Raw genomic sequence first — 142,918 nt, 5'->3', positions numbered from 1 at the left:
TTGGCAGAGTTCCATGCCGGCCGCTGAGTCAGCTCATAGCTGGATCCTGCCCTGACAGTGCTGGGAAAGTTCAGGCCCGAGGCGGCTGGGCTGCCCCCGCCTTGGCAGCTGGCCAGACTCTGCGTGTGTGCGGTCGTTCCTAGAAAGTGCAGCCGCATGCGAGGAACAAGTGGAGCTCCAGAGCCTGTCTGTCTTCAGGAAGTGTAGCAGGTGTTGAGGTCAAGCAAGCCATTAGAGCTTTGAAAAAAGAGACTCTTCGGAACTGGCGTGTGCACGCACACACGTGTGCACGGTGGCAGGACACCCAATGCCAAGTTTCAGATGCCTGCAGCCCTGTGACTACACAGCTCTGTGTTCAGAGGGCTGGCCGTTGGCATTTGAGACCGTTTGAGTTCATTTTAAGTTTCTGAAGCATACTCACTAATTATAGACTGCCTGGCAGAGCACCTGCCAAAATGTTTTTTAAATGCCAGAGTAGCTGAGGCCTAATCCCTCACCCTAAATTTACCTTCCCCCTGGATTTGGAGATCAAGAACTGGATTGGGGGCGTTGGGTAACAATGACTTAAAACCCTACACGTGCACCTCCTTTTCCTCTTTTGAATTTAATTTTTTGAAATCAATTTGGTCTGTGCTCTCTTTGTCTAAATCCTGCCTTTCAAGGAGTAAAATATTAATAATATGCTTGGGGACTTAAAATTTTTTTTAGTTATGCTTTGGAAGGAGGAATAAAAAAAATAATATCATTGGGGAGAACCTATAGAAAACCTAATAGAAAAGCTATGAGACTATCTTTTTTTTTATTATTCAAAGTCTTTTGTTTCTTTATGTAATTAACTTTGGGAGAGCAGATATTGAGTACCCTTGCTCTAGCAACAGTTACAAAGACCTTTTACAGTTGACACAGATCTTATTGTTCGTGTGATACAGTGTCCATCTTGTTCTTTAAACGACAAACTTTTACAGAGGCTGCTTTGTGCCAGGCCTGTGCTCCATGAAAGAAGGCATGTTTCTCCCTCAGGGAGCTCACGGTCTAGCAGTGGCACTATGGGAACCTTTAGGGGGCTTGGAACTTGGGTTGCAATAATTTGATTCTGTCCTGAGTCTGCCTAAACTCAATCACCCAATCTGTGCTATGGTGCAGATATTTTAAAACAGGGTTTTGTTTCAAACATTCACAAATCAAAGTAAAAAAAGCTAATTTTGTCTACACCTTAGCATAGCTTAGCAAATCAACAGGAATACTCAAAAGTATCTTGCAAGTTTTTTGGGAGGGCAGGGGAAGGCATCTGCCAACTGAAAAGCAAAACTGGAAAAGCTTAAGGACTCCATAGCTTATTCTTTGTTTCTGAAATCCCTTTCTTAGAACACATACAACCAAAATTATTTTATGGATTCTCTCTGAAGAAAATCTTAGAAAAATATTTGTTTCTCAAGTCCTGGATGGTTCTACAGTATTCTCTGACACCAGAGCGGCGGGAAAATGGATAACACCATTGAGCCAAGCATTCTAAAACCCATCAGATTTTGATGGGCAGAGTAAATAATTGTAAAACAAGACAACAAAGAACCAAGTGTCCCTTCTCTTAAAGGAGATCACACAGCCAACTAGCGGGTGTTGCTGGCCTTTTAGGGGTGGCCTTCTGTCCTCCTGGTGGAGGGAGGCCCAGGCAGTATAAGCTTTGTCTGTTTTGAGCCCATGAGAGCCCATTAGTAGAGCTAGGTTTCCAGAAGGACGGAGACCCCTTCCATAAAATAGAAAGATGAACGATGGTTTGATAGACGTGTGTGGGCTAGAGTGTATGTGTCTGATTTTCTGCATACTTTGGCAGTCACTTTGGTTACTGCATGTGGCTGTGATCCAAACACAGGCTTAAGATAAGCCCCATGTTTGGGTCACAGCCAGCTCAGTGCAAAGCACTGGGAGTCATTGCTCAATAAACGTTGGCTTCCCTCCTCGTCTCCTCCCCTCCTTGCACGTTTTACAGGGTTTTGTTTCAGGATTGCTTTCTAAGATAGAAAAGTTTAATTTCAGAAAACTTGCAATTAAAGAATTCGTAACACTTCTTAAAGCTTGCTGATCATATGTGTTAACGAGGATGGGGTATTGCCAATTCCAGACACCTCAAAGCTGCTTGGGGTACCCTCAGCTGGTGGCAGCTGTGTGAGTTCCCTCTGAATTTGTTGGAGTACCACCTCTAGGGTACAGAAGCACAGGATGCTCCATGGCAAATGTTAAGAATCAGTCATGTTAGATGGACACTGGGAGACAAAGGGAATGTGATTTGAGAAGAGGAAATTTTGTTTTCTTGCCTATTCTTATAACCATGTACAAAATCAATCTCATCTTAACTATGAGAGATGACTTCGTGCTGGCCAAGTAGCAAAGAGGCTACTGCCAATTTCTCCCAATGCTGTGACTGTTCTCCAGAATCTATCCCTCTAACTAAAGTGTGGTCCCTTGGGCTAGGCCTCCTTTTCTTGGTACGTACTCCATGACTATGGAACAGTTGAGGCTTTTTGTAAAATTTGTGCAGAATACTGCCTGAGAAAGAAAATGCTTGCAGACTTTCCCTACTTTCTATGTAGGGCTATCTTGCATGCCTTGTTTTTTTTTTAATTTTACTTTTAATTTTTATTTTACAGACAGAGTCTCGCTCTGTCACCCAGGCTGGAGTGCAGTGGTGCCATCATAACTCACTGCAGCCTCAAGCTCCTGGGCTCAAGCGATTTTCCTGCCTTAGCCTCCCAAGTAATTGGGACTTTTAGGCATGTAGTACCTCACCCGGCTGTCGTTTCTAATTTCAGTGTCCTTTTTGAATTCCTGTCTGTTTTTTGTAGTCATCTGGATGAAGAGACTGTCACTTGGAACAGGATTGGGGCCTAGAACTTGAGATCTTTTGCGTGGCTCTATCAAGTGATTCTTCCAGCCCAGCATACCACGATGTCTATGGTGATTTGTGAGAGAGCTTGGTTGCCCTTCTGGACATTAACCTCAAAAGGTCAAGGCATAAATATTTGGCAAACTTGTTACTTAGTAGCAGATTTAAATAGTAAATCAGCTTTCATTTTGGAGCCAAAAGATACGGTTTTAGATCCTACTTCCACCACTTGCTTGCTGTAGTACTTTGGACAAATAAATGTCCTAACGTACCTCTCTGAACCCATGCATCCATCTAGTCCAGAGGATGATAATCCTCTCCCATCATCCTTAGGAAGCTATTTTAAAGATATTACAAAGATGAAAAATATGAGTTTGAAAGAGCTTTGTAAAATGTTTACCAGGAGGCGGCTCATGCCTGTAATCCCAGCACTTTGGGAGGCCGAGACTATATAATTTTTCAGTCTTTATGACTTTTATAGGTATGAGCTCCAAAAATCTTAGACACTACTCTAAAACAACTCCTTTTCAAGTTTTCTAGAACTATGACCAAATTCTAGTGTTCTGAAGTTCTCTGAAACCTTTCAGGATTATCTGAGTTTAAACCATGGCACTTTTGAAGCTGCTGCTTTCCATATTAACATAGGGATATGTACATATTTTTCCTTTAGGTAGAAGTAATCATTATTGATACTAAGTTCTTATAAATTCATGATCACTGAATTAATTTGAATCTTTATCCTTTTTACCAAATACTGATCCCTCCACATGTGTCCCAAATCCCATCCCCTCCTAGATTTTTAGGGACTTGTTTCATCAGTGAACACTTCTATTTCTTGACTTTTGGACTCATTCTCTTCTGAAGCCTTCTCCGCATTCGCACATCTTGTATCTCCCAAACTTAAGGAAAAAAACCCCGAAACCTTCTTTAATCCTAAAATCTGTCTCATTCACTTATTAACAAGGAAATGAGAGATCACCTTAAAAATTTTTCTTGACCACACATTATTGCCAGCTTTTTCTCTATTCCTAACTGTCTCCCCTCTCCCTGCAACAAAGCTTCTTAAAGGAGTTGTTTGTACTCCTTGCTTCCAATCCACGTTGCTGCCTCCTACTCACTCCTCAACATACGCCAGTCTGATCTCTGTCCCTTGCGTGTCCCTGAAGTTCCTCTTGCTGAGATCTCCGATCACCGCCATGTTGCTAAGCCCAGCCTGCGTGGCCTTATTTGTTTTCTCAGCATTATTGAATACAGTGGACCACTCCCTCCTTGAAACATGCTCCTCTTTTGCTTTCCGGCCCCTCATTCTGCTAATTTCCTTTAACTCTTTCTCTTCTGTCTGGCCTCTAGAATGCCATGTTTCTCAGGGCTCACTCCTAGGCAGTCTTCTCTGCATGCTCTCCCTAGGCGGTTTCTTTCATTCCTACGGCTTTAATTGCTATGTACAAGCCAGTGGCTCCAATGTATATTGTTTGAGCCCACATTTCTTTATTTTTATTTTTTACTTTTTTCCATCCCTTCACCCGGCCCCCTCACCTCATACCATCCTTATCTCCCCAGGCCCCCTCACCCCCACCAGGCCCCCTCACCCGAGGCCCTCTCACTTCCCAGCCCACCCAGACCCCCACTGAGCCCACATTTCTATCTGAATTCAATGCATGTGTCCCCAGCTACCTGCTTGGCATTTCCATTTAGATGTTTTACTGGCCTCTCAAGTTTAATACATATAAAACTGAACTCTCGATTTCCAACCTACTCCCCCACAGTTATTTCCTCCTTTGCTTTCGTTCTCCGTAAATGGCGTTTCTACCCACTGACACATTCGTATCAGAAACCTTAGAGTTGACTGTCTTTCTCATACTTCCTACTCTGTCACTCCTCATGTCCAGGCCATCACCAAGTCTTAGCAGTTCTCTGATCTAAATACCTAGAATCCTTCCACTTCTCTCTTTCTCCACCATCACCTACTTGTCCAAGCTACCCACCTACTGCTCTCAACAGGTTTTTGTGTCACCTCCCACCCACCCATTCTAATCCGCACTCTACACAGCTGCTAGAGTGAGATCTTCTAAAAAATGCATCAGATTATTTCACTCCTTTAATGCCCTTTGAGTATAATGTCAGTTTCTATAATTATAAAATTCAAAATCTACATGGTCTGACCCCTGTCTACTTCTCCAGCCTTATCTTTGACAGTCTCCTGACCTATCACTCTGCTCCAAGCACCCTGGCCTTTGCATATGCTCGTTTTCTGCCTAGAACATTCTTGTCCATACTGACTCTGACCCAGCCTTTAGTTCTCACCTTTAACCATCGCTTTGTCGGAGGCACTGTTTTCACTCTAAGTGTAGATCAGGTTCTCCTGTTACATGCTGCGTTGAACATTATACTTTTATATTTGTGTGGGTGGTTGTTTGATATTTGATTTCCATACTGGATGGCAAGTTCTCAGAGGACAGGAACCATGTCTGTTTTGGTTATCATTGTACCCCAGCACCCAACACAGCGATGGCACATAGTAGGCACTCAATAAATATTTGCTGCTTCTACTTTCTTTTAATTTACTCTGTTCGTTTTTTTATGTGAATAAAAATAGACTTTAAAAATAGCCGTTATTTTTTTAGAGCAGTTTTAGGTTCACAGCCAAATTGAACAAAAGGTACGGAGATTTCTCATGTGCCTCCTCCTTCCTCCCATGCACAGCCTCCCGTATTATCACTGTCCTGCACCAAAGTGGTACCTTTGTTAGAGTCCATGAACCTATATTGATGTATCATTGTTACCCAAAGACCACAGTTTACTTTCAGGTTCATTCTTGGTATTCTCTTGGATTTTAACAAATGGATTATGACACATACTCACCATTATGGTATCATACAAAGCAGTTTCACTGCCCTAAAAATCATCTGTGCTTCCCCTATTCATCCTTCTGCTGCTCCCCACTAACCCCTGGCAGCCACTGATCCTTTTATTGTCTTCATGGTTTTGCCTTTTCCAGAATCATTCAGTATGTAGCCATTTCAGATCGGCTTCTTTCACTCAGTAATATGCATTTAATGTTCCTCTGGGTCTTTCCATGGTTTGGTAGCTCATTTCTTTCTAGTGCTGAATAATATGCCATTGTCTGGATGTACCACAGTTTATTTATCCATTCGCCTACTGAAAGACAGCTGCTTCCAAGTTTTGGCAATTATGTATAAAGCTGCTGTATACATCCATATGCAGGTTTTTGTGCGGACAGAAGTTTCAGTTCATTTGGGTAAATACCAAGTAGTGAGATTGCTGGATTCTGTGGTAAGGGTATTTTCAGATTTGTAAGAAACTGCCGAACTGTCTTTCAAAGTGGCTGTACCCATCGGCAGTGAATGAGAGTTCCTATTGCTTCACATCCTCACTAGCATTTGGTGTTGTTAGTGTTTTGGAATTTTGGCTGTGTTTCTTGTTGTTGTTGTTTTGTTTTGTTTTTGTGAGATAGGGTCTTGCTCTGTCGCCCAGGCTGGAGTACACTGTGGCACAATCATACATAGCTCACTGCAGCCTCCAACTCCTGGGCTCAAGCAAGTCTCCCGGCTCAGCCTCCTGAGTAGCTAGAACTACTAGGGCTACAGGTGCTCACCACCACACTCAGCTAATTTTTTTTTTTTTTGTTTTTGTTTTTGAGAGACAGGGTCTCATGTTGCCCATTCTGGTCTTGAACTCCTGGCTTCAGGTGATCCTCCCACCTCAGCCTACTAAGTAGCTGGGACTATAGGCACATACCACCATGCCTGGCTAAGTTTTTTATTTTTTGTGGAGATGAGGTCTCACTATGTTATGCAGGCTGGTCTTGAACTCCTGGCCTTAAGCAACCCTCCTGCCTTGGCCTCCCAAAGTGCTGGGATTACAGGTGTGAGCCACTGAACCTGGCTATTGGTTACTTTTAGACTGTAATTTGTATTTTTTGTCTTTTATACTACAGGCATATCCCAGTGATAATGCAGATTTGGTTCCAGGCCATCGTAATAAAGAAAATATCGCAATAAAGCGAGTCACACGAATTTTTTTGGTTTCCCAGTACATAAAAAAGTTACATTTACACTATAGTCTATTAAGTGTGTAATAGTATTATGTCTAATAAAATAATGTACATACCTTAATTAAAAATTACTGTGTTGTTAAAAAATGTTAACAATCATCTGAGTCTTCAGTGAGTCGTAATCTTTTTGCTGGTGGAGGGTCTTGCCTCGATGTTGATGGCTGCTGACCGATCAGGGTAGTGGTTGCTGAAGCTTGGGGTGACTGTGGCGATTTCTTAAAATAAGACAACAGTGAAGTTTGTTGCATTGATTGATTTTTCCTTTCATGGAAGATTTCTCTCTAGCATGCGATGCTGTTTGACAGCATTTTACCTGCAGCAGAACTTCTTTCAAAATTGTAGTCAGTCTTCTCAAACCCTGCCGCTACTTTATCAACTAAGTTTATATCGTATTCTAAATCCTTTGTGTTCATTTCAACAATGTTCATAGCATCTTCGCCAATAGAGTCCATCTCAAGAAACCACTTTCTTTGCTCATCTGTAAGAAGCAACTCTTCATCCATTCAAGTTTTATCATGAGATTGCAGCAGTTCAGTCAAATCGTCAGGCTCCACTTCTAATTCTGGTTCTCTTGCTACTTTCACCACATCTGCAGTTACTTCCTCCATTGAAGTCTTGAACCCCTCAAAGTCATCCATGAGGGTTAAAATCAACTTATTTCAAATGCTGATATTTTGACCTGCTCCCATGAATCATGAAATGTTCTTAATGGCATCTATAATGGTGAATCCTTTCCAGAAGATTTTTTTTTTCTTTTTTACATTTGTTTTTTTTTATTTTTTATTTTTTTTAATTATTTATTTATTTATTTATTTATTTTTTTGAGACAGAGTCTCACTCTGTTGCCCAGGCTAGAATGAGTGCCATGGCGTCAGCCTAGCTCACAGCAACCTCAAACTCCTGAGCTCAAGCGATCCTCCTGTCTCAGCCTCCCGAGTAGCTGGGACTACAGGCATGCACCACCATGCCCGGCTTTTTCTATATATATTTTTAGCTGTCCATATAATTTCTTTCTATTTTTAGTAGAGACGGGGTCTCACTCTTGCTCAGGCTGATCTCGAACTCCTGAGCTCAAACGATCCGCCCACCTCGGCCTCCCAGAGTGCTAGGATTACAGGCGTGAGACACCGCGCCCGGCCCAGAAGATTTTTAATTTGCTTTGCCCAGATTCATGAGAGGAATCTCTATCTATAGCAGGTATGGCCTTATGAAGTGTATTTCTGAAATAATAAACCTTGAAAGTTGAAATTACTCCTTGATCCATGGGCTGCAGGAAGGATGTTGTATTAGTAAGCATGAAATAACACTAATCTCCTTGTACATCTCCATCAGAGCTCTTGGGGTAACCAGGTCCATCGTCAGTGAACACTAATATTTTGAAAAAGATCTTTTTTTTGTCTAAGCAGCTCTCAACAGTGGGCTTAAAATATTGAGTAAGCCATGCTGTCATCCAGGCTTTATTGTTCCATTTGTAGAGCACAGGCAGAGTAGATTTATCATAATTCTTAAAGGCCCTACGATTTTCAGAATAGTGAGTGAGCATTGATTTCTCTCCAAGTCGCTAGATGGAATAGCCTCTAAAAAGAAAATCAGCCTGTCCTTTGAAGTTTAGAAGCTAGGCATTTATCTCTCTCTAACTATAAAAGTCCTAGATGTCATCTTCCAATAGAAGGATGTTTCGTTTACATTGAAAATCTGTTATGTAGTGTAGTGACCTTCATCAGTGATCTTAGCTAGATCTTCTGGATAACTTGCTGCAGCTTCTACGTCAGCACTTGCACTTTTATGTTATGGGGATGAGTTTTTTTCTTAAACCTCATGAACCAACCTAGCTTCTGACTTTTCTTCTGCAGTTTCCTCACCTCTTAGCCTTCATAGAATTGAAGAGAGTTAGGGCCTTGCTCTGGATTAGGTTTTGGCTTAAGGGAATGTTATGGCTGGTTTGAGCTTCTATTCAGACCACTAAAACTTTCTTCATAACAGCAATAAGGCTGTTTCACTTTCTTATTCATGTGTTCACTGGAGTAGCACTGGAGTAGCACTCCGCACCCCATACCTTAAGGACAGTATAGAGTAGCACTTAATTTCCTTTAATAACTGACTTTTCCTTTGCATTCACAATTTGGCTAACTGGAGCAAGAGGCCTAGGTTTCAGCCTGTCTCAGGTTTCAACATACCTTCCTCACTAAACTTAATCATTTCTAGCTTTTGATTTAAAGTGAGAGGAGTGCAATTTTTCCTCTTACTTGAACACTTACAGACCATTGTAGGGTTATTAATTGACCTAATTTCAATATTGTTGTGTCTCAGGGAATAGGCCTGAGAAGAGGGAGAGAGATGGGGGAACAGCCAGTTGGTGGAGCAGTCAGAACACAATGCAACATTTATCAATTAAGTTTGCTGTCTTAATTGGACATGGCTCTTGGCTCCCCAAAACAATTAAAATAGTAACAGCAAAGATCACTGATCACAGATCACCATAACAGATACAGTAATAATGAAAAAGTTTGAAATATTGCAAGAATTACCAAAATGTGACCCAGAGACATGAAGTGAGCACATGCTGTTGGAAAAATGGCGCCGATAGACTTGCATGAAGCAGGGTTGCCACACACCTTCAGTTTGTAAAAAACACATTATCTGCAAAGTGCAATAAAAGCACAGTGAGGTGTGCCTGTGCCTTCAAACATTAGTACCTTAGAAATTCTAGTTTTAACTTCTACTTCTCCAGTCCCTTCTTCTAGTTTATAGTGGCTGATATTTGAGTTCCAATTTGTTTTAACCCCTCTCCAAATTAGTTTTTTGCCCTAACACTCATTATTTATTTAGACTTACCAAGTTTATCTGTTTTTTACTCACCATTGCTTGTATCCTACTCTTTTCCTCTGGGCTCACTTTCCTTTTTCCTTCTTTACTAACTTTTTAAGCAGGGATTTATATGTGATAAACTCAATGTTGGTATAACTGAAACTTTTTTTTATGTGATGCTTAATTTGCTCTGACTTTTATATAGTTGTTCATAGCTTTAGATTGACCATTATTTTCCTTAACACTTTGATGATGAGATTTCATTGTCTCTTAGCAACTACTTTTGTTGTTAAGTCTTTTATCAGTTTGTTACCTTTATGAATCTTTTTCTCTCCTGTTGCTTTTAAGATTTTTTTTCTTTTTGACTCTGATTTTGCATTTTCACTACAGTATTCTAGGTTTGGACTTACTTTTATTTATTCCACTTGGTCTTTGATCTGCTCCTTCAACCTGATTTGTGTCCCTTTTTTTTTTTCTTGGCCACTATTTTTTCTTGACTAGTGTTCTAATAGAAGGTACTTGAACCTTCTCTGGTTTTCTGTACATCTTTTCTTTTATAACCTTATCTCTTTATGTCATTCTCCTGCATTCTGGAATATTTTCACATTCAATTTTCCAATTTCTAATTCTCTTTTCAGCTCTGTCTATTTTGCTTCATAGCTCTTTAAAAAATGGTTTGTCTTAATTATTGTGTTTATTTATAAATTTTTTGGCATTTAAAAATCTGCCTTTGTTTACTATTTCTATTCTTTCCTTTAGCTCTTTGAACATCTTTAACTTCTGAAAATTTTATATTATGGAATTGCTAAAACAGTATGGAAAGTTTTTTTTCCATTATCTCTCTGTATGGAACATCATGGAAATTTGAAACATACAAAAGAAGAGAGAATGGTAATGAACTGCCTGTGTCCTTTTACTCAGCTTTCAACAAGAGTCAACATTCTGCCATTCTTTTTAAACATGAGTATTTTAAAGATACTTTTAGATTCTAGTATTATCTTTAATTCTTGGGGTTCAAGTTCTCCCTGTGTTGTGTGACTCTCCTTATGATGGTTTATTTCCTCTAGTGGTGGTTTTTGTTTTTGTTTTTTTTCAGTGTAAGCTTATTTTCAGTGGGGGATTTGTTTCTATGGTAGTCCCATGTGCCTTGGATGGTAGAAGCATTCCTAAGGGGAGTTTTGTTTTTCCCTCTTCTGGGGCTCCACAAGTTTTACTGTTTGCATTGGTTAGGTAGTGTGAATTTAAAGTCGACATCTGTGCCTAGTTGAGAACCTAGTTTCCATAGACACCTTTTTTTATACGAGGCCCCTGGAAGATGGGAAGGTTCCTTGTTTCTCCTCCAGGCTGGCGGGCGCTTTTTCCAGGCCCAGTTTATGGTGGGTAGTGGATGTAGCCCTTCATGGCCTCTGGCTTTGTGCAGTTATTTCAGTTCTGTTTCCTGGCACACAGGAGACCTGCAGCCTGGACACTTCTCCCGTGACAGTGATTAAATCCCCCCAGTCCTCAGCCCTCCACTTTTAAGAACCATATCCTGTCCCATTCTCTCTTGAGCCTTCAGCTTTGGCACTTGCTTGCTGCTCGCTGATTTCTTCCTTTTTGTTTCTGGCACTGTGGACTCTGCTTGTTTTCTTGGTTTCAAGCTTAGCTATGTGCGTAGGGGGTGCAGTGTTAAATTTTATCTAGCATTCTGTGGGGAGGGAGAGAGGGAGGGAGGCTGTAGAGTTCCTCTACATCGGACTATCCTCACTCATGGTTTTGTTTGCTGCTTTGATTTCTTGTTTTTGTTTTTTAATAGCTAAGACTTTTCAACCTCCCTTATGTCAAGTACTGGCTTTATTTTATTGTGTGTGTGAGGCTGAGCCTAATATTCTTCCCATAGGGTGTTTGTTTTATTTACAGATGAGGAAAGAGAGGTAAAGTTGGCTGCCTGTGATCTCACAGTTGGGAAGTCCGGCAGTGAATCCAGGCAGTCTGACTTCCAGCTCCAGCTCCATACCTCTTCTTGCTTCAGTCTTTTCTCAGTGGTTTCATTACTCTGAAAGTAATTTTTATTTGGTTTTTTTTTTTTCTTTGTTCGCAGGCAATTTCAGAAGGAATTATTTGTTTTTTCTGATTGTGAAAGTAATTCAGGTTCATTTTAGAAAACATGAAAAATATAAAAATTTATGAAAAAGTGATTTTATATTTTTATAATCACCACAACCACATAACTTAGACGTGATTGTAAAACATTTATTGTATTTCCTTTGTGTTTTGGAGAAAAGTGCCTATTATAACAGGTTAAAAAAAAAGAAAAAAGAAAGAAAAATGCCTATTATGGGTATATTTTAAAATTTTATATACAATTTTGTGCCCAACTTTTATCATCTAACAGACCACCAGCAATTATTAAAATTTATTTTAAGGCATTATTTAAAAATATTTTAGCTTTTAAAATATATTACAGAAGTAATAACTCAAATAATTTTAGAAATATAGCAGTGTGTAAAGTAAAAGTCATTCTGACTCTTCAGGGATACTTGTTAAGTTTGGTCTGCACCTTTTTGGAACTTTCTGTATTCATAAATATATATATATATATATATATATATATATTTTTTTTTTTTTTTTTTATTAAAGACAGGGTATCTCTCTCTCTGTTGCCCAGGCTAGAGCACAGTGGCATCATTGTAGCTCACTGCAACCTCAAACTCTTGGGTTCAAACGATCCTCTTGCCTCAGCTTGCTGAGTAGCTGGGACTACAGGTGTACACCACCACACCTGGCTAATTTTTCTATTTTTAGTAGAGATGGGGTCTCGCTCTTGCTCAGGCTGGTCTCAACCTCAAGCAATCCTCCCACCTCAACTCCTAAAGTGCTAGGATTACAGGCGTGAGCCACTGTGCTCAGCCATTCACAAATATATTTTGTTTGTTTTTAACAAAAATTAGAACTCTGCATATTGTTCTACCACTTGCTTTTTTACTCAAGGCTATGGCAGTCCTCCATGAGTGTTCATGAAACTCTATTTATTCATGCCATTATAATCATTTATTTCAAAATCATATAAGTAACATCAGTAGGTACTCATGAAAATTAAAACCATATAGAAAAATACAGAGTAAAAATTCATAGTTTAAAAAAAAATATTATAGCATCCTGTTGCCTATCCTGCATCCTTCTCCCCACGCCCTTTCCAGGGAAGACCACAATTAAGAGTGAATCAGCTTCTAGGACTGTAATGTGTATTTATCTATTTAAGGGTGTAGTCACAGAACATGTGAGTGTGAGTGTACTTGTGTGTGTGTTTAGCATAAATACAGACTATTTTTGTATATGTTAAGTAACCCTATACCCTAGTGTATGTATTTCTGTGGTAGGATAGATTATTCTAGAGATTGAATTAGGAATATCAGGGAATATGTATATATATATAACTTCTTAATATATACTGTTACATTACCTTCAAAAAATGTTAATTTGCTATGCTACAATAATGTATTTTCCCAAATCTTTTCCAATGTTGGTTGTTATCCATCCTTTTATTTTTACTATTCTTTTCATGTTTGTTTGCCTTTTGTATGTGTTCTATGAATTGCCTGCTTATAGCCTATGTTCATTTTCTATTCTATTTATCTTCTTAATGATCTGTAGCAGCTCTTTGCATAGGCCCTTGTCTCTATGCATGTTCCAAATATTTTCCATAGTTTGCCTTTCAGCTTGATGTATGGTTCTTTTGCAAGTGTAGGAGTTTAAAATTTTGATGTAGCTAAATTTATTGATCTTTCTCTTTGTGGGTTCTGTCATACTTAAGAAAGCCTTTCCTTCTCCAGGTTTATAAAAGTATTATTCTTTATTCTTATTATTTTATGATTATATTTTTATGCATAGATCTTTACTACATCTGAAATTGATGAGGATTGAGTAGGGATTGAATGTTTTTAAAAAGCAATGTTTTTTTGTTTGTTTGTTTGTTTGTCTGTCCCCCTGGGTAGAGTGCAGTGAGTCATCATAGCTCACGGCAACCTCAAACTCAAGCGATCCTCCTGCCTCAGCCTCCCGAGTAGGCAGTAGGTGTACACCAGAACTTCCAGCTAATTTTATTTTTAGTAGAGACAGGGTCTTGCTCTTGCTCAGGCTGATCTTTAAGTCTTGAGCTCAAGCGATCCTCCCGCCTTGGCCTCCCAGAGTACTAGGATTACAGGGCGATGCTGTTTTTAATGGTTGCATAATGTTCTGTCACAGAGATAGGGCCTTCATGTGTTGCCCATTCCCTTAATGTCAGACATTTAGGCTGTTTCTCATTTTTTGCTCTTATGAATAAAATTGTACTGTATTTCTAGTTATTTCCTTAGGATAGATTCATACAACAGAATTACAAGATTATAAGGAGACAAGAGGTGAGGCAGTTAGAAGCAGGGACTTAGAACTGCACTTGATTCTCAACTACACCACTTGGCTTGTAACCAAGTCACTCAACTTCCTTGTGCCTTGGTTTTCTCATCTGAAAAGTGAGGATAATAATAGTATCCACCTCAGAGCATTGTACTGTTTACAGAGTGTTAAATGTTTAATACATATAAAATACTGGCATAGTACCTGGCACATAAGTACAGGCGGTCCCTGACTTGTGATGGTTCAACTTACGATTTTTCGACTTTATGATGATGAGAAAGCCATGTGCATTCATTAGAAACCATACTTCAAGTACCTATACGACCATTTTATTTTTCACTTTTGGTACAGTATTCAGTAAGTTACATGAGATATTCAGTACTTCTTATAAAATAGGCTTCGTGTTCAGTGATTTTGCCTAAGTGTAGGTTAATGTAAGTGTTCTGAACATGTTTAAGGTAGGCTAAGATATGATGTTCAGTAGGTTAAGTGTATTCATGCATTTTCGACTTAAATGATGTTTTTAACTTATAGGTTTACTGGGATGTCACCCTATCATAAGTCAAAGAGCATCTGTACTCAATTATTATTAGTTGTTCCTGTTGTTTTTATTGTGATGGGCATTTTAAGGCAAGTGACTTTGTAGAAAGATCATACCATTCTGTATTTCCAGTATGGGAATATGGGAGATCCCATTGTACCAACCCTTATTACCAATGAATTGAATATTATCATTGAAGCTTTGCTAATTTTATGTATAAATGATGGGTCTCTTTTCTTGATACACACTTTTAAATTTCTCTCTTGGACCTTAAAATTAAACTGCTATCTTTAGGAAATGGCTTATTGCCTTCTAGATCCCTTTTCTGGGGAACTTGCAGCCCACCTTCTTATAAGTATGTTCTTATTTTCCCCCCGATTCATCACTTAGCTTGTGTCGATTCTCCTAAATTTATTCCTGTTGGCTTGTTCTTCAGGTACCCACATTTATTTGAGCCCTTACTGTCTGCCGGGCCCTGTGCTGGGTGCACAAGCCTCACAGAGGAGCCGGTCACTGTCCCTGTGTGAGAGAGACTCACAGTCTGGTAAAGGTGGCAGGTAGCACAGGGACAGCTGTCACCAGAGTAGGAACGTGTATGCCGTAGTACCACCCCTGGGATAGGGGTGTTTGTTTGGGAGAAGCCCAGAAAATCTGTGAGTGGGGCTGACTGTTAAACACAAGCTAGGACTGTGTTCTGCCTGAGAAAATTGGCTCTGTGGAATCCCAAACTTGAAAATAAAGGATGGATTTTTTTTTTTTTAGTTTATAAAATAATCTATGATAGCATTTTTTTTTAAAAAAAATGTGGTGTTCCTATACATTTAACACATGTGGTTTGATTTAAAAAAAAGAAGTTTTATGAAACTTTTGTGAGCCATTGACTTTGGGCAAGTTTCCTAACCTCTTAGGTCTGTTTTCCCTTCTGTCACATTGAAGGTCCGATGAGGTTTTCCTCCCAGGCTCTCCAGCTCTGACTTCGTGCAAATGTGAGTGGAGCTCTGTGGTGTAAGTGGATGTCAGCAAGCATTATGGAAGTTCAGGTGGTAGCTCAAGTGTGGGAGTAAGCCAGAGCGCTGCCAGCTCAGATTCTGGAGAGAAAAGGGACTGGGACTTTGCTCTGTGGCACCCAGACTTGAATTGGCTGGGCCATTTCATGCCTTGGCATCAGGTTGTCCTCATCACCAGCATTACATTTTAGTTTTTTCCCTCCTTTTCTAGGAACACCCTCTTTCTGGGCAGTATTTTTGATCATTGCATGGAGTGATTCTGTGCCCAGTGGAAAGGTAGGACTGCTGGCCTGTGTCCCCCCCACACCCTGCCCCCTTTCTGCTGCCTAGTCAGAAAGGTGTCCCTTGGCTCTTTTTCCGACCCACCGAGTTTGAATTGATCTCCCTTGCTGGTAAGGGGTGGGCAGGCTCTTTCTGGTTCCTGCTAAAGTTACCTGACAGCGGAAGGTGTCCATCTGATAATTATAACTCCAGTGCTTCTGAGGCCCCAGTGATTTAGTTAAGAGCAGTAATCCTGATCTTATCAGGTGGGTTTTGTAGTCCAACAATGTTGCTTATAACAGTATCTGTTTTACTTCCTGGGGCTCCCCTCTCCTCCTAGGATTCTCCTGTAATCCTGCCCATTACCCTCTTGTGCATGTCTCATTATCTCCTGGAGTCAGCTAAAACTGGTGGGAGGGCAAAGACTGTTTTTTCTTCATACCAAGATCTGGGAATTGGACTTTTAACATTACAACATCATCAACCAGGCCAGCAGTATAAAGCAGTGACAAATGTGATATATGTAATACTCATAAGAGCCCTGGACCTGGTCAAAGATAAGGTAGTTTATATGTTGCTTATTAAAAAAAGGAAAGAAAAGGAAAAAGCTAACAGCAGCCATATTCAGCCTAAATACTTTAGTTAAATTTTGTATTTCGAAGCAGTTAATTAGATTCCTTGAGCTTGGCATCAGCCCCTTTGAAGTCTAGTGATTTTTACTAATGACTACTTTCAGATTCAGGTCCTAAAAATTTGCCTAGATCCTTGACCTTGGGGTTCATAATCTATTAGATTAGAGAGTAGACAGAATGGAAACATATTACTTTTCGGTGTCTTCAGAGAACTCTCAAGAATCTTTATAAAAGGTGGCAGGATGCGTAATGGTGATTTAAGGACAGGACAGTTTCTTGGAGGTTCCAGAATATTGGGAACCCCAGCGAAAACTTGATAGTTTAGCCCCTGTACTTTAAACCCTAAGAAAGGGTTAACTCTTGCCTTGGGGAAGAATGAGGAATGGGAACTAAAATTGCTTTGGACATCTGAGCTGTGCTTTAATAAGATATTCCAGGTGGTCAAGGAGTAATCCTAAAATAGCCTAGATACTTAATTGCTTTTAAAGTCAGGCGCTCCTGTCTCTGGGGAGGTACAGCTCTAAGGAATGCAGTGCTGGCTCCTGAGATCTTAGAGGCGTGGTCTGGTGGAGTTGGTTTGTTTGTTTTTTGGGGGGCTTTTTTTTTTTTTTCTTTTTCAAATCCTAGTAAAAAGAAAGGCCCAGGGTAGCCTTCTTGGGTCAGGAGATGTTTGTTAAGTCCCCCCTTTTCTCCTCAGGGGAAGGTTAGCAGTAAGCTTTTGGCTTCTGCCCTCACTTGGCTTTCTCTAGGGCTGTGGGATTGGTTTTGTCACCCCACCCCCTAGACAGTGGTCTATTTTCATTAGTGCTTAAAGGCTTCCTGCTTGATCCCCTGCCCAGCTTCTGTTTGCATCAGAACATACCTTTCTCACTATAAGAATTCAAATTAATCCTTCTCCTTCTCTTTCATTCCCTCGGTCCAGATCCAGTTGCTTCTCTGACTTGGCTGCATCTTAGGACAGTCTTTCTCGCTAGTCCTGTTGCTCCCCTTCCCTCTCTGTTGCTCCCCTTCCCTCCCCCGGGCCGGATTCTCGCATAGCCACCCAGCACAGTGCCAGCTTTCCCTCTTAGATCTTCAATACTGTTTACCAAAGTAATATTTTGGTGTTATAAATCATTACCAAGGGACATTAAGAATATATCTGATTAAATGAAGAGCCGTACTGCTCTCTTACCTGAAAGACTAAATATTGTGAAAGTATCAGTCCGGTGGTAATTTACTCTATAATTTCAGTGCAATCCAAATCTTTGTTGGGCTGGAGGGGCAGTGAAAAGTGATAGGTCTTGACAAGTGATTCAAAAGTGAATCTAGAAAATAAATAACAATTTTTTTAAATAATACAAACACAATTGGCTTTTTTTTTTTTTTTTTTTTTGAGACAGAGTCTCACTCTGTTGCCCAGGCTAGAGTGAGTGCCGTGGCGTCAGCCTAGCTCACAGCAACCTCAAACTCCTGAGCTCAAGCGATCCTCCTGTCTCAGCCTCCCGAGTAGCTGGGACTACAGGCATGCGCCACCATGCCCGGCTAATTTTTTCTATATATATTTTTAGCTGTCCATATAATTTCTTTCTATTTTTAGTAGAAATGGGGTCTCGCTCTTGCTCAGGCTGGTCTCGAACTCCTGAGCTCAAACGATCCGCCCACCTCGGCCTCCCAGAGTGCTAGGATTACAGGCGTGAGCCACCGCGCCCGGCCCACAATTGGCTTTTATCTAGTATATCCTAGGTGGTCAAATGTTTGTATAATTCATGAATATGATGGAAAAAATTGAAAAGTGGAAGTCCCCTATAATCCCAATCTGATTAGGTGTCTATGTACATTTATATGTGTATATATTTTTCCAACACAAATGGGTCATCAGAGCAACCTAAAACATTGATTTAATCATTTGTTTTTTCTGTTTAGAAAATATCCACTGCTTCCCCACCATTCACAGTTCAGAGTTTAGATTTCCTCCTGGTATTCGATGCATCTCACAGCCTGCTTCCACCTTAAGTATTCACACTTGCTGTCCTTCCATGCTCCCTGCCCAAACATGCCTTGTTTACCCCCCACTCCGTGCTCATCTAAACTGTAAGTCTCCCCGCAGCCCCACTCTTCAAGGCCAGCTCCCAGCCTTTTCTTCCACCTCCTGGGTACTGTGTGTTTTGGCACTTGTTGCCTTGCACTACTAAATGCTATGTGTGTGTTCAGCTTGTTTTTCCAACTCTGTGGTAAAACTCCCAGTGGTGGGAACCACTTTTGTTTTTTTTTTTTTAGTTTTTTGGTATTCTCAGAAGCTTGCACAATGCTGTACCTGGGACGGATTCTCAGGAAATCTGTGTTGAATGAATTTGTCATTGGATGTTCACTTCTCAGGACAGAAAGGGCCCCTCTTGTCCCACCCTGTCTCATGTCGGATTCCACGCCATGACATCCCAGACAGATGGTCATCCAGAACAGGAAGCTTCCACCTCCTGGGAAGGCTCACTTCATTACTGGACAGTTCTAATTGTTTAAAAAAAAAAAAAAATCCTTCTTCTGTAGACCTGAAATCCTCCTTCTGGTAACTTCTGCCCAGTCACTATAATTTTGCCCTCTGGGGCTTTAGAGAGAAGAAAAGTAAAGAAAAGAAAAAAAAAAAAAAAAAAAGCCTGATTACTCTTCCACAAGGCAACCTTTTAGTTTTTCAAAGGTCATGAATCTTTTTGTTTCCCCTCTGTCTTGTTGAGATGGGTTGGGTTCCAAGGTTGAGACGCTGGGGAAGCACTGTTTTAATTTTGAGTAGCAGTGAGGTTAGACCTTGATCCATTATTTTTTGTGTGTACATGTGTGCATGTGACAGTGCTGGCTGCCTTATTCTTCTGGTCCATTCAGGGGTGTAACCCTTTTCTCTCTCTCCTTCCTCATCCCCTGTCTCCTGGGGGAAGATGGGGCTCATCCTGCCTTGGATGATCTGTTTTGGAGGGAGGGGGAAGAAGTTAGCAATTCTTATTTCAATGCCCCCAGAACCCCAGATAACTCCCCTGGGCAAGTGTGGTTTTCGTTTGGCTGAAGTACCCAGATTAAACCAGTGAGCTAAAACAGGGAATAAAAGGACCCTCCCATTGATGGAGCTGCCCAGTGCCATGGCTTGCGCATTCTAGCATTTTGTGAACAGAGAACTTTATTCTCAATTTTTTTTCCTCCCTCTCTTCATTCCTCATCTCCCACCCAGAACACTTTCTACTATCCTTTCATCCCACGGGTGAGCCACACAGGCCTGAGTTTAAATGCTGACACTGCCCCTTAGAAGCTCTGAGACCCTGGGCAAGGTACTTGAGTTCTTTGAGCTACTGTTTTCCCATCTCTAAAATAACCACCTCTCCATTATAGAAAGAAGTGCGGAAATGCTTGTAAAGCTCCTGGTGCAGTCCTTGGGAAGCAGAAGGCACAAGACACTAGCTTCCTGCTCCCCGTTTTCCTCCCTCCAACCTTCTTTCACTACCATTTTTGAGGGATTTAAAGGCAAAACACTGTAGTTTTCCTGGGGAAAATAAGCTGAATGTGGGTATAGCAGCCAAAGCTAGTCTTGGGTGGGTATTTGGGAACAAACGGTCAGCTTCCTGTGAGCTCCTGGTGAGATCAAAGATGTTAAAAGAGAGTTCTCAAGTAGAGGGGGCTGAGAAGGCTGTAAATGGCAATAAGTGACCACTGCAGCTACTGTTGACTCCCCACACACGTTTCAGGGCTATTTAGTGCTGCTGCCTAAAGCCTGCTCCCCGGGCAGGTCCGACTTACATGCAGTCTTCGCCCTTCAACTGAAATGCTTTCCGTGTTGACCCCTCTTGATCCCTAAAATGTAAGCTGTCTCTTTTTGGGTGTGTTTCCCCCCCAGGCCATCTGCCTCTGTCGCTCCCTGCTTTCTTCCACCAATACAGTCTCAGTCAGCCACAGGCAGCATCCAAAAAAAAATTATTTCTGGGCTCATAACTCTCTAGTGGTCATACTCACACCCTATTGATAGGCCAAGAATTCTCCTGCACATAAACTCGAATTGCATAAGTGAGCCATGTTTTATAGTAGTTGATCAGAGTTAAGAACCAAGAAAATAACTGCTTAGGCCTGTAACCCTCCCAGTGAAAGGAGGAGGGGAAGACTGGAGTTGTAGGGTTGGGGGGCCCACAGGGGAGCCCATCTCTGCCTTTTCGGTAGATGTGCCAGTGCTTTCTGTGTGCTGGGGGCTGGGGATACCCAGACAGGATACCTACAGACTGGGGACATAGGGGCACGAGTAGCCAGAACGTGAGGTGACAGAGCCCAGAGCAGAAAGGTGCTGACTCTGCGGGCTGTGCAGAGGCAGGAGGCTCCTGGAGGAGATGGCGCTCCAGCTGGTCTAGGAAAGGCAGGCCGGGCTCAGGAATTACTCTCACCTCAGCCAGAACATCCTGGGAGGCGGGATCAAAGTTTAACTGCCTCAAGACAAAGAAATTAAAGCGTATCGGACATTTCTCCATCAGCGCCAGCTGAATATTTTAAGTGGACCATCTTTACCTTGGAGTTGGACAAAAGACACCCTCACTCTGGGCAACTATTTTTCCCCACGTTTCTTTCATCAGAGTGACCGAGAGTTCCTGTCTCCCTGTCTTCTGTGGACATTGAGCTGGAGGCATTTCAAGCTAAGTGGGTCACACAGAGTGGGCCGTGGCTAGTGCAAGGTGTCGCCATCCTGCTGCTCAGTTCTCATGCAGTTTGGGCAGAGCTGGAGGAGCCTGGAGGAGCTGATGGCCCCAGCCCCCGGCCTGCCAAGTCATTCTGCTCTGTTCCTGGAGCTGAGCTCTGCACGCAGGTGTTTATTTTCACACATAGTCACGTAGTGGTCACACTGGCATGCTTGTTTTCACACTCCTCTCCTGCTGCAGACAGCCCTGTCTGAGGTTGTGGGTTGTGGATTCTGTCCTCTCTACCCAGCTGAGTGTGAAATAGTTTGAGTGAGCATTCAGAGTGCCTGGAGGTTACTGTAATTAGCAAAAAAGGGTGTTTTCATCTCTCTTGGTGACTGGCAGAGAAAGAATCCTCCTGTGAACAAGAGCTCAGCTTCAGAGCTCCGGCCATCGGCCATCGAGCTGCTGCAGTAAACAGCTGACATAACAGAAGCGGCAATGATCCCCTATTAAATGTCTTTCAGCCGATAGGGGCTCCCGGGATAATTGACTTTCCAGCAGGAATTACTGGCTCAAACAAAATCACTGAGCATTAGGGCAACCTACTGAATCCTTTGAAAGGGGGAATGTAACTCTGTCTGGTTTTGCTGACCTGACAGGCATAATTCATCTTGAGTATTCATTGTGCTGGTTGCCACCAGATGACACCAGATTTCTGGTGACTGTAATTACAATGTGGGGTGAGTTTTAGCTTTTTTTTTTTTTTTTTTTTTTTTAAACAAAACCACAACGCTCCTCCTGCTTGGTTACTGGCTTCCCTGAGCTGAAGGTGCCATAGGAAGGTTTCCGAGAGTGTCTGCCTTGGGAGATGATGAGTGCACACAGTCAGATAGCATTGACTGAGCACTTCCTTACACATGTCCTTTACCAGATAAGCAGGGAAACAATTTAGTGTAGCCTGTTTCATTTCAACTGATAGGGTGTCAGTTCTTGTAGGATATACTTACCTCACTATGTGCTGAATTGCTGCTATCGGAGAGTGGGTCTGCATCTCAGAGCCCACTTTGAGTAGGGTAAGCAAAGTATGGCCCCCAAATATACCTGAATAATACCTCCTGCTTTATTACAGGAGAGGGTGGGAGAGAAAGGAATTCAACTAGGCTTTCACCTTATTGGCATGGTTTTAGAATGAGATATCCATGCAGTCCAAAGAATTTTGTGCCAAGAAACTTCTGCCTCCTCGCCCCACATGCCCTTCCCCCACCGCATACACACCCCAGCCAGCTAGGCCACATGTGTGTGCCTGTGCCTGTGGTCCTGGGGGAAGAAACAAGTGCAGGCTCTTACAGGCTCAGTGTGTCCCATCCACTGGGTCCTCCATTGACCAGTGGGTTGTGGATGAAGAGCAGTCACACCATGAGATTTCATACTCCCCAATAGCACGCAGGCTTTGGGTATATGTGTTTGTATATTTTTTTGAAGAGGTACTTAATTGGTGTGCCCGGCTATCGGCTCTGTTGGGGACAAAGACACCTTTGCTGTCAAGGAGCTTACCGTATTTTGGGGGTGACAGATACTTCCAAAGTAATGTGTTAAATTCTAAGCTAGAAATGGGCAGAGATTGCTTCTAGAGTACTTAATGCAGCTGTGAGGGAAGGGAAGGCTTCCCACGGAAGAGATGCCTGGTTTGAGGAATAAGAGTTGCCTGACCTACTAAAGGTAGGAAGCCAACTTAAGGAATATAAACAAAGCCCTGTTTGCCATTTCCTCTTATTCAGTTGAATGATGTTGCTTTAACCTAAACTTAAATTAGGCTTAGGTTTTCGTAATTTCTCTAGTGAAATCTCTTTTGCCCTAGTGGCACAGAGTCTGTACCTTGGGAGCGATCTCACGCTATGTTGGCCCTCAGGAGTTACTAAGGACTTCTTACCACTAGGCTTAGGGCTTCTAATGGCAAGGCTTGGCTGAGACACTACAACTCCAAGATCCCTTTGGTCCTTTTCCCCCCACTTACAGTGTTGTGTGGGAAACCAGGCCAGGTTTCTTTACAACCTGCAGAAAAGTGGTACATCTCAGTGATGGCTTCTGGAAGATCAGCTGGGAATGCCTAGGTTCTCAGCAACCTGAGCCTTTGTGTCCTTCTCTTCCAGGATCATCAAGTAAAACTGACACCTGTCTTTCTCCAACAAGGTGAAATCTTCCCCCTGACTTCCTCTTATTCTAGAACCATACTCAAAAGCGAAAAAAGGTGTCCCTGTAAGGGTGGCAGAGGTGGTCACCTGAGCAGCCTTTTATGGTGTGAGCCAGGATAGCACCATTGCTAAGGGTCTTCATCTTCCCCCTGGATGATTGCCCTGCCATCTACCACTCATTCTCCTCCCATTCGCCTGTCAACTTTGTGTTTTGTTCCCTTCTAGAATGGTGGTGTGGCCTGGAGTGATGATGCAGATGGAGGCCGGGGAAGAGAGATCTCTCGAGATTTTGCCAAGGTCTGTAGTATTTCCTTTGTCATAAAGATAGGGACAGTTCTGCAGTGAGTAGTTGTGTCTGATTCACAAGGAATAAGGACAGGAGTGGCCAATGAGTCACATTTGTAGATATTTAGATGGTTGTAGTAGCTCTGATATAAGATTTCCTGCAGCAAGATGGAATTTTTCATTGTGCTTTTTCTTGGGGGATCGGGTATTGCAGCTGTATGAACTGGACGGTGATCCTGAAAGGAAAGAGTTCCTGGATGACCTCTTCGTCTTTATGCAAAAGAGGGGTGAGTGTGCCGTCTACTCATCATTCCAGTTCAGTGAATATTTATTGAGTGCCTACTGTGTGCTAGTCACTGCTAGCCGTCTTTGGACAAGAGACATTTATTTACTGCTGATGGGTTCTGGATTTAGCCAGATAATTTACAGCCAGATAAAAGGGGGCAGAGAGGGCCATGGCAAAAAAATGGATGGAACGATCATCCGCATTTTGCCCTGCTTTATCTCTGTCACTCTTCTTCTAATTAACTGGTCTCTGGAGTCATTTCAAATTCAAACATACTTTTATTTTAGCCTTATAGATGCCTGGGCTTCACTTATACTAGCATGTGGGGCTTCTTGTTGGTATATCTAGTCTTATAGAGACTGAGAAAGGTAAGTGAAAGAATCGAGGCCACTCAGTTTTGGGGAGGGTCCGAAATGATCCATGGGAAGGAAAGGCCAACTCTTTTTTTCTTATCTGTTGGCTTTTGATTTTTGCATTCACTGGCTTGGTTGGAACATTCCTGCAGTTTAATTGTAGGGTACAATAGCATCTGCTTTATAATGCACCCTCCCAATTCTCTGTCCTCTTCTCCTCACCCCTCACCCCACCCCCCCAGTAGCCATCTCCACTGTGGACCATGGTGTGACTGAGTCTTGAGCCCAGTCTCTCAACTTTCTGGCTTTGTATCCCATCATAGCAATGGGTTCACCAGCTGGGGCAGCTCTCAGGAAGCATGGCCAGAACCCCAGCCTGTCTAGGAGAAGGTCACCTGTGTGGCTCCCCCTTTATCACCCTCAGGACAAAGCAGTAGGAGAGAGATGTTCCCACCAAACTCTTCCCCAGGATCCTGCTTGTATCTGATCATGCATCCCTCAGTGTCTGTGTCAGCAACTTTATTGAGACCTGGGAATGAAATCCTCCACCGAGGTATAATGGCAGCCCCCAGCAGTTACATATTCTGAGTTAACTTCTCTCCCTCTCTCCCCCTCTCCCACCTCTCCCCCTCCTCCTCCCCCCTCCTCCTCCCTCTCCTTCTCTCCCTCCTTCTATCTCCTTCCCCTTCCTTTACCTTCCAAAGCCTTATTGCCTTTTTGGTGGCATAGGTGTTACTGCTGGTTTGCATAAAAGGGCAATTGAAAGTTTTGAGTCTTGGTCCCCCGCAATCTCCAAGCCTATCAAAGCAATCTAAGCAGCCTTAATTAGTTTACTCCTCCAACTGTTATCTGGCGCTGCATGTATCAGTAAAAACAAGAATATAATCCTGAAAGATAATGTGACTGGCAGCAAAGAAACTCCCTAGTTGCCCTGCAAGAGAGAAATCCATTTAATACTTCGGTCTCCCCTTCCAATTACCTTTTAATTATTTACGAGCTCCGCAGGCCCAGCTGGTACAAACCCAGGAGCTGATCCTGTCTCAGAGGGGCTGCCATAGCAATATAGATTTTAATCAGTAGTGTAGCTCCACGGCTTTATTTTCTACTTTACTGTTTTTCTCCCTTCCCAGAAGGATTTTTAAAGGAAAATGGAAGTTAGATCAGCCGAGAGTGGAGATCAGTAATTGTTTACTACTGTATGTCCCCACTAGATGAGGAGCTTCTCGAGGACAGCCACTTTTTCATTCCTTTGTGTCCCCCATGCTAGCACAGGGCCAGGTGAAAGGTGCTCAGGACGTGTTTGCTGTATGAGCAGTCTTGTTGGTTTTCTTGACTCAGCTTGCCGCATGCAGGGTAGGTCAGCTGCCCTATAATTGAGGGTCGGAAGCAGAAAACAGGCTTTGCTACATATCCTGCTATTCTGCAATAGTCTGTGGAAGAGCGCAGTGCTACCTAGTATATTTCTGAGTAAACCCAGAGCAGGAGTGAGTGACTCCCTTTGATAATGTCAGTTTACCATTATTTGGGTCCTGAGTAAGTCTTTGTCCTGTCTTCAGCACTTATGTCAGGTATTTCACTGTTTGCTGACATTACCAATAGAAAGGAGACTGTTCAGTCTGCTACTTGTTAGTTACTCTAATATGAGGTTTCTCAGCCTTAGCACTGTTGACTTTTGGGACAGCATAGTCCTTTGTTGTGGGGGCTGTCCTGTGTAGGATGTTTAGTAGTATCTGTGGCCTTACCCACTAGATGCCAGTAGCAAGCCCCAGTCATGACAACCAAAAATGTCTCTAGACATTGTAAATATCTCCTGGGGGACAAATTCACGCACTGTCAAGACCATAGAAGGATGGGAAAGAGAGTAAGGATCTAAAGTTTCCTCTGCAGAGGAAAACTCTTTATGGAAGTCATCTTACCTCCAATCAGGTACCTGGGAGTGGGGCTGTGTTAGGTGGTATTACGAGCTCCCCTCCTGTGAGTGAGTGTCAAAGGAATGGATGCAGGGACCGCATCCTGGGCTGGAGTGCAGAGAAGGCCTCTGGGAGGAGCCATGCCTCCCGTGTATTGGAGGCAACCCCATAGATGGAGGCAGAAATGCTGGGGCACCTGTGGCCCTGGACAGGTGGAGGAACTCTTGTCTGTGGCCTGGAATCAGAGGCTATCCTGGGTTGGTCAGCTGGCACCAGAATCTGAACAGCCGTGTTTGGCCAAGAAGTTAGCACTTCAGTCTATAGAATAGTCCAGTTATTGAGAGCAAAACAGGGGCTTTCAGAAAACTTGCTGTAGTCTTGTTGGGCTGCAGAGGGGAGACTGAGGCAGGAAAGTCATGTGGAAGTTGTTCCCTTTAAATTCACAGTGATCTCCTTCCTGGAAAACCCTTGTCTGGTAGTTTAAATTAGAGCTAGTGGTTGAAGAGGGCTGGAAGCAGATTGTACTTTCAATCATGTGAAGCTTACTGTCTTTGCTCTTCACAGAATAGTGAGACCAAGGCCGCCTAGACATTTGTGACTTATTTGTCACTCCCAAAATAGTGTCTGGGGCACTCAAAAGGCAGGTCTTGGCCGGGCGCGGTGGCTCACGCCTGTAATCCTAGCACTCTGGGAGGCCGAGGTGGGCGGATCGTTTGAGCTCAGGAGTTCGAGACCAGCCTGAGCAAGAGCGAGACCCTATCTCTACTAAAAATAGAAAGAAATTATTTATGGACAGCTAAAAATATATATAGAAAAAATTAGCCGGGCATGGTGGTGCATGCCTGTAGTCCCAGCTACTCGGGAGGCTGAGACAGGAGGATCCCTTGAGCTCAGGAGTCTGAGGTTGCTGTGAGCTAGGCTGACGCCACGGCACTCACTCTAGCCTGGGCAATAGAGAGAGACTCTGTCTCAAAAAAAAAAAAAAAAAAGGCAGGTCTTGTTAGCTGGGACCAAGGAAAAACCTCATAGACCTCAGCAGCAGGTCAGCAACTCAGCCTCCAGAGCTCATGTGAAGGATAAGCAGCGGATTTCACAGGAGCCACTGCAAACAGCCTGAGTTTGAAAGGCCTTGTGACGCCCAGCTGGGCTGGGAGTGGGGCCGTGCTGCTTTGACACAGCAGGCAGCACCCGCAGAGGAAGCAGACAGAGCTCCAAGGGAGGCAGCACACAGCAGGCTCCCCCAAATGACTGCAGCTGCAAGTGATAAAACAGCTGTCCAGTAGAAGGGGACAGGCTGTAACTGCTGCTTTGTGCTGTGTCTGTCGCTTGTTAACACGTTTAGGTGAATTGACTGCAACAGATGGGCCTTTCAGCCCTCAGCACCTTGGTTTCTAGGCCAGACCAGGGTGACATGCACCATGGTAGCCCCCTCCCCGACAGGCAGAGCACCCTGCCCGTAGAGGAGCCTGAGCAGAGTGGAGTGGGTGGAGGAGACGGTGCCCCTCGGGCTCACTGTCTCCCGCCAGTCTCAGGAAACGGCTCTGCTGCAGCCGTGTTCGAAGGCCTGTGGAGGTGAAAAGAGCTCTGGACTGCTGAGTGCAAAGCCAGGGCCGGCTCTCCTCCCTGCCCTGTGATCCTGAGCCAGTCTTTTCTCTCTGGTGGCCAGTTTCCTTATCTACAAAATGAAGGGGTTCATTTAGAATTAACTTGTAAGTTCCTATGTTTGTTCTTACATATCCATGACTATGTCTGTTGAGTTACTCTTGATGAACAAAAAACAAAAGAAGAAAAGCCCCTTTAGCAATTTTATATCAAAATAATTGTGTGAAAACTACATCAAGAATCTCCAAGACCAAATGCTTCACCCCTTTCCTTGCTGAGTATTGTGTTTCTTCTTTTGGTTTCTGAAGCCAAATTGGATTAAACACATTGCCCTTAATTCTGTTTCCCCCCAGACTATTTCTCTAGAAAAGATGGGTTAGATTTCTGAATCCGGTGCCCCTTTTTGCTTACCTTTTGCTGTGTCTGCGTGTGTATGTATGTAAAAAATACACACTTCTTTGCCAAAAATAAGGCCAAACAGTTCTAGATAAAATTGTCTAGCTAATTTAACTCACTGTAGGTGGTTTCTGAGATATCGTACCCTCATAGATTTTCCATTTAGTGTTCCAGTGCCCAAGAAGAAGGACTAATTTATGAGTCTAATAAGCAAAGGCTACGTATAAACAATGCCATTTTTCCTTCTGTGTGAAAGAAAGGTTTGTTCCCTTACTCCCTAGGAGGTGAAGCAGGATTGTGGTCTTACAAAGAGTCAGGATGATGATGATGGTGATTTTGCTATTATTTTTATTATCCCTTACACTTTACAGAACTCTTTCATCTCATTATCTGATCTGCTGTTCCCCACAGCTCCAGCTCTGTGGGGTAGAGGGAGCAAAGGTTACCAGCGGTAGCCATAAAGAATCAGCCCCGAGGTTAAGTGACTTACCTAAAGCCACAGAACAGACTCAGCACTGGTCTCCTAACTCCCAGGCCAGTGTGTACCCTTCTGTCCTGCCTCTGAGAAACTTGTCCCCGAGCACCAGCAAGCCCTTCACTCCCTCCCGGGGCAGCAGGCAAGCCTAGTCTGTCCTGCAGCTTTCGGGGCCCCACAGACAGTGCCGGGCTGCCTCCTCACGCCTCCGTCCAGATCAAGGTCTGACAGCACCAAGCTGGTTAACATGGGGTAGAACTCTGTGCAAGAAGGGTCTTCATGCCAGGGAAGGGCAGATGTGACAACTCACAGTGGCACAGAGGCTGCCGTGTGTCGAGGCAGAATGGGCTAGGAGTGGGGAGCACAGGAGAATGCCCACAAGCAAGGGCTCTCCTTTCCTGCCCCAGCCCCATCTGGACACACCAGGCTAAGGACTGCTGGGTCTGGTGGAAGACAAGTTTTGTCAAGACCTCGCCTGTAGAGCTGCCCGCCCACCCCCACCACTTTTGTTCAAGGCTGCAAACTGACCTTGGTTTTCCCGAATGGCTTGTTGGATCTGTTTTTGATGTGTATATACAAAGCATTGACTGTGGGAAAGGGGCTTGGTCTGCCTCAAAGTGCAATTTGAGTGTTTTTCCTTCTGTTGTGTGCTTATCTATCCATCTCAGGCAAGGAAATGTTCATGACATATATTGCCTTGCCTTTTGGTGGAAGCAGTTTCTCGTATATTCTTTGTATCTTGCAATAAATGGTCTGTACCCTGGACACCCTTCCTGATAGACTAAAATATATTGTCTTTGTCAGACAAAATAGGCTTTGGGGCTTCATTTTCTAACTTTATCCCCAAATGAAAGTCTAAAATGCAAATCTTTAACTCTTAGGATTAGCTCTTTGTCTGAGGCTAGGTATTTTTCTCTCTCCCAGTAATCCAGCTGCCGTTGATAAACATACCGTTTTTCTTTTCCCCATTTTTAACAGTCATTTAATATCCTATAAAAACTCAGTTTTCCATGATAATGGGAAGGGGGCCTGGTTTTTGAAAGGCACAATTAATTTGAATAGCCCCCTTTTGTCATTGAATTCAGCCTCTTCCCCCTTCGAAATCTTTCATTGGTACTTCTAGCACTTGGTAAAATTGAGTTATTTGATAGTTTTGCCTCTTTTGCTCCAAGGTGAGCCAATATTTAGTAAATCATTGAGGGTCGATGTAGAGAAAGGTTCACATGAGGGTTTGGCCCACTTACACTGTGGGGAAGCTCTGCTGGGTCTTGAAAGCCTAGTGGCACGGACAGCAGCAGCAGCTCAGACAGCTGTGCACTGCCCAGGCCAGAAAGCCCTAGAGGTCTGCCCCTGCCTGGCCACGTCTGAGATCCAGCCGCAGGCTGAGCAGAGAACCCCACAGCCCACCTCCCCCTGACTCCCTGGCCAGCTTCTCTGAATGCAGTTGTTACGGAGAGAGGTGGCACAGGCATAGCACTAATTTTACTATAAGCCATAACAATACAGTATCACATATGTTGTTGAACTTCACCTAAAGAGATTAGTGCAGGCTGGAGTATCGAAAAAGGTAATGAATTTAAAATTAGTCTCCCAGGTTATAGAGCAACTAGAGCTCCCATGCCTTCCGGATGGGAGTGTAAATGGGTATAACCATTTTGGAAATCCGTTTGGTAGTGTTCACTAAAGCTAAACAGATGCTGTCCCTGTTACCTAGCAATCCACTGCTGGATGTGTACCCACCAGAAATGAGTGCCTATGTTCACTTAAAGACACCTGCAAGAATACTCACAGGAGCACCATTTGTTATAGCCCAAACTGGAAAAAATGCAAACATCCGGGCATGGTCACATAGTGGAATACTGCCTAACAGTGAAAAAGAATTAACTACTGCCATACACAACTGGAATCACTCACAGCCCAATGTTGAGCACAAGAAGCCAGATGCAAAAGAATATATATTAATACTATATGATTACATTTATGTATATAAAGTCCAAGAAAATGTATGTCAGGATAATGGTTACCTCTAGGGTGGATAGGGAGGGGGCATGGATATTGACTGGGAAAGGGGCATGAGGAAGTTTTCTGGGGTGCTGGAAATGTTACGTATGTTGATCTGAGGGCTGGTTACGTGAGTGGATATGGAAGTACAAATGCAGTGAGTTGTATACTTAAGATTAATGCGCTGTATGTAAGGTAGACCCACCCAGTGGGAGTTGGAGGTAGAGGGCTTAAGGTCAGTCCAGTATAGGATATTGGCACGTCCTTGCCTCTGTCCTGTCTCGTGAAACAGTCGAACGACAAACTACACTGCAGACTGCCAGACACTGCTGTCAGTTTCTCAGAGGGAGATATTTTCTACATAAACAAATCAGGGAAAATAATCACCAGTCATTTCTTTGCCCGTTTCTGGGCAGCGGGACTAGAGCAGGGCAAGAATTAATATGCAGAGGAGTGGTCAGGAGGCCCACCTGCCTGTACATGTTCCCTGCTTAACATGGGTCCTACCTCTTCTAGGCTCATTGGTCAGCTTTCTTGACAGTCAGACTATGGAAATGATTAATGAGCTTTTTCAAAGCCCGGAAAGCAGCAAGGGTCCCTGGCAGGGCCACGCCCTGGGTCCTGGGCCCTCGCCCCTGGCCAGTAGGCAGGAAGGCAGCCTAGTGAGTCTGTCTGGAGTCCCTCCCCTGATTGCTTCTGGTCTTCGCTAGAACGTGCCCACTCTCTGCAATCTCCCGTCTTTGTCTCCAGAGCCAGAGGAGGCCATCTCTTCTCCTTCTGCCCTCACCCCTACCCGCAGCTACATCTCTGTTTTCTGAGTGGTAGGAAAGAAAGCAAAGTGCCAGGGAGCAGCTTTTGTTTGGCTGCATCTGCACTGGAAGCTCCTGGTCGCAGCAGCCTCGGCTGCTAGTGCCAGGCCCAGCAGAATTCCCACCAACAAGGGCTGAAGCCCCAGGAGCCCTGCCAGCCTCACTGGGCCTGTGGCCCTCATAAAAGCCTTTTACATCCGTCCCTGGGGCTGCCTTGGGCTCCCTGGCTGAAATCTGATAAGGGCCCTCTTTGTTACAACTGTCAGTCTCCTTTATTGAGGAGGGAACTGGAGACCAGCGGCACTTCTTGGGGTACAGATAAGGCCCTGGATTCCTGTCAGAGAGAGCATGATTAATTACCCTCAATCCCAGCTCCTGCTTTGATAGCAGTGACTGACAGTCCACAGGCTTCCCCATCAGGTGCTCACCCGCCTCTGGGAGGCGTGATGGGGGCAGAGATTCAGTCTCCTGCAGGGCCAACACCAGTGACCCACAAAGAACTCTTCGGTGGGTGTTTGCCTCCTTCCTGGCACTCTGCAGGTTGCTTTTATATTTCTTGTGAACAGAGGCCTGTCTCTCTCAGGTGAAGAGCCTCCTTAGAGGAAGATAAAATGCAGCCCAGAGACCCCCTGCTCCCTTCCCTGAAAGGCTGTGGAAGGAGCCATTGCTTGAGGCAGGCGAGAATCCCACTGGACCACCAGTGCCATTGCTTGTGGAGATGAACTTCATGGACCTGGTCTTAAGCCACATACGGGGCCTTCACAGACAAGATCCCAAACCATCTGTTTGTTTCAAGGTCATTTGGCAACATTATTCCATAATTAAGACAAGTTCCTAAAATCAAGCTAAACATACGCTGTCCTAAGCATATGCCCTAAGCAGTTCTCAGTCTGATAAGTCACATTCTATGTGACTATAAAGAGGCTAGTTTTTAATGAAATTTTTACAACTGTAACAGTGTTGTCCTTCAAAGAAACCATCCCAAATGGGAAGACAGTCAGTCCAATAACTCCTCAAAATGAATTTGTAATTCCTTTCTGGGGAGTTGCCTTCAGAGGCAGTTTGAGCCACACGAGAAAACCTGTCAGGATTTGTGTCCATACCTTCAGTCAAAAATAGTGTAAACAGCCTGGTCCCTTCATCCTTTTCACCTGGCTTGCCTCCAAATGAATGATGGCCATTTCTAAAAGGAAAACATATTCTCTATGTGTGAAGATTTGTCACCATTTAAGAGATCCAAAAGAATCTAGTGCAAACTCTGAAAGCTATTCACAGATGGAGTTCCAAAGCCATGTGGTATCTGGCTGTCCAAGGTGACCTTCTGAAGGACAGCACTTCTTCGGCTGGGTAAGCCCTGCTGTGCTGGTTCAGCACGCCGCCACATGTGTTCTGTGCCTGTCACACATCGAGCCGCCTTCTGCTCTTCAGCACCTGTCATCCCTTCCCTTTGACCCCACTCTATGGAGTCAAAGTTTCTTTGCCATCTCAAAATCCCCAACTCTCCATCCATTCTTCTCCTGTTGCTGGTTTTCTTATCGTGGGACCTGGAAGGAAGCAAAGAGCTTAACCACTCTGGGCCTCAGTTCCCCCATCTGTTTAATAAGGGTCATGACCCTAATGGCCCATGCTAGGACCTGGGAAGAGAAGGTGACTTCTGTTCAGGGGGCTATCAGCATTAGACACTTACAGCTAGTCTCCCGCAGGCACACCACAGGCAGGAAGCAAATGTACTTCAAGATACCCAGTTGAGCTGGGCGCAGTGGTGCATGCCTGTAGCCCCAGCTACGCAGAAGGCTGAGGTAGGAGGATCGCTTGAGCCCAGAAGTTCAAGTCCAGCCTGGGCAACACAGCAAGATCCCATCTCTAATAAAAACCCATTTAACATAAAAAAAGATTCCCAATTGAGTTACCACAGAGCTGTTTGCTTTGACTCTGAGAAAGATTTTTTTTTTTAATGTGCATAGTAGGTTAATTTATTAACACTGTAATATTCAAGGCATGGTGAAGTAAAGACAATCTCTGCCCTCATAGAGCTAACAGTCCTCCTGGGATACCAAATGAACATATATGAAATAATCAGAGAATAATAATTTGCTGAACTTGTAGGGGTGTAATAGAAATTCTGAGAGGGAAAGAGCCACGTGAGCTGGGGTAGTTAGAAAATTCTTCCTGGAGAGGATAGACACGGAAGGACACTGGAGGATTTGAGTGGAGGCGGGCGATGTGAGGCTTGTGGAGGGAAAGTAAGGTAGAGGCAGAAATGAGCTTGGGTGGAGAGTGACAGTGAGAAGGCCCAATTAGCTGGAGTGAGAGTGAGTTGTCGGGGTCTGCCGGAAATCCTTCACACGTGATCTTTTAAGGGAGTGTCAGAGACGTAGGTCACGAATGGACATGTAGGGTAGGATAGGTAAGCAATAGGAAGAGTCTCTGTAGGTTTTTAGACAGGGAAGCAAGATGGTGGAAATAGTATTTTAATAAGATTGGCTGCGCTGTGCAAGTTGGACGTATGGATAAGAAGCAGCTGGGCTGCTGCAGGCATCTAATTGTGAGCCCACGAGGGCCTCGTCCAGAGTGGCAACTGCGGCCTGGAAAGGAAGACGCCTTTGAAAGGTACCTCAAAGGATGAATCTGTGGAGCCTCCTAACAACCTAAAAGTGGACTTTAAAGAGAGAAGAGATGCCAGTGCTGAAGTTCCTGGGTAACCTCAGAAAATGATGGTGTTGCTAGAACAAAATGGAAGTGATAGGAAAGGGGAGCTAGTTTAATGGGTTGAAGGGAGCCCAGTGTGAACGTTCTGACTTGGAAGGGAACAGGTCACACATGTGAAGATGCCCTGGAAGCTTCTGGAAATGTGAGCTTAGAGGGCATTGCAGGGGGACTTTGGGAGTGGTCCTCCCAGACTGTCCAGGTGATGCCATGGAAGGTGTAGACTCACCAAGGTTGTGATGTGCCTGGGCAGACAGGCCTCCAAAAGGAGGTGGACATTAGCCTGTCCTGCCCGGGGCCAGTTCTGCCGCATCAGGCTTTTGTCTTTATGGTAGGGGGAAGATAGACTGTCTAGAACAGCACATGAAGAAATTAACCGACACGTGGGCTATGTGTTTTAGCAATATGCCAGTGATCCTCTGATATTTTTATCTATGAATTTGTGGCTCTAATTCCATGACACCTTTGTGTTTGATCTCCAAAGACCCTCTAGTTAAGACAAAGGTCTTGGAGATCAGTAGCTCCCTCCCCACACCTAGAAAAAAGACCTGGTTATGCCTGTAATCCCAGTGCTTTGAGAGGCCAAGGCAGGAAGATCACTTGAGGCCAGGAGTTTGAGATCAGCCTAGGCAACATAGCAAGAGCCCATTTCTATAAAATTTTTAAAAAATTAGCCAGGTGTGGTGGTGTGCACCTATAGTGCTAGCTATTAATACTTGGGAGGCTGAGGCAGGAGGATACCTTGAGCCTAGGAGTTTGAGGCTACAGTGGCTCACGCCTGTAATCCCAACACTTTGGGAGGCCGAGGCAGAGGAAGATTGCTTGAGGGCAGGAGTTCAAGACCAGCCTAGGCAACATAGCTGATGCCCTGACTCTACAAAAAATTTAAAAACTAGCTGGGTGTGGTGGCGTGTGCCTGTAGTCCTAGCTACGTGGGAAGCTGAGGTGGGAGGATCACTTGAGCCTAGGAGTTTGAGGCTGTAGTGAGCCATGATGATGATACTAGACTCCAGCCTTGGTGACAGAATGGGGGAAAAAAAAATCTGGTGAGGCTGCCATTCCTTTAGGGGAAGGAAGCAGGAGGAGCAGAAACAAGCAGCAGTTCTCTGCTCAAGCTGGCCCAACATCCACCCGGCCGCTCAGTGAGACCTCGGTGGGAGGAGGCAAGACAGAGGAGCAGCAGTCTGTATACAGTAAAAGGAGTTGCCATCAAAAGGCAACAAGTCTCATACCCTGCCCCGGACGGTGACCCTTCCCTGTGGAATTCTCCCCTCTGACCTCCAGATCATTAATCCTGAGGCTGCCAAATGACAGTCATCCATCATGCCTCCTGACAAGCATCCCAGCCGGCTGTGAAAGGACCCTGCCCCGCCCTCCCTGCCTCCCCTGGTGCTCATTAGTAGCCCTTCCTGCTCGGTGCCAGGTTTCCTAATCAAGTCCCTGGCTCCTCTCACTTCCCCTCGGGGCCAGTGGGCGGAAGCTGCTCTGACCCTCCCTCTTTCAGAGGCCAGGGAGGGGGTGGAGTGATTAGTGGGGAGAGAATTGTTGAGTGGCTTTTCATTCCCTTGGAGACCAGTGTGTCCAGCGGCTCCTTTGCCATGGTGGGGCCCACAGGAGAGAAAGAAACCATCTCTCCGTCGTGCGGCAGGAGAGGAGAAAGCAGGTGGTATGTAAATGAGCACACTGTTACAGACCGTATGGAGAGCTACCAGAGAGAAGCCCAGGGAGCTGTCCAGGGGCATGACGAGGCAAGGCCTCCCCTCCTAGGGAGTCAGGGAAGGCTTCCTAGAGGAGGTGGCCACTGCATGGAGTCTGAAGGCTCCAGAGGAGTGTAAGCTGCCAGATCATTGGGAAATAGTCCCAAATTGCCCTGCTAGAAAAAAACAAACAAAACCTACCTTTGAAATCATCTAGTCCTCTTATTTATAGATGGGAAGACAGGACCAGAAAGGCTAAGTGTTTTGCCAAAGGCCACACACAGCCTGTGAGTTGGACCTGTTCTTCCACTCATCCCAAAGGGAACTGACAGCTGGTCTGATAGCATTCAGGTTTGGGGCGCTGAGTCAAACTACCCTTCCAAATAGGTTCGTGAGCATTATTTCCACTCAGCTAAAGATGAGCGTACGCAGATGTCTTCTTTCTCAGCTTGGTGATGACACAACCCTCTATTTCTCTTGTTGGACGACCACAGGGACCCCCATCAACCGAATCCCCATCATGGCCAAGCAGATCCTGGACCTGTACATGCTGTATAAGCTGGTGACCGAGAAGGGGGGCCTGGTGGAGATCATCAACAAGAAGATCTGGAGGGAGATCACCAAAGGCCTGAACCTGCCCACGTCCATCACCAGCGCCGCCTTCACCCTCAGGACCCAGTGAGTGGCCAGGGCCTGCGGGCAGGAAGTGAGGCTGGAGAGAGGGGATGTTTTAGCCTAGAGGACAGGAAGGAAGGAAATGCCATTGTACAGTCAGCCAGAGAAGTGGAATTTCTGAAACAATGGGGAGCTTTCTGAGATGAGTCTGTCACTAGACCAAGTAATACTGAGAGCTGCCATTTATCGAGCGCCTCCCGTGTGCTGCTGCGTTAGCGTCTGTCTCGTTTAAACCTCACAGTCAAGCCTGTAAGGTAGGTGTTTCCCCGTTTTCCAGATTACAGAAAGTCTTCAAGGTTAAACAACTCGGCCAAGGCCATACAACCAGTAAGTAGTACAGCCGAGATTCAGACCTGGGCTTCTGTCTCTGAAGTCAGTGCTCTTCCCGGGACATCATCTCCAGGCAGCACCTCCACCCCAAGTGGGCCTTCTCACCTGACATTCAGCTTGCCCAGCAACAGAGGACCCAGAGGAAGGCAGGCAGGCAGGCCCCGTTGGATTGGCAACCTGTTTTTGTTACCATTTGAGTTAATTACAAGGGTGATGGAAGCAGTGAAACCAAAGTAGCACTAGAGAATGAGGGCCAGAGGGGAGTCTGTTCTTCTGGAACGTTCTGGAAGTTGCTCTGTGAAGAATATGGAATGAACAGCTGACATATCAGGTAGCATGTTGTGGCCTTGTTGAAAAGTATTAATAGAAGGGTTTTATCTATTGGAACTGTTCCAGCAGAAGTTGGGGACAGAGCCATAACCAGAATAGCAAGGTTCTTGGGTAAAGAACTGCTTCTTGGGACATAGGACACAAAGGACAGCACATCTAGGTACCACGCACGATGGGAAGAATTGCTTCTCTCCGACCAGCCTAACTCGGAATGGTTAGGGAATCAAGGAGCCAGAACGGCATTGCAAAACCTGGGCTTGATTTCTCGCAGGCACTGAAAAGGCACCAAAACAAATGTGACAATGTCAACTAAGATGTTACCTATTTTCTTTAATGAACAATGCTTCAAATTTGAGCACTGTTTAGGATTTAGCAGCAGCTAGCGGAGCCTGGGCCAGAGTGTCCATCGATCCCGGACGTCTCTGCCAAGTGCATCAGAGGTGCCCTAGAGGCCTGCCCAACAGAGACAGCTTCCAGAGACTCAGCCACCTGAACCGGGAGGTGTCTGGTGCTGTGTTTTGTTGGCTCATTCTTGCTTCCATCCTTTCCTCCAGGTACATGAAGTATCTATACGCCTATGAGTGTGAGAAGAAAGCCCTGAGCTCCCCAGCTGAGCTCCAGGCAGCCATTGATGGCAACCGGAGGGAGGGCCGACGGCCCAGCTACAGCTCCTCCCTCTTCGGCTACTCACCCGCTGCTGCCACTGCCGCTGCCGCTGCCGGGGCCCCCGCCCTTCTCTCCCCACCCAAAATCCGCTTCCCCATCCTCGGGCTTGGCTCCAGCAGTGGCACCAATACCAGCAGCCCTCGGATACCGCCAGCAGCCACTCTCAGGAAAGGTCAGCAAGCCCTTGGGGGAGGAAGGGAGCTCAGGGTCTCTGTGTCCAGGGTTGGAGTTTTTGGGTGAGAGGATCGATTGTGGATTGGTCCAGTTTCAGTTCCTTCGCAGGTGATGGAGTCCCTGTGACAACAGTGCCCGTGCCAAATCGCCTGGCTGTGCCTGTGGCGCTGGCAGGCCAGCAGGCCAGTGCTCGGACCTCCACGCTGGAGCAGCTGCGGGAGCGGCTGGAGTCAGGGGAGCCTCCTGAGAAGAAGGCATCGAGGCTGTCGGAGGAGGAGCAGCGCCTGGTGCAGCAGGCCTTCCAGCGCAACTTCTTCAGCATGGCGCGGCAGCTCCCCATGAAAATCAGGATCAACGGCAGGGGTGAGCCCAGCACAGGGCGGGCTCTTCCCTTCCTGATGAATGCCAAACCCTGGCCCCACTGAAGGCCCATTCACGCACGCCTCCCGGGACCAGTGGGGGCTGGGGGCAGTTGGAGGTAGTACTCCCAGCCTGGAAAGGGCCCCTCCGGGTTCTGCTTTCCAGGCTCCCAGAAGGGTCTAGAGGCCAGAAGAGAGCCATGTGGGCTTGCTGTGGCCACTGAGATCTCAGTTCACCAAGCCGAGGTGGTTTGCCTGGGGACCACAAATTGCCTCAGGCAGTGCCCTGTTCTCTAGCAAGAAGGAAAAGCAGTTGCTCAAGGAGGAGCCAGAGCCCTCCAGAGACAGCTGCTGTGCTTGTCTCCTGCCAGCCTTTTGATCTGTCTAAATTAAAGGGCTCGGCCTTCACCGCAGCACCTCGCCGGATGTAGGCAAGAGCAGGGCACCGCCGGCAGGTCTGGGAGGAAGATACCCCGGCATTCAGGGGCTAGAGTTGCCTCGGGCTGGACGGTGGGGCCCCAGCGACCCTTAGGAACATCAGAGGGAAGGAGGAAATGCGAGTTTGGCAGCATAACTGACGTGTTCTCCCTTCTCCTCTGCATTTTTCTAGTGCCCCACCTTCTCTTCCCCAAGGCGCGCTCTCCGTTTCCCTTGTTCCTCTTTCTCCCTGTCCCCTCGCACGGGCCCTCTTTGCCATTCCTGCCCTTGACTCTGCCTCAGAGCAAACCTGCAGGAGCACGTGTGGGGAGGGGTCAGGTGTGAAGGGAGCTGGCGCCTGTTCCCAGGCAGCCCCACCCTGCCCCACTGACCGCTAGGTGAGGAGCGGAAGGGAGCTGGGAGGCCGCCCACGGAGCGAGGGGCTAATAGAAAGGGCAGCTCACCTGGAAGAGTGAATTCCAGGCACTCCCTGTGGTGAGCGGGCAGAGGCCCTGTGTGCCAGCACCTGTAGCCTTCCACAAACGCCGGCTGCCCATGTGGGCATGGTGGCCAGGTGTTGGGGACACAGGCCCCTCTCCTCAAGGGACTCACAGTCAAGGGGAAGGCGTCCAGGTGAGTGCTCAGGGCTGGGGCTGGGGCTTGTGGATCTGATTTCCTGGGCCTGGTGTGTAGTGCGTGCTCAGTTAGGGTTTGCCTAGCTGCCTTGTGTTGGTGCACAGCTGTGGAGCCGGGGTCGGCCTCCTTGCTGGCTGGGGGCCCTTTTCTGAGAGTAGAGGTGTGGGGGAAATGAACTGGTTCGGTGGAGGGAGCCAGCAGCAGGAGGCTGGCGAGCCTGGGTTCTTCTGCCGCAATGTGCACTCAGGAGGTTACACAGACGCTTTCTAACGGTGTGAGGCCTTGGCCTGGAGTGTCGGGCAGCACCAGCGAGAGCAGCAGGAATGCTGAGGAAAGCTTGACCAGGCCCGCTTTCTCCTTGTCCCCAGCAGAAGACAGAGCGGAGACCTCAGCGGCAGCACTGAACCTGACCACGAGCAGCATTGGGAGCATTAACATGTCCGTGGACATCGACGGCACCACCTATGCGGGTGAGACCCTGGGGTTTGGGGAGAGGCCCACGCGGTGGCAGCCAGCCACAGGGGCAGCCCCCTGGCTGGCCCTGCCTGTTGCCCTCATGTCTGAACACCTCCCAGGGTGTCTGCCTCGTCTCGGGGTTGCAACGGTAAAGTGGCCCTTGTGGACTAGCAGAGGCTGCGGATTGTTACCAGCACAGCCGGCCTCCTCTTTGACAGGAGCCCTTCGCTGACCCTTGCAGACCAGTGGTGGTCCGGTCACTGAAGGAGTCAGGCAGTGTGCACCGTGCCCCGGTCCTCTAAGGCACAGGTCTCTTTCTCCGACCGTGGTTTGCTGTTCTCTTCCTTTTGTAGTACACACTCATACCACGTCACCTGCCATTCCCTTCCTCTAAAACGGACCGAGGACTGATGTGCAGGCAGAGGGATCTGCGTGCAGCAGGGTCAGCCTACATTTCTAGGATGTTTTCCCTCCAGCCTTTCACAGCTTCCTCTCCCTTAGACCTAACTTGGCAACAGCTTCTTGTTGGTTGATTGGTTTAGCACCTTTCCCAAGTCTTTCCAAGGCGTTCGTAGAAGTATCAGTCCTGTCCCACTTCCATTTCATTGGTTTAGGGAGGAGCTTGGGAACAAACCCAGCTGACTCTCGTAAGCACAACTTGGTGAGTGGGTCCTCGAGAGCTAGCCCAGGGCACCCCAACTATTTTGCCGGGTGGAGAATGTGGGCCAGCCTCTCCAGTGGAGAGGGTCGGGAGCCCTACAGCTTCTCCCTCCACCACAGCGGGGGCATTTTTTAGGCCTGCTCCCATTCTAGGGCTACATTCGCTCAGAACACCATCCTGCAGGCCCCACGGGGGCCCCCTCACGCCCTGCATCTCTGTTGGGCAGCCTGCCACAGGCGTGGGCGGGGATGGGCAGGGAAGGGGTGGGATGCCAGGCTGGCTTGCCAGGGGCCACATTCAGGGGTCTCTGCCTGACACGAGAGGCCCCTAGAGGAGGCAGGGCCTGGCACCCTGTGCTGTCTGTGGAAGTGCAGTTGCCCAGGCCAGGAGCGTGGAGGGAGGGCGTTCCTGAGAGCCCCTCACCATCCTCACCCTCCCTGAGTAACCTCTCCTGCACAGCTGCTCTCCTGCCCGTCCTTGCTGCCACTCTTGGAGCAATTCCTTCTTCCCCTCCCCTGTCACCCGTATTCCCCCCACCCCATGGGGAGAGTGTTCTCAAATGCAGATCTGATGTCCTTCTGCTGCTCAGCACTTTCTGGGCCTCCCCCACCTCTCCAGGTAACACCCGCACTTCCTAAGGGGCACACAAGGCCCTGATGCAGCCCTTGCCGCAACACCCTTCTTAATTTGGCCACTTTTCCTAACAGCCCAGCCATGCTCCCCCCCGAAGCCTTTTCCTGGCCAGCCTTCCCCTGCCCCCCCGAACCCACCTTGTAGTCCCACAACACCCTGGGTACACCTGTCTCAGAGCAGTTAGGACATTTCAGCAAAATCACTCTGTGGACATGTCTGTCCCCCTTACCAGCTCATAAGCACCTGAAGGCAGGACGGCATCGGGGACGTCTGTCACCCCCAGTGCAGTGTCTGCAGCAGAGCTAGGCCAGCAGCGAATACCTGCTGAAGTGAGCTGACCGCCCCTTCTCTCCCCTCTGCCCGCTCCCGCCTCCCCTCCCCCACCCAGGTGTGCTGTTTGCCCAGAAGCCTGTGGTCCACCTCATCGCGGGGTCTGCTCCCCAGAGCCTGGGCAGCGCCAGCAGCAGCAGCAGCTCCCACTGCTCGCCGAGTCCTACCTCGTCCCGGGGCACCCCCAGCGCAGAGCCCTCCACCAGCTGGTCCCTCTGACGGCTGGACCCCGCTTCCCACTCCCCACTCTCCTGCTGAGAGTGAAGGAAGTTGCTGCACAGAATTTACCTCATCTCACGGAGCCCGTGTGAACACCACTTGGCCAGACACTGCACGTTTGGACGTGTCCGTCTGTCCAGGCTCCATTCAGGTCCTGCTGTACTCTGGGGGCAGAGAGAGGCCGGAGGGGCAGGACAGGGCAGCGTTGTCCAATCAGGGATTGTCCTGGAGAACTGGACGGGGGTCTGTGGGCGTCCGGCTTTCTCCAGAGTTCCCCGGCCACCTCCCACCCCGGGGCACAGTGTATCGACAATCTGTAAGCCGACATAGGGCTGGAGGCCCTCCATTTCCCTTCCCCTTTAATTTATTTCCCTCCCCCTGCCTTCTGCCGTGACCCCAGGGTCACTAGTCTCTTCCCCTGCTCAGTCCCCCAGTTTTTAAGTCCCGTGTGGGGCTGTCAGGAGCCACGAGCACGCCTTCACGGTCCTTCTCTGCTGAGCATGGGATGCAGCCCTCCTAGCCCACCTTGCCTACTGTTTGGTTCCCAGGGTGTGGGTCCCTCAAATTCAGGTCTAGAATCAGTCCTCAGGGCCCCGTATCCCCCTTCAGTGGTCCCAAGAAGGAGCAGGTGAGGGTCACCTTCAGGTCCCAGGGCCCGCTGGGCATCTGCTGATGGGGGAGGCAGAGCCTCTGGGCTGTCCAGGCCCTGGCACCGGTTTCACGCGGACCCTTTTCTGACCCCCCCAAACCTCATGCTCCCCACTTGTCCTTGTTGGCCAGCTCTCCCAAGAGCAGCCCACTTGTCCCTTGCCCCCCCCTTCTCTCACGGGGCCATCTCAGCCCCACCATCCCCAAACGTGCCGATGTCAGGTTCATTGAAATACCTCAGATTTGTACTTGTTGATGTTTGATTCTTCAGGAAGTATTTGCATCTCTGAAATCTTTTTTATATGTGTTTTGCTGACTATTGTTTTTTATTTTAAAATTTTTATTGTTATTGTTGTAGCACCAAAGAAATGAAAACAGATGACCCCCAAAGCCAAGCAAGTGATTTGGTTCCCCCCAGTGGCCCTTCCCTAGAACCCCGGCGCGGCGCGGAGGCAGGGGAGGCAGGCGGGGGTGACGACTCAGGGATCTCAGTGACGGGGGAGGTAGAATGGAGAGACCGCTCTCACGCCAGTCGGGGCCTGAAACCGCACCAGTTCTGGAGAGGGTCCTTGACCTGTTTCCTGCCACCGCCCCCCCCCCACCCCCCGCAGGTGACCAGGGTGGGGGCAGGACATCTCCCCTTAGCCCAGCATTCCCAGCACAGGACACGTGGAGGCTGTGGGCCTTGCCCGTCCTGCTACGGCTTGAGCTGCCCCGGGGAATGTGGAGGTGCTGAGAAAACTCTGTCTCTCGCCTGGGGCCCTGGGGTGGGGCAGGTGCTCCTCTGTTGTGAAGAAAAGGTGATTCTTGCTCAAGGCCCGCTTCATCCGAGTAAGCCCTGAGAAGTTCAGTGGAACACCATCACTGTCGTCAGGCTGTGGTGGTGGGAGACGCCGGCCGCGTGTGACATGAGCGGTGTGTGGCGACACAGCTAGCATTCAGTCCTGTCTAGGAAAGGAAAGGGAAATCAAAAGCTTGAGCACAAAACAGATACCTCAGCCTGGTGAGCTGCAGCTCTGCTGGACTGCGTCTCCCCTCCCCAGCCCTCCACGCTCACACACTCACATGCATCCGACCCGTCCCCCGGGGCCGACCTTCCTCGGGCCTCAGAAGCCTTGCCCACCAGGCAAGTGGAAGGCATGGCGGAGAAAGGCATCCGCGATCTGATGCCGGTAAGGAGCCCCGTTGGCTGGCACTGGGCCTCCTCAAAGGTATCTCAGACATTAGGCCAGTGTGTCTTTCTCAGGATTTGGTCACGAAGGATGGACTTTACCCACCCAGAGGATGCAGGGACAGCACACTATGTCTTTCTGGTCATTGGATCCTCTCCCTTTCCCCAGGCAGCTTGCCTGACCTCACCCTCTGAGCAAACCCCTCACTGCCCTCTAGGACAACAGCAGGGTCTCGGCCAAAAAGCCCAAGATTGGGGGTGCCAGCAGATACCCCCAGGAGTGGGGCCCTGGCCCAAGCAGAGCTTTCCCTGCAAATGCAGTTCTGAAGGCCACGTGGTAGGCAGTCAGCCAGGGCAGCTCTGTCCCCTCCCCCTTCCCGTCTTATATGTATTCTAACCAGGAAAGATGTGATAGCACATGGGTAGCCTAGGCAGCGAATAAATACCTCAGATGTCCTCTTGCAGCAAGTGTCTGTATATGTTGTGGTTATTTTCTATCTTACATGTTCTCGAATGTTTATATTTCAATAAACCTCTACCTCTTCACACAAGCAGGTCTCTCTTGGTTGCTTTGAGTGACCCTTCCATTGGACAGTAACGGGAGGGGCAAGATCCTTCAGAGTACAAAGGGACTGAGTGAACTTCTCTGATACCCTGATTTCCCCTTCACTGCTTACCCATCCTTTCTCCAAAGCACTTACTCGCAGGTTATCTTCTGTATTAGTAAAGTACTCTGACATTGTGTGATCACCAAAACTGACTCCAGTGGTGTCACATCAGTGTCCTGGCAGGCACAGGGCCAGGGAATTGCCTCCTTGGTGTAACAAGCCCTTGTTGAGCTCCTACTGGGTCAGACACTAAGGGAGGAGAAACATAGTTGTCTGGACAGAGACCGGTTCTTTAGAATACAGCATGACTGGGCTCTAGACAGTACACTACCACTGTGGGCAGACAGAAGGTAGAGCAGCTCTAGAACATCTGGAAGGCTTTTCAGAGGCAGTGACATTAAAGCTGGGTCCGAGACTGCCAACTAGAAATGTGAGAAGAAAGAAATACAGACAAATAAAATACATACATTTGGAGACAGACGAAATTCCTAGCAGAGAAATAAAATACATACATTTGGATACACCTGGAAACACAGTGGCAGAGGACCTGGCACTGGAGGAGTGTGGCCAGTGCCTAGGGTCAGTGGGGTAGAGCAGAGGGGAATTGGGACAAAGTGCAGCTGGGGCCAGGATGGGTCCCGGGCTAATGGATTTGGGTGCCATCCTCTAAGCATAGAGGGTAGGTTTTTTTGTTTTTGTTTTTAATTTCAGCTTATTATGGGGGTACAAAAGTTTAGGTTATGTATATTGCCCATGCCGCCCCCCCCCTTTTTTTTTTTGAGACAGAGTTTCGCTCTGTCGCCTGGGCTAGAGTGCGGTGGCATCAGCCTAGCTCACAGCAACCTCAAACTCCCGGGCTCAAACAATCCTCCTGCTCAGCCTCCCGAGTAGCTGGGACTATAGGCATGTGCCACCATGCCCCGCTATTTTTTTTCTATATATATTTTTAGTTGTCCAGCTAATTTCTTTCTATTTTTAGTAGAGACAGGGTCTCACTCTTGCTCAGGCTGGTCTCGAACTCCTGACCCCGAGCAATCCACCTGCCTCGGCCTCCCAGAGTGCTAGGATTACAGGCATGAGCCACTGTGCCCGGCCAAGGGTGTGTTTTAACAAGGGCATGGGCTTAGAGAGAGGCTTTTCTAGAAGGGTGATGTGAAGCTGGGCGTGGACAACCTGGGTCACTGCCAGTGGAACTTGGGCCTAGACCTGAAGTGCTCACCCTTTCTCTGCTGCGATGCTCACTCCCATGGGCACAGCCTGAAGAAATGTGCAGAGGCAAAGCCTTGGGTGGGTTGGTAACTGCCTCCTCCATCATGACACTACCCATCTGTGCACCCTTTGAGGCAACCTAGTAGGATTCCCTCTCTCTAGCCTTTTGAAGTCTTAGGAAAAAAGAGTGACATTGGGACAGTCTTGAGCTCTCTTCCTGATTTTTAAAATCTTTTGAAAAAAATGACTGACACTTCAGTACTTTAATTACTGGTAACCACTCGGTATCATACTGACAACTTGGAGATGAAATGGGCCTGTCTAGAAGAGAGCTGAGAGATGAAGAGCAGAACCAGGGTCTAGAAACACTGGAGGTGGAGACAGCACACAGTGACTGGCAGAGGAACGGGGCTACTCGGAGGAGTGGCAGCTGAGAGATGGAGAAGCCAGGGAGGACAAGGCCCCGGTCACTGCAATTCCATCCCGTCTCAAACTAACAGAGAAGAAAATACAGGAGAATATCTTGACCTTCAGAAAAGGAAGAATTTTTCAAGCTAGACCCGCCTCTTTTACCATAAGGTAAAAAAGGCAAGGAGAAGATACTTGCAACACATAACTAACAAAGTAGTAGTCAGAATTTTTTTTAAATGCTTATTCTTTTTTGTTTTTTGAGACAGGGTTGCACTCTGTCACCCGAGATAGAGTGCAGTGGTGTCATCATACCTCACTGCAGTCTCAAACTCCTGGGCTCAAGTGATCCTCCTGCCTCAGCCTCCCAAGTAGCTGGGACTACAGGTGTCAGCCACTGTACCCAACCCTGCTTATTGGGTTGTTTTGTTTTGAGATAGTCTTGCTCTGTCGCCCTGGCTAAAGTGCAGTAGTGTCATCATAGCAACCTCAAACTCCTGGGCTCAAGCAATCCTCCTGCCTCAGCCTCCCCAGCAGCTGGGACACACACCTAGCTAGTTTTTCTATTTTTAGTAGAGATGGGGTCTCGCTCTTGCTCAGGCTGGTCTTAAACTTCTGACCTCAAGCGATCTTCCCACCTCAGCCTCCCAGAGTGCTGGGATTAATGGGTGTCAGTTACTGTGCTTATTAATTCTTAAGACAAATGCAAAAAGGAGAATTGAGGAGGGGGGCAATGTCCCCTCTTTTTGCAGAAGAAGAAACACAAATGGCTTGATCTCATTAGCGATCAAGGAAATGCGCAAGAAACCATGTCACACCATCAGATTGGCAAGAATGAGGAGCAATAGGAAGTCTCACCACTGTCAGGGGTGGTGTAAATCAGTCTAACCAATCTGGAAACCACTTTGGCCTTACCTAGTGTCAGGTTTTAGTCTGAAATGTTGATTCTTAGGGCATTCATGGCTGAAGAATGACCAGACGCGCCAAAGTAAGGCAAGAATGAAAATGCGGTTTAATTTTTTTTTTTTTTTTTATTTTTTTTTTGAGACAGAGTCTCACTCTGTTGCCCAGGCTAGAGTGAGTGCCGTGGCGTCAGCCTAGCTCACAGCAACCTCAAACTCCTGAGCTCAAGCGATCCTCCTGTCTCAGCCTCCCGAGTAGCTGGGACTACAGGCATGTGCCACCATGCCCGGCTAATTTTTTCTATATATATTTTTAGCTGTCCATATAATTTCTTTCTATTTTTAGTAGAGGTGGGGTCTCGCTCTTGCTCAGGCTGGTCTCGAACTCCTGAGCTCAAACGATCCGCCCACCTCGGCCTCCCAGAGTGCTAGGATTACAGGCGTGAGCCACCGCGCCCGGCCAAAATGCGGTTTATTGAGGAGAGAAAGATAGGATTCTGGAATAAGAGCAAGATACAGGTTTATATACGCCACAGATGACGACCAGACCCATTGTTGCAGCCAAGGGAGAGCAGAAGGAAGGACAAAAAAGGGCCTGGTTATGGTCTGTGTCTTGTTGCATGGTGCCTGGATTGGGACCTCCCTCATGGCTCAGACGTCCCCATGGAGCCACTTTGGTTGGACAGTTGGGAGTTACATGACGTCTTACTATGCATGTGGGTTTTAGGTTACTTTCCCAACTCTATCATACCTAATGCTGCTTGGCCCATGGGCTAGAGTCGTCTGCATTCTTTTGCAGTGGGCTCAGTAAGTTCTGACTGGCAGATTCGTAGGGTATTCCCTCCTACCCCAGGTATGGCAGTCCCTTGGGAAAGGTGGGGCAGGACCAAGATGGGGGCCTGGGGCCCACCCTTATCCTTCTTCCCAGGTGGGGCAATTGCACCAAGGCAAAGCACCCACTTCCGCCCCTAGGAGACCCGGAATCCCTTGCTAACTACCTAACACTAGTACAGCTGATTACGCGCTTGCCCTAGGGCCCTGTAATTTCACTCCTGGGCTTGTGTCCAGGAGGTGGACAGGAAGGTTCAGCAGCACTGATGGTGATAACTTGGCTGTGAAACTGCCAGTTATTGAACCTGGTGTGGGCCAGGTGCTGTTCTCAGTTCTTTACAGGAATTAACTCATTTAATCCTCTACCCACTTGTGAGATGGGACCGTTATGCCCATTTACAGATAAAGGTACAGAGCTTGTGCCACCAGCCTGAGGCCCCAGCGCCAGTGCGCAGAGGAGCAGAGGAGCCCGGGTCTGCGCCACCGCAAGTGCTGAGCACTCCACACGCATTATCGCATTCCATCCGGGGGTAGGGAGCGGTTATTTCGTTCATTTTACAAATGAAGAAACCGAAGAAGGGAAATATGCTCAAGGTCACCTATCTAGTGAATGGCAGGCTGGGATTGGACTCCAAAGTGGCTGCCCTTCACCTCTCTCCCATGTGTCGCCCTCAGGGAGGGGAAGGGGCCCGCCAGTTTGGTGACCAATAGGAGGAAGATGGAAGGGTGGTTGTCCCCAGGTCTCTGCTCTGTCTCGCTATTCCCAACCTGGGTCTCCGGCGCCCCTTGGCAACTCCAGCGAAAACTGTCTCGGCTACGCAGCAGGCCGCCTCCCATTGGCCAGAGTTAGGCCACGTGCCCTTCTCAGAGCCAATGGGAGCGAGGGGGCGGGACGCCTAGGACCGCCCTTAGACCAGGTGCCAGGCGGCGCGGGGCGCCTGAGGCCCCGAACAGGCTGCGCCGCGGCGGGCAGAGCTGGGGCGCCCGAGCGTCGGTGAAGCGGAGTGGAGGTCACTACGGACGAGGAGAGGAGAGGTGGTGGTCGAGGGGCTTATGAAGCAAGGTTTGGAATCAGCGCTGGAGAGAAGGGCAGAAGGAACCAAGCAGGAATAGCGGGGGGACCAGGGATAGGAAGCCGGGCTTGGGGACAGGAGGTACAAACGCCTGCAGGTACAGGGGCAGACAGGAGGCCGAGGGGCTGGTGGGGTGCGCGCCTTTGACAAGCCAGTGGCAATCCCCTCACTGGGGTGCGGTGTGCTGGGACTAGGGCGGGGACTGAGGAGCAGCAGACGGGGATCCCCCGGCCTCAAGGGAGGCCTTCCGGCGGGACAGGCGCTTCCCCGCGAGCAGCGCTGGCCACGCGTGCCTGGCAAGCGCTCTCTGTGAGCAGTCAGCCACTCAGGCCAATGGCAGCAGAGAGGAGAGGGGTTTATTCTTGCACCCCAGGGTGTGTGGAGGAGCCCAAGGGCAACTGGACTTGGTGCTGGCCTCAGGAAGGGCCTGGAACTGGGAAGTTCTGCCCACGAAGATGTTCCTGACCACCTCAAAACTCCGCTGATGTCTTCTCATGACATGCATGAGGGCCCCCTGGGCTGAGCTAGCATCTCTCCATCCCAATTCCACCTTCTGGGAATTGTCGATTCCATGTGCTCTCACTGAAATCCAGCTTTTTCCACATGGTGAAAACCTTTAGGCAGTTGACAATTCCCAAGATTTAGGTGTCCAGTCTTGGACCCTGGAGTGGTGACACTTCTGCTCCGGCCCAGCGATCCCAGGAAGGGGCCCACTGGCCCAGTTTGGCTCAGTACCCAGCCCTGGGTCGGTCAGCTGAAGCTGGTGGGGGCGGTTATGGAAGAAGTCAGCGTGAATGGTTCTGGGCAAATGACCCAGAGGTGTTCTGTCCTCCACGGGACCACAGAGCCCTCCTCTGAGAAACTGCTTTCCTGAAGAAGGAGATGGAGGGGGTTCAGTGAGAGGGTTGAGGAAGGTTCTGGGGGCACATGGCCCAGCTGGCAGCTCTGCAGGGGGAGGAAGCACTCAGCAGGCTGATTAGGGGAGTTCAGAGAAAGAATGGGCAGATGACCACAGGGAGGCCAGCTCTGAGCCCTGAGCCAGCCTTGCCTGTGTGGCCGTTGCGTATGGTCATGCTCAGAATAGGCAGTGTGAAATGAGAAACCATCTTTCTGGGACAGGTTAGGGGACCAGGGGGCTTAGCTGCTGTTTTGCTGTGTGACCTACAGTAAATTCTCTAGACAGTGTCACTGAAATGGGGACTGTAGTGTGGTCTGAGGCACAAGTAAGGGCTCACTTAGAAACTTCTGAAGCCCAGTGCCCAAGGCCATCCCCAGTAAGACAGAGGGTCCCTGGTGGGCACTGTGCTGGCACTGGGGCAGTAAGCAGGCCCTACAGCTCCCCAGCACCCCCACCGGCCACTCCCTGCCCAGCTCTACTCCTAGCCACAGGGTCCCCTGGGAAGGTGCCAGGTGGCCTCACCCATGGAGAGGAAGGAACCTTATTGGCACCCCTGGGCCAACATGGGCATTTCAGGCCCCATGGCAGGCAGAGGACTAGGAGAAGTTTCTGCCAAGGAAGCCTCTGACTACAGCTGCTTAGGACAGGCCCCACGCCTCAGGCCTGGCAGAAACCCTGGCTTGGGGGGCTGAAGGCATAGCCACAGGGGCCTCCCCTCTCCCCAGGAAGTCCTTGCCCAACCTTGGTTCCCTGAGGCCTCCCAACCCAGCCCCTCTATGCCAGGGGCCGCCCAGCTCACTGGGGGATGGGCAAGGGCCTGACCCCAACCTCGTGCTGCAGAGTGAAGCTGTGAGTCTGTCCCCTGATAGCTCTGAGCCACAGTCTCCATACTGCCTGGCCACTGCCCCTGGCTTCCAGCTTTTCTCAGATGCTCCTCTCCTCTGGGCCCCAGAGCTGTGGCTGGGATCTGGGGGCAGATGAGGCAGAGGCTGACACCATGGTGGGCAGAGAGGCAGGGCAGGTACCCAGGCATGGGGCAGCTCCTGCTCTGTCCAGGGAGGGGGGCTGCTAACTCAGGAATCCATTTAGAACCAGCAAAAACCCAAGCTGGAAGGACTTTTTGAGCCTCTCTCTCCCCCTCCAACTTGCAGATGGGAAGACCAAGGCACAGACAGGAAGTGGGCACGGGTCCCACTGGGAGGCAGGGATCACTCTTCTCCCCTCTCTACAGGGTCCCCATGTGCTGCCTTCAGGGGCTGAGAGGTGGCTGGAGGCTCCTGTCCTCCTGGCCCTGGAGCCCTTACTGCTGGGAGCTGCGGAAGCTCCTACTCCCTGAGGACACAGCTCTCAGCCCGAGGGTCAGAACTCTTCCAGTCGCCCAGGCCCTCTGTGTGAGCGTCCCCAAAGAACAGCTGAGGTAAAGGACAGGAGCACCCACCCCATCCAGCTCCTTGGTGTGGTAGCTCAAAGATGAGGAGCTGGGTCAGAGTGAAACGGTTTCAAGCACCAGTGAGCCAGTGAGCAGCTGTGCAGTTGGCAGGATGTGCTATCTTTTCTACCATTGGTGGCTTCACAGTATAACAGTTTCCTGAGTTTCATCAGAAGTGCAAATAAAGCCTTGTTGATTGCACATTGGATCAGCAGACTTTGCGACTAAAGCCCACATGCAGCTGGTCCTAGGCACACATGCATGGCTTTTTGCCTTTGGTACTGATTAGCCTAAGTGGACCCCAGACACAAGGGAAACTGAGGAGGATGAGAAAAACAGGCACCATACCAGGTACGTCATGTCACATGCCACCCTCACATAAACCCATGTGGTGGTACCGTCAGTGTCCCAATTTTACAGATGAGGCCACTGAGGCCTAGCAAGGCAAGACATGCTGGCACTCACGGAGCTGACCGGTGCACAGTGAAGCACCGCATTCTCTGCTCTGACGGCCACTCTCCTTCCATCCATCACTCCAGCCCCAGGAACCCAGACGTCCCGATTCCCTGTGCCCCCGGAGCCCACCTAGCCATGCCCCCTCCTGTGCCCCTGCCTCAGGGGTCCCCTCTCCAGAGGAGAAGGCCGACCAGGAGATACATCAGGCACCGGCCTGGCAGTGCCCCCGGCCTGCTGGCCCACCCTATCCTAGCCCCCGAGGGCATGAGAGGGTGCCCTCCACGGCATGTCCCTGGATCCTCAGGGAACAGGAAGAGCCGTGGGGCCTAGGGAGCATCTCTGCAAGGGACGGTGGCATTCCCCCCACCAGAGCCCCTCAGACGCAGACACCCCTCACCCCATGGTCCTTGCTTTTTCACAGCTCTGCTTGGGAGTCCTCAGCTTCTCAAGGCTCTGCCATCTTGGGGGAAAGGGAGAGAGGTCTGAGCCCTCTCTGGGGGCAGCAAGGGCTTGGGAGGGACTTGACTGACCAAGCATGGGGAAGGGAGGGTCGATGGCCACTGTGGGCCCCAGGGACTGGGCGTGGGGAAGGCTGTGGGGACAGCTTGGCAGAGGCACAGTGCTGTGGGGCGCTGCCGAGCACCCGGTTCTGGGCAGCCTGCAGGGTCTGCTGCTGAGCCTCCAGTTCCAAGTCTCCCAGACCCTCCCCAGCTCAGCCCACACCTGCGCCAGCGCCGAGCCCGCCTCCCGCAGGGAAGTCCGGGACAGAGGTGGGCAGGTTGGCTCTTGCCTTGATCTGGTGCTTCTCCAAGGACGTCACCCCCCTTGCATTCAGAGTTCCAGCCTACAGGGAGCTCCTAGGACTGTGCCTTGACCCAAAGAAGGGGGGATGAGGGGGTGTCAGGGCAGTGCTGAGGGGACAGCACCGGGGGAGGGAGCAAGATGGCTCATCTTGCCCCTCCCTCCCAAGCTGTATAGGTAGTTAAAATCCAGAACACTTGCCCTGAACCCACCATCCTTCACTTACCTCTTTCTTTTCCCCAAGTCCAAAAATATGGATGCATGATAGTCTCTCAGTGCTCCCTGCATGTCTGGTATTGCCCAGCCCGAGAGCCCCGAGGGCAGGCCCAGGTCTTCCAATCGCACTCCATCTCCAGACCCTGCGCTCTGCCTGCCCGCACAGGGCCCCTGTGTGCAGGGCTGGGCCTGCAGAGCCTGGGCCCCCGACACACGCATTTCGCATCAATTCGTGAGTCCACCCTACCAAAGAGTGACTGCCTAGTCCCCTCCTGGGACCACGCTGAGATTGTAAGAGGCCAGAGCAGCCAGGGGGATGAGTCTAGGCTGAGCCCTTGGCCTTCAGTGGAGACGCCGCCACCCTGACTCGTTGGTTCCAACAAGCTGGACACCCTACCCATCCCCCTGCCTCCAGGCACAGGCCCCACCTTCTCTTCTCCACATGGCCTCCATCTCGGCTCCCCCACTTCCTGGACACAAAGGCTAGTGTTAGAGGGCCCAGTCCACGTGGCAAAGGGAGACCAGAGCAGTGTCCTCTGCCTGAGAGGTCCCACCTTCACCCCCTGCGCCCAGCTTGGTCTTGAGAGGGCAATCAGGGCAGCCCCAGGTCAACTCTCCCCCTACAGGGGGCTGTGGCAGCTCCACCCCAGCCTGCCCCTGAGCTCTGCCCACCCTGCAGACTCCGGCTCCTCTGCAGGCCTCGGCTCTTGCAGCTCCTGGGGACTGGGAGGCAGGGATGCTGCTGGGAGGCAGGGATCCTGCTGGGGTGCTCCCCCACCCCATTCTGAACATCACTGGCCCAACCAAGGCCACTGGGCCACTCAACTGGGACATAGACCCAGTTCTATAGAGCTGGGGAGACTGTGACACACAGTTGCTGTGGTGACCCAGTGGGTAAAGTGGACAGGGTCAGAGGATGACTGAGTGTCAGGGCTCCTCACAATCCCCCCAGCACCACTGCCAGTGTATGGATAGCAACCTAAGTCCCAAGGACAGCGAGGGGCTTGCCAAGGCCACAGGCCAGTCTGTGGCATGGCTGGGCCAGACTTTCCACCTGCGTGTCCTGATGGAGACCTGGGAGGACCCCCGATGGGCCCTGGGAGGATCCCACAGCAGCCCCGCCCACGGCTGTGGGGCCGGATGTGGGGCGGGGTGGGGCTTGGCACAGGCCCACCCAGGTAAATGCCAGTGTGGTCGCCAGAGAGAAGCCGAGCTGGGCCCAGACCCCCCAGGGGGTGGGATGGGCTGGGCTGGGGTGGAGCCCACCTTCCACTTGTAGAGTCCAGGAGCCGGCCTGGGTCTCCGCCCTGTGGGGACAGGGCAGGTGGCGAGGGCTCAGGAGCACCTGGGCTGCTCCTGCGGTGGCTGCCCTCCCTTCTAGCTGGCAGGATTGTCCAGGTTCTCATGTCCCTGTCCTTGGGTGTGGGCAAGCTCAGGCGACCCGACCTAGGGGCACCCAACCCTCGATTTGGCACTGCAGGTTGTGGTGCCAGTGGCAGCCGAAGTCCTGCTCCTGCCCACAGGCATCCAGCTCAGCATGCAGTGCAAGGGCCTTGTCCACTCCTGGCCCCACAGCCCTGGGCCCACGCCCCAGGGTACTATAGGGCCAGGGACCCATTATATAGACAGAGAAGCTGAGGCCCCATGAGGAGAAGGGGCTATAACTGTGGCAGAGCCCAGGCCTCCCACTTTTTTGCAGTAGGCCCCTGATTTCCGATTTGGGGAGAACTCTAGGCTTCTCAGGAGTGATTCCTTGGGGGCCCTGAGCCCAGATGGGTCCCACCTCACCCCACCCCAGGCAGACCCCAGCTCCTCCTCACCTACGTCTGGCTCCAGCACCCCAAAGTGTTCTCCTTATCCAGAATCCCACCCTGCTGCTAGCTGGGGAGGGGCAGATTGCACCCCATCTGAGGGGGTCTGTGCTCCCATCCTCTCATGCAGAATCCCCCACACAGGAGCCCAATCTCCAGCTTGCCCTCCCCTTGCCCAGGATGCGGACGAGGTGCCCAAGGATCAGGGAGCAGTGCCCCCCACCCCATGGCAGTTCCCCCTGCACACACTCTGGCCTTTTTGCTGCTGGGGGAGGGTCCTGGGATTACATGAGGGGAAAAACAAGACAGGGAGCAGCTGGGCCCTTGAGGCCCCAAGTCACACCCAAACCACCACCAGGGAAGGGAGCAGGAAGCAAACTGGAGGTGTTATGGATTGAATTGAGGGCCCTGCTAGAATCTGTCCCTCCTGATCATTCTCTTTTCCACTGTGTCCCTAGAGCCCCTTGCCCAACCTTGGAATCGCTCAGGAACAGGGCCCAGGCTCCCTTGCCTCTCTGCCCTGGGTACCAGTGGGCACAGCTTTCTCAGTCGGTGCCAGGATTCCCTTCCCTGCCCCTGCCAGTTGTCATCACCCACCTGGCTGAGCCTTGGCAGCTGCTCTTGCAGTCAGGCTGTGTCCTGAGCCTGGGCAGTGTCTCTGTCTGGGCCCTGAAGGACCCGGGCCCCATCCCCATCCCTGCTCTGCTCCAGGATCCGCAGGCCTGGCACCGGCATCTCCTGCAGATACAATCAGTCCAGGATCCTGGGGTCTCCTCCCAGCCTCTAGACCACACTGGGGTGGTCTTGGCAGACCCTTGGTGCCTCAGGGGCATGTTGTGGCAGAGGCCTGGCCTCATCTGGAAAAGCTCTCCCCTACCCTGTGGTCTCAGTTTTCCCATCTGAACCAGAGGCTGGATGATCTCAGGGTCTTTCCAAATGTTGGGAGGGGGTCCCTCTCTGGGCTGGACAGAAGCCCCTGCACTGCCTTCCTTCCCCAGCGACTGCACCAGGAATGAGGACCAGAGAATTAGGTGCAGGGCAGGGTCAAAGGTAGGGTAGGACTGTGCTCAGGGCCACACTCCCACTTGGGCAATCTCCAGGCTGGGCTCCGGGCCAAGGGGCTGCTGGCTTATCTGGTCCAAACACTCCTGGGCCTTTTCTACTTCCGTCTGCAGTGGTAGGATCCTGGGGGCAGGACAGGCTATCTGCCTGTCCCCTAGCACTCTGCCCCTCTCCCACCTCCCAGCACCCCTCATTATCTTCTATGTCCTGGTCTGGCCTCCTCCACTCCTCCTGTCCCTGGGAGCCTTGCAGCCAGTGCCTCCCCTGCTCCAGGCTGGCCAGGGAGCATTCCACCTGCTGCGGAGCCCCCCTGGAGGTGGCCGACCTAGCCTCCCTGCCCCACACCAAGCAGGGCAGTGTCTGCAGCCTCAGATAAAGCAGGCAGACTCCCAGCCAGGGGCCAGATGACACCCTGCGTGGACCTGCGCTCCACTGCCCTATCACTACGGGCTGCAGCGGAAGGTGCCTCTGTCTCCAGCTGGACCTGAGATGCACCCCCTCCCCACCCCTGCTGCTGGTGGCTTCAGACCTTAGGCCAGCAAGGGGACTGGGATGCTGTTGTGGAATGCTAGACATCAGGCAGGCATGAGGCTATCAACTGGGTCCTAAGGGTCACCCAGGCCTGGTAGGGAGCAGTGGCTCTGGGAGGGTCAGCTGGGGGCTGAGACACCAGGGTCACTAAGGGTTTGGGTATCTAGGCTGTCACAGGGCGGTCTGTCCTCCCCTCCCATGGCAGGGATGCTGGCAACCTCCCCAGGAAGCCCCAGCTTACACAGCCGCCTCTCCCTCTCTGGGGGTCGCCTCCTCCACCAGGGCCGCTGTGCTTCCAAGGAAGCTCTTTCGTCTATGGAGCTAAAACTGGCCCCTCCCTCCTTCAGACCCTGGCCCTTCCTTTGCCTCCAGTGGTGTCCCCAGCCATGCCTGGCACATGTTTCTCAGGCAACACACTGCACACCTCCAGGGGCGCCATTCAGAGCCACCTCTGTTAAACATGGGGACCCTGCGGGGAGCTTCATTTCCCTTTCTTCTTCCCCAGACCCTGGCAAACCTTCCTGAGAACAATGGCACCAGACGTGGGCACTGGCCCTGGGCATTCGGGATCATTTAGCCTGGTAAGGGGACCTTGCTAGCTTAGGGGACCTCCTTGGGGCTGCAGAAGGGCAAGGAAGATCTGGGGGAGAGGACGGGAGCCTCACTTTCTGCTTCAGGGCCAGCGGCTCGTGCTGGCCTGGCTGACTCCCAGCCTGTGCTCCTGCCTCTGTAGCCTCTGGGCGTGCTCCGACAGGGCCTCCAGCACTGCCCCCAGACAGCTGGCCAGCTTGGGCCGCTGCCGCCTGCTCTCTCCAGATGCTCCCACAGGTCCTTCTCTGATGCCTCCAGTCCTGCCCGGGGGAGGACCCTGCCTGCACCTGCCAGGGAGAGGGTAGCCAGACTTGGGGTTGCTCTGCCCACCTTCCCCATGCTCACCTGCACCCTTCAGTGGGGCTCGGTGGGCAGACATGGTCCAGTGGCCAGAGGTGACAGGAGTGCAAGGGACAGCAGGCAGGGCTGGGCATCAGGTCTATGGACTGTGCCTCAGTGGGCCCTGAGAGCAGGACAGATCCTGGAGCTGGGGCAGTCCTGGCACCAGCCTCTAAGGCCCCTCCTTGGACGCAGAAGTATGCACTGCTGCATAAACGCGATCTCCTTTAATCCTCACAGGCAGCCCCTGAGGGGAAGCCAGTGCCCCAGGTCATGCAGTGAGTCCAGTGAAGAGCTGGAGTCTGGCACCAGAGCCCACATTCCCCTACCCCTGCTGCCCCACACTGCACCCCTCCCAGTGTGAGCCTGGAAATGGGAGGGGTCAGAGGAACATCTGGGGGCTATCATAGTTTAGCTATGACCCTGGGGGTCAGAAGCCCTCAAATCATGTCACTGCTATGGCACCTCTCTGGCTTCCACATCTTCCGCTGTAAGACAGGGGCCCTGACACCCACGCCCACCAGCTTGGCAAGGGGCTCATGGGATGTTGCCACTCCCCACTCCTCCCCACTCCTCCCCATTGTCACCCTCCTCACCTCCAGGGTCCAAGCCTGAGTCTACCATTGCCTGCCCACCCCACCCCTACTTCCACTCCTGGGTGCCAGGCACCCCGCCCCAGCTCTGTAGGGGCACAGGAGGTGTGTCTCCACCCAAACACACCCCCCCATCCTGACTTGCCCACTCCTCACGTTCCCAGACCTTCCCCGCTCAGAACGGCAGCATCGCTCATCAGGCCTTCCTCCCTCCAGATGGCTTGACTCTCCTCTCCCGATTCCAGGCCCAGATTGGCGCAGCCCCTCCCGAGTCGTCTGCCCTCATCACCACCAGGCAAGGCCTCTCTAAAACGGACCACGACTGGCCCCTGCTCCCACCTCCCACACCTGGACACAGCACCCACAACACCACTCTAACTGGATGCTCTGTCTTCCCAGTTAGAAGCGAGGGGCTAGGCTGGGTGCCATGGCTCATGCCTGTAATCCTAGCACCCTGGGAGGCTGAGGTGGGAGGATCGCTTGAGCTCAGGAGTTCCAGACCAACCTGAGCAAGAGTGAGACCCCGTCTCTACTAAAAATAGAAAAAATTAGCCAGGCATTGTGCCAATGCCACAACATTCTGGCCTGAGCAACAGAATGAGACTCTGTCTGAAAAAAAATAAATAAATAAAGAAGTGAGGGGCTTTCCACAGGCAGCCCCCTGCCCGTACGGAGAACCTGAGCTAGGCCTGGCTTGGCTGTGCAGAGGCTTATGGCCTGCGGGGTGGAGAGTGTGCACACGCCAGACTGTTGAGCACGGGGAGCAGGTGCAGAGGAAAGCACAGCTGCCACACCGGACAGACGAGCAGCACCAAGCTGTGGGTGCACAGGGAAGGGGGCCTGACTCTCCTTTGGGGCTCCCAGGAAGGCTTTCCAGGGAGGTGACCCTGGAGCCGAGGCTCAAAGGTGAATTCACTGTCCCCAGAGAAGTCAAAGCTGGATGTGGCAGGCAGAGGAGAATGAAGACAGCAGGAGAAGGAGGCCATCAGAGCAGCTGGAGCCTAGAGGGGGCACTGAGCTGAGCAGCTGGGTGGGGGTGGGGGACAAAAGGGAGAACAAGAGGGCAGAGGAGCAGTGGGGTTCAAGTGGATGCAGGGCAGGGGCATCTCCCTGGCACCCTAGGATCATGTTGCAGACCTCAGCCACACAGAAAAGGCTTGGTGGGCAGAGGTTGAGGACTGCAAAAAGAGGTTGGGCCTGAGGGGCAGCGGGGATGGACCAAGCCTCCTCTGGGGTGGAATGGGGGCCTTACCCAATCCTCATCTCAAGGTAGATCTTTTTCTAAGGGACTATCTGATAGGTGTGAGTTCCTTTAAGGAAGAAAAAGACAAAACAGTGACTCTCTAATGGTGGAATCTCAGGCAGGATGGCCTCCAGGCTGCAAATTATGGAGAGGGAGAGTGCTGGGAGATGGCTCCTATTCCATTTCAAAAAGAGAGAGAGTTGCTGCATTACTGGGAGGCAGGGATTCCTGGTTTCTCCATGGTGGGAGGCCCAGTGGGAAGACGCTGCACTTACTTCAACAGAACCTGGCGCCCAGGGCAGGGCTGCGGATGGGACCTTCTCTGAGGACTTTCTCCCCTGGAGCCATGGAAACCGCAGGCAACACTAAGTGCGGGAGGAGGAGACACCACTGAATGCTCCCACCTCATCTGTGCCGATGAAGCCCCCAAGATGGAACTTGGCTGGTATGGTCAACGGCCTTGGGGACCTGGCGGGAATGGGATCTCAGGATGCCTGGGATTTTTCAGAATTTTGAACTCCTGTAGCAGGATCTTAGGGGGCGGGATCGAGGCGCAGGGACAGCGGACCTCTGGGTCACCCATTGCACACTGAAACGGCTCTTGAATTTCTATATTGGGGGCCAGGTGCATTTGGTGTAAGGGGACCAGGGGGCGGTCGGTCTTAAGGCTGCATAGCTAGCAAGGACCTAGTTTTTAATTAGCTTCTGTTACTTCGGGTAGGGGTTGTGGAGCTAACGGAGGTTTGGGGGCATTAAGCACCCCCTCAAGCCACGCCGTCAGATCCTACTTTCGGGTGAGTCAGAGGCAAAAGACTAGAGGCACAGCCCCAGTTCTAGAGCTGACAGCGCCTGCCCGGGCGTGGGGACGGCGTCCCGCGTCAGGGGCGTGCCCCGAGCGTAGAGGCCGCCCCGCGGTCTGGGGAAACCCTGCCACTTGCGCGAACCCGTTCCGAGGAGAGGGCGGCGCCTGGGCGGAAACTCCGCCCCGGCTGCGAGTTTCGAGCCCTCGCGTGGCTTAGGGGCCGCACCCGCCCTCTTAGCTGTGGCGTGGTCACTAGTCGGCGGCGGGGCGTACACGCTCACAAAGTGAGGTCTCGCAAAGAGCCTCGACCTCGGTTTTCTCCTCTGGAAAGTGGGGCCTCACAATCCGTCCCAAGCGCGGGACAAAAGGTGGAAGGAGTTTTGGTGGGCCCACGGTCGAGGCCTCTGCAAAAGGGGGTCGCCAGGTGACTCGAAGAGGCCGGCGGGACCTGACCGCAGCAGGGCGTGGGGCTTTTGTTCGGCGGGGGTTTCTTAAGTGAGAAACTATGCCGGCCGGCAGTAAGTCGCACCAAGGGTGCTCAAGGAAAGGGGGATCTCCTCTTCCCCCCGATCTCGGCCCCTCCAAGAGGCCCCACTGACGTGGCTCTCGGGTGTCTCTTCAGAAACTGCCTTGCGTGCACAGGCGAGCTGGGGCGTGTCGCCACGGTTTTAAAGAAAACCCGCACACACCGAGCGAATAACGTGCCGTTTGCTTCTTTCACGCAAGCGGAGTCACGCCCGCCTTCCCGAGGCCCGGCGCACGGACCTCCAAGGTCTCTGGCGCCCTCGGGGCCCCCGCGAACAATGCCCATGCTCTCCGCGCGCAGGAAGGAGTTGGCGGACATGGCGGGGTCGAGGCGGCAGAGCGGGTCAAGCCCCGCGGCCGGGTGGGGTCTCCACTTTTCGGCTCCGAGCTCCCAGCTGGCCAGGGACAGGCACCTGCCCGGTCCGGGAGCCTACGTGCGTCGCGACACGGCAGGCGGCTGGCCGGGCCGGCGACGTCTCTTCGGTCCTCCCGGAACTAGTCTACACAGCTGCGGCACCGACCGGAGCGGAGACGGCGGTTGCCCCAGAGCCTTCGAGTCGCGGGCTAGAGCGGTCAGGCCTCCGAGCCGGGTCGAACCAGGGCTGGCTACGGCTGCGTCACGCGAGGAGGCGGGGCTGCCACGGGCGGAGGCCGGAGCCGGAAGCGGAAGAGGCTCTCGGAGCGGAGAGTGGGGCCTAGCAGCCGCCGGAGCCTGGGAGACGGTGAGTGTGGGCCGGGGCCGGCGGCGGCGACGGTGACGGCGGCGGCGGCGGCTGGGGGTGAGTTGGCGGGGCTTGCGCGCTGGTGCCGTCCCCAGGCTCCCGGTTCGGTCTTAGCCTATTCCCTTTCTTTCTCCTCTTCGGCACACCTCAGGCCGCTGCCCCGACCTCTCACCCCTGACCCGCCGCTTCTCCCTCTGAGGGCAGTCACTACAGACCCCGACCACTTGGCCCCGCGGTGTTGAAGGCGAAGCCTGAGCGGCCTCTGAGGCCCCTTCAAGGGTCCAGTTTCGGCCCAGCGTGTACTCTCGGAATGGGGCCGGGGTCCGAAGTGGGATAGCCAGAAAGGGCCTTCAGACTCCTCCCTGTCCTCGGCTCGAGGCTTGGTCTGCAGACTCCTCTTTGCCGCGCGACCTGGAGTTTGATTCTGAACCAGGCTGGCCTTCCCCCTGTCCCGGGGTCTGCCCCTGGGTCTCCCCTCGGTGCCACTGGTGGCGGTTACTGGGGAATTGGACTTTGAGGTCCCTGGGACCCGGGGCGGCAGGAAAGGACGCGAGCGAGGGCCGCAGGCCCCCTGTGTGTTTCGTTTTGATGATGGAGCCGCTCCAGTCCGGGGGTATGGGCCAGGCCAAACTGACAGTACAGATGCCCAGGCTGCTCCTTGGTTCGGCCCTGGAGTCTCTGTGCTTTAGTTCCGGGTGTGGGTTCGCTGGTGTGGAGCTTGGGTGGGAATTGCCTGAGCCAGGCCCCTAGCTAGGCGGAGTTGGCAGCCTTCCAGCTTCCCTCCTCCATGCCCTTGAAAAGGAGGAGCGTCTCACTGTTGGTGGTGGCGCTTTGCGAGGTGGCAGGTTTGAGGTTGCAGTGGTGGGGCACTGCCAGCCAAAAATAACCATGGGGCGCTGGGGTGGTTGGAATCCAGGAGGGCAGCCGCTGCCCTGGCTGGCTGCTCTTCTTGTCAGCCCAGTTCTCTGGCCAGGAACAGCAAATGAGAAGCCGACAAGGCCTGTGCTCAAAGAAAAGTTGGCACCCTTGCCTTGGTTTCTTTCACATTGCCTTTTTCTTTATTGTGCTGAGCAGAGGCTCCCAAAGCATAATTGTGGCCCTTAGCTTCTTTAAACAAGCTGTTTGCTGCGGTTTCAGAGAATCAGAGACTGTTGATGAGAACTGGGCTCTAGAGCCCTGGCTGGGAAGATGACACCTGGTAGTGTTTCCAATATTTTACCTGCCTAGGATGTGTTAAAAAGGAGGGATGATCTTCTTCTCTAATATTGCCTTGTGTGTGGTACTTTATGGCTCTCATACTTGTCATCTCCTTTGCCAGGCTGGGAGACGTTATCTCTGTTTTCCAGACTTGGTAACCATGTGACTTGTCTAAGGTCATGAGGTCAGTAAGTGGCAGCACGGGGATTTAGTTTAGGGTTTTCTGCCAGAGCCCTCTCCTCCCAGATCTCTTGGAAGGGACTTATAAAATGTCCTTAAGGTGTTTAACACAGCCCTGAGGTGTTACCTGGAACTTTTTAATGGTAATGGAAAGCTGCCTTTAGTATCTCTGGGCACAAATCTGTGCTGGGCATTTGACTTAGAGGAGAGACATATTTAATCCTCACAGAACCTTGTAAGACATTATTATTCCCTTGTTGCAAGAGGAAACTGAAAGAGTTTAATAACTTTCCCAAAGACACACAGCTAGAAGTGGCATTGCCACAATTCGGATTGACATCTGTCTGATTCTGAAGCTACGCTTTTTCCACTCATGTGAACATGTATGGACATAAGAATCTTCTGAGTCCCAGGAGGGAGTCTTTGGCCTGGTGTGGGATAGACCATGTCCTCCAGCTCTAGTGTTTTGTTTGTCTAGTAAGGATGAGCAGGACCACACTTGCCTTGTGGGAGGGTGTGTGCCCTGGCCAATGGAGCGTCTTCTGGGTCATTAGTGAGATGGGAGATACGGCTTTTAGCTCATAGCTTGGGCACCTGACCCAGGGTAATTGCAGGAAAACAGTGAAACATCAGTCAGCTGATCATCAAAACAACAAGTCTAAGCTCTTGGGAAGGTGTTGGTGCTTTTATGTAGTGTTTATCTCCAAGGACTTCACAGGTAGACAGGAAGACATCTGGTAGTGAGGAGACTGAGGACAGTGACTTTCTTAGGATCACGGAGAAGTGCCCAGGGGTTTGGTCAGATATGCCTCTCTGTCCTGCTCATCCATGGGGAGCCATTCCATGCTGGGCTTCTTCTGACAGACCCTGCTGATGAGATGAGGGAGCCTTGATGCCGTTTGTCCAACATGTGTTTGGTCAGGCAAGCCCAGGACTGATCCCGACTGGAGCTTGGCTGTGGCCAAGTGAAGGGTGGGGAAGAAGGCAGGTGTGGTGTCTGGCGCAGCCTTCCTGTGGAGGCAGTGTCAGAAGTTTGAGTATAGGTGGAGCAGGGAACTGTCTTCACATAGCCAGCTTTCTGAGCTGGTGGCAGATCCAGCCCGGCAATTTCCTGTGGTGGCTCTAAGTCCCCACTGAACAGGGACAGTGAAATGGGGCTCTTTTGGCCTGCCAAGCTAGTTCTGAGAGGGGCGTAGGAGAGGGTGCTGGAGCAGGGGAGCTAGAAGAGGGGACAGCATGGTACTGTTGGATAAAGGTGAGGCACCTGGCATGGCACTGCAGGGTGCTCAGTGGGCCTTGGGCAAGAAACTTGGGTACTCTGAGGACCCTGGAGTCCTCACTGGTGCTGAGACCATGTGTGAACCAGCAAGGCCCCTGGGCCCATATCCACTTGGGTAGACCCTTGGGTAGGCTAGGAAATGTTTACGAGACCCGTGTGCCTCTTTCTCCAAGGGCTGGTCTTCTCATTTCTGCTGTGGCTCCTCATACTGACTGTGGTCCTTACTCCCTTGAGTGGAGTCCACTTCAGGGCCTCAGCCGGGCAGCTTTCAGCTTCTCAAACTTGAGGGCTTTGACCCCTCGCTCCCATGTGTCGGCTCCATGCCAGCAGCCCTTTGGCCCCTGGCTTTACAGAGCGTATGCTTCATAGGACACCACCCACCCACCCCCGCCCCGGCAGGAGGGAATCGAGCACTGGAGGCTCCCCTTTCTCTCTGTCTTTAGTCTCCTTGTGACAGTGCCCAGCATCTCTGCCCTGTGTCCCTGCCTCAGCACCTGGGCCCTGGCTCACCTGCTTCCCTGAGTGCTCTGGCCACTAGGCCAGTGGTGCTTTCCTGGGAGGCAGCTGTTTGTTTGTTCACTGGCAAAGAAGGGTGTTACTCATTGTCTGCTGTTTGACCAGTGTGACCTCAGAGTTCTTCACTTCATAAACCCCTGGGAGGGGCTGCCCCCAAACAGAACAATGGGCCTCTTCTTCAGGAGCAACTGGGCTGTCCCACGCAGCCCTGTGGCTGGAGGTGGCTGGCTGTGTATTTAGCAGGGCTTTCCATTTCTCGTGGCCTAGATGCATCACTGTAAGCGATACCGCTCCCCTGAGCCAGACCCGTACCTGAGCTACCGATGGAAAAGGAGGAGATCTTACAGTCGGGAACATGAAGGGAGACTACGATACCCGTCCCGAAGGGAGCCTCCCCCCCGGAGATCTCGGTCCAGAAGGTAAGAGGAAACTAGGTAGGAAGGAAGGGCTCCTTCCCTCAGCTGGGTTAGCGAGATTGTCCGGAAGCTGTGTCAGCCCCAGACTCCTTGAGATGATTCCACCCCTGCCCAGCTGCCTAGCTGCCTTTGGATCCCTGCCTTCTCCCCTTGGGCTCCCCGCTAATCTCACCTGCATGCCCTGGCCACAGCAGTAGCTACCATCCTTGCTGCCCCTTCTTTCTCTGTCCTGGAGTGTTCTTTCTTCTTCTCCCTACATATGCCCCCATTTTCTAGGCCAGCATCTCCCCTGCTGGCCTCCTGAGCCTTCCTCATTGAGGATTAGGAACATAACCTCAGCCCTGGAAAGGTTGCTTCTTGGGTCCTATCTCAGCCCCCAGGCCAAAGTTACAGTCACAGCAGGCCCCGTGCTTATGTCCCCTTGCACCCTTCTTCCTGTGGCACTAGAGGGATGCCATCATGAGCCATGTCTCCGGAGAGCAGGCCTCGTACCTTTGCATGCTTGGGCCCATCAGGCACTCTCTGTGAGCCCTCTAGCAGGGACCCAGCTGACTAGTGTCCCCATCCCCCTTTTGGCAGCCATGACCGCCTGCCCTACCAGAGGAGATACCGGGAGCGCCGTGACAGTGATGCATACCGGTGTGAAGAACGGAGCCCCTCCTTTGCAGAAGACTGCTATGGATCTTCACGTTCTCGTCATCGTCGGCGGTCACGAGAGAGGGGGCCGTACCGGACCCGCAAGCATGCCCACCATTGCCACAAACGCCGCACCAGGTCTTGTAGCAGTGCCTCCTCGGTGAGTGGTGGCCAGAGTGTGCTGGCTGGGGCTTAAAGGCCTCATCTCTTTCTAGCCTTCTCTCAGGCTGGCTGGTCTGGGTGAGTACTGCCAGCCTTGCGCACACGCGCTGGTGTGCGTGCATGTGTGTGTGTATGTGTCGTCTGGTCTAGTTGCAGGGCTCAGCAGGGGGTTCCGGCTCCTCTGTCTTCTGGCCCCTTGCCAGTGGCAGCTGTAGGGCCTCTGGCTCCGTCGCTGGCTGTCCCCAGCCTGTCCGTGTCTACACACTGCATAAGACATAGGCCACATGGTGCAAGTGGCCGGAGTCACTTCTTAGGGATTCTAGTAGTATTGCCAGTATGCGGTCTGCAGCCAAATGGCCTGGTCCTTCCCCTGCAGAGACTCTCCCGTGTATAGCTGAATGCTCTGACTGGTGTGGACGGCGCCCACCTCTATGGGCTCATCTCCACACCCCTCCTCAAAGGCCCAGAGGCTGTCGAGCCCCATTGATGTGCCCCATGGGAGGGGAGGATTTACCTATCAGTCAGCTCAGACTGGGGAGCTGCTTCCCTTCTGACCCCCAGCCAGGCCCTCTCTAGCTCAGCCTCTTTATGTGAGGGACAGTCATGGAGAGGAGGACGTGTGAAGAAATGACAGAAATGACAGAAAGGCCCATAGCCCCAGGTTTCCCCTGCTTGTCCACTTGCAGGACACATGCCAAGGCCGGGGCCTGGCCAGTGTCTCTAGCGTGGAGGGTTGCGCAGGTCTCTGTTGAGACCAGGAGTCCCCGCTGTGCTCAGTCCCCTGGGGAAGGCAAATCAGTTGTGTATTTCTGAGGTTATGTGCGGTCTTCTCTTCTCCCCTCATCCCTCCTTCCTGCTTCCCTCCTGCCAGCCATGAGGCCCCTGCGGAGCCATCGAGGGCCCAGGCATCTTCTCTGCCCAGCTGTCTTCTGCGACTTCTTTGAGCGGCCAAAGGGTTGAGGGTTGACTCTGTACGGGCCTGTCCAGCATGGCCTGGTGGCCTCTCTGCATACTGCCACATACTGCCACAGGATGGCACTGCAAATCTGGCTCTGCTTCTTGTCTTTTTGGTGCCCTCTATCGTGAGGCTCGGGATGGGCCTGGATTGTGAACAGCATCGGCGCCAAGGCCAGGACAGGAGCTGGCATGAGGCCTGTGTGGGCCATTGTGGTAGAGGGCCTGGAGGTCAACCAGCCCAGAGGATCCCAGGCTCCTTTCCTTCTGGAGGCTGGTGGCAGGAGGGCTGCTGACGGAAGGCCGTTTCTGGTAGTGATGGTTAAGTCTGGCCAAGATTGCCTTCTGGGGGCAGGTGGCAGCTTGGCTGTGAGTGGCAGCTGTCGGGCATGTGCACGGCTGTGTGGGTGAGCAGAGGCAGGCAAGCACAGGCTGGGCGTTCTGCACCTGAAGCCAGCGTAGCTCTCTGACCAGTCTGGATGGTTGGACCCGGGCTGGGCCAGCTGCCTTCTTGCGCCGTTCTCACTGCATCTTCAGCTCTGGCCGAAGCCACCACGGGAGGGCTCGGGAGGGGGAGACTTGGAGCAGGAGAGAGTCAGGGCTGTGGCTCTCTCACCACCCGCCCCTCAGCAGCAGAGGCTGGTCGTCTTTCTGAGCATTTGCGGCGCTCCTCTTATAGATAATGTCCGAGTTTTCTTTACGTACCTGTAGCTGTTTTTACTTTTCTGTTTTTGAAGTCAGTTTGTGTCTTGACGTGTCCCTTGCAATATCCCTATCGTTATATATGCTGTGTGCCTTATGAAATGCTGGGATCTGGAAAATCCAACCAACCAACCAACCCACCGGCTCCTCACCGTCTCCACCTCTGCCTTTGACTGACACCTCAATCTGTCAATCGGAACCGCCTACCATGCGATTGGTCGGATGGCGTTTCGGGGGGCGGTGCATGCAGAGAAGCCAACAGAGCAGTAAGCGCAGCAGCCGAAGTGTGGAAGATGACAAGGAGGGCCACCTGGTGTGCCGGATCGGCGATTGGCTCCAAGAGCGATGTACAGCCACCTTTCGTAAAACTTTACCTCTCTACTTTCTACCCCCCTTGTTAGACAAGATCTCTCCTGCCTGGAGGGGCCTCTAGTGCGCGTGGCGCCTTAGCGGGGCCACCAGTAATTGCCTGAATGACACAGACGCTAGCAACTTCTGTTTTTAAGAGTGTAGCAGTGAGAGAGAAACCTTTTTTGTTTTTGAGAATTTGAATGCTGTGAACTTGCAGGAGCTGCCGCCTCCCTGCCCTCCGGACTCTCATGCCCAACTTCTTTTCTCTCCTAGATGAGATCGTGGGGAACCTGGGTGAAGGCACCTTTGGCAAGGTGGTAGAGTGCTTGGACCATGCCAGGTGAGGGGCTGGGCAGTACAGCTGGCTCTGGCTGTGATCTTCCTGGGGTGGATAGCCTGGGGTTCGCGAGGGTGGTGGCTATCAGAGCTTAACTTTCTTCTTTTTGAAGGGTAGCACCAAAGTAGGGGTCTGACCTGTACACATTGGACTTTTGCTGATCCCTCAAAATAAGGGAGAAAATCTTGGGGTTCTGCAGGCATGTGGCATCCCTACCCAAGAACTGCTGGTCAGTGAATGGTTCTGCCCCAGTTTCTCCACTTCTCCAAGGCTGTGATGGTGGATATCAGAACAGGGCCGAGGGCCTGGCTCCTCTGTGCTTGGAGTTGCTTCCTGCGATCTCTTTTAGGTTCTTGGCTTGGCAAGGGGTTGGGAGTGGCACTAAGCCCAGCCTAAGCATGAGCCCTCACCCCCTGAGGGTCTTCATGAGAGGCCGTGCAGTTCCCAGTTGAGAGAAACAAGACCCTGGGCTTTCTCACCAAGCAGGCCACTGCTTCTCCAGTGTGGCTAGGGTAGCATGTGGTCCCTGCTGAGTGTGCTTAGGAAGAGTGGGTATGTGCCTGTGTGTCATGCTGCTGGGGGCACCTTGCTCCCTCCCAGGCGTAACAGTGTAACACTTTGTCCCCTTACCATTCCTCAAGACTACAACCCTTGCTTCCTCCTGTAGCTCTGGGTTGGGGAGATACCTCCTGGGAGCCAACTGCCTCCCTGCCTTAATGGCCCTTTGACTGATTTGGCACTTTAGCTACAAAGTGCTGGTGTCCTCATTTTGAGTCAGGTGCCACCCATATGTGGCCCTCTTGATTTTAGAGATGAATAAATCTGCTCAGCGCTTACCTAAATCTACTGTTGATGGCGGAGCTGGGTACCACTGTACTGTAGTGCCCCCACATTAAGGAGAGTGATCAGAAAAGACAGTCATCCCCGGGAGTCCAGCCATCCCTGTGGCCACAAGATAAAGGTGGCAGCAGTGACTGAGAGGAAGCTTCCCTTTGCTCCCAGTTCCCATATAAACACCCCTCGGACCCAGTGTGGCACAAGAGGTTAGGGGTGGGACCCATGGATAGAGGGACATGTACAGACTGTACTGTGACCACATGGAGATATGGCAGATCTAAGAGCTGTAATGCATGAGGGCAGAACTGAACTATCTGGAGTGTGCCACTCTGGGTAGTGCCACTTTGGGTAGCTAGAGGGAAAATGAGCCTCTGAAGTCACTATGGGGCAGGCACAAGGTCCAGGGAACTTTCAGGGGACTCAAACAGAGTCAGGGCTGGTGGGGGTGGTTATGCAGAGGCAGAATTCAGCTCACTAAAAGGAAGGGCCTTACTCTCAGAGCCATACAGTCCTGGAAGGGGTGGCCTCTGGAAGTGCTGAGCTCCCTGTGTTGAGGGTTGGAGTGCCACGGGGAGATCTGTTCTAGGAGGCGGCTGGAGTATGTAGCTTTTCCTCTGAGCTCCTCTCCTGCTCTGACAATCTGGGGAAATGGATTGCAGAGAAACTATCCTCTAGAAGATGCCTTTGCTCTGTGGCCCTTTCCCTGGGCACCAGGGCCAGCCTCCCTGAGGTCTCAGAGGACATATCCTTGTGGGCCAGGGCTGTCGACACTGTAGTTCCCCACTGAGCACCTGAATTCTAGCTGTCCCTTCCTGCCTGGCGACTGAGCCTCATGAGCAGCAGGTTTCCTTTCTCTGCTCACACCCTGCAGATGGCCTACTGGGATGGGGTTTGGGGTATGAAGTACAGAGCAGGGACTGTTAAAATCCTCATTGGACACTAAAGGGTTCCTGGCCCTCTGTGGTCACCGATAAATGCTGTGGCAGGTAGGTGGGCCTGGAGATGGGCATGGTAAAGAAATTGGCCCTGGCCCTCACAGTGAGAGGACCCCATTGCTGGCACCCTTACCTGTTGCCAGACCATCCCTCCATCCTAGAACCCCCAGCCCAAGGGGAACTGTTTGCTCAGACTTAAAGATGACATGCTCGGGAAGGTCAAGAGGTGCTGTGGGAGGATTCTGGGCGGAGAGGCATGGCTGGAGTCAGGGCTGACCGGCCTAAAGGTTAGGTTATGGTGTAACCTCCTGGGCTGGTGCCAGCCAGCAGGATTAGCCTCTGCTGTGCCCACACTCTCCCCTGGGAGCTGGCAGTGGCTGAGAACACAGAAGCCTAAGGCTGGCATGGAGGCTGAGAGCATTAAATCACAGATGCCGGGGAGCTTGCCTTTGGGTGGAAAGGGGTCTGGTATTGCATGGGGCAGGCTAGGCATAGAGTATCTCCTCTCTCCAGTGCAGGCCGTTCCTGGAGCAGTGTTTGTTGGGAGTTGCTGGGCTGGGGAGGAGGGTGGGAGAAGGCCTGGGCGGCTGCTAATGAGAACCTCTGCTTCCTTCCCGGGTACCAGAGGGAAGTCTCAGGTTGCCCTGAAGATCATCCGCAACGTGGGCAAGTACCGGGAGGCTGCCCGACTAGAAATCAATGTTCTCAAAAAAATCAAGGAGAAGGACAAAGAGAACAAGTTGTGAGTGTCTGCAAGGAGTGGGAGGGAAGCCTTTAGTGGAGACAGAGTCTACTTCAGCCCCAACTGCTTGGCCCCCCAAACGGCTTAGCAGTGTCCCATCACCTGCTTGGCACTGTGCCTTCTGTCCACACTCAAGAGGCAGAGGAGTCTGGCAAGCAAGTCTTGCTGGAAGAAGCCTTTGGACTCGAGTCCAGGCTCTATGCCCACTGGCGCTGTGTTCTGAGCCAGGCCTCCCAGCCCTGCATTTGTGAATCGGGGACCTCACTGGGTTGTGGTGGGCACGTGAGGCTGTTCAGGGCTCTCACACAGTAGGAGACATCCAAAGGAGGGCCTTGCTTTGGCAAACACACCGAGCACCTTCCCCCAAGCACTGTGCTGAGCACGGGCAGATGGGTGACTCCAACACCCTCGTGAAGCTCAGTAGAGTGTGTGAGTTGAAAAAAACAACACTCTTCCATCTCTTCCTCAGCAGCTCTGAGGCAGGGCCTCTCCCCACGTCCTAAATAAGGGAGAGGGGCTTGGAGAACTCGGACCAGAACCCTGTCCCCCATCCCACCCCACCGCCATGCAGGAAGTTCATTCCTTGCGTAGAGCTCGTCTGGGTGATGGCTGGTGGGGAGATGTGTTCTTGCTCTGATTCTCTTTCTTCATGTGTATCTGTGTCCTGGTGTTATGACCCAGTGGCCTAGGAGAGAATGGGGACTGGCTTCACCTGAGAGGGGGGTGAGAGAGGCCCCCAGCACAGAGCCTGAGCCCCACCCATCCTTCTCCCTCAGCCTGTGCGTTTTGATGTCTGACTGGTTCAACTTCCACGGTCACATGTGCATCGCCTTTGAGCTTCTGGGCAAGAACACCTTTGAGTTCCTGAAGGAGAATAATTTCCAGCCTTACCCCCTACCACACGTGCGGCACATGGCCTACCAGCTCTGCCACGCCCTTAGATGTAAGTGTCTACCCTCCCATGGAGCACGGGGTGGCCACACCCACAGTCCAGTCACCTGGTGATCTTGCTCTCCCTTCACTCTGGCACGTTGCTAACCATTCCGCTGGGCCTAAGACCTACCAGAGCCCCTTTGGCTGAAAGGCCTTCTGTCTTCAGGTAGGAGTCTCGGTGTGAGGATGGATGGGAAGGCTAAAATCCCATCCAGGGACTTGCTAGGCTAGCCTTTGCCCCGGGTACTCAGGAAGAAAAAAGGAAAGAGCTGCTGTAGAATTGGCCCAGCTACCAACCCTATAGCATCAAAAGATAGAAGCCTGACCTGACAGATCCCACTGCATGGAGACCCTCTGTCTAACCATCACTCCTCGTCTGCCTACCAGCCTTGAATAGCTGGTGGTGCCAGTGCTCAGCGCGGTAGGGTTTGTGATGGTTGGAGAAAGGTTTCTTGGAGAGGAGGTCAGTAAACCTAGAGCCAGGATCTGGACAGATGGAGCTGGGACAGGCATTCTGAGCAAGGAGAAGAGTTCCGTGAAGGCCTAGAACCTGGCATGTGCTGAGACTCACTCTAGTGGAGGGAGGGCTCACACTGGGAAGTGGTGGGCCACACCATTGTGAGGCTCTTGAATGCCAGATGGGAGCCCTTGACCCTGAAAGTGACAAGTAGCAGGAAGCCACTGTTGGGAGGATGGGCTGCTCAGGGCTAGTGACTAGGAGAGGCAGGTCTGGCTTCCTGGGTGTGTGACTTGTACAGTCAGTCACATAGGACCCTGTGCTTGATTTTGTGCTGTTGCCACCATCTTAACATTCTTAGTATTTTTAAAACAAGGGGACCTGCATTTTCATTTTGCAACGGGCCTTGTATTCTCTAAGTGGTGTTGGGGAGAGGGAGCCACCCCAAGGCTGTTGCTGTAGCTTTGGTGAGAGACAGGTGAGGAGGCCTGGTCTCTGCAGAGGAGGTAGAGGGAGGTTTTTTGAATGGAAAAGGTCTTCCCCCTCTAAGGCCTCAAGAATACGAATCCTTGAGAGGGAAGCCAGGAGAAAGGCAGGATGAGGCCCGGCTCCCTGCTTAGGTTGGGGGGGGTGTTGCTGGCTTTGGAGGTGGGGTCTGGCCTAGAGCCGGCAGGAGCTGGTTAAGCGCAGGTCCTCAGTGCCTCCCTTCTCTCCTTCCCTGCCCTTCTAGTTCTGCATGAGAACCAGCTGACCCACACAGACTTAAAGCCAGAGAACATCCTATTTGTGAATTCCGAGTTTGAAACCCTCTACAATGAGCACAAGGTATTGATGGGGGTGAGGGTGAGGCCCTGCTCCAGGTGTGGGTTACCTCCTGGGACAGACTCCTGACCTTGCTTACCTGCCTTGCCCTTCAGAGTTGTGAGGAGAAGTCAGTCAAGAACACCAGCATCCGAGTGGCTGACTTCGGCAGTGCCACCTTTGACCATGAACATCACACGACCATTGTGGCCACTCGTCACTATCGCCCACCTGAGGTGATCCTTGGTGAGTTTCTGGTAGCCCCTGACCTTGTTACACCGGACAGTTGTTGGGAGGGTATGAGCAGAAGCGGCATGCCAGTCAGTCTGCCCCCTAGGGCAGTCAGAACATCTCAGACGAAGGGGCCAGTGTCGTGAGACACTGAGGTTGCCGACTTGGCCTTGGCCTTGTCGGTCAGCCTTACTGAGAGAGGGCCTTGTACTCGGCAAGGGTCCTGCCAGCCAGTGTGGCTGCTGCTCTGTGATCTCTAGGCGAGAGCACAGAACTGGATCTCACAGCCTCTCCTTATCTTGGCTTTCAGAGCTGGGCTGGGCACAGCCCTGCGACGTTTGGAGTATCGGCTGCATTCTCTTTGAGTACTACCGGGGCTTCACACTCTTCCAGGTACAGTGCCCCACACTGCCTCCCTGCCCTGAGCATTGCCACTCTGGGCTAGGAAGCCCCATGTGGCTGAAGAGACAGGTGTCTTCCACCTTGTCACTTGTCAGGTTGTAAGATTCAGACTCTCAAGGGTTGTAGATGCCCAGGGGAAGAAGGCAGAGGTCCATGTAGCTGCCATCAAGGATGGAGGGGCAGGAGGAGCGAGCGTTCTAGGCAGGGGATACAGCATGAGTGAGGGCATGGGGACGGCTGGAACATGTTCTGGGGAGAGAGTGGAGCTAAGCAGAGAGAGGTGTGCAGTCATGGCCAAGTGTATGTGAAGGGCTGAGGAGTGTGAGCTGTTCCTGAGAGAACAGGCTGGCAAGCTGCCACCAGGTCAGAGGCTGGGACTGCTGTTCCATTGGTAGTTTGCATCTCCTGGGGCAGCAAGGGCATTTGCCCCTCTCTCTCATCCCGTATTCTCCCCGAGGGGGTGAGGCTGGGACTGTCCCTTACTTGCTCTGTCCCTGATCTTCCACAGACCCATGAAAACCGAGAGCACTTGGTGATGATGGAGAAGATCCTAGGGCCCATCCCATCACACATGATCCACCGCACCAGGTAAGGACCCCGGTAGCTCCTTCGGGGTTGACACGGGAACCTTTCCCTTTTCGGCTGGGTGTTAACAGGGTACTGGATGTAGAATAGAAAGTCTTTGCCAGACATTCATGGCTCCCCCTGGCTCCCAACAGCCTTCCCTGTGTGCCCTGGCTTTGCTGCCAGTCTCTAGACTGCCACCGTCTTGAGTCTGGCTGGAGCTGCTCTTCCTCACCGCCCCCCAGAGGCTTGTCCCCCTAGCACTCCCACAGCCTGACTCCTACTCCCCCCCCCCGCCCCCACATTTTCAGGAAGCAGAAATATTTCTACAAAGGGGGCCTGGTCTGGGATGAGAACAGCTCTGACGGCCGGTATGTGAAGGAGAACTGCAAACCTCTGAAGGTCAGTTTCTGGCTTCCCCCAGCTCAACTCATGCCAAGGAGACCCCAGGCACTGGGCAGACACACAGCAGAGAGACAGGCCAGGCAGCTAAAGGCTGCCTCCTCGTTCCAGCTCTGTGGGAGGCAGCACCCAAGACTGGGTGCTGGCAGTTGGGCTTCTTGCAAACTGCCCCAGAGGGGCCCTTAGCCCTACCCCTTCCCCATGGGGTGGCTATGAATGTAACTGGGGAACACCAGAAGAGCCAGATATCAGAGACCTTGCTGCTTCCTGTCCCACCCTCTTCTCTCAATTGTGGGAAGAACTAGGCAGGACTGAGGTGAGGGGGAGGGAAGACCTAGCCATGGCCAGGAAGCCTCTGTCAACTGCATTTGGTGCTCAGACAAGTGAATTTCGCAGAGGTGATCTCTACCCACCTGTCAGGACTTTGCATGTGGGGCAGAGGCACCAACCCAGCAAGACACCTAGTAGCCTGACAAGTGCCGAGCAGAACGTTAAACACGGGCATGAAAGGAAAGGAGCTGCTCGTTGTCCAGGAGGGCGGAAGTAGAGTCCTCCAAGGAGGCATCACTGCCCCCTCGACCCAGTCCAGCAAGGCATCCCAGAGGCAAAGGGACCTGCTGTGGCTTCCCCACGACCCTGCCATCACACTGAGGCACCTTGTGTCCCTGAGCAGAGTTACATGCTCCAGGACACTCTGGAGCACGTGCAGCTGTTTGACCTGATGAGGAGGATGTTAGAATTTGACCCTGCCCAGCGCATCACACTGGCCGAGGCCCTGCTGCACCCCTTCTTTGCTGGCTTGACCCCTGAGGAGCGGTCCTTCCACAGCAGCCGCAACCCAAGCAGATGACAGGTGCAGGCCACCCTGCAAGGAGATGGAGAGCGGGACTGGGCTGTCCAGCCCCTTTTCTCCAGCCTCTACCACCGGCCCCAGGGCCAGAGCCACCCAGCGAACAGTGCAATGTGAAGGAAGGCAGGAGCCTGCAGGGGAGGAGACTTGGTGCCCAGCTGCCAGAAAGCACAGATTTGACCCAAGCTATTTATATGTTGTAAAGTTATAATAAAGTGTTTCTTACTGTTTGTAACCCCTGGTACCAGTGTGTCCGTCTCCAGGCTCCCTGCCTTCTCCCTTCCCTGACCTCATTAATAAAGTCTTTCTTAGCAGTTCAGCTTGTGGAGAGCTAAGTGTGAACCAGGCCAGGCACAGAAGAGCTAGCCAGTGGAAAGACCAGAAGTGGGGACATCTCTCGGCCCAGGAGAAGAACAGTCCAGCCCAAGGTGGGGCTGAGGTGGCAGGCTGTTGAGCAGTCCTAGATGACACCTGGGCCTCATCCTGTCCCAGCCCCAAAGAACCTAAGGGAAACAGCCCACTGCAGCTAGCCAGGCAGGGTCTGGTTGTTCCTGCCCTGCCAGCCCTGTCACTGGCCGGGACTGTAGGTAACCAACAACTATGGCCAACCGAGGGCATGGGATGACTGGGTCAGGTTCCTACAGCTGGGGGAGGCAGGACCTCATCACCCTGCAGAGCAGTTCACCACAGAGCACAGGACTCAGTCATTCAGCTTTATTTTAGTGCTGGTTTTTGGTTCCCCAAGAGCTGCATGAGATAGGCTTGCTATCTGATTGGGGCCCCTGCGGACTGGGCACTCTAGGCACGATGCCTCTGAAAAGAGCTGCAGATAGAGGAATCATGCTTATTTTTAATACCTCTGGGGAAGGCCCAGGCTGAGGGCAAGGAGAGGCCCCAATGCCACCTGGGGAGAGAAAGGTTGGGGAGAGACTTTGGGCACAAAGTCCCAGTGGCCCCTCAACAAGGTCATCACCCCCAGGACCCCAGCAACTCACTGGAACCAGCAGTCTTCTGGGCCAGAGTTCTTCCGTCTCATTTCCCATTGTACCTAATCAGGGCCAAACTGCATTTTCAGGCAACCAAAACCTGTTTTAACGGTTACCTACTAAAATGCCTGTAACCTAGACTGCTCCTCAGGTTGTGGCCCTGTCCCTGAAGAGGGGACCCCAGCTTGGGAGCTGGTTGGCCCTGAGAGTGAGCAGAGGCTCAGGGAGGAGACACAGCATGAAGCTCACAGTCCCAGCCCCTCCCCACTGCTGGAGATGATTTAACATTGGAGAGAGGAGGGGAGGAGGGGAGGGGCCGGCCCTCTGCCCTGCCTCATCCGCTCCTGGCTATGGTCCTACAAGAAAAGTGATAAGCAGCCTGAAACCTCTGGCGCCAGGGCCTACCCTGTGTCCACAGTCCTGGTGCGCCCCCCACTCCCCACCCCCTCAACCAGTGGGTGCGCACAACAGAAGGAAGCCTGAAGCCCTGGAAAAGGCTTAAGCACAAATCCTTTGCAAGGGTCCCTGCCAGGGTTCCAGGCATGGCTCCTGTTCCACCAGCCTCTGGGGCCTAGGACTGGGAAGGTCCTGGTCTCGGCGCCTTAGTACGTGAGCAGCAGTATGTTCCTATGGCTGAGCCCCCCCAGCTAGCTCATCCAGAACTAGCCTCGTTTTGGCATCTTTGAGACAGGGCACCGGCCCCAAGCCGACTCATCTTGCGTGGACACCCATTAAGGGTTCAAAGCCCAGATGTTGTAAGAACTGGGGCGGAGCCCAGGCAGGGGAGGGACATGCACCCTGCTCTGGGATGACAGCTGCAGAGGGCCATTTCAGGGTTAGGGCAGAGGGAGCAGAAAATTGGGGTATGTCTGTGCAGGCAAGGAGATGGGGGAATGGTGGCCTAGGACAGAAGCACCAGGGAGCCTCTTCTGGCTCAGCACCAGGCTCCCCCAGGGGCCTCCCCAATACTGAACATTAAAGCTGCACCCTGAGGGGTCTGGCCCAGACTAGGCAAAGGCTCAGCCCCAGCCGGGGGGTGGGGGGCACTGCTGGCAAGATGGGCACTGTGGTTCTACAGTAACATAACCTGATACTACCTGTGCTGAAGACGACAGAAGAACAATATAAAACCCCAATAGTAACACCATCCTGATGCCACCCCCCCTTCCCCACCTCTGAATGATGGAGAGTAAAGAAGGGAGAGACCTGTGGAAAAATCCCAGCAAAACATGGATCAGCTCAGGAGAAAGGGTCAAAAGCCCCCAAATCAACTTGGGCTAGGGTTAGGGGTAGGCCTGGTCTGTCACAGCCCATAAAATGAAAGGAGCACACAGGTCTGCCCTCTAGTGGACAGTGGCCGTGCAGCCGGTCTACATGATTGGTGGCAGGGCTGCGCAGCAGCAGGTAAGCAGGGGAGTCACAAGCCACAAGCTCTGACGTAGAGCAGGTACAGGCCCCAGACGGGACCTGGCCCACCCCGAGGGTGCTCGCCCAGGCCCAGTGGCTGTAAACCTAAAACACCGTCAGAGAGCTGCCTGTGTCTGTAAACAAGGGCCCACCTGGTGCACAGGGGGCCAAGGGTGGAGACGCCTGGAGCCACTGCACACTCAGCTGCCGCCCTGCCCTGCACACCCTGTGGGAAAGCCTTCCCTGACTAAGGGCAGGTGACAGGTCAGTTTTAGGTGAGTAAGTTCTGTTCTATCACAGAAGAAACAAACCCAAAAGAGAAAAACTTTAACAACAAGGTCCATGAAACTTCACATCCTTAAGGCGTTCGTCATCAGGTTCAGTGTCAGGAGCAGCAGGGACTGCAGGATCCAGCCTGCCCAGGGCCCCCTAGGCAGAGTGCAGGGGGATGACAAACTTGCAGCCAAAGGGTGAGTGGTAGTTGATGCCCACCTCCTGGAAGACCTGCTGGGGAATGCCGATGTCACACAAATAGACGCGGCCTGCGTGCTCCCCCAGCGGCAGAGGCAGGCCCAGTGCCAGTGACCATTTGGCATCAATGCCCTGTTCAACTTCATGCACGGGAGGGTCTATGCTGAGTACTGGAGCCCGGTTCTGGTTGGCCCAGGCCACAGCTGCCTTGTACCACGGCTGATCCCGCAGGAAGGCGTTTTCGGGGCAGTCCAGGCAGTTGATGACCAGGTCCACAGGGCTAGTGGGCAGATCTGCAGGTGGAAAGAGTGCCGTCTGAACATCCCTATAAGCAGAGAGCAGCCCAGGCCGGGACTAGAGCCCAGGTGGCACCCAGAATGTTTTGTTTTCTAGACACCACTCCAAAGGCTGGGCTTCTCAAGGCTGGGCCAGGACATGGGCCCTGAGAGTTCCAAGGCCTGGTTGGGCTGGGTGTTAAAGACCAAGGGCACGTCAGCCTGACGAACCACTGCCTTCTGGGAGCTCCCAGGCCAAAGCACTGTCCTGCTGAGTGTGCAGAGCTGCTCTGGGCACAAAGGCCTCACCTCTTCTGCCTTGTCTGGGCAAGTCTTTGTATATCTGACTGATGCCCCAAATACATTATGAGCTCTGGGAAGGCAGAGTCCATTGCCAAGTCAGCCCTCACAGGGAAGTCCTGCTCAGGGCTCAGCAAAATGGGAGCTGACTGCTGTTTGTTGGCTGACCAAGGAAGAGTGAGCAAGTGAGAGCAAGCCTGCTTCTCATTCTCCAGACTAGCCTACTCATTCTACGCTAGCCAGCCTGCCCTCCTCTCTGGCCTTTCTCATCCTCTCATAGGAATGGGTCCTCCACTCAGCCCAACCTTAAGAATGAGGAGGGAACCTATCACTGTTCTCCCAGGCATTTAAAAAGGCTCCTCTGCCTTAACCAGGCTTCTGGGACAGTAGAAGAACAGGATGCCTCAACCAGTATGTTTATCTTGGACTGGCCTAAAAGGTTAAACTGACAATAGCATAAATAAACTCAAGGGTTGTCACTCTCAGACCTGTCTCCTAGGGGGATTGGGATAGGAAGCCTTCTGGGCAGCCAAGGAAAGAATTGCCTGGAATGGGACATCATGTTCAAGATTTCAAGATGGGGAACCCACACCAGGCCCCCTTCTCAGCTCTAGGCCTAGAGCAATGGCATTTCTCATCTAGAGACCCATGGCTTCCCTACTTAGAACATGCCACCATGGGAGTCCCCGTGGGCCGTGAGGATGTCAAGAATGAGACTAGTGTCCTATCTTATCTTCTGGGTGCCTACAGGAGCCTGGCCCAAGGCTTAGGAAACTGAGGTTCTCATCTAGGCTCTGTCTCTGACTTGCCATCTGACCTCTGGCAAGGCCCTTTCTCTGGGCCTTATTTGCTCTCTCCAACTTTTCTCCCCACTTTCTCACGTAAACCCAGCACAGTCAGACTTTGCCCCCACCACTTCACTTGAAACTGCTCTTGTCAAGCTCACCAGGGGCCTCCACATGGCTAAATCCAGTGATCGACTGCCAGTCTTCCTTTGAGCTTAACCTAGACTGGGGCTTGCTGACGCAGATGATCACACGCTCCTTTCTTCACTTGGCTTTCAACTACCATACTCTCCTGGTTTTTTCTTCTCCCTCACTGACCATTCCTGCCCTGTGTCTCCTAGGCTGGTTTCTCCCCTCCTTGACTTCTAAACAAAGAGCTCAGTCTTCCAACTTGTTTTTCTTTCGTTAAGCAACCAATATAATAGGTTTTTTTGTTTTTTTTCAATGGACAGGTTCTTGTTATGTTGCCCAGTCTGGAGTCGAACTCCTGTGCTCAAGCAATCTTCCCATCTCAGCCTCCCCACTAGCTGGGACTGTAGGCACATGCCACCATGCCCAGCTCCCAACTTCTCTCTCTTCCTAGGTGATATTACATCCAGGCTTATCATGGCTTAAATATTATCTACAATTGTAACTCTAGGTTAGAGCCCTTCATTTAACTCCAGGTGCATGTCCCTCCTGCCCAATCACCTTCTCCCTCTGTATATCCAACAGACGTCCCAGACTGCACTTCTGCTCTTCCTCCCCAAACCTCCTCTACTGAGTCTCCCTATATCCGTGACTGCACCTCAGTTCCTCAGGCCAAAACCCTTGGAATCATTCTTTTCTTGTTTTTTGTTTGTTTTTTTGGTGTGAGACTAGGTCTCACTCTGTTGCCCAGCCTGGAACTGTGGTGTGATCACAGCTCACTGTAACCTCGAACTTCTGGGCTCAAGCGATCTGACCACCTCAGACTCCCAAGTAGATGCGACTACAGGCGTGCGCCACCACCATGCTCGGTTTGTAATGCTTTCTTTACAGCTGTAGCCAGTATACTTCTTGTTATACTCAGTCTGTTGTTTTGTATCATTCTCAGGTAATTTATAGAAATCTTGTCACCCTAACTAAATATTAATGGTCTTGGGAATAGGGAAACATGATGATTTCCTTCTTTTATGTTCCCCTGCTATAAATTCTTAAAATTTTTTTAGCTTTCCATTTTGAACTTATTTTATTTTTTTTAGAGACAGGGTCTTTGGACGGGCGTGGTGGCTCATGCCTGTAATCCTAGCACTCTGGGAGGCCGAGGCAGGAGGATCGCTCAAAGTCAGGAGTTTGAGGCCAGCCTGAGCAAGAGCAAGACCCCGTTTCTACTAAAATTAGAAAGAAATTAGCTGGACAACTAAAACTATATAGAAAAAAATTAGCCAGGCATGGTGGTACATGCCTGTAGTCCCAGCTACTCGGGAGGCTGAGACAGGAGGATCGCTTGAGCCTAGGAATTTGAGGTTGCTGTGAGTTAGGCTGACGCCATGGCACTCTAGGCCTGGGCAACAGAGCAAGACTCTGTCTCAAAAATAAATAAATAAATAAAAATAAAATAAAAAAATAGAGACAGGGTCTTGCTCTGTCGCCCAGGCTAGAGTGCAATGGTGTGATAACAGCTAACTGCAACCTCGAGCCTCCAGGCTCAAGTGATCCTCCTGCCTCAGCCTTCCGAGTAGCTGAGACTATGGGTGCACGCTATTGTGCCAGCTAATTTTAAAAATTTTTTGTAGAGATGGGGGTCTCACTATGTTGCTCAGGCTGGTCTTGAACTCCTGGCCTCATGCAAGCCTCCTACTTCAGCCTCCCAAAGCACTAGGATTACAGGTGTGGGGCACTGTGCCTGGCTAGCCATTCTTAACTCTTCTCCTTCACCCCCTACATCCAATCCGTGGACTCCATCCTTCAAATTCATTCAGAAGCTAACCACCTGTAGCACCTGTGCCACTGTCACTCTGTCTCAGCTACCATCATCTTTCTCTCCGATGAACAGAACAGCATCTTAACACCTCTTTGTTCTCTTACAGTTCACTCTCAAACAAATCCAGAATGATTGTTTGGAACCTAAGTTGGATTATATCCATCCTCTACTTATTCCTCCAATGAGTCTCCATCTTACATAGAATGAAAGCCCAAACCCTTTTAGTGATCCACAAGGCCCTTCACGACCCGACCCTGAGATGTCCAGGTCTCCTCCTTCCTGCCCAACCCCGGTATCTCCCTTCTCGGCTTTATTTCTCTTCATAACACTTACTGCCATCTGATGTAATACGTTACTTATTTGTGCGTTCGTCTCTCCTAACCAGAATATACACTCTATGAAAGAATGGATTTAAAAAAAATCTGTTGCCATATCCCAAGCATCAAGAACAGTGCTTGTTCCATAAGTGTTTGTGAAATGAATAAACAGGTCTCCAGCTCTTCATCTGAGTAGTGGGAGAGGGAGAAGGGGAAGGCGATGGGAAGCAGGCACGTCAACACCAAGTGTCTGACACTCTAAGACTTAGAGGCAGATCATTGGCCTTACACATGTGGTGCCTTTCCACCTGTTACCACTGGGTGGCACCACGAAACCATCAAACTACCAAGAAGGGACGAAACCTTCAGCCCCACCCTTTGGTTAAATGCTCACCTTTGAGGCTAGACACTTGTTGGCCTTGGGTCTTGCTGAAGAGTGACAGCTCATTGGTGATGGACTCCAGCATCTTGACAAAGTTGGGCAGGAAGAGGATGACCTGGACATCATGGTTGGCTAGGTGCCTTCCACAGCTGATGCCCTGAGCCCCCTTCACGTGGGGCCCACACAGTAGGGCCACTGTCGGCCTCTGGTGAACATTTTTGGGATTCAACCTAGAGCAGAAGGGAAAGCAGCATTATCAGCTACAGATTTTCCAATCCCTGGCACCCCCTACCGGACTATTGCCTGTAGGCACCTGCTGCTCTCAGAGCTCTCTCCCCCTGCTCACCAAGTCCCAGGCTCCAGAGGGGGCCAAAACCCACCGCAGGCCAGGTCTACAGAGTGGCATGCCCACTGTCCCACACCCCAGCATCACTTCATTGCTGGGTCCTCCCACTAGGCGGTTAACCCAGATCTTGTTCCATACAACACTGTTGCCAGAACACTGTTTTCTGACCCATGAACACAAATGGTTCCCTGTTTGACCTATTAGGTCCAAATTCTGCTTGGCAAAGAGGTTTTGCCACCTCTGCAGCCTTCTCTGCTCTTCTTCCCCAGCATGTCTGCTCTACCCAGCAAGGCTGGTCTCATCCTCTCCTGTACTTGTAAGGCTTTTCCCTGCTTATGCTCAGACTAGGTCCCCTGCCAAGAAGCCCTTCACCTTCCAAACTCTGACTTGCCTTTTCTTGGAGGTCCAGCTCCAGGCTTCCCTCTTCTGGGACTACTCTGGCTCCCACTCTCTCCTTTTCTCAACTCCTAATGAACCCACAGCAAGTACCAGTTCAGGCTCATTCTCAATTGTCCTTGATCAGTTGCCAATCCCAGCTCTCTTTATTGAGCTTATTGGCTCACTAACAAGCAATGCTGTAGATATTAACAGTACCTATTTCAGAGGATGCCATGTGGATTACTGGAAGCACAGCAGTGCCCAACATGTAGGAAGTGCTCAATCGCTCCCGACCATTGAGGAAGCAGAGGCTGGGGGCTACCCAATCTCCTAGGCTGGCAGCTGCCTTAGATGAAGTCCCTTCCAGTTTTCTGCTATTCAAAACTGAGACTCCTATGGCCTCAGAGAAGCCACAAAGTAAGGTGGTGTGGAGGATTAGCCCCGGAGCTCTGCCCAGCCCCCAGGCAGCACAGTTGGCTCACAGGGCAGCAAGGCAGAGAAGAGACAGACAAGGCTGCAGGTCTCTGCTGAGGGACAGAGCAATGACAGTCACTGATTTCCCAAAGAGAGGAAGAAGACAGACACTGTCAAGCCAAAAAGGAACTTCATAACTGCCCCCTTCCCAAACAAATTCTGGAGAATTTAGCAATGTACTCTACGCATAGACACCAAACCATTCATTTTCCCACTACTTTTACACCTAGAAGAAATATAAGTACTTCTCCCTTCAACAGATGCTGCAGTTCTGGCATCTGACTCACCCTGTTTCCTAAATGGGTTCTCCCTCTCACGGAGGCGCACTCCACTACCCCATCAACAGAACCAAAGCAGCAGCAGACGGAGTACACGCCCTGCACACAGACCTATGCAGAGTAGAGACCCAGCTCTATCATGTACCAGCAGTGTCAGATGGGAAAGTCCTTCAGCTGTAGCTTGCTCATCTTAGACCATGCTGTTATTTACTTTGAGGTGAAGTTACGAGGATCACATTAAAGCCCTGTGAAAAACGGCATGGCACCTGACATACGTTAAACTGCAAGGTTACTAACTATGGGTTTGATTTCTCAAAGCAAAACCAGCCACTGCTGCAAAGGACAGGAGATCAGACGCTAAGAGAAAAGACAGGCACAAGTACGGCCAGCACCAAGGAGTTGGCTAGAGGGGAAAGTGACTTGGTGAGGACATTCAGCTCCTGCCCAAAAATTACCGTTTCAGGAAGCCACGTAATGGCCTCAAATACCCGCAGAAGAGCTTGTTCCAGGAGCTGGTCCAATGGCTGCTCCGGGAGGAGGGCAGCAGACGCCTTCCCCAAGGGCCCGATGCCCCTTCAGGGGGCACCTCGCCCTACTCCCTCCTTTAGGCATCTCCACTGGCTCTTCCCTGGCACTGGAGAGGCCAGGGATCCCACCCAGCTGGGAAGCAGCTTAAATCAAGGGCCAAGGAGGAATGAACACCACCCCCTACCTCAAACGGGAAAAGGAGGCAGAGGAGCAGGGAGGGGAGATCTCACATCCAGCTTAGATCAAACCTGCTTTAATCACCATCACTTCAGAATCAGGAGATGCCTCCCATGCCTCCCATGCCAACGCAGCATCCCCAGGCCCCGAGAAGGGGCAGAGGCTGGAGTGAGGAGCTGTGGGGTTTATCTGCAATATCAGTATTCTGGCAAGGACCTCCAATACCATGGCTGGAAACACAAGCCAAAGATAGGCTTCCATTTCCCAAACAGGAAAGGGGCTCTGCGGGAAGCAACATCCTGTCGTGTGAGGCTCCAGATCTGTAAGTGCTGCTCAGGGAAACGAAGCTCTCCTTGCTCTGCTACACTGACGTCCACCCCGCTCCCTGGAAGCCACCTCCTCCCTCAAGACACCACTCTCCCCCAAGGCTGCCCATGGCCTCTTCCATTTTAATTCACACACCCAACAGATACTTGTCAATTCTAATTTTGCTTTATCTCAGTCTCTCAGAAGTACCACTGCTGATCATTCCTTTTTTCTGTGAATACTATTTCCTCGGTTCCTGCACACTACCCTCTTGCTTTTCTCACCTCTCTAGCTCTCTTCCTCATCCCCATAACTGTGCCGTAAATGCTGGTGTTCCCCAGAAGCCCACCCTAGGCCCTTTCATACGCTTCTCCTTAGAAGATCTCGTCTATTCTTACACCATCGATAGGCAGACAACTCCCAAATCTCTAGCTTCCGCTCAGACCCTTTTCTGAACTTCAAATCCATACAGCTAACAGTCTATGTGGATATCTCACAGCGATTCCAAACTCCACACATCCAAAACAAAACCCACTATCTCCCCAAAATCTGCTCCTCTTCCCCCCTTCCCTATCACGGTGAATATTATCACCATCCAACCACGTGTCCAAGCTGGAAAGCCTGAAGGTGAGTGATCACCGACATTCCACTTTCCATCACCTCCAACACCCATTCGATGACCGTGCCCTGATGAATTCACCGTAAAAAAAAAAAAAATCCCTCATATGTCCACCTTTCTGATCCCTACTCAGCTGGGTGGGCTACCATCATCTGAGCCCTGGCTCAATTTTCTAAGTGTTACAGTTTTCTAACTGCCCCCACTGCTTTCAGTCGTGCCTCCATTCAGTCACCTGTCCACACTGTAGGCAAAGTCATCTTTTTAAATACAAGACCAATCATGTCACAGCCCAACAGAAATCCCTGCAGCTCCCTACTGCTCAGCTGCACCAAGGCCCGACTTTCTGGCCACGAAGAATGATTGACAGATCCCCAGCAGTTCCATGGTCTCTCAGTTCTCTCTGCCCTTGGCACCTGCCACTCCCTATACCCAGAATACTTTTCCCCTTTCTTCCATGCCCCTGTTAATTACCCCTTGTTCTTCAGGACTCTAACTGGATGCCACTGCCACTGCTGCTCTAGGAAGGGCGACTGGGGTAGAAATATGGCTTCCTAGTGAATTTCCTGTTTCCTCTGCAACAGCGGTGTTTTCTTCTTCTTTGTATCCTCAGTATCTAGCTTAAGGTCTGGTACATGGTATCAGTGAATGTCTACAAATAAAATAAAGCACTACTCCTGATGTATGAGCCCAAGGGGCAGGTGGGAAGGTGCCAAACCCCAGCTCCCCTACCTAGTTATCAGGGTGGTTCTAGAAGTTCCTGGGTATGAAGCTCAGGATTCATTTGCATCCCAGCCACTTAAAGTAAATGACGAGTGCCAAAGGCCAGGTCTCTGAAGGTTCCTGGAAGGAAGGCCTCTGATAGTTAACACGAGTCTCAAAGCCAGGCAGCTGCTGTCAGGAAAGAAAGGGTCAAAGGGTGGCTTGCTGGGAGAAGAATGAGGACTTCCAGGAGATGAATAAGAGAAGGGGCAAACAAAGTAACCCAGCAGCGTCCAGGAAAGTGACTTCAGAGAGACCCTCAAACTAGATGAGCAGCGACTAACACCTCTCCTGTGTGTGCGCAAGGCATGGAGGTGGTGCCCAGGCAGAGCATCCACACTCTACACTCAGCCTCTGCCAGTTAAAGGCATTTACCTGTTGGGTCCTCCGAGGAGGGTCAGCGCCATCTGACTGGCACACACACCTGTCATCTCCAGTCTCCGCTCCAGGGTCAGTCCGTGCTTCTCAGCCACGGATAGCAGCTTTTTATGAAGCTCATAGGAAACACTTGGGACAACCAGGCCAGAGTCTGCGGTTCAAAAGGTGGAGAGAGAAAGGGAAAGTGATTAGGGGAAACAAGGTTCAAAAATGAGTGTACTCGATCCAGGATTGTGTGAATGCCAACATCCTAAGACTGACCCTCCCCTGGCCCAGCCTCTTTGTCTTGTGGGGCTAAGGCATGCTCTGCAGCCCTCCAGAGCTCCAGTAGTAGGTGGTGGACTGAGTAACAACTTGTACCAGGTCACCATAGAGCAGGGACGAACTTAAGCTCCCTCAGCAGTTTAGCTTTAGACTACAAAGCCCAAATCCACCATGATACATCCACCACGAACCGTCACGAAACGGCCAGCACACAGTATGTACCAGCAACCCACACACCACATTAGAAGAGCACGTGCTCTCCCCACGCGGGCCAGTGCCGATCTGCGCAGTGGGCCTTCCTCACGAGCAGGCTCCTCATCCTTCCCGAGAAGTGGAACAGACACCAGCTGACCCTTCTCACCCCCGGCCCCCGCTGTTCTGGTCAAACTCAGGGCAGGATGACTTGCTGGTTGCATCTGCTCCCTACTTCCTCTTCCTTCTCTCTTCTATTTCTATCTTCCTCTTTGCTTAAGAAATTGAGCTAGCAACTTATTTTCTCAAATAATTTGTCACTTTCTCCTCATCTGAGGTGAGCATAATGCAATACACCACAGGGAAAGAGTATATGGAAAGTCACCTATGGCTTGCTTTAAGCTACCTAGAATCTAGAACATTTTTTATTCACCACAAAAAAGACAACTCTATAAACGTTGGGGAGAATTACTGTCATTAAAAGTACATCATGGAAAAAAATAAAGAAGAACAAAAATAACAACAAAAAAGAAAGACAAAACAACAACAAAAGTACACTGTGGAAAGTACTTAGTTTTTCAAGCTCAAAGCCAAAGTGTGCTGTGGCTGGCATACTTGAAGTCCATAGTATTAGTATTATTATATGCATCCATATCAAACCAGTGCTGTTTCAGGGCCCAGAAAACCAAGACAAGAAAGAAACAGCAAACTCAAAAAACTGTGATCTGCAATGGACAACTCTTGCCTTGACAAGGTCTTCCTCCCTCCAAGATGCCAATGCCACCTTACAAATGAGAAGGCCACTGGGCTGGCCACAGGGGAGCATACCCTTTGTCAAAGAGCCCCATCTGGCTTCACTGGCTGATGGACGAACAAACACAAAGCCATTGTGGGATTGCACGTAATTAGTTCTGTCTGGCTGGATCAGATGCCTTTTTAGATCCTGTGTCCTCAACTATATTGGACTGTAAATTCCTTGAGACAGGGAAATACATCTTGTATTTATTTATTTTTTCTTTCTTTTTTTTTTTGAGACAGAGTCTCACTCTGTTGCCCTGCATAGAGTGCTGTGGCATCAGCCTAGCTCACAGCAACCTCAAACGCCTGGGCTTAAGTGATCCTCCTGCCTCAGCCTCCTGAGTAGCTGGGACTACAGGCACACACCACCACACCTGCCTGATTTTTTCCATTTTTAGTAGAGATGGGGTCTCATTCTTGCTCGGGCCGGTCTCAAACTCCTGAGCTCAAGTGATCCTCCCCTCCTTGGCCTCCCAGAGTGCTAGGATTACAAGCGTGAGCCACCGCGCCTGGCCATACATCTTGTATTTCTTTAGTTCTTGCTTCCTCAACTTGTTCCAGCTACAATTATCAACACAGGTGAGTTCTCATCAGGTACTCAAATATATAAATGGTGTAAATCTAGTGCTATTTCTGGCCTGGCCTAACTCTAAGGTGGAAGTTTTCAGTAAATTCATCATCATTCCATTATTCCAGCGTCCTATAGAGAAAAAAACTGTCTTCCTCACTGGTATTCAGGAAAAATCTCTTGAGGTTCTATCAAGTATCCAGTCTTGTCTGCACAGATTCTTAAAACCACACAGAATGAGGCTACAGCTTTATGTTTCAACAATAGGAAATCAAACACAAAGCCTGAACCTATAGCACCCAGGTCTGTATCCTCTCAAGGGAAGATAGAATAATAATATAATGATGATGATAAAAAAACGTTTAACATATAAAAATAAACACTATCCTGTGGGGTAACAGAGCCCCTCTGCTTGCCCAAGTCCTATTCCTGTCTTGGGCAGAGACAACAAACAGTGCCACTAGATGCACTCAGTCTCTCCTCCAGCTCTTTCTGAAATGTCAGTTCATTGATGTTCCAGGTGCCAATGCTGGAGGCTACTGCCTGACCTTGCATGTCAACAGCTGATTAAAACAGCCATTTTTATGGCCTGCTTCAGACACACACATATTATCAGAACTAATTAAGCTGAACAGTTCTAAAGAGTCTCTTGCCACTAACAACCCCAAACCTGTCAGACAAGTCACGCACCTGCCTATTTCAAACACGCTCTTTACCTGCAAAGTCACGCAAGGTAGAGCTTTCACTCAAGTCTATGCATTTCTTCACCTATTTATCAGTATTCTTTCTGTTGGATTTGAAATGTATCAGGACAGTGACTCTTGGGGCTGCTACTCCACAAATCAAGTTTGCTTTCTGGGTCTGGCTCGTGTGCTATGTATACAGGCAGGCAGCCGCCTCTGGTTCTGAGGGCTCTCTCGGAGCAGGCAGAAGCATTTTCTGCTAGCTATCCCCTCAAAGTCCTCAGGCGTCCAAAACTCCTGGTATAGGGAGACGAAAGATCACCCCACCCTGGCTGGCTAGATGCTACAGCAGAAAATAGTGAGGCTATTACCATCCCCTCATTGATCTGTGTTAGGGGGACAGGGCGCCATTGATCAACTGGCATATTTTTGTAGTCTAGGGAAAGACAAGGCCAAGAACCCTGTCTGCTCAGAGTCCGGCAGTTGTAGGGTCTAGGACTCCACTGTACCCTGACTGCTTCTCTGAAAGGAACGTGCAAGCACCACAAAATGTTCCTTTTAAACATTTATACACAAAGTCCAACCAGTTAGACTGGCTTATCAGAAACAGGCAGAGGGAATAAAATAAACTCCAAAGGAAGGGAACCAAGAACATAGCGTGTAAACTGCAAACAATAACATTGCAAAAGCCTGAACGTGGGCCAAGCCTAATTATGTTTGGGTTGGAAAGTGAATCTTTATTGTTCAGAATCAAGGCAGTAAAATCAGTTAGGGTTTCTCTGAATATTAATATGTATTTTACAGCTGTTGGTAAAACAAGGGAGATATAATTATAACCAGTTTGTGACATGCCGAGTACTTCTTATGATCTGACTTAACCTTAGGGTATCAAAGAAAACCACTCAGCACACTCACTACAGGCCAGGAAAGAAGACTCCTCCCCGCAAAACTGACCTCCACTGCATGAGGCTGGGGTGGTCTCCTCGGGCCATGGAGCCCAGTGGCCTAGCGCCGCACGAGCCTGCTTCAGTCTGCCCCTGGGGTCGAGTCCTCACTTTTGCACTGCTCACTGCAGCACACCTCCCTCATGGACACACACGCACGCTCTTACGCCCTCCATCACACTTCCCCACCCTCAGACACCCTGCAGCACCATGTCATGTCCAAGCTCTCTCTCTCCTTCCGACAGCCCAGCCTTTCTGCTGCGTAACAAGGACCCCACAACAAATGCCATCTCAGACCTAACACAATCCTCTCACTGACGTGGCCCTCTGACTGGAAAGGCCCTGTGTGTCTCATGTCTTATCAATGAGGAGCACAGTTCATTAGCAGGCAGGGCATTTCTCCAGGACCGTGAATTCTGATTCCATTCTGTGGCAGTCACAAAATCGGGCAGTGATGTCACACTGGTTCCTTTTGGGATATAAAGCCATTGGTAAGTTTATACCCTCAGAGCAATGTCCATACAGCCGCTCTGGGCCTACATTAAAGTGACCACAATTTGCTGGCAAGGCAATTTGGCGTCAAGTGTATGTCTGAAGGAAGGATTTGTTATAAGAAGCCTATATACATACTCCCAATACGCTTTATTATGGCCCAAAAGACCTCTCACCATCTGGGCCCGTCTACTCACCACCGTCACCTGGCACCCAACCTGTATCGCACCCCAGACATCTTGGCTGCCTTCTGCTTCCTAAATACCCCAAGTTCCTTCTGGCCTCAAGAAACAGGTCCCTTCACATGCTTTCCCTCTCCTGGCATTCTCTTCTCTCTTCCGACACCACCCCCGCACACAGCTGGCTCCTCATTCCTCAGGGCCGGCATGCCACTATTTCCTTCACTGTATTCACTACGTCTGACTCTCCCCTACCATGCCCTCCCCGATTTGCAACAACTGGACCAACCACCCTGTCCACACTGGACCTTATTCCTCCAGGCTAATACTCCACTGGAACAAGCTTTGGACTCAAGAGGTAAAGAACTTCTCAACAAGATAACTTACTAATTATGACAGGAAAAATTATCTTTACAATGAAGAAATCTGGCAGATGACACCTTACCAAGTGATCAAACTTAGCCCCAGTGATGGGACAAACTGATGTGATGCATTGAGAAAGATACAACCCCACTAAAATCCTGGAAAACATGTTTAACGTGGATCAAATCAAAAGGAAACAATCAAAACTAAGGGACATTCTGCAAATCAACTGGCCTAGACTATTCACAAATATCAATCTCACAAAGACAACAAGTTGTGGGAACTATTCTAGATTAAAAGAAACAACAGAGATAATATGACAACTGAATGTAATGTGCAACTGTTGATTAAAAATGCAGCTATCAAGGACATTATTGAAACAATTGGAAAGTTTTACATATGGAACATATATTAGACAACACTTTTATATTACTTTAAAATTTCCTGAGAGCAATCCTGTCGTGTTGCACACACTGAATATATGTGTTGTGGCAGTATTTAGGGGTGAAATGTAATGCTGAGTGAAACCAAATCTCAAATGGGTCAGAAATGTGTTTGTGTGTGTGTGTGCATATGTATTTATTTTATATGAAGCAAATGTGTCAAAATGTTGAGTGGTGAAGCTAAATGAAGAGTATATGGCATGTTCATTACACTATCCTAGCAACTTTTCTAAAAGTTTGAAATTTTTTATATCTTAATTATTTTTTAATATGAAGGAGGGCAAGTGAAGAGAGAGGCTCAATTTCCTTTTTTTTTTTTCCAGACTATCGCTCTGTAGCCCTGGGTAGAATGCAGTGGCATCAACCTAGCTCACGGTAACCTCAAACCCCTGGGCTCAAGCGATCCTCCTGCCTCAGCCTCCCGAGTAGCTGGGACTACAGGTGCATGCCATAATACCCGGCTAATTTTTTCTATTTTCAGTAGAGACAGGGTCTCACTCTCACTCAGGTTGGTCTTGAACTCCTGAGTTCAAGCGATCCTCCCGCCTTGGCCTCCCAAAATGCTAGGATTATAGGTGTGAGCCACCATGCCTGGCCAAAATGTTTTTTAGTATAAAAAGTTGGAGAGACGGCCGGGCAAGGTGGCTCACGCCTGTAATCCTAGCACTCTGGGAGGCTGAGGCGGGAGGATCACTCCAGGTCAGGAGTTCGATACCAGCCTGAGCAAGAGCAAGACCCCGTCTCTACTAAAAAATAGAAAGAAAGGGCCGGGCGCGGTGGCTCACGCCTGTAATCCTAGCACTCTGGGAGGCCGAGGTGGGCGGATCGTTTGAGCTCAGGAGTTCGAGACCAGCCTGAGCAAGAGCGAGACCCCATCTCTACTAAAAATAGAAAGAAATTATATGGACAGCTAAAATATATATATAGAAAAAATTAGCCGGGCATGGTGGTGCATGCCTGTAGTCCCAGCTACTCGGGAGGCTGAGACAGGAGGATCGCTTGAGCCCAGGAGTTTGAGGTTGCTGTGAGCTAGGCTGACGCCACGGCACTCACTCTAGCCTGGGCAACAGAGTGAGACTCTGTCTCAAAAAAAAAAAGAAAGAAATGATCTGGACAGCTAAAAATATGTATAGAAAAAATTAGCCGGGCATGGTGGCACATGCCTGTAGTCCCAGCTACTCGGGAGGCTGAGGGAGAAGGATTGCTTGAGCCCAGGAGTTTGAAGTTGCTGTGAGCTAGGCAGACGCCACGGCCTCTAGCCTGGGCAAGAGCGAGACTCTGTCTCAAAAAAAATAAATAAAATAAAAATAAATAAATAAGAAGTTGGAGAGAAAAAAGAAACAGAAAGTGCTTCCACATATGATCAACAAATGTTTGCAGAGTAACAACACACCAAGTCAGTGGTGAAGTGGGGAATGTCAGGGAGTAGAAAAGATAAAAAGAGTATGAACACAGACCCTGGACCCAGAGTCTTACAATCTAGCTGGAAACAAAAAATGCGCATGTGCAAACATCAGAGCATACACAACAGTCCTAAACTGTGTTACCCTGAGCACAAGTGCAAAGTGTGGATTTTAAGTTCTCAATCTGAACTATGCCTTGAAAGTCAGGCAGCACTGTAGTCATAATGAATAGAAGAAGGACTCCAGATAGAGCTGGGGAGGAACCATGAACAAAGTTCCAGAGGCCAGAATGGGTGTGACACCCAGAGGCTGGTGTGAAAGCTCAGCTTAGAGTAGTGGGCAGGGCCAGACTTCAGAAGGCTTTAAAAACTGAGTTGTTTTACGAAAGTTGTCTTAAGTACTATGAAATTGACAGGTGTAGAAAATGAGGCTAAAAAGACCAGGAAGAATTGATTTCAAGGGACATAGGGAACCTACGGGGTAGCACAAGAAACTAAAAGGTCATGAGAATTTGAAGGGGAAATCCGAAGGAAGATGAGAATCTGGAGCCAGAATGAATACTACTCAGGATAAAGGAAAATTTTCTGCCAGGGCTGCTACAGAACAAATCCCCAGTGTCTGCTGTTACATTTAAGAAAATGGCCTCCTGAGTCCTTTCCAGACTTGAATTTTCATGAAGACGAACAGGGAAAGGTGTCCCGGAGTTTCATGCTGGACACTTAAAGAATGGTGAGTCCACTAAAACAAATGGGAATGCCAAGGAGTCAAGGATACGGGTGGGTGTGAACAACTCAGCTTTGGTGTGTTCAATTTGAGGATGGTAGATACACTGAAATCAAATTTTCTCACTCTGTCCAGACACTTGTGGCTCTGAAATGGCCAGAGGCACAAATTAGCAAAGGAGTCACATCAGTACAGATTGATGCAGTTCTGGAATGACCAACTGGCAGCTTCATCAAAAACTCAGGTATCAATCAGGCCATAATCCTCCAGCCCTTAGTTTGAGCTTAAACTCTTTTAAAGCTGGCAACAAGTTGCCAAGAGGCCTTTTCTAGTGGCGTAAGAGTCCAGCCAAGACACCTGTCTTAACAGTACTGCTCAAAAAACTCATAATATCACCAATGATCACAACCAAACCCTTGAGGCCTATGACAACCATCCATCTGATTATTCAAGCCCAGAAACTCTGAAGAATTCCAAGTTAAAGAGACTGATTACTTCTTCCATTCCTGGCAATGGAGGATCTGCTAGAACCCAAGGTTCCCCAAATCAACCAAGTCACTGTCAAGGACATCTGCCTGCTGAGACACAATTTCAGAAACCAGGCTCATTTGCTCTGCTCAGTAAAAAACTGTGACATTTGGTGCAAGAGCACAGATTTATCAGAGCAGAACAGCTCCTAGAATGTACTTCCTGGTGTCTCCCTCTGGCTCTCTCTCAGAATGACATCCCTGTAGCACCTGATCTAACCTGTAAGCACAGGATGGGTGGGGGTGGGGGACTAAGGCAGGAACCTGTGTGGGCTGGGTCTACGGTATGAGGCGGCAAGGAGATGAGGACCAGCTCCACTGCAGCAGAGATTCTCTGAGCGAGGAGGATTCTCTTCAGGAGTACGACAGCTGCTGAAGAACGCCTCGCTACCATCAGGATAAAATTCTTCAGTCGCACTTCTAAACGCCAAGATTCATTTCTTCCTGAATTCCTTTTGAACACACACCACACAAAAATCAACACAGATTTCCTGACCACCTGTTTTGAGATAAAAACACTGCTGGTCAGCTGGGCATGGTAGCTCACGCCTGTAATCCCAGCACTGTGGGAGGCCAAGGCAGGAGGATCACTTGAGGCCTGGACTTTGAGACCAGCCTGGGCAACAAAGCAACACCCTGCCTCTACAAAAAATAATTAGCTGGGTAGGTGGCGCACACCTGTAGTCCCAGGTACTCAGAAGGCTGAGGCAGAAGACCTGCCTGAGCCCAGGAGTTCGAGGTTGCAGTGAGCTATGATCACATCATTGCATTCTAGCCCGGGCAACAGAGTGAGATCCTGTCATTCATTCATTCATTCATAAATAACACTGCTGGTCTTAAAAGCCTTAGAATGCTTCTAGAAGGTCTCCTGGTGACAAGAAGCAGAGGAAGATAGCCAAGGCTCAGAGGCAGGTAGAATGCCAACTATGAAAAAAAAATGCCAGCCATGGAAAACAAATGCCAGCCTGGAAATGGTGAAAGCCAAACTTGTCCTGAGAGCACTGAGAACCAAAGACTTAGCTAGCATGGTGGGAAGAGCAGAGCCAAGAAGCAGCACGAACAAACCAACTGTGGCTTCACTGGCTGCTCCCCTTCAGAGTAGGAACCAGACTGCTTTTACCAAGAGAAATGGGTAAGGGTAAGTGGTGCTGGAGCTCAGACTAGAGGGCCTCACCCAAGCTTTGACTGGATCCTTTTTTTTTTTTTTTTGAGACAGAGTCTCACTTTGTTGCCCAGGCTAGAGTGAGTGCCGTGGCGTCAGCCTAGCTCACAGCAACCTCAAACTCCTGAGCTCTAGCGATCCTCCTGTCTCAGCCTCCCGAGTAGTTGGGACTACAGGCATGCACCACCATGCCCGGCTAATTTTTTCTATATATATTTTTAGCTGTCCATAAATAATTTCTTTCTATTTTTAGTAGAGATGGGGTCTCGCTCTTGCTCAGGCTGGTCTCGAACTCCTGAGCTCAAACGATCCGCCCACCTCGGCCTCCCAGAGTGCTAGGATTACAGGCGTGAGTGAGCCACCGCGCCCGGCCTGGATCCTTTGTGAAACAGTACACAGTTATTCTAGTTCAGGTCATCCTCACACATTTGCTGTTCCCTAAATCTCAGCACACAGTGTGGAGGTGACAAAGCTGATGGGACCAGTGCAGAGATTCAGTGCCTGCACAATAGCACTCCACTGCCTCTCACCTGGGCTCTACATACCTGAGGACAGAAGAGGGCTACCCAGCAGAAAACTAATGGTGGAGGTTAAATAGGAAGTCTGCCCAAAAGGAAAGCCTCATGAATAGAGAAGAATGTATTGGAACCTACGGAATGAAGAATTTGAGTCACTTTTAAGTCATTCTTAATTAAAAGTGTACTGGAACATCTACCTTCAGCAAAATGGAAATAATCACAAGATGGGGATAACAGTACAACCTCATAGAGATGCCATGAAAATTCAGTGAGATAAACATATGAGGTGCTTAGAATGGTGCTTAGAACATAGCTAATACCCAATGAACGTTAGCCATTATGATTATCATGATGTGGCTTCTCCTGAATCAGGACCCCACCTCCTCTTCCTCTAAACCTTGACCTGCCATCTTAAATCTTGTACACATTTCTATTATTTGTATATTTACACATTTGGTTACACTATACTCTAAGCCCCCTGAGGTGATGAACCATGAGTATCCAGAACAGTGTCTGGCACATAGTAGGTATTCAGTAAATGTTGATGCGCTGAAATAATCTTACTGAGGCAGCCTTTGCAAATTCACATTTGAAGTCAAATATTTACCGAATAACAAGTGGGTATTGTGCTAGCTGCTTTTCCACATATTCTGATTTAATTGGGAAGTATCACCCTACTTTACAGATGAAGAAACCAGCTCCGTAGCATTTCCTTGGCTACATAATTCCATTTCCCAACTCTCCAGAACCCCACCCCCCCACCTAAACCCCTTAATAACTAGTAGCTCTCTTACCTTTCTATCCCTCAATGTAGCAACTCTTCTATTTGCTTTCTTTGGACTTAGCCACAAAGTATTGCAGAAAGAAAGGAAGAAAAAAGAAAGAAAGAAAGACAAACAGACAGACAGACAGACAAAACCATGTAGACTTGGCCCACTGCAGAGTCCTGCACTCTAACTGCCATTCTTCCTGCCCCATAGGTTCAACACCTCCGAATCCTCTGGCTCACTCAACCCTTACCCACCTCATTTCAATCCTTCTAGCCTATCAAATTCCCCTCTGGCACTTCTCTCGCATCTTTGTGTTCCTTTCAATTGAATGGTCCAAATCCCCAGCACGTTAGTTACATCACGAACACGACTGGTCCTGCTCTGTTCTCCTCTCTCCTCTCTCTTCCACCCAGAATCCTACCACAAGACCAGTCTTCCTAAAAGAGATTTAGATCATGTCATTTTCCCTCCCCAAATCCTTTAGATTTTCCCCACGGCTGTAGGGCAAGGATAGCATTGGCACACAAGGCCTGCTGTGCTCTGGTCCAAAGCTATTTTTAATGCCTTCTACTCCCCCACACAAACCCTCTGCCCTGGCCAAACTTGCTAATGACCGATCTCCCACACAGCCCTTTACTCACACCATTCACCAGCATCTGCCTCGCCTACCCACGGATATTCTGTTTCACGGCCAGGGAAATCCTGCCCATGCTTCTAGGCTTCTGTTTGGCTTCTGTCCTGCTCTCCCTTTTTCAGGCTCTAGGACCTCTCCTGCCCTCAACACCTAGTGCACTTAATGTTCATACCTTCACTGGACTCTGGGCATATACGGTATCTTTACATCTCCTACTACATCTTAATAACTTGAAGGCAAGGACTTATAGTGACTTACACTAAATAAGCACAGTGTTTTCACTGACACAAACAGTCTTAAATATTTCTTTCAGAATATTATGAGTGTTGAGCAAAGATCCTTCTCTGAAGCCTTACCACTTTCCCAAGCGGTGTTCTTTGGGGAGTTCTCACCACTGAACAGAAGGGTGCTCACACACATTGAGCATTTTATATTTAAAATGAGCACACATGTGTGTGCATACACATGTGGAATCTCTCTTTAAAGAATTTCAAATTGTAAGTCTGGATCCAGAGAGATCCCGATCAATCCAGGAGGTGACCACTGCACACCATTATTTAGCAGGGTGGGCCCAAGCTAGAGAAATGTTTGACAGTCCGTGACTGTTGGAGACAGCAGCCCTGCCAAAGGACCCCAAAGGACTTTCCACAGAGAAAAGATTTGGGTTAAACAAAGAGCTAGATTTAGCTGCTTCCTGAATGTGTCTTCCCAATCAACAAACCTATCATAATACTGGCTGCCCCCCGGCCTGCCATAGCTGGCAAGGAGTACTGCCAAGAGGAATATGAGCACTTGGTGAATAATGGCTTACGTACTATTGACACCACTTAGCATGAAGTCAATATATAGGACACTAGCAGCAAGCTGTCAGAATCCTAAATCCCAAGCCATAACCAAATGGGTAATAAACATGTTGTTCTCCTTTTGCTACTCTGGGAATCAGTAGAAAATACGGTATTTGGTATTCTGGGATATTAATGCCACAAGGCCAGACTACGGGAGCTATCCAGGCCACTCCAGTAAACTGCTGATCTAAATTGGTCCATTTCTGACAGAGCACAGTGCTAAAGAGAAAAGACTATACAGACACTCCTCAACTTACAATGGGGCTACATCCCAATAAATCCAACGTAAGCTGAAAATATCATAAGGTGAAAATGCATTTAATACACCTAACCTACTTAACATCATGGTTTAGCCTAGCCTACCTTAAACATGCTCAGAACATTTGCATTAGCCTACTGTTGGACAAAATCATCTGGCAACACAGCCCACAGTAGAGTACTGGCTGTTTACTCTAGTGACCGTGTGGCTGACTGAGAGCTGCAGCTCCTGTCGTTGCCCAGCAAGAGAGAGAGTATCCTACGGCATACTGCTAGCCCGGGAAAAGGTCAAAATTCAAAATTTGGACTATGGTTTCTACTGAATGAGTATTGCTTTCACATCAACCTAAAGTCAAAAAACTGTAGGTCAAACCATTGTAAGGTGGAGACTTATCTACAGTCTATTTTGCCATTAAACTGCCATTCTCTGCTTACACTGTATTCTTTCTCCTCTTCATCCACATTCAGAAGAGAAAAGGAGACACGAGGGGTAAGGTTTAAAAGAGCCTCTACCTCTCTGGGTCTCATGTCTTCATCTACAAAATGAGAAAATTACACTAGGTGATCAAGTAACCTAACACTAACATTTTATGGTCCTAGATTGTTTCTCCAAATATTTTAGATAGTTTGCCTTATTCTGATCCTAACATTTGGATAGTAGATCCAACTGGAAAAGTGTCCCCAGCTCTGCACTACCTGACTACCACTCAGTAAAAACCTGTTCGAGGCTTGTGCCTTGGAGCTGGAACAGCGATAAGAATCACCTACAGGAGAAGCTGCTCAGCAAGACAACTGCTTGCTTGCTCTTTTTCTAGCTAGGGCCCTGCTTGGCAAAGGGACTACATTTCCACTCCTTATCACTGTTAAGAACAAAAACCAGATGGCACGAAGCTGCTGGGCTTCCTGTCCTCTCACTGTCAAGAACCAGTGGAGTGTAGCTGTTGCCATACACAAGCCATCATACCTGCGTTCTTGGCCAAGGACCGGCATGTGTGGTTTGTAGCACGTTTATGTTTGTTGATAGTAACTTAAAGGAGAGCAGAGAATTTTTCACTTCTGCCATCAAAAACAAAAGAGGTGTGAAGATCAGTAGGGGAGGTGGAGTGTGTAGAAGGAAGAAATTTCCACCTCTCCTTTTGTCTACTTTAGCAAATGTTTTCTCAGGTTCTTTTAGATCTGAAAATCCTCCCTGATTCTCACGGTTATTCTCACACTTTTAGCCACTTCACTCCAAGGCAGACCATAATCTTCCCCAATTCAGGAATTTTCCTGCAGTGTAAATAATTTCAGGGACAGTACATACTGCACAATCCAACAACCTCGGCAGCATCACCCGGACTATGATATGGACAGCCACCAGTAGCAGCAGCTTATTTTACAAATGAGAGCAATAAAAAAGCAAGCAGTCAGAGGTGGACAGTCGGCAGATCTTGGAACAGCAATAGACCTAAAGATGATAACTACCTTTGAAAGGCCTAAAACCAGCAATTTTTAAGCCTGATTCTGAGCTAGGCTGTTTGCCTTTACGCATGTAGTAAAAATCAAAGGAGTTTGTCAATTCACACCATTACTGTCACTTAAGGAAACTACCTTAGTAAAGAGGCATACCTACCAGACTCTGCTAGTGAGAGACTGAAACCATTTAGCAGTCTTTTTTAGCCTGACAGCCTATTTTTCTTTTTTAGCACAAGCTCCTATACTCAGCAAAACCAAATACAACAGAGCCCTACTGTTGTCTATAAAAGAGCCATGTTTGATTTTCTTCCAAATACAATTAAGCTGTCTCTGTAATTTTCCCTATAACAACTACTGGCATTCAAAATTTATATTCCTTATATTCCAAACTTCAAACCAAAATGAAAATATTATACTCAGTTCCTTTACTAATAAAATGATTATGATTTCCCTTTTAGCTCTTAGGATCATTCAATAACAATGGTTTTCAAACTGTGATCCAAGAAGTCCAGTTAATAATGTGGTTTGGGGGTAGGGATGGGGACAGGGAAGAGGTGAACTGCCTCTCCCACAGCTGCTTTTATCTGCTTCATATGCTGTACATTTGAAGAAAACGTTCTAATTTAGCAAAGAAAGAAAGAAAGAAAGAAACAAACAAACAAACAAACAAACTTAAACATCACTAAGGTAAGAGAACCAGACTATAATATACCAATATAACTACCAAGGCACTACTTTGTTCCATAAAAATTATAACTAGCCAAATTAAATAACCAGGGTTAACAGGAAACGAAGACAGCATGGTAAACAAATATAATTTAATGAATCCCTAATTTTAGCCAATAATTTTAATCATCCATCTTCAACTGGTTTTGCACCAGCAAATAGCTAGTATAACAGAGTTGAACTTCTGCTGAAAGGTACAGGCAGTGGTAACAGGGAAGCCAAAGTGCAAACGGATCTGATGATTTGGATCTAGATAGCCCCAAAGGCCTTTATTTGCTACTCATAAAACTAGTACTAAATAAACAGCAGACCAGACCCTGCCAGATAAAGGATATAAATGGACATGCAGAGAAATTATCCCCTCACCGTAGTAGATTGCTGTATTGGTCACAGTCCCCAGGAGACACCAATACTGGGCCAACCACCAAGCCACTCAATTCCTAATGTCAGATTCTGACTCAGAAACAGGGTCTTTTTTTTTTTTTTTTGAGACAGACTCTCACTCTGTTGCCCGGACTAGAGTGCTCACAGCAACCTCAAACTCCTGGGTTCAAGCGAAACTCCTGCCTCAGCCTCCTGAGTAGCTGGGACTACAGGCATGCGCCACCACACCTGGCTAATAAATATATATATATATATATATATATATATTTTTAGTTGGCCTGCTAATTTTTCTATTTTTTTTTTTTTTTTTTTTTTTTTAGGAGAGACAGGGGTCTCGCTCTTGCTCAGGCTGGTATCGAACTCCTGACCTCGAGTGATCCTCCCGCCTCGGCCTCCCAGAGTGCTAGGATTACAGGCGTGAGCCACCGCGCCCAGCCAGAAACAGAGTCTTTTTGTTTCAAGCATAATAGAAAGCAAAGAACAGCCAGTGGGACGTGGGACCTGGTGCAACTCACCTGTGCAGAACTCCTTGCTCACGTTGTGGGGCACTGTGATCCGTCGGTACACAATGGGCTCCGACTCCAGGATGTTCTCATCGTGGCGGTACCGAGTAGGCCTTTCACTCGGGATGCCCCGGGAACGGGAACCACTTCTCCTCTCATTGGTATCAATCTCCTCAAACACAGCCGCCTTGTCAAAAAGGGCCAGGTTCCCTTCAAAATCAAAATCTGTGTCTGGGATCTCCTCAATATCATCCCCGAAGCACTCATCATCTTTATTCTTCATTTGACCATTCTTTAAACCACTTTTCTTTGGAGTTGCCTGATTCGGGTGCCTGCTACTAGATGACCCTGGAGAAAAAACAGGGACTAAAGTCAGTGTGCCCACAGAAAGTGCTCCAGTGCAAGTGGACAATACAGTACATTAGTTGTCTGCAGAGAATGTTCCAGCAATCAAAGTGAAGATGGCAAAGGTAAACTATTTCTAAATCATATTAAATAGCACAAACCACACATTTCATGTGGAGAGCAGATTTTAATTACCCAAACAACTAGTTAATGAATACGAAGTAAGCAGCAGTCCTGGAAATCTTAACCACTTTCGCCCTTTATAAGGAAACTGGTAATAACTGAAGCTTTTCTGACAACTTAGTATCAAGAAAAGAAGTGGAAGGACAGTCTCCCCCCACAGACCAGGGTGGTTTGAGTCTGAAAGTCCAGCAGTTATTGAAGAAAGAAATACCCATGGAGTACAAGAAGGCCAAGGCCTCACAACCTGAAGCCTAAAGGAAGATATTATTTAACTGGCTCTTAATTCTATGTTTACTCGGCAAGCAACCTTCTGATTTTTAATTTGCTCTCAGGCTAGACTCCAGTAGGAGAGAATCTTTGGTTTATATAAGAGATTCCTTATCTTGAGCCAGATATATAGCTGTCACTGGTATTCTGACTTACAAACATGTCTTTAGACCTTTTGGTTAATGTGATCTCTTTTTCTCAGAATTTTATCTCTTCTGAGTAAGCAGTTTCTGAACCATCAAATAATGACAAGGTCCATACTGAGCTGATCCTATAGCCACACCAAGACGCACAGCAACACCAGAGTAGCCAGCTATCCTCTGAGACCCTACGTGGCTACCACACATCAGTCAACAACTACTCTAGCAACCAAGGCAGAAGGCCTCACAGAATTCTCCAAACCATCCATTTCCAGAGAATCTTGAATTAAATTTATATGCTGATTCCCATCTGACTACCCTGAAAGAGTGGACCAGAAAACTGGTATGCCAAACTGAACCTCTACCGTGGTCAAATAAATGTAATGTACTTCCTTTTGAAAGACTGAGCCCCTCAACTACGAACACCACTCAAGTGACGGTTAGAATATCACAAGCAAACCTTCTCACATGTGCCATATCAACTAAATTGCTCTAACTCTTCTCATAGCAACCCCTACAACCCAATGGACCAAGAGTCAGGAGACCTAGGATCTAGCTGCGGTTACCTCATTAAAATGTTATATAATCTCATATCCATCATCTAACTTCTCAGGGCCCACAATTTCCTTGTATGTAAAATGTTCATACATACTGGTACCCCCAAGTAGAGTTTCTAGCATATACCAGGCAGCCAATAAATATTTAACAAAGTAATCAATATCAGCAAGATCAAATACATTAACTATTCTGAAAGGTGTGTACTATGCAAATATAATTTATGCCCAAGTCTTCCTAATGCCAAGTACTGGTATGGAAAAAAGCTGCAATGGTAGTGAAGATACGATTTAGGACTCTGAAAAAAACCAAGGCTGAAAAAAATTATGAAGGTGAGGAAGAGTGCTTGAGACACCATAAACAGCTCAGATTATGAACCAATAAGAAGTTAGTCAGAGTTTGGGTTAAGTTCTAGTTCTAATAATTTAATAAAATATTCAGTGAAAGGTCAGGTGTGGTGGCTCATGTCTGTAATCCTAGCACCTTGGGAGGCCAAGGCATGAGGATCACTTGAGGCCAGGAGTTCAAGACCAGCCTGAACACAAGTGAGACCCTGTCTCTTCAAAAAAAAAAAAAATAGAAAAAATCAGCCAGGCATGGTGGTGTATTCCTGTAGTCATAGCTACTTGGGAGGCTGAGGCAGGAGGATCATTTGAGCCCAGGAGTTAGAGGTTGCAGTGAGCTATAATGACACCACTGCACTCTTGCCCCAGCAACAGGAAAAAAAAATTTCTGTGAGAACCTATTGTATGCTACAGCTAGGTGCTGGGAACACACGATGAAAATACAATGTGATTAGCATTATAAAAGAAGTTTATATAAAGTTCCATAGAAATATGGATAAGAAAGCAGAGATAGATTAGGAAGGGAGAATGGGTATGAAAACACAAGATCAGGATAACACCATTAGCAATATATGTAGGCAACGGAATAACAAGAGAATAAGCATTATCAAAGTACTATCCCAGTATTAAATCAAACCATCCTATTAGGAAATAGGTCTCTTGCTCGGTGGTCTCTCTTCAGTGGGTGTGTGCAACCCCAGGGGTATACAGGATGATCCACTGGAATTCAGGAGGAAGATATTGAATATTCTATTTACTTTTTCTTTTAACTAAAAATAATAAGACATAAAATTTTATGAATTTAATGTGTTGATAGAAACTGGCACCCTTATAAAGTTTCATGCCAGCCAAATGTTGCTAGTATTCAAGTTATCTGAGGGAAATGTGACATTCCATAACAAGAAGTGTATCCATGCAAGTGGATTTACATCATTTTTTTAAAAATTGTGGTAAAATATACGTGACATACAATTTACCATCTTAACCATTTTTAAGTGTACAGTTCAGTGGCATTAAGCACTTCACATTGTACAACTGCGCCAATTTTTAACTAAAGCAAACAAAAATGCATATGTGGCTTTAAAAAATTCTTATAAAGAATTCCTCTTAGAGGCATTCTTTAGCCAGGTTTTTAAACAATCAGATTTATGAAGATGGCTCCCCTGAATTAAAAAGTATCAAGGTTATTCTAAACATCAATCCACATTGACTATCACTAACTTTACCGTAAATGTGTACATTCTACATTAAAAGTCTGCAAACCATAGCCCACAGGCCAAATCCAACTCACTGCCTGTTTCTATAAATAAAATTTTATCGGAACACACACTTATTTGTTTACATATTATTTAAGGCTTGTTTTTGTGCTACAAAGGCAAAGTTAAGTATTTGGGATGGAGGCCCTGTGGCCTGCAAAGCCCAAAATATTTACCATCTAACCCTTTACAGAAAAGGTTTGCTGACCCTGCTCCACATCACGCCTCTCAGAAGTATTCCTTCCAGCTATGATTATCATTAAAAACAAACCAACCAAAATTAACTGAACCTAGGACCAGTTCTCTGAGTCCTTTTCTGCTTTTTTTTTTTGAGACAGAGTCTCACTCTGTTGCTCTGGGTAAAGTGCCATGGCATCAGCCTAGCTCACAGCAACCTCAAACTCCTGGGCTCAAGTGATCCTTCTGCCTCAGCCTCCCGAGTAGCTGGGACTACAGGCATGCGCCACCATGCCCAGCTAATTTTTTCTATTTTTAGGAATAGAAATGCTGGTCTTGCTCAGGCTGGTCTCAAACTCCTGAGCTCAAGCAATCCTCCTGCCCCAGCCTCCCAGAATGTTAGGATTACAGGCGTGAGCCACCGAACCCAGCCTCTGAGTCTTTTTCATTCAGAGTTAAGTGTGTCACTTCCTAAGCTACTGCTTTTCAACTCTATGCTCACTCTTTGTGGTGCTGAGGCTGGAACTCTACAAACTGTATTTCTCTTCAGTTAGTGGCTTCCTATTTGGTTCCATCACCAGTGTGGGGTACTGGAAGAAACTAGAAGGAAGAAGAAAGAAGGAAGAAGAGACTTTCTCCTTTTCTCCTTGCTGTTCCCGCCAGCGTTGCCCAGGCAGTTGGTTCCAGTCTTCAACCATTTTCATTGCAACCCCTCAGAAGTACTGGCACCAACTCTTGTAAAGCCTTTCTGCAAACTTCGAGGTTCTAAAAATCCTAACCTCTTCCCCTTTGTTTCCCCTTCCTCAATGTCTGTCTTTTTTTTTTTCAGTCGTACAACACCTACTTAACCAATTCCCTATATTAAATTCTCTCTGAAATAACTGATGTGGTTACCATTTTCCTCAGTGGTATATCAACATTTTAGAAACCAACGACTCATAGTTAATCACTCTATTATTTATTTATTTATTTATTTTTTTGAGACAGAGTCTCACTCTGTTGCCCAGGCTAGAGTGCCATGGCATCAGCCTAGCTCACAGCACTCTGGGAGGCCAAGGTAGGCAGATTGCTTGAGGTCAGGAGTTCAAGACCAGCCCAAGCAAGAGCAAGACCCTATCTCTACTAAAAATAGAAAAAATTAGCCGGGTGACTAAAAGTAGAAAAAAAAAAATTAGCTGGACATGGTAGTGCATGCCTGTAGCCCCAGCTACTTGAGAGGCTGAGGCAGGAGGATCACTTGAGCCCAGGAGATTGAGGTTGCTGTGAGCTAAGCTGATGCCCTGACACTCTAGCCCGGGCAACAGAGCAAGACTCTGTCTCAAAAAAAAAAAAAAAAAAAAAAAACAGAATGCAGGGATGCTGCTAAATATCCTATGATGCACACAACAGTCCCCCACAACAAAAAATTACCTGGCCCCAAATGTTAATAGTACTAAGTTTGAGAAACTGTGCTGAAGATGATACACTGAAAGACATGATCTCTTTTCTCCTTCTGAAGAATGTCATGTCTAGATAAGACACATGGAACTGCTAGAGCCAGCTAGTATCAATTTGAGGATGTAGCCAACACACAAGCGAGAGTTTCAGAGAAATAAGGTTGAAGTTTTGATTATACTATATTTGCAAATAACCACCTCTGGACGTACTGTGGTATAATTTCTTTATTATTTAAGCCACTGAGTAGGATTTTCTATTATTCACAGCCAGAGCATCCTGATATAATCTAGCTAGCTAGTACTTTTAACAATTACCATGAGCTTTTCCACAAAGATTACTTCTTATAATAACTTGTGATATTATAAGATATTAGGGAAGCATGAAAATACTTTAAGATGGTTATTATTGTCTAGAGTCACTTATTAGCCTAGAGCAAAGGAAGAAAGACAGTCAAGACTCCCACCATTTGTTATCCTGCAGAACCTATGTAGCTGACACCATCTCAGGCTTTGATATACATATTATTTTGATTTTTCTTCTGAACAATCTGATTAAAATTACCATTCTATACATGAGGAAACTAAGGGTGAGAGGTGAAGTAGCCTGCTCCAGATTTATACTGAGTTAGAATGTGAACTTTATAAGATTCCAAATTCTTTTTTTTTTTTTTTTTTTTGAGACAGAGTCTCACTCTGTTGCCCAGGCTAGAGTGAGTGCCGTGGCGTTAGCCTAGCTCACAGCAACCTCAAACTCCTGAGCTCAAGCGATCCTCCTGTCTCAGCCTCCCGAGTAGCTGGGACTACAGGCATGCACCACCATGCCCGGCTAATTTTTTCTATATATATATTTTTAGCTGTCCATATAATTTCTTTCTATTTTTAGTAGAGATGGGGTCTCGCTCTTGCTCAGGCTGGTCTCGAACTCCTGAGCTCAAACGATCCGCCCACCTCGGCCTCCCAGAGTGCTAGGATTACAGGCGTGAGCCACCGCGCCCGGCCAAGATTCCAAATTCTATACTGTTTTCACGTATAAAAATGTGGAAATCGGAGTAGGGAAACCATGTGGCTCCGACAGACCTAGACAAAGTTAAAAGTACAGAGAGTGTCATGTCTAGAAAATGAGCACACAAGGCAAAAATCAAACGACATTCAGTATAACACAACAGTAAAAGAAGGAATTCAAAGACAATAGGAAACAAGTATTCCTTTTTAAAAAATAACTTTTAATAGATGTTCATAATAGATAATGCACAAAATATATAGAAAATTTCAAATATTCACATGACATTTTTATGTATTTCCTTTTAGTAAAAAATGCGCATCCATCTTATGAAAGTTTTATATCCTGCTTTCTTGTTTAGGAGAATCTTACCATTTCATAAAAGAATTCTTCAAATACTGTATCTTACTTTTTATGGCTGTATAAATTATAGATTATACCATATAGAAGATCATCCCTACTGATGAATTTTTAAGCTATTTCTCATTTTTGCTGTTATAGACTCAGTCGAAACATACTCTTTGCCTATTGCTGCTGAAAAATCACCCCCATCTGACTACTTATGACAATGTGGGTACCAAAATCTGTGTTCTTGCTCTAACTCCCCAAGGAGCTTATAAGACAACAGAGGGCAGGAATGACGTCATTCATACCTGTCACCCAATACTATGCCTGGCAAGCATAAATACACAAATCTCTGAATTAATAAATAAAAACAGCCATATAAAATAAGCAAAACAAAACAAAAAACAAACACCAAACAAAAGTTAAAAGTTTTAAAAAGAGGTTGTAACAGAAAGGGCAATTTGAGATTAACTACAAGAAAGAAAGGGAACTATGAAAAATTATGCCAGTTTGTTGCGTGACTGACACACAACAGGAAGATGAAGTTGTTGACAATAAAACGAGGGGGAGTATGAGGCAAGGGCTTCAGAGGAAAAAAGTTCAGTCATGTCCAATATAAACCAACAATGAACTATCCGGGAACTGTCATGATGACAGATGAAAATAAGCAATTGATTACTGAAAGAGAAGACAGGGTAAAAGAAACAAAATGGGAAATCATTCCCGTTCAGATGAAACCCTGAGCTCCGGAAACCAGATGACAGACCAAGAATAAAGCACAGAGGAAAAGGGATATAGACATTGTTAAAGAGGAACAGGCAGAGGCACAAAAAAAGTTGTAGGAGAAGACAGAAAAGAACCAAGACTTCAAAGACCCCAAAACTCTCTAGATAGCTCAGAAGTCCCAAATGACACTGGTATAAGGCCAGTTAGTTATCTAGTGCTAAAGCCTGCTTCATGCAAAAATCATCAGTTGCTTCTCTAATAACTAGCCCCGTGTTTATTATCACTAAACACTGGGCTAATACTAATATGAAAGTGTTCAAAAGCACAGGTTGAGCATCCCTAATCCAAAAAGTTCTAAAATTAAAAAATTTTTGAGTGCTGACATGATGCTCAAAAAAAATGTTCCCTGGAGCATTTTGGATTTCAGATTTTCTGATTAGGGATGCTCAAACCAGTATGTATTCTACAAATATTCCAAAATCTGAAAAAATCCCAAATCAAGATACTCCTAGTCCCAAGCATTCTAGATAAGGGATACTCAATCTGCATTTGGGGAGAGAGGGTACAGTGTGGAAACAAAACTTTCGGCTCCAATTTTTTAAAGAAATGGCTAATAAATGGCACCCACTTCCTATCATGCCAGATAATGAAGAAATAATGAAAAGCAAAATAAAAAAGCAAAGAAAAAGAGCTGTAAAGCTCTTTCTCAGCACATTGACAAAGTGCCCCACTATGAAGACTAACAGGATTCACAGTGGGAGATGCCCCAAATCTGCCCTGATGATGCTGGGCACTGGTCATCACCATTTTTGGCTCTGCTGTATGACTCTACAAATATAACTTGCAACCAAAAACGGAGCTGTGGTTTCTAGAAAGTTTCAGGTATTTTCTTGTGCCCCTCTGAACGCAGGACCTTCTATTCATTCATTAGAGAAACATACACTAAGGACTAGCTACGTTCCAAACACTCAGGAAAGCAGAGAGTGAGAAACATTTCCAAGACAAAGTACTGACACCACAGGTTAGCAAGACAATATAAAATAACTGAAAGGCAGGCTAATACGCTCAGTTGTCTCTTATTCTTCCCTTTTCTCACACTTTAGCACAAATATTAGTAAGTTCTGGGTGAATGAGCTGTTGCAATACTTGGCCTACTTAGCCCAAATGGCCTTAGCTCTGCATTAAACTGGCCTTTGGCCCCTCAGGGAGAAAAGCACTTCCCTTGGAAAAGATAAACAGTCCTTCCCAGATTTCTTTACCTTTCAACTACAAGGGCCAAGCATGTGTTAAGACTAGAGGTTGGCTGCCTTCCTGTGCTGTTTTCTTTGCCAGCCTTTGGCACGGAGGCCCTTTGGCCGGGACAATTTGTAACAAACCCATTGTTGTGTAATCCTCAGTGCCACTTATTTATTGGTTTTTGTCACACACAGACTGTAAAGGGGAACTTTGTCCTGTACTTAACATGCTAAAGGGTTCCTGAAGGTCAAACTGCAAATGTTTTAGTGCCAGATTCAATGGGTGTCATGAGAAGGTGCCTGAGAATATCTGGGACCTTCTTTTCAACTCCCAAATTCTAGGCCCTGGGTTTTAAAGTCTGTTAAGATATATGAAGCACATCCAAGGAGGTTAAGAAGTCAAAAGGACCTCAGTAGGACCATAAAAATTTGGCAAAAAATAACTTGTGGGCCGAGAGTGGTGGCTCACGCCTGTAATCCTAGCAATCTGGGAGGTCAAGGCAGGAGGACTGCTTGGGCTCAGGAGTTCGAGACCAGCCTGAGCAAAAGCAAAACCCTGTCTTTACTAAAAATAAAAAGAAATTAGCCAAACAACTAAAAAATAGAAAAAATTAGCCGCGAGTGATGGCACACACCTTGTAGCCCCGGCTACTCGGCAGGTTGAGGCAGGAGGATCGCTTGAGCCCAGGAGTTTGAGGTTGCTGTGAGCTAGGCTGACACCACAGCACTCTAGCGCGGGCAACAGAGCGAGACTGTCTCAAATAAAAATAAATAAATAACTTCTGACCTCAGATGGTAGGATCATTGTTACACTGGACTATTAAAGCCCAACCATACTGTAACAAGATAATATCCAACATTTTTCAATTTAAAAAGTTCAATTCCACTTCATTTCTCTCCACCTCTAGAAACAAAGGAAAATCAGTCATGCCTATGGGACCACCACTACCTATATATAAATGAGCTAAAGCCCAGCTATATAATTTCATCATCTATAGGCAAAAGAGCCTCAACTCAACGTTAAATTTTTATTCAACTGCACGTAGCCAGTGATTACACTCAAGTTTATAGACTGAAATTTCAGAGAAGGGTAGATTTCATCTGCCTGTCATGGTCACCAATTGTAGCTCTGACACAAGATTTCACAAATATGAATTGTACCCAAACAAAGACCTGTACCCTTAACAAGTCTTAATTGGTTTCTCTCTGCTCCCTGGGACTGATGTTCCATTCATCTACTTGACAAATATTCTGAGTGGTAATACAAACTATACTTTAAACCTACCCCTACCTCCAAGCCAAGTGAAGAGATTAAAATTTGCTTGAGCTAAATCTCTCATCAATGTTGGATTAAGTAACTAGAACCAACAAATCCCTCAACTCCTCACTGCCAACCTTGAAAGGACACTGAACAGCCAGAACTGAAGAGAGATTATATTCCTGTAGTTCCTTCTATCTACCAGGCTCAACATCAATGTATACGTATCAGAGAAAATGCTAAGGCAGACCTTTCTACTCATCTTACAGGACTTACCGAGCAGATAAATAAATGTAATTCTACCATCTACCAGAAACCAATTCTAAGCCACATCTCATCATCAAATTCCCAGGCCACACACATTTTCCACACTAACCTGGATTCAAAAGAAATTCTCTAAGAGAATAACATTTTACTACCCCATGATCCCTTTACCTTATTTACGTACAGTTAACAATCTAGGAAAAGGAAATTGGCCAAACAGCAAAAGCAGACTACATATCACCTAGGGTGTACTTTTCACAACGAGAATAAACCCACTTTTTGACATATCAGAGTGACTTGTTAAAGGTCAAGTATAATAAATTACTCATTTTGAAGTTAACTGCCCTCTTTCAAAAGATTTGCTACAATTGGTTAATGGGAACAAAAAACCAGGAACAAACTAATAGTCTTACCAAAACATCCAGCAATTACTCTCCTTGGTACTTACACAACTGATTTGAAAATTATGTTCACACAAAAACCTGCACACAAATGTTTATAGCAGCTTTATTCATAATTACCAAAAGCTGGAAGCAACTAACATATCCTTTAATAGATGATAAACGATATATATAAACTTTAATAGATGATAAACTATAATATATGATAAATAAACTGATACATCCATACAATGGAATATTATCCAACAATAAAAAGAAAGGCGCTATGAAGCCACAAAAGACATGAATGAATCTTAAACGTATATATCTAAGTGAAAGAAGTCTGTCTGAAAAGATATATACTACAGTGTGATTTTAATTATGTGACATTTAGGAAAAGGCAAAACCACAGAGATGATAAAAAGATCAATAGTTGCCAAGAGGAAGTAGGGAGGGAAGAGAGGGAGAGTTGAACAGGTAAAGCACAGAAGATTGTTTAGGACAGTGAAACTGTTCTGTTTAATATTGTAATGACCGATACACGACACTACATATTTGTCAAAACTTACTGAACTTAACAGCAAAAGAGTGAACCTTAATGTATGCAAATTTTAAAGAATCATTTAGGAGGTTAGGGGAATCCCAGGATGGATGCAGAATAGGACAAAACAATTTAACTTTGCAGTCCCTTCATCCTGCAAAAAAAATTTAAAAAAAGAGAAAGAATAACAAAAATAAAGGAGAAATTAAAAAAAAAAAAACAATTTAACTGTATTACAAATATATGAAACAAGTCAATGAAGAGGGTGGGAGACCTAAGTAACTCCGGAAATGAATGAAGTCTGTAAGATGAGGGGCCAAAGGAACTGTGCACTGTATTCTATTTGACAGTCTCCCACGGGGATGGGGGATATAGATAAATAATTCTGATATCACTACATATGTATACTGGAACTGAATGATTATATAAATGGATGACAGGCCAGACATGGTGGCTCACACTTGGAATCCCAGCACTTTGGGAGGCCAAGGTGAGAGGACTACTTGAGGTCAGGAGTTCAAGACCATCCTGGGCAACACAGCGAGACCCCATCTCTACAAACAATAAAATAATTAGCTGGGCATGGTGGTATATGCCTGTAGTCTCAGCTACTCAGAAGGCTGAGATAGGCCGGGCGCGGTGGCTCACGCCTGTAATCCTAGCACTCTGGGAGGCCGAGGTGGGCGGATCGTTTGAGCTCAGGAGTTCGAGACCAGCCTGAGCAAGAGCGAGACCCCATCTCTACTAAAAATAGAAAGAAATTATATGGACAGCTAAAAATATATATAGAAAAAATTAGCTGGGCATGGTGGTGCATGCCTGTAGTCCCAGCTACTTGGGAGGCTGAGACAGGAGGATCGCTTGAGCTCAGGAGTTTGAGGTTGCTGTGAGCTAGGCTGACGCCATGGCACTCACTCTAGCCTGGGCAACAGAGTGAGACTCTGTCCCAAAAAAAAAAAAAAAAAAGAAGGCTGAGATAGGAAGATTCCTTGAGCACAGGCATCTGAGGCTACAATAAACTATGATCGCACCATTGTACTCCAGTCTGGGTGACAGAGCAAGACCCAGTCTCTTAAAAAAAAATTTTAAAGAATGAATGACAGATGGTGGGAGACAGGTTTCTCACTGTTGGAGTGGGAGGTTACAGATAAGCAAAAGGAGAAAGCTAGAATGATCCATATGGTAATGGATTAAAGTTGGAGAAATTAGTATGAACTCATACTTAGCACAGTACAGTATATACAGTTACATACAGAAATATTTACAGACATGTATACATACACTGGTTAAGTATACACACACATATTTTCTTGTTGTCAGCTACAAGGGTGACACCCAGTAGCAATCAGCACACCAAGTGTGCCCAGATCTGGGCTTCTAATACCAGTCTCCAATAAAAGGAAACAGGGCTCCTTAGAGAGATGTAGCTGATTTTAGGGCTAGGGCAGAAAATATACAAGATAAGACTCAAGTACAAGCCAGGCACAGCGGCTCATGCCTGTAATCCTAACACTCTGGGAGGCCAACGTGGGAGGATTGCTTAAGGTCAGGAATTCGAGACCAGTCTGAGCAAGAGCAAGACACCATCTCTACTAAAAACCAGAAAAAATTAGCCAGGCAACTAAAAATAAAACAAAAAATTAGCTGGGCGTGGTGGTGAGCACTGTAGTCCGAGCTACTTGGGAGGCTGGAGCAGAAGGATCACTTGAGCCCAGGAGTTTGAGGTTGTTGTGAGCTAGGCTGACGCCACAGCACTCTAGTCTAGGCAACAGAGCCAGATTCTGTCTCAAAAAAAAAAAAAAAAAGGACTCAAGTACAACCTGTAGTCCCAACTACTCAGGAGGCCAAAGCATGAGGATTGCTTGAGGCCAGGAGTTTGAGACTAGCCTAAGCAACATAGCAAAACCTCATCTCTACAAAAAAAATAAAAAAATTAGCCAAGCACAGTGGTGCACGCCTCTAGCCCCAGATACTCGGCAGGCTGAGGCAGGAGGATTGACTGAGTCCAGGAGTTTGAGGTTGCAGTGAGCTATGATGACACCACTGCACTCTAGCCTGGCACATGGGAGCCAAACCAAAGAGCTCCCTATGAGAGACCAAAGCTGAGAAAATTTGGGTACCAAAATAAAGTAATAGTGAACTATAAGCCAAAATATAAAATAAATACCCTAAGTCCATACTGATATAGATAAACAACTGAATAAATAAATAAACAGGGAGAAGAGATAAATCTCTGGTGCAGGATAATTCTAAATAATTTATGTTGATGCTATGCCCTCAAGGAGAAAGGGAACATAATTCCTCACTCCTTGGGTATGAGCTACACACAGCGACATCCTTACAAACAGTACAGTATGTAAAGGAAGAAGAAAGAGTCACTTTATGGAGGAAAAATCTGACAAACACTACCTCAGCCAAGTGATCAAGGTCATAAACCATGGTGATAGTACATAACTTTGATACAATGTGATGAAAATGATACTTTACCTCTGTGGTCTTCCTTCCAAAACACATGACCCCAGTCTAATCATGAGAAAAATATCAGACAATACCAACTGAGGAGCATCCTACAAAATAACAGTACCCATCAAAACTGTCTAAGTCATCAAAAACAAAGGAAGTCTGAGAAACTGTCGGAGCCAACCAGAGACATGATACTAAATGTAACATGGCATGCTGGATGGGATCCGGAACAAGGCATCAGGTAAAAAGTAGGGCAATCTGAATAAAATATGGACTTTATTTTACAACAAGGTATCAATGTTGGTTCACTAATTATAACAAATGTACCATGACAATGTAAGATGTTAATAATAGGTAAAAAATATGCAGGAAAACTAAAATATAAATTGCTAGTAAGGGTCATCTTTAAATGCATGCAAGATTATAAACTGCTTAAATATTCGCACTTTTAACAAACAAGTTAATTTCTGGCAAAGCAAAATGACTGCTTTTAAAGAGAGAATAAAGCAAAACAGAGAAGGTTAAAGTATAAACAGAAAGAGTCATTTTCTATATCCAAGCATTCTATCAGTTTTTCTAAAGACACAAAACAAGTAACAACTGAATTTCAGTCTCAAGTTTTTAGTCACTATCTATTCTGATTAGTGGCTTCTCATGCACTTAAAAGATGGCCTTGAAATACATTTTTTTTTTTAAAAAAAACCTTTAATTTCAGTTATTTATTCACTTGACTCAGGCATTTGCAAACCTTAAAATGTTAATGCCTGACACAGATGTTGCACCACAAACTAGAATTCACATGGCACACAAAAATCTCACTACAATGGCACCAGGACTGCAGTTTGAGATGTAACAATGGCAGCAGGCAGTATCTGGAATTTTTTTGTAATAAACTTCCTGAATGTGGGTTCTAGAGAGACCTAGCTCACTTTAAATGCTGCCTTTTAGAAGGTAATGCCATAGCATTACTCTAGCTGATAAGTTAACATGACTTAATGAATACTCACTTAAAATTCCTAATATTCTGCCATTATCTGAGTACAAAACCACCTAAGTAAAAATTTTTGTCAATGGTCTATCATTTAGAAGCAATTTTTTTTTTTTTTTTTTTTTGAGACAGAGCCTCACTCTGTTGCCTGGGCTAGAGTGCCGTGGCGTCAGCCTAGCTCACAGCAACCTCAAACTCCTGGGCTCAAGCAATCCTCCTGCCTCAGCCTCCCAGGTAGCTGGGACTACAGGCATGCACCACCATGCCTGGCTAATTTTTTCTATATATATTTTTAGTTGTCCATAGAATTTCTTTCTATTTTTAGTAGAGATGAGGTCTCGCTCTTGTTCAGGCTGGTCTCGAACTCCTGAGCTCAAACTATCCACCGGCCTCTGCCTCCCAGAGTGCTAGGATTACAGGCGTGAACCACTGCGCCCAGCCTAGAAGCAATGTTTTAAAAGAACCTTTGTATTCATTTAAGGAACACAGCAGAGCTGTAACATTATTCTAGTGAATATGTTAAAGAGCATAACAGGTTAACTGTGGGCTATAATCAACCAATGGCATTTGACAATGTGTCAGTACCACACAAAACTGGGCAGCAACACACACCAGTGCATGCACTCTTTCATGTGCCAGTAGAGACAGTAAATATAGCAAATTTTAAATTGTTGGTCTGTCAGAAAATGAAAGATCACAGAGGTGTCTAAGCCAGTCTCCTCCTCTCCTCTTACTAAGGATGGGAGTCAAATCATAAGAACAAAGTTACACAAGAATCCTTGGAATAGCCCAAGTGCGGGTTCAACTCAGACATCACTACCACCATCAGCGACTGAATTTAAAACATCACTTTTAGTTTCAACAAACTGTGCAGACTTTTCCTGAAGGATGTGAAGTGGTGGCGGAGGGCAGGAAGCTCGTGTGCATCTCTAACAACTTATTTCCTTTCCCTTAATATCTTGAAGGACTAGCCCTGGAATAAAAGAACCATGCCACATTTTTGTGAAGCTCTGCCAGCATCCTTTTTTATTAGAGTAATAAAGGAATTGTTTAAAGAGCAGTAGTAGATAAGAGCTTACAGCCCTGAAAAATGAGGTTAAGAAGAAATATCAACTTGACCCTACTTACAGGAGTTGTGCCGACGGCGGAAACCTTTGGACTGACTCAAGGATTCCATGTGTCTGTCCACATAGCTCTTTGAGCACTGTTGCTGCTGGGGGGAAACGGCAACATCTTGGCTCTTCACATCTGTCCTCTTAGGAATGCTCTGAGGGGCACTGCTGGAAGAGGCTGGCTTCTTGACCAACTTGCCCGTGCCGTTCTGATTGACACCCATTTGGTTTCCAACACCAGAGGGGCCTAATTCTGTCTGATGAAGCTCTCCAAAATGCTGGTTGTCTCCAGGACCTGGTATCTCCAGAATTTTTAATTCTGTAATGTCACCTGCCCTGAAAGACACAAATGAGTCCAACTCTCAAAATTATAATAGTGATAGAAACAATGAAAATGGGATCAATAGCAAACAGCTTCTCCTTGCGGGACTGCATTTCATATGAGAGGCAAAAACTAGGAAAGGCCGCTGTGCATTTAAAGACAAGGCTTAGCCACCAACATCCAACTGACCAGTACCTTTAAAAAGTGACTACTGGCCGGGCGCGGTGGCTCACGCCTGTAATCCTAGCACTCTGGGAGGCCGAGGTGGGCGGATCGTTTGAGCTCAGGAGTTCGAGACCAGCCTGAGCAAGAGCGAGACCCCATCTCTACTAAAAAAAAAAATAGAAAGAAATTATATGGACAGCTAAAAATATATATAGAAAAAATTAGCCGGGCATGGTGGCACATGCCTGTAGTCCCAGCTACTCGGGAGGCTGAGACAGGAGGATCGCTTGAGCTCAGGAGTTTGAGGTTGCTGTGAGCTAGGCTAACGCCACGGCACTCACTCTAGCCTGGGCAACAGAGTGAGACTCTGTCTCAAAAAAAAAAAAAAATAAAAAAAAAAAATAAAAAGTGACTACTGTTAACAACAAAACAAAGATACCTTGAATTTAAGATAGGTTGTGGGATATATTACCATCTTAGATTTCTAGAACACTTAATGGCTTTTTTTTTTTTTCACTTTTTCATTCACCCATTCAATAGGCATATACATAATACTTGCTTACTATGTAGTAAGCCCTGTGCTAGGATAGGGAATATAGAAATGAAAACCAACATGTACCCACAAGGAATTCAGTCTGGTGAGTGGAAAAGTACACAATCAACTAAAAGTGTTAAATGCTATGACAGAGGTATACACAGGGGACCAGAAAGCCCAAAAGCAAAATATTTAAGTTAGTTTGGTGGAAGTGGATACGATATTTAAGCTAAGTCTGGCCAGGGGCAGGTGGCTAAGAGTCAGCCAAGCAGAGGAGAGTAGGGAGAAAGGCATCTCAGACAGAGGTTCAGATTGAGAAAAGGTGGCCCATGTGAGGAACTGCAAATGTTACAGTGTTACTAAAGGAAAGGATGCTTGCAGAGGACCACCAGAAAGTAAGGCTGCAGCTGACGCCATCTTAGCCTCAGCCTGTCTTGCACGCAGACGTTAAAAAAAAAAAAACACAGAAAGTAAGTAAGGCTGCAGGCCAGGCACAGTGGCTCATGCCTGTAATCCTAGCACTCTGGGAGGGTGAGGCGGGCGGATCGTTTGAGCTCAGGAGTTCGAGACCAGCCTGAGCAAGAGTGAGACCCCCGTCTCTACTAAAAATAGAAAGAAATTATATGGACAACTAAAAATATATATAGGAAAATATAGCCGGGCATGGTGGTGCATGCCTGTAGTCCCAGCTACTTGGGAGGCTGAGGCAGAAGGATCGCTTGAGCCCAGGAGTTTGAGGTTGCTGAGAGCTAGGCTGATGCCACGGCACTCTAGCCCGGGCAACAGAGCGAGGCTCTGTCTCAAATAAATAAATAAATAAATAAAAAGAAAGTAAGGCTGCAGAGGTATCCAGGAGCCAGATCATGATCACAATGGATTTTTCTGGTGGCTGTAAGAAAAGTGGAGAAACCAGAGGCAGGGGGTACCAGTTAAGAGACCAAGCAAAAAATAAGAGGGGCTGACTTGGCAAGTGACAATACAAAGGGAGAAGGGAGAATGGACCAAAAGACATCTAGAATCCATAGGATCTGGTGACTAACTGAATAGGAAGATTAAAGAAAAAGAAGAGTTTATTATGATTCCTAATTTTCTAACTTAGGGGAAAGGTATATTAGTCATCAATAATTGGTAGACCTTTGCAGAAAGAAATCTGCAGGTACACATAGTGAGATCAGCTCTGAAAATCTTGAATTTAAAATATCTTGGCCGGGCGCGGTGGCTCACGCCTGTAATTCTAGCACTCTGGGAGGCCGAGGTGAGCGGATCGTTTGAGCTCAGGAGTTCGAGACCAGCCTGAGCAAGAGCGAGACCCCATCTCTACTAAAAATAGAAAGAAATTATATGGACAGCTAAAAATATATATCGAAAAAATTAGCCGGGCATGGTGGTGCATGCCTGTAGTCCCAGCTACTCAGGAGGCTGAGACAGGAGGATCCCTTGAGCTCAGGAGTTTGAGGCTGCTGTGAGCTAGGCTGATGCCACGGCACTCACTCTAGCCTGGGCAACAGAGTGAGACTCTGTCTCAAAAAATAAAATAAAATAAAATATCTTGTGGGTAGCTGGGTGCAGTGGCTCACACCTGTAATCCCAGCACTTTGGGAGGCCAAGGAAGGAGGATCACTTGAGGCTAAGCGTTGAAGACCAGCCTGGGCAACACATAAGACTCTAGTCTCCACAAAATTGTTTTTTTAAAAATTAGCCAGGCATGGTGGCACACACCTAAAGTCACAGGAGGCTGAGGTGGGAGGATTCCTTGAGCTCAGGCTCTTGAGGCTGCAGTGAGTTATAACCAAACCATCGCATTCCAGCCTGGGAAACAGAGTGAAACCCCGTCTCTAAAAAAAAAAAAGATATCCTGTGGGGTATCCAACTGGAAATGATCAGTAGATAATTAAAATGTCTAGAGCTCAGACAATGGGCCTAAATTAAAGATTTTAGGTCTCATTAATGTATAAGATGGTACATATGAGATTGTCTAGAGAATCCAAATTGAGAAAAGAACCAGTGAAAAGAACCCTAATTCAGTCTTAAGAGGTGGGGGGGGGGGGGGGGAAAGAACCAAAAAAGGAATGGAGAAATATGTGGAATATGTGCAAAGAGGTAACAGAAACTAAGAGAACTAAGAGGAAAGAGTACTTCAAGAGTCAGGGAGCATTCAAGTAAGATTAGAATTGAGACACTGACACTGAATTTGGGAACTAGGTCATCTATAACCCTGGCAAGAGCTAATTCAGCAAGATGATAAAGTTAGAAAAAGAGAAAAAAGATAATGGTGGGGGATAAGAAGGGACTAGAGAATGAAGCCACAGAAGGTAGTGAAGGCAGACTATTTTGCTCTGAAAAGCACTGTAGGTGTAAAGGGAAGAGAAATGAAAGGGCAATACCTAGCGGCAAGTGCCAGGTCAAGTGGAGAGGGCTGTTTTTAATATGGGGGAGGGCTGAGAATGTTAGAATGCAAAGAGAAAAGCAGCAGCATAAAGACTGAAACTGAAAACACAAAAGAGATGAAGTAAGGTCTGAAGGGAAGTACAAAAGGATAACACCTAAAGCCTACATGATAAGGTGAGCCCTGAACACAAGGGGGACTTCTTTTCTTGAGACTGCAGAGGAGGTAAGCAATAAGAATGAATGGGTATAGCCACAAAAAAGGTCCTGTGTGGGTATGTGTAGGAATTGAATTGCTCCGAAAATCAAGGAAGCTCTTACTTGACAGCCTCTTTTTTTTTTTTTTGGCACCTAAGAATGGAAGGCCATCTGCCAAACTCATGAAAAGAGGGGTATGCAGACACGAGTATACTCCAGAACTGTTGGCAAATACTAAGAAAAAAACTTTCCTGTAACTAAGGACTTTAGCTACTGGCTACAATGTGTTTCTGGGGATAAATCATAATACAAATCTACAAAGAGAGACATATTTACGCAGGGGAAAAAAATTAGTAAGGAACTTAGATGTGAGATAGCACATATAATACAAAACTGAGAAAGAAAATCTAAAACCATTAAAGAAAAAGAAAGCTTATTCTGATTTGACCTATTTAAATAATATAATACTGCATGCTTGACAGAGATAAGAAAAAGGTTTCACAAATCCTGAATCACTGGCTGAAAACTAATTACAACACAAAGTCTCTGCTGAGAATAGCAGCTGGACTATTAAGACCTAGGACTGCAAAATCTCACACCTGGAAAGATTCTACTCAAAATCAGCCCGATGCAAGAGAATACTGGCAATCAGAACTCCAATCAAGCTCCACAGACCACCAGGCTGGATTTGGAAGAAGCAGTCAGGACACTCACCTGAAGGTGACTTCTGGCACAAGACACTTCACTCCATTGTGGAAAGGCCGGGTGAGAGAAATAGTCTGGCTGACCTGATCTACTGCTGACACTCGTCCCTGATAGACACCCAAGCTATCTCCACAGTTGATGGACACAATACTGCCGAGCCAATCTGTAGCCATATTTCAGAAGTGAGACCACCGTGAAGACAGGTACCTTGAGGAATAGACAAACCTTTAATTAAATTCAGCAAATATTATTATGCCACGCTCTGTATCAAGTGTTGGTTAATAAGACATATTCTGCCACAAATTTACCTGAGGTAATGAACCACAAAAAAAAGTCAAACTAAAACTTTTTCAGTAAGAGTTTGAATATTAGTGAATAAACAACATTATGTAATACATATAAAGATCTGGTAATTGCTTTAAAGATAAAGATGCACTGCATAAAGATAATATTTACCAGATATCAAATCACACGAACTATAACTCACTTATATTGTATGTTAACAAATCTGCCATCAAAATGCTTTCATAGAGTATATGTTGCCAAAAAATAATACATATTACCAAGAAATACTGGTAATGCCAGAGTAGCTCATACCAGACTAACCCTTTTGTTGATGATAATAATAAATCCTGGACAAATTTTTTTTTTAAAAAGCCAATTGGGCCAGGCGCGGTGGCTCACGCCTGTAATCCTAGCACTCTGGGAGGCCGAGGTGGGCGGATCGTTTGAGCTCAGGAGTTCGAGACCAGCCTGAGCAAGAGCGAGACCCCATCTCTACTAAAAATACAAAGAAATTATATGGACAGCTAAAAATATATAGAGAAAAAATTAGCCGGGCATGGTGGTGCATGCCTGTAGTCCCAGCTACTCGGGAGGCTGAGACAGGAGGATCGCTTGAGCTCAGGAGTTTGAGGTTGCTGTGAGCTAGGCTGATGCCACAGCACTCACTCTAGCCTGGGCAACAGAGAAAAACTCTGTCCCAAAAAAAAAAAAAAAAAGCCAATTGAAGGCACCACAGAACACTACATCTAACAACTACAGAATATACATTCAAGTCCACAGGGAATGTTAACCAACACATACTCGGCCTTAAACAAGTATGAATAAATTTCAAAGGGCTGAAATTACATAGAGTCAATTCTCTTCCCACAACAGAATTAAATTTGAAATTGATAACAGATATTTGTAATATTCTCAGATATTTGGAAATTAAGCAAGACATTCCCAAATAACTTATTGGTAAAAGAAGAAATCAGAAGGGAAGGAAGAAAATAGTTCAAACTCAATGACAACATGAAAACACAACATATCAACATTTGTAGCACATGCTTAATACAGTATGCAAAGGGGAAATTTATAGATTTAAAAGCCTGTATTAGAAAAGAAAGGTTTAAAATCAATACTCTAAGCTTCCATCTTAAGAATTAGTAGGAAAAAAAAGGAGCAAGTTAACAGAAAGGAAATCCAACAGAAATCAATAAAATAAACAAGAAAAATGCAAAAAAAATTAGCTCTTTGAAAATATTAATAAAGGTGATAAACCCCTAACTAGACTGATCAAGAAAAAAAAGATAAAACACATATTACCAATATCAAGAATGAATAAGTAAACATCACAGACATTAAAAAGATAATTTTATGCCAGTAAATTTGACAACTTAGGTAAAATGAGTAAATTCCTTGAAAGACAAAAGTTACCAAAACTGATACAAGAAATAGAAAATCTGAATAGCTCTATATCCATTTTAAAAACTGAATTTGTCAACAGAATAAGACAAACCACAGACCAAAAGAAAATATTTGCTAAAGACATATCTGACTAACAACTGTTATCCAAAATATACCAAGAAGTCTTAAAACTCATCAATAAGGAAATAACCCGCTTAAAAAAATGGGCAACAGACCTAAACAGACACTTCACCATACAGAAAGGAAGTATTTAAAAAGATGCTCCACATCATATCTCATTAGGAAAATGCAAATTAGAACAATGAGATGCAACTACACACCTACCAGAATGGCCAAAATCCAAAACACACACAACACCAAATGCTGACAAGGACATAGAGCAACAGGAACCCCCATTCACTGCCGGTGAAATGCAAAATGGTACAGCTACTCTGAAAGACAGTTCGGCAGTTTCTTACAAAACTAAGCATACTATACAATCCAGCAATTGCACTCTTTGGTATTCTCCCAAATAAACTGAAAACTTATGTCCATACAAAAATCTGCACACGAATGTTTATAGCAGCTTATTCATGATTGCCAGAACTTTGAAGCAACCAAGATGTCCTTCAGTAGGTGAATGGATAAACTGTGGTACATCTAGACAATGGAATATTATTTGGCACTGAAAAGAAATGAGCTACCAAGCCATGAAAAGACATGGAGAAACGATAAATACATTATTACTAAGTGAAAGAAGCCAATTTAAAAAGGCTCAATACCGTATGATTCCAACTATATGACATTCTGGAAAAGGTAAAACTATGAAGACGGTAAAAGGAGCCAGGGGTTGGGGGAAGAGATGGATGAACAGAAAAAACACAGAGGATTTTAGTGCAGTGAAACTATTCTGTACGATACTATTAATACAATGGTGAATACATGTCACTTCAAAACCTACTGAATGTACAACACCAAGAGTGAACCCTGATGTAAACTATGGACTCTGGGTGAGATGAAATGTCAACATAGGTTCATCAATTATAACAACATACCAGTCTGGTGTGGGATGTTAAGAATGGAGGAGTCCTGTAGGAATACGTATTGCGCGAAGGGCACAGGGGGAGATATATAGGAACTCTCTATTCAATTTTCTTTTTTTTTTTTTTTTCCAGACAGAGTCTCACTCTGTCACCCCAGTAGAGTGCAGTGGCATTATCGTAGCTCACTGCAGCCCCAAACTCCTGGGCTCAAGCAATCCTCCTGCCTCAGCCTCCTGAGTAGCTGGGACTATAGGCACGCACCATGACACCCACCTAATTTATCTATTTTTAATAGAGACGGGGTCTTGTTCTTGCTCAGGCTGGTCTAGGCTGGTCTTGGACTCCTGAGCTCAACTAATCCTCCCACCTTGGCCTCCCAGAGTGCTAGGATTACAGGCATGAGCCACTGCACCTGGTCAGTTTTTTTTTTTAAAGTTGTATCAATATAGAGTACCAGCAGGCATTATCTTCCCCCACAAATGTCATATTTAATAATGTTAAATTTTTGTGGTTGTTTATTAAATGTTAAAGAGGGAAAAAAAAAATCAGAAAACACAAGACAATGAAATACTTCCGAACCTGTTCAACAAAGCCAGCATAACCCTGATGGGAAAGCCTCCCCACAAAGGAATTATAGGAAGAAAAAATAAAAATAAACATCCTGCACAAATATAGACCTCAAACCCTCAACAAGATGTTAACAAATCAAACCAGCAATAAATTGTAAAAGTCCATATATATCATGATGATTTAGGTATTTACTCCTGGAATGCAAAGTTGGTTTTAGATTTTAAAAATCAATCAATTTTAAAATCATTTTATTTTAACAGAATAAATGAGAAAATCATATAATTTTCTCACATCAATAAATGCAGGAAAATTATCCTGATGACAAAACCTGACAAAGACAGTACAAAAATAAAACTACAGAACAATATTCCTCATAAATATACACATAAAATTCCTTATCAAAATATCACCCAACAGAATTCAATGATAAACAAAAACAATTATACACGATGACCAGGTAGAATTTATTCCAAGGATGCAATGTTGGCTCAGCATTAGAAAACCAATCAAGGTAACCTACCATATTAACAGGTTAAAGAAGAAAAAACACATGATCATAATAATTGATGCAGAAAAGGCCTTTGACAAAATTCAACACCCATTTATGATTTAAAAAAAAAAAAAGTCAGGTGGGCAAAGTGGTTCATGCTTGCAATCCCAGTACTTTGGGAGCCTGAGATGGGAGGATTGCTTGAGCCCAGGAGTTTGAGACCAGCCTAGGCAACAAAGCCAGATCTCATCTCTACAAAAAAATTTAAAAAAAAAACTTAGTTGGCCATGGTGGTGCACACATGTAGTCCTAGCTACTTGGGAGGCTAAGGCAGGAGGATCCCTTGAGCCCAGGAGTTTGAGACTGAAGTGAACTATGATCATGCCATTGCATTCCAGCCTGTTGGTGATCAAGTGAGACCTGGTCTCTAAAGAAAGAGACCAAACAACAACCAAAAAACACACACGTCTCAGAAAAATGGCAATGTGAGAGGAACTCCCTCAATTTGATAGAGAGCATCCAAAACTCCCCTACAGTTAATATTATAATTAACGGTGAAAGACTGAAAGCTTTCCCCCAAGATCAGGAACAAGGCAAGGATGTTCACTCTCACCAGTCTTATTCAACATAGCACTAGAAGTTCTGGCAATAAGGCAAGAAAAAGAAATAAAAGGCATACATATTGGACAGGAAAAAACAAAACTGTTCATATTTCGGACGACATGACTGTCTATATAGAAAATTCCAAAGGCCTACAAAAAAAGTCTTAGCACTCAATACATCAGTTCAGCAAGATCACAGGATTTAATATAAACATACAAAAGTCAACGTTATTTCAAGATACTAGCAATGAACACATGGACACCAAAATTAAAAATACAAAACCATTTACAATTGCTCAAAAAAAAAAAAAAAAGAAATACTAGGTGTAAGTCTAAAGAAACATGTACAGGACCAGGCATAGTGGCTCATGCCTAGCTACTCTGGAGGCTGAGGCAGAAGGATCCTTTAAGCCCAGGAGTTTGAGGTCACAGTGACCTATGATGATGCCACTGTCCTCTAGCCTGGGAAACAGAGCAAGACTTTGTCTCAAAATAAATAAATAAATAAATAAATTTTAAAAATAAAAAATTAAATAAACAAACATGGACAGGATTTGCATGCTGAAAACTATGCAATACTGAGGAGAAAAATCAAAATGCTAAAGAAGACATAACACGTTTCCTAGATTAAAAGACTCAACATAGTAAGTATGTCAATTCTCCCCAAACTGATATAAAGGATTAATGCAATTCCCATCAAAATCCCAGCAGGATTTGTAGATATAGATAAGATTATTCTAAAATTTATAGGAAAGGCAAAGGAACTAAAATAGCTAAATCAATTTTGACAAGAAAGTGGAGGCAATCAGTCTACCTGATTTCAAGACTTAATATACAGCTATGGCAATCATATAGTATTGGTGAAGGGATAGACACAAAAATCAATAAAATAAAATAGAGAACCCAGAAACAGACTCACACAGAGAAGCCCAACTGATTTTTGACAAAATGCAAAAACAATTCAATGGGGGCTGTATAGCTTTTACAACAAATGGTGCTGGAGCAAATGGACATCCATCAGCAAAAAAAATGAACCTCAACCTAAGTCTGTCTTATATAAAAATTTACTCAAAATGGATCATGACCTTAAATGTAAAACATCAAACTCTAAAACTTTTAGAAAAAGCACAAGAGAAACCTTCAGGAACTAGGGCTAGGCAAAGAGTTCTTAGACTTGACAACAAAAGCATAATCTATAAAAAGAAACTGATTAGACTTCCCAAAAATTAAAAACGTTTATTCTGCAAAAGACTTGTTAAAAGGACAAAAAGAATACAGAGTAGGAGCAAACATCTGCAAACCACATATCTGACAAAGACAAAGAACTAGTATCTAGAATATATAATGAACTCTCAAAATTTAACAGTAAAAAAAATACAAAATTTAACTGCAAAAAAATCTAATCAGAAAATGGACAAAAGACATGAAAAGATGTTTCACCAAAAGAAATATACAGATGGCAAATAAGCACATAAAAAGATGTTCAACATCATTAACAATTAGGGAAATGCAAATTGAAGCCACAGTGAGATATCACTACATACCTTTCAAAATGGTTAAAATAAAAAACAGTGACAAAACTAAGTGCCAGCAAGGATATGGAAAAACCGGATCAGTGTTACATTGCTAGTGGGACTATTAAATGGTTTGTCACTCTCGGAAAAAAAGTGGCAGTTTATAAAAAAATCCATAAACATGCAATTCCTGTATGATCCAGCAATTGCACTCCTGATCATTTATCCCACAGAAAGGAAGACCTAAATTCCCACAAAAACCTGTAAACAAATGTTTTTATCAGGTTTCCTCATAATAGCTGCAAGCTAGAAACCACTCAGATGACCTTCAATGGGTGAACAGTTAAACTTGTGGTACATCCATGCAACGGTGAAAAAAGCAAACTCCAAAAGGTTATATTCTGCATGATTCAATTTATGTAACATTCTTGAAATGACAAAGCTATAGCAAATGGAGAACAGATTAGCAGCTCCAGGGGTTGAGGGAAGGGTAGAGGCAGAAGAGAAGTGGACATGGCTTTAAAGAACAACATGAGGGATCCTTGTGGTAATGGAAATGTTCTACATATTGACTATATCATTGTCAATATCCTAATAGTGATACTGTATTATAGTTCTCCAAGATGTTGCCAAAGAGGAGAACTAGGTAGGATACAAGGAATCTCTCCATATTATTTCTTACAATTGCACGTGAATCTACAACTATCTCAAAATAAAAAGGTTAATTAAAAAAAATCAGTATCTTCCATGACATTAACAATATCAATGACAAAACCATGTATGATCATATGAATAAATGCAGAAAGATAATTTGACAAATTCAACACCCATTCAGGATATTTAAAAAAGGTAGGTACCTCTGTGTATTCCCTGAAAGAAAAAAGAGAGGAAAAAAAAAAAAGAAATAAAAAAGGTGGGGGAGCTGGCATCTACAAAACAACTACAGCTAACATCATACTTAATGATAAAATAATGAATGCTTTTCCCCTAAGACTGAGGACAAGGCAAGGATATCTACTGTCACCACTTGTACTTCTATTCAACATTACACTGTAGGTCCTAGCCAGTGCAATAAAACAAGAAAAGGAAATAAAAAGTATAAATATTGGAAAAAGCATAAATACCGGAAAGGAAGAAATAAAACTGTCTTTATTTTCAATGACATGATTGACTACGTATGTATAATATCCTAAAGAATGCACACAAAAAAAGTCCTAGAACTAACAAACGTTTAGCAAGGTCACAGGATATATGCTCATATGGAAAACTCAACCACATTCTATATAATAGCAACAAATAACTTAAAATAAAATTTAAAAATACCACGTATAATAGTATTAAAATACAAAATACTTAGGAATAAATACAATGAAAAATTTACAGGCACTGTACAATGAAGACTATGAAAGACTGCTGAGAAAAATTAAAGATCTCAATAAACAGGCCGGGCGCGGTGGCTCACGCCTGTAATCCTAGCACTCTGGGAGGCCGAGGCGGGTGGATTGCTCAAGGTCAAGAGTTCGAGACCAGCCTGAGCGAGACCCCGTCTCTACTAAAAATAGAAAGACATTATATGGACAACTAAAAATCTATATAGAAAAAATTAGCCGGGCATAGTGGCGCATGCCTGTAGTCCCAGCTACTCGGGAGGCTGAGGCAGTAGGATCGCTTAAGCCCAGGAGTTTGAGGTTGCTGTGAGCTAAGCTGACGCCACGGCACTCACTCTAGCCTGGGCAACAAAGTGAGACTCTGTCTCAACAAAAAAAAAAAAAAAAAAAGATCTCAATAAACAGAAAGATGTATTACGTTTACAGATTGAAGAACTTAATGTTGTCAATTCTCCCAAATTGATCTATGGGTCAAATACAAATATCAATCAAAAACCCAGCTGGCCTTTTTGGAGAAATTGAAAAACTGAATCCAAAATATATGGAAATGCATAATACTTACAATAGCCAATATAACTATAAAAAAGAAAAACAAAGATTTTTTACACTATCATGTTTCAAAGAAATCAAGAAACTTCCCTCCCACTATTCTCCACACACAATGGCCTTCTTACCGTTCCTTAAACACATCAAGCTTGTTCCCTGAGAAATTAGCACCAGGTATTCCCAGAACGTTCTTTCCCCAGCTCCATGAATGGCCAGCTCCATATTGTCTTTCTGGTATCTGGTAAAAATGTTAAAACCTCAGAGAAGCCTTCCCTGGCTACCCAATCTAATGTGGCTACTCATTACTCTCTCATACCTCACTTTCTGTTATGATCTCAAAATAGATCACTGTATGAATTATCTTATTTGTTTGTTTATATTGTGTCACCCCACTAGAATAGGGCAAAGGACTTTGTCTTGTTCAGCTAGTAAGCGTGCCTAGAATGGAAGAAAAATTCAATAAATAAATATTGATTCAATCAATGAATGAACTAGACATGATAGATATTGATTCAATCAATGAATGAATTAGACATAATAGATATGACAGAAGTCAATAATGCAAGATCTAGAGAGCAATTCTGTAAAACTGGGATTCAGTCAAAAGGCCAGTTAAGGATCTAGAAGGCCACATGTGGCCTTAAGACTGCAGGTTCCCCACTCCTGATAGAGTATCTAAATATTTATATCTAAAAATGCCTTGGCTCTTCTTGAAAATGGTTCTAAAAATACAATATCTTTAAAGCATACTCTATGCAAAATCCTACACAAGATACAAAATCTAGCATTTCCCTACTCACAGAAGGAAGTCAGGAAATAGCTAGCAGATGAATATAAACATAACAAAGATGTTAAGCACAAAGTGAAACACTGGTTCGGTATTTTCTGAGGGGAAAAAAAAGAAAGCATTTCACTCTGTTTTCAAATATTAATTTCAGATGTATACCTACATAAAACATACAGTCTAAAAGAAGAAAAAAGGGCAAAAAAGCATATAAATAAGCACTCTTCTGGTAAAAAGAGTATGTCCATCAGACACAGGGCATGAAAGAGCCCAGCTCTAGGGACTGATCAAACTCTAGACAGTTCTCTAGTGATTTAACTAAGCAAGTATCACAAAATTATGCTGACAGAACAGAAAATAATGCATTAGCGGGCTCATCCATAAGGCTTTTTTTTAAATGTCTTATTATAGAAAATTTCAAACATATACAAATATAGAGAGAACAGCATAATGAACTCCCACATATCATCACTAAGTTGCAACAATTATCATATCTGTAAGAATTTAAGAGATCAGATCAATTTCCAATGCAACACAATTTCAACGATGACAGTAAAAAGGCATAAAAAAACACATACTTTAGGCTTATATCCCCTTCCTGAGCAGCCTTCGCCTACTTAATGTCACAAAAGCACAAATTTCCTTTTTTATCATTTATACTCCATCATAATTCTACTCTGATGCTTGTTTTAGATAGAAGCAGTCTAAAAAGCTGTAATAACAAGAATTTTGAAATACCAGAAATTAACCAGATATGAAAAGCCTTTTACTTCTCCATTCAACATATGTCTTTAAGACACTCATGCTGTATACCCAAGTTTATATGATGTTAGTAACTGAATAAAATTTTTAATACTTTGAAAATGTGGATGCTATTTGACAAGTATGCATTTTCTATTTAATTTTCTATTAATAGAAACTTTTTAAAAACACTAAATGTGTAACAAACTGCCCTTTCAATTTATCGGAAACTTCCCTCTGTAAAACACATTAATGCATTATTCAAAACTCATCAAAGAGGGTTATTCTATTTTTAAAATTCTGTTATTTACAGAATCTAAAAGAAGTAGAGTACCACCAACTGGGCTGCTAATCAGATGACTACACTAAGGGGGCTTCATCAGTTATAGGCCTAATACCGCCATGTCAAAAGAGCTATAGCTAAAGCAGGAGATACAGAAGCTACATAAGTTACCAAGGGATAACATATCTAGTAAGTCTATGTATTTTACATATATAGCTCCAAGAAATTTTACATATTAATTTGCCCACGTGACCAGCACTTCCAATCAAGATACAGAATACTTCCAATACCCCAAAAGGCTGCAATGTATCCCCCAAAGGTAGTCATTATTCTGACATCATGAAAGATTAGTTTAGCCTGTATTTGAACATCATATAAATGGAATCATAAAAGTTCTCTTTTAGAGTGTTCGGCTTCTTTTGCTCGACAGTACATTTATGAGATTCATCCCCATTGCTGCATGTATGAAAATTTCATTCTTTCTCATGGCTGCTATATTCTATTACATAAGTATGCCTCAATGTATTTATCCATTCGACTGTTGATACAGTCGGGTTATTTCCAGTTCTGGGCTGTTATGAATAATTAACATCCTTTTACTCTATACAGTAAATTTTTGTGGTGGACAAGTGTACCCACTTCTGCCGGGCATATTACACAGGAAGTCACATTACATTTGGCTTTATTAGGAACTGCCATACAGTTCTTTTTTCTCCCCATTAAAAAATTTTTTTTATTGAGGTAAAATATGCATATATAATTTTTAAGTGGTTGCCAAATAGTTTTTCAAAATGGTTGTACCATTTTACACTCCCATCTGCATTCAGATAACCCACCATATGCACATTCCTGTTGCTCCCCATCTTCAACACTTGGTATTGTCACTATCTTTAACTTTACTCGTTCAAGTGGGGGTGCAATGGTTTTAATATTTTCTTAAACATACTCCTATATACTCTTGCTTCACTGATACTATTTTCTACTGATTATTCCATCATTTCTAAAGCACTGTACTGACTGTTAAACTCAGAAACATTGTGAAGTATTATTTAGTCAATAACTTGCTCTAAAGTTCACTTACTCTTAGTTGTTTTCCTTCTGCTTCCATTTCTTAAGCATCTCCAAGTAAGGACACTTTAGTTCATTTATCATTCTGTCCTAATACTATTTTAATATCCTTCATCTCAATGCATTCCTTACTTACATAAGTTTGGTGACAGGATTTGATGTACATGTATAAAAAACATGTATATTTTCCTTGAAAAGCCTATTCATGATAGTGAATCCTTCAAACAATTCCATCTCTAAAAAGAACTAATTCTTTTGTATAGTATTCAACAATGTTAACTAACAAGATGTTTGCAAAAAATGCATATTTGGTGCAACTAGCTAGCCAACGCTTATTTTGTCAATTTGCTATTAAAATCTACGCTAACAATCTGTTTGTGTAATTAGGAAGGGAGCCACAGATGTCAGATCATCAGGATATTCCAGATTATTTTTAATTATGGGGCGATTTTGCTCAAATCTTGAACTATCAGGATTTCCAGACTACTGAATGCCAAACTAAGCACAGGACTTTACTGTATCATTTCTCTCATAAGCAGCCTTTAGATAATGAAATCAGGTAGCGCTAAATGGTCTTCCATCTATTATGTAACTGAGGCAGCTGCCCAAATGGTCCATAAACTACAAATAAACAATTTGCCAATTACAGACCTAGTTAATTCCATCTCATCTGCCACATTATACAGAACTCACAGCATTCAGAGCCTACCAAGCCTTGGCCAGCTAAGGATAATTATAATTAACAGCTGTGGATGAGTGAGTGGTTAGTTGTGAATTTCTGGAAAACTAGGTATTTTTTTCCACACACCAGTAAAGTATTTATCAAATCAAAATCCTGGAAATGGCAGAGACCTTAAAAGAAAACATCCAGGCCGGGCGCGGTGGCTCACGCCTGTAATCCTAGCACTCTGGGAGGCCGAGGCGGGTGGATTGCTCAAGGTCAGGAGTTCAAGACCAGCCTGAGCGAGACCCCGTCTCTACTAAAAATAGAAAGACATTATATGGACAACTAAAAATCTATATAGAAAAAATTAGCCGGGCATAGTGGCGCATGCCTGTCGTCCCAGCTACTCGGGAGGCTGAGGCAGTAGAATCGCTTAAGCCGAGGAGTCTGAGGTTGCTGTGAGCTAAGCTGACGCCACGGCACTCACTCTAGCCTGGGCAACAAAGTGAGACTCTGTCTCAACAAAAAAAAAAAAAAAGAAAAAGAAAACATCCAATATAATCCTAGTACTAAATCCATACCTTCTACAAAAGACAGCATAGTGGAAAGAAAATAAAATTCTCAGACATCGCAGTCCCTGGTTTACGTCTGTACTTCCTTACTTACCAGCACTATGACCTGGGCAAATTACCTAATCTGAGTCTCAATTGCCTTGTCTACAGAATGGGAATTATACCAATTATACCACTATCTCATAGAATCACTGTTAAAATTAAGTTACATAATCCACATAGTGTCTACCATATAACAAATTTTAGTTCAAATGTCTCCTTTTGGCACAAAGAATACTGGTCACATAGGAGACTTAAGTTATGGCCTTGGAAAATCATACCTTCAAGGCCACCTCCCTTCTCACCCAAACAAAACTACAAAAATGCATGAATTTCCTCCAGAACATCTTAGAAATGCAGTCCTGGTCTTCGAACTGCAAAAGACATATCCCTGGGGATACATAAAGATATGCAAGCAAAGGAATCAACTTCCACACTACTCTTTCACAAATCTGATCTTAATTGGTAATCAAAAAAAATATTTAATCATAAAATATATTACTTTAGGAAAGGGGTCAGAAAACTACAGCCCACAGGCCAATCTGGCCTACTACCAATAAAATTTTATTGGAACACAACCACGCTCAGTTGTTTGCATATTGTCGATAGCCGTTTTTGCACTACAGTGAGAGGGTTGAGCAGTAATGAAAGAAACCACATGGCCCATAAAGCCTCTCATCTGGCCCTTTACAGAAAAAGTTTGCTGATTTTTGCTTTGGGATGAAATTCTGTGGGAAAAGTGAAATGGATACAAGTTCAAAGAGAAAAAAGAAAAGTATGAAACAGACAAATTCCCAGAACGATAAAAATTATCCAAACTAATTCAAGATAGAATTAGATCAAGTAAAAAATTAAATTAGCAAAATCTTACCACAAGAAAACCCCAGGCCCACAGGACTTCACTGGTAGATTCCATGAAGCATAACAAAAAGAAATAATACAAATCCTACACAAACTCTTTCAGAAAATAGAGGAGGAGGGAACAGTTCCCAATTCATTTTATGAGGCAGTATTACTCTGCTAAGGCCAGAGACACGACAAGAAAAGGAACACAGACACAAAAATTCTTAAGAAAATGCTAGCAAAGTTAATTCAGCTATATATAAAAAAATTTATGCACATAACTAAGTGAGGTTCATTTCAGGAATGCAAGATTGGCTCAACATCTAAAAATCAAGTAATGTAACATACTATGTTATATATATTTTATAGTCTTAAAAAAGGTTATTTGTATATTTTTAAAACATCAAATTGCTATTGTACTTAGATAATTTTTTATTTTTTAAAAAGTCGATTAATACATGTCAGAAATTACACCCTGAACTATTTGAAATTAAACATTTAAACTCATTAAATCTATGATGAAAAATTTCAGACGTCATCTTAAAAGTTTATAGGATCTACACAGATCTCCCAGTCTTTTAAAACTCTCAAGCAAAAAAAAAAAAAAATTTTTTTTTGAAACAGAGTCTCGCTCTGTCACCTCGGGTAGAGTGCAATGGCGTGATCATAGCTCACTGCAACCTCAAACTCCTGGGTTCAGGTAATCTTGCCTCAGCCTCTCCAGTAGTGGGGACTACAGGCTTGCACCACCACACCTGGCTATTTTTCTTTTACTTTTGGTAGAGATGGGGTCTCGCTCTTGTTCAGGTTGGTCTTGAACTCCTGACCTCAAGTGATCCCCACATCTCAGTCTCCCATAGTACCAGGATTACAGGTGTGAGCCACCATGCTTGGCCTCTCAAAAATATTTTAAGAGCAATGACCTAGTCTATACCTGAAAGCCTGAAATGACAAGGAGAAAAAGAAGCATTCACACTAAAACAACTCCACCACATCATCAGGCAGCCAATAAAAGATAACTTTTTAAAATTTAACAAATTCCATCTCCTTTTGACCTCTACCCATAAATTTACTCTTAGCACACTCGGGCCTAAACATTCGAGGTGTGAGCCTACCAGTGCTAGGGTGAAGTGATGCAAATTTTCTCATTCCAGATTTTGCATTTTCCTAATACAATCTAATGCAGGTCACGTAAGCTTTTTTCATAGCCTAACCACACCACTGATTGAGACAGTGATTGAAAGTCCACGTATTTTTATTGCAAGAACTCCTGCAAGGTCACATCTCCACTCTCATAACTGGTAGAGTTGATTTTTCTTGGACCCAAGTGAAATCTCTCACTCTTATGTCTCTCCATTTTATTAAACAGTACTGGGCAAATCTTGAGACCTTTTAGCATTCTGGCAGTCATCAAACAGATGACACTTTCTCTCTTCACTTCATAAAGGCAATAAATTTGATAAGCACACCTTCTGGATACATTTCAAACATATACTGTGCACAAAGAAAGTGATGGAGCCCCAGCTCAGATCACCAGAATTTCAGCTGTAAGTAGTGTCCACAAATTAAACCTCTCCAGACAGACGCTCAAACTCATGACTCCATCTAATTCTACCACAATCTAGCACATTCCCCCATCTCACCCACTAGGTTATCATAAAAGACTTAACAAATGCCTTGCTAAAATTTTGACACACTTATCACTATGGTTACTGTACTCCTCTGAGATACCAATTTGGATGTCTTGTAGTTCTGCCTGAATTTCTTTCTTTTTTTTTTTTTTTTGCTCAACAGGGTCTCTCATTCATTCCCCAGGCTAGAGTGCAGTGGCATCATGATAGCTCACTGCAACCTCAAACTTCTGCCTCAGCCTCCCAAGTCGCTGGGACAGGCGCTTGAGCCACCATGCCCAGCTAATTATTCTGGTTTTTTGTAGAGATGGTCAGGATGGTCTCCAACTCCTGGCCTCAAGCAATCCTCCCACCTCAGCCTCTCAGAGTGCTGGGATTACAGGTGTGAGTCACTGCGCCCGGCCCGGCAAAGATCTTAAAACGTTTTCTAGTCTAATGTTTTTCAAACTATAGATTCAATTTAGTCAGTTTCAATCAACTTTTTTTTCCCCTTTAATGAAATGGAAAATGTCAGAGGGCATCACCTGTAGAAAGGTAAGTTGTATGTGTGCGTGCATGTGTCTACACACAGTATGCAGGGGCACATCGAGTCATGTTGTCAAATGTCTAACTGTGGGACACAGGTCAAAAAAAATTTGAGATACTTTTCTAGTCCCACAGCCCTACTCTCACGAACGACAAGGCTCCACCAAAAAAATTCTTAGTAATCAAAAAGTCAGGTTCTTTACAACCATTTTCACTTCATAAAGAGAAAACAAACAGGATTTGGGGCTCAGTACACCTAATATGTCATTCATTAAAAAAAAGATCAGAATCCATCTGAGGTTTCCAGTTAAATACTAAACTGCTTAGGAAGGCAGTCATTTCTGTTTGGGTGGGAATAAAACCTGTATTTTACAGACAGCAGGCCGAAATCGATTTGGTCTGTAGCTAGAGAAGAAAAACCATTCTGGGTTGCGAGTTCCTCATCTTTAACCACAGGAGAGGACTGTTAAGGCTCCTCTTAGCTCTGCAATTGGGAGATTAACTGAAAATCAACTGATCCAGCTGACAAGAACTACGCCCCCCCACACACACTCCAAAACACTTCAACTATTCAACAAGTCAACTGTTGATAAATACAATCAATATAACACAAAGGGTACTGATAATAAGAACCACAGAGGTACACCAAGGGCAGAAATAAATCAAGGGAGAAGTCCCTGGGATTCAGGAAAAGTGTGCCCTGGTAGGTACCAATTTCTCAGGCAGCCTCTTCTCCTGCACCTCAATTCACCTCTGTCCTCAAGCTATCAGTCATAGATGTGGCACTCGGGTTCTTCCCTGCCACCCTACCTCACTGTGGAAAGGGAAACTGAGGCATGAAGCAATGAGTGAGCGAGCTGCAGCAGCCCCCAGCAAGGCTGGACTAACAAACAGCCCAGGCCGCTAACGCCCCCCACCCCACACAATCCCGACTGATTAGAATCCCGCTGTCCTCAGCGTCCCACCTCAAACCAAACTCCTGGCGACATCGCTAGTACCTGGCCCCCCGCGCACCCGAAGCATCCCCCAGCTCGTGGCCGCCTCTAAACAAGTGTACAAGGCCTGGACGCCCAGAGCCTAAAAGCGATGCCGGTTGCCAACTCCGGAAGCCCCCTCCCACGAGTGCCCACAAACTAGCCGCCTCCCCGCCTCCCCTCGCTCCCACCTCAGCGCCGTCTGGCCTGCGCCTCCGCCGCACACCACACCAAGCCGACCACGCAACACGAGAGGACCCACGGAGGGGCTTCTCCACACCCACCCCCAACAACCGCGGCCGCCGGAAGCGCCCCCACGTCTCCACGCCACCGTGCTGAGGTCACTTCCGGCGCGACGCTCTGCAATCTTGAAGGCAGACGGTTGAGGGGCGGGGCGCCCGGGAAATTTGAGAGACTGGGAGAAAGCTGCCAAGGCCGGTCTTTCACAAAACCGCTTGGGCCGCCATTTTGCGCGCCCCACTTTCTCATTAATATATCCGATGGAGTCTTGGCTGTAATCAGGCTGTAATCGGCTAGGCTAACTCCCCAGCCTAGCTGCCTGCCCCCACCTCCTTGCAGGCTCGATGAAAACCAGCCACTTCCCCTCTTGTACCCCAGCACCAATCGCTAAGCTAGAGCGGACTCATGGCGGGCGGGGAGGCCTGGTGATGCGTGACCTCGCCCTTGCTAAATTGCAGCGGTGGGATTCAATAAGTAGGCCAACCCCCTGACGGATTGGAGGAAACCAGAAATTTCCTCCGTGTTTGTTCTTCAGAGTTTATCAGCTTCAACCCATTTGGGGGATTAGAATCAGCCAGTCTGTGCTTGACTGCTCCCCTCTCCTCAGTACTCAGTACATGGGAAAGTGCCACTCTCTTCCCCATAGCATTTCAGAGTCTTGGTAGTCTTGATTTTGGAGGGCGGGGAAAGCATACATTTAGAGCCAAGACAGAATATAATAAAGAATTTTAGAGTTTCAAATTTGCACGGCCTTACTTGAAGCCTGACACCTCATTTGGGAACCACTGCTTGGGCAGGCAGCATAGAGTAGGGTAGTAGTTCCAAACCTGGCTCTACAAAATTACTTAAGGAACTTTACTAAATTTCCACTTTCTAGGGATCTACTTCACTCCTTCCTCCACGCCCCCATCACCAGAGAGATTCCCTAGGTTGGGGTTGCCAGGGACCCTAGTCTTTTTATTATTATTAATAATAAACTTTATTTTTTAGAGCAGCTTTAGGTTCAGGGCAAAATGGAGAAGAAAATACAGGCCGGGCGCGGTGGCTCACGCCTGTAATCTCCTAGCACTCTGGGAGGCTGAGGCGGGAGGATCACTCGAGGTCAGGAGTTCGTAGACCAGCCTGAGCAAGAGCGAGACCCTATCTCTACTAAAAATAGAAAGAAATGATCTGGACAGCTAAAAATATATATAGAAAAAATTAGCCGGGCATGGTGACAAATACCTATAGTCCCAGCTACTCGGGAGGCTGAGGCAGAAGGATTGCTTGAGCCCAGGAGTTTGAGGTTGCTGTGAGCTAGGCTGACACCGCGCACTATAGCCCAGGCAACAGAGCAAGACTCTGTCTCAAAAAAAAAAGAACTCACTCCTAATCTTTATTTAGCATTTTGTAGTCTCCATTAGTTACATGTAGGGGGAACATATGTCCCAGTTTGCCTGGAACAGTCCCAGTTCATGCCTGTTATCCCATCACAAGTAATTTTTTATTTTAAATTTTTTTTAGATTTAAAAATGTATTTTTTAGAGACACGGTCTCATTTTATCATTCAGGCTGGAGTGCGGTGGTGCCATCATTACTCGCTGTAACCTCAAACTCCTGGCCTCAAGCAATCTTCCCACCTCGACCTCCCAAAGTGCTGGGATTATAGGCAAGAGCCACTGTGCCTGGCCCCCATCATAATTATTAATATCATCTCCTTTTACTCTCAAATGTATTCTGGTTTCAGTGATAAATTTCTATAGCCACCTTACTTATATGGCATAGATTTTGTGACTAGGCAAGCATTATTAATTACTTAACATAAGATTAGTTTTCTTTTATATGATCTCAAAGGTTTAAGTGTCTTAAATTCTTAAATGTCACTTTATAAATGAGGTAATGTACTTTAAGCCAGGCCCCAGACTACAAAATGCTAAATAAAGATTAGGATTAAAAAGAATAGTAACCTTGATGAGGCAACAGTTTCTTAAATACGGTACTAAAAGCAAAAGCAATAAAAGAAAATAAATAAATTAGACTTCATCAAAATTAAAAACTTTTGTGTATCAAAGGATATATCAAAAAAGTGAAAAGATAGCCCACAGATTGGGAGAAAATATTTGCAAGTCATATATCTGTAAGAGTCTAATATTTAGAATGTATAAATAACTGTCATGACTCAACAACAAAAAGATAAACAACCTAATTTTAAAATAGGCAAAGTACTTAATAGATATGTCTCCCAAGAAGATATACAAATGGCCAACAAGTGTATGAAAAGATGCTCAACATCATTAGTCATTAGGGAAATAAAAATGAAAACCACAGTGAGATACTACCTCACACCCGTTTGGATGGCTATAATTTTAAAAAATGAAAATAAATGTTGACGTGGATATGGAGAAATTGGAACCATCGTGCATTGCTGGTGGGAATGTAAAATGGTGAAGCCATTGTGGAAAACAATTTGGCAGTTCCTCAAAAAGTTAAACATAGAATTACCATATGACCCAGCAATTCCACTTGTAGGTATTCCACATATGCCAAGAGAATGGAAAACATATGTTCAAACAAAATTTTGTACACAAATGTTCATAGCAGCACTATATACAATAGCCAAAGGTGAAAACAACTTAAATATCAATCAACAGATGAGTGGATAAACATGGAGACAGAAAATAAGTTGGTGGTTGCCAGGAGCTAAGGGGAAGGGGGAACAGGAAGCAGCTGCTTAATGGGTACAGGGTCTCTATGCATTTGCCTATTCTGAACATTTCATATAAATGGGATCCTACAATATGTGGTCTTTTGCGATTGGCTTATTTCACGTAGTGTAATGTTTTCAAGTTCATTCATGTTTTGCCACATATCAGTACTTCATTCCTTTTTATGACTGAATAATATTCTATTATATACATATACCTCATTTTGTATACAGATTCACATACAAGTTATTTGAACACTTGTTTTCAATTCTCTTGGCTGTTTCTAGAAGAGTAATTGCTGGATCACATGAGAATTTTATGTTTAACTGTTCTGAGATGAGCAGGTCTATGCAAACCTACACCCAAAATCCAAGGGAGCTAAAAGGTTAACACATCCAGTTTCTCAGAAACAAACATTTAGTAAGGCCTTATAAACAGAAGCTAAGTCCCAGGCTGCTGCAAGACAGTGGACCCCCACTCAGTCCCAAGGATTATATACCGTAGGGAAGGAAGGTGTAGGACAATTGAAGTCGACCTCTTTGGGAAAGGCAAGAATGCTATGTGAATCTGCCTAAGGGCGGGATTTTATGGTCAGGTTGGTTCTGCTTTAAGGGCAAGATTTATGGTAACAGTAGAAATCTTAGAGGCATTCCAGAATAGGGGTTAATCAGAAGTCAACATGGCAGATTAGCATCCAAGATGGAGTTGCATTTTGTTTTTTGTTTTTTTTTTTTGAGACAGAGTCTCACTCTGTTGCCCAGGCTAGAGTGAGTGCCGTGGCATCAGCCTAGCTCACAGCAACCTCAAACTCCTGAGCTCAAGGGATCCTCCTGTCTCAGCCTCCCGAGTAGCTGGGACTACAGGCATGCACCACCATGCCCGGCTAATTTTTTCTATATATATTTTTAACTGTCCATATAATTTCATTCTATTTTTAGTAGAGATGGCGTCTCGCTCTTGCTCAGGCTGGTCTCGAATTCCTGAACTCAAACGATCCGCCCACCTCGGCCTCCCAGAGTGCTAGGATTATAGGCGTGAGCCTGGAGTTGCATTTTAACATGGATTTTGGAGGGGAAAAAAAAACCAAGATGGAGTTGCTTTAGCTTCCACGTTAACTTATTGAGGAGCTGCCAAACCATTTTCCATATGGCTACAGCATTTTACATTTCCACCAGCAATATAGAAGGGTTCTGATTTCTCCATATCCTTGCCAATATTTATTTCCTATTTCTTAATTATAGCCATCCTCATGTATGTGAAGTATCTCATTGTAATTTTTATTTTCATTTTCCTAATAACTGATGACATTGAGTACTTTTTCATGTGCTTGTTGGCCATTTTTTGGCCATATCTTCTTTGGAGACATGTTTATCAAGTCTTTTGCTCATTTTTTGATTGGGTTGTTTTTTTGTTGATGAGTTAGGGTTTTTTTTTTTTTAGGTGAGGTGATAAAAATGTTCTAGAGGCCAGGCGCGGTGGCTCACGCCTGTAATCCTAGCACTCTGGGAGGCCGAGGTGAGCGGATCGTTTGAGCTCAGGAGTTCGAGACCAGCCTGAGCAAGAGCGAGACCCCATCTCTACTAAAAATAGAAAGAAATTATATGGACAGCTAAAAATATATATAGAAAAAATTAGCCGGGCATGGTGGTGCATGCCTGTAGTCCCAGCTACTCGGGAGGCTGAGACAGGAGGATCGCTTGAGCTCAGGAGTTTGAGGTTGCTGTGAGCTAGGCTGACGCCACGGCACTCACTCTAGCCTGGGCAACAGAGTGAGACTCTGTCTCAAAAAAAAAAAAAAAAAATGTTCTAGAGTCAAAGAGTGATGATGGTTGTACAACATTGTGAATATACTAAAAGTCACTGAATTGTACACTTAAAAATAGTTAAAAGGGTAGATTTTATGTTATGTGAATTTTACCTCAATAAAGAAAACTTCAAACAATAATATATGTAATGCACAATGAATATCCAGTTCTTTAAAAAAATTTTTTTAGTTCTCTCCCTGTTGGCATCATTATCACGATTATTTTTGCCTGCAGGGACAGAAACTCTCTCCACCAGTGCAGGCCATCAGCTTTTGTCGTGGAGGTCAATGGTGGAAGGGGATTCATAGCAGAGAAACTTGCCTTTTCAACACACTTGTTGCGATTTCCCCACCCCATTAATCAAGCACTCCCCAAATAAAAGAATCCAGATTTGGTTTTTGGCTGCAATCATCTGAAAATAGCTTTCCTTTTCTACCTCATTTTGGCAAAATCAACTTAGGCAGGAAACAGTGATCTGGTGCAGTAAACAGGAACCCTGAATTGCAGCAGATGAGGCTAGATTAGAATTCTGACCTCAGGGAGTCTTGTTTGTTTCCTCCAGCAAACATCTCTTCCCCACGCCCTGTCTCCTGTCACACCCCTCCCATGATACCCTGGAATCCTCACTTCTTCCATGGCCTGCGCTCTCATGCTCCTTTCTCTGTGTCTAAAAGAGAGAATGTTCTTAATTAAAAAATGGAGCAGGGATAGATGTTGAACATAAAGAATAGGGAGAATCTGAACTGTGCTGAGTAATAGAGTAGGATGTGTTGCCTGTTGGAAAAGACATCCAAGAAGAGAACAGACAACTGTCACTGGTGTGGTAGCAGCCCCCGAGTCAGTCATACGGCCCCTCCCAGCTCCAGCTGCTCTACCTCTGCTGTCCTTCCTCTCTCCTTCCCGTCCTGGGATCTGCACTCACAGAGAAACTGGCTCAGCAACAACTGGCCTTTTCAGATACTGCCGCTGAGTTTCCACTTCTTATTCCTGTCCCGAGGCTTTTAACAGTCAGGAATGCCAGCTTCGACATCTCACATCTCGTCTCAGTTTCCCAGGAAGGCCTGCGGGGTTGCGTGCAGACGCGGCGGCTCCCAGTTTTCCTTACCTGCAAGCCAACTATTAAGATATTCAGGGGAGGTGATCTCAAACTGTGCGGGCACAGAACCAGACTAAATAGAAGCCCAGATGGTGGCGGAGAAAGAGGGTGTGGTTTAGGGAAGCTTCCCAGGTCATCCTGGCAAACAGCCCAGAGAACCCAGAAGAGACAGGTGATCTCCCAAGCATACCTTAAGGATCAGATCACTGCGCAGAATGTTTAGGAGTCCAGGGCACTGCTGTGTGTTCCTCACAGCCCAGATGGATGCAAAGTGCAAATTGTATACCTCTTGCTACCTTGTTCTCTGAGGAGGCCCTTCCCCTCCACTACCACACACTTCAATCTCACATCCTGAGATATCTGACATCTGACATTCTCCCTGCAAGAAAAGTACAGGGAAAAGTGGGAAGTAAATGAATAATTTTTCATGCAGGGTGAAAGCATTTACACAAACTTTGTGATAAACTCAAGAATATTTCACAAAATCTGTTTCACAAGCCTGCATTAAAGAAAAAAATAGATTTAGTATTCACTCTGTAAAAGTCCTGACATGGAGACTAACAACTTTATTTACTCATAATCCAATCCTTTGGAAAGAGTGGACAGAGGTGTGAACAGGGCAGAGATAAACCCAGAGGCAAAACAATATGCTCAAGGTCACTCAACCAACCAATAAAGTCTGTAATGAAGACTGATTAATCAACGGGTATTTATGGTACGTCAATCATGTGCAGAAAATTATGGTTGGCTCTTAGACCAAAGCTGAGCAGCTTCAGCGTTCTACAAGGCTGGTTCACTGTGGCTTCCCAGTCCCTGCTGTGATTTTTCTTCTTTACATTTTTTACAATTTATTTTTCCTTGTGGAGAAATACATATAACATACAATTTACCACTAGTGACATTTAGTACATTCATGATATTGTGCAACCATCACCAGTATCTACTCCAGAACATTTCGACACCCAAGAGGAAACCCCATACCCATGAAACAGTCACTCCCTACCAGTCCCTGTCAACCACCAATCTAGTTTTTGTCTCTGAAGATTTGCTGACTCCAGATGTTTCATATAAAAGGGATCATACAATATGTGGCCTTTGTATCTGGTTTCTTCCCTTTAGTATAATGTTTTCTAGGTTCATCCATGTTGCAGCATGTGTCAGTACTTCATTCCTTTTTTTGTTTGTTTCTTTGTTTGAGACAGGGTCTCTCTCTGTTGCCTGGGCTAGAGTACAATGGCATCATCATAGCTCACTGCAACCTCAGACTTCTGGGCTCAAGCGATCCTCCTGCCTCAGCCTCCCAAGTAGGGGGGACTACAGGTG

General features: G+C 46.9%; 3 protein-coding genes across 4 annotated transcripts in view; 2 read left to right on the top strand and 1 right to left on the bottom strand.

Moving 5' to 3' along the window:
• Nucleotides 1–42,611, top strand: part of ARID3B (AT-rich interaction domain 3B) — a 47,386-nt gene extending 4,775 nt beyond the window's left edge. The window contains exons 3-9 of the mRNA XM_069481846.1: nt 23,619–23,690; nt 23,893–23,965; nt 36,408–36,591; nt 37,803–38,086; nt 38,197–38,451; nt 39,869–39,970; nt 41,639–42,611. Coding sequence (XP_069337947.1) covers nt 23,619–23,690; nt 23,893–23,965; nt 36,408–36,591; nt 37,803–38,086; nt 38,197–38,451; nt 39,869–39,970; nt 41,639–41,799 — 1,131 coding nt within the window. The 3' untranslated portion in view covers nt 41,800–42,611. The remainder of the gene's footprint in view (nt 1–23,618; nt 23,691–23,892; nt 23,966–36,407; nt 36,592–37,802; nt 38,087–38,196; nt 38,452–39,868; nt 39,971–41,638) is intronic.
• Nucleotides 42,612–59,669: 17,058 nt separating this feature from the next.
• Nucleotides 59,670–74,787, top strand: CLK3 (CDC like kinase 3). Its single transcript, XM_069481840.1, has 13 exons — nt 59,670–60,668; nt 64,108–64,259; nt 64,836–65,052; nt 66,961–67,057; nt 67,335–67,401; nt 69,796–69,912; nt 70,689–70,855; nt 72,033–72,127; nt 72,220–72,349; nt 72,645–72,727; nt 73,245–73,324; nt 73,612–73,702; nt 74,376–74,787. The coding sequence occupies exons 1-13, from the start codon at nt 60,225–60,227 to the stop codon at nt 74,550–74,552; spliced, it is 1,917 nt and encodes a 638-aa protein (XP_069337941.1). The 5' UTR covers nt 59,670–60,224; the 3' UTR covers nt 74,553–74,787.
• A 472-nt stretch (nt 74,788–75,259) lies between these two features.
• Nucleotides 75,260–136,062, bottom strand: EDC3 (enhancer of mRNA decapping 3). Of its 2 annotated transcripts, XM_069457478.1 has the most exons (7): nt 135,962–136,062; nt 119,832–120,029; nt 115,529–115,848; nt 100,510–100,845; nt 85,661–85,814; nt 81,433–81,650; nt 75,260–77,709 (listed from the first exon to the last, which is right to left on the bottom strand). In XM_069457478.1, exons 2-7 carry the CDS (start codon nt 119,993–119,995, stop codon nt 77,375–77,377), a joined length of 1,527 nt encoding a protein of 508 aa, XP_069313579.1. In that variant the 5' UTR covers nt 119,996–120,029; nt 135,962–136,062; the 3' UTR covers nt 75,260–77,374. The 2 variants fall into 2 exon arrangements, with proteins under 2 accessions (XP_069313579.1, XP_069313587.1); XM_069457486.1 differs by lacking the exon at nt 119,832–120,029.
• Between the last annotated feature and the right edge of the window lie 6,856 nt (nt 136,063–142,918).

Source organism: Eulemur rufifrons, chromosome 2 (assembly GCF_041146395.1).
Source record: "Eulemur rufifrons isolate Redbay chromosome 2, OSU_ERuf_1, whole genome shotgun sequence".
Lineage (NCBI taxonomy): Eukaryota > Metazoa > Chordata > Mammalia > Primates > Lemuridae > Eulemur > Eulemur rufifrons.
Note: the sequence above shows the minus strand (reverse complement) of the source record. Positions and strands in the feature narration are given on the sequence as shown.

What these genes read in the sequence shown, in the direction of transcription:
- CLK3 (XM_069481840.1), top strand. Translation starts at nt 60,225, where the DNA reads ATGCCCATGCTCTCCGCGCGCAGGAAGGAGTTGGCGGACATGGCGGGG. An exon ending in CCGCCGGAGCCTGGGAGACG is followed by an intron (nt 60,669 to 64,107) that starts GTGAGTGTGGGC and finishes CTCGTGGCCTAG; the next exon opens with ATGCATCACTGTAAGCGATA. An exon ending in CCCTCTACAATGAGCACAAG is followed by an intron (nt 72,128 to 72,219) that starts GTATTGATGGGG and finishes CTTGCCCTTCAG; the next exon opens with AGTTGTGAGGAGAAGTCAGT.
- EDC3 (XM_069457478.1), bottom strand. Translation starts at nt 119,995, where the DNA reads ATGGCTACAGATTGGCTCGGCAGTATTGTGTCCATCAACTGTGGAGAT. An exon ending in GTGCCAGAAGTCACCTTCAG is followed by an intron (nt 115,849 to 119,831) that starts GTGAGTGTCCTG and finishes TGTGTCTTTCAG; the next exon opens with GGCAGGTGACATTACAGAAT. An exon ending in GAGCAAGGAGTTCTGCACAG is followed by an intron (nt 85,815 to 100,509) that starts GTGAGTTGCACC and finishes TTTGAACCGCAG; the next exon opens with ACTCTGGCCTGGTTGTCCCA.